General features: G+C 42.3%; 2 protein-coding genes across 9 annotated transcripts; one reads left to right on the top strand and one right to left on the bottom strand.

The window, feature by feature from the left end:
• Positions 1-23,303: 23,303 nt before the first annotated feature.
• TRMT44 (tRNA methyltransferase 44 homolog) lies at positions 23,304-56,643 on the bottom strand. 4 transcript variants are annotated; one of them, XR_007356503.2, is made up of 12 exons: positions 56,372-56,642; positions 51,237-51,354; positions 49,157-49,376; positions 46,050-46,118; positions 40,593-40,700; positions 38,801-38,872; positions 35,217-35,323; positions 34,381-34,564; positions 33,468-33,873; positions 32,322-32,438; positions 27,021-27,405; positions 24,856-25,506 (listed from the first exon to the last, which is right to left on the bottom strand). XR_007356503.2 is itself a non-coding variant. In XM_048848985.2 (11 exons), the coding sequence occupies exons 1-11, from the start codon at positions 56,571-56,573 to the stop codon at positions 23,356-23,358; spliced, it is 1,836 nt and encodes a 611-aa protein (XP_048704942.2). In that variant the 5' UTR covers positions 56,574-56,642; the 3' UTR covers positions 23,304-23,355. The 4 variants fall into 4 exon arrangements, 3 of the variants coding, with proteins under 3 accessions (XP_048704942.2, XP_048704944.2, XP_048704943.2); XM_048848985.2 differs by lacking the exons at positions 24,856-25,506; positions 27,021-27,405 and adding an exon at positions 23,304-23,588; XM_048848987.2 differs by lacking the exons at positions 24,856-25,506; positions 27,021-27,405 and adding an exon at positions 23,304-23,588 and having other exon boundaries at positions 49,157-49,347; positions 56,372-56,512.
• Positions 56,644-56,784: 141 nt separating this feature from the next.
• ACOX3 (acyl-CoA oxidase 3, pristanoyl) lies at positions 56,785-115,474 on the top strand. 5 transcript variants are annotated; one of them, XM_048848981.2, is made up of 18 exons: positions 56,785-57,117; positions 64,188-64,372; positions 69,299-69,532; positions 70,747-70,821; positions 73,385-73,474; positions 75,720-75,863; positions 78,038-78,126; positions 91,537-91,633; positions 91,922-92,104; positions 94,344-94,466; positions 95,627-95,747; positions 97,645-97,767; positions 98,611-98,724; positions 104,460-104,575; positions 107,726-107,900; positions 108,697-108,764; positions 109,534-109,620; positions 114,759-115,474. In XM_048848981.2, exons 2-18 carry the CDS (start codon positions 64,205-64,207, stop codon positions 114,876-114,878), a joined length of 2,127 nt encoding a protein of 708 aa, XP_048704938.2. In that variant the 5' UTR covers positions 56,785-57,117; positions 64,188-64,204; the 3' UTR covers positions 114,879-115,474. The 5 variants fall into 5 exon arrangements, 4 of the variants coding, with proteins under 4 accessions (XP_048704938.2, XP_048704940.2, XP_074984156.1 ...); XM_048848983.2 differs by lacking the exon at positions 94,344-94,466; XM_075128055.1 differs by lacking the exon at positions 56,785-57,117 and having other exon boundaries at positions 64,169-64,372; positions 114,759-115,473.
• Positions 115,475-144,179: the final 28,705 nt, after the last annotated feature.

The raw sequence follows: 144,179 nt of genomic DNA, 5'->3' as shown, positions 1-144,179 counted from the left end.
CTTAATGCCCCATACTAGCTTAGTAAACTCTTCCTTCCATGTCTCCTTCTCTGTCAAGTCATCTATTGGAGTTGCAGTTACAAGTTCCAATCCCATAAGCGCCTAGGTCTGGATTCACATAGGGACTTAGGTATTGAGATACTGAGTGTCACAACACACAACTTTTAGGCACCTAGAATATCACAATCCACAAGGCCTGAGTTAGGTGCCTAGGCTCAGGGCTGGCCTTACCATGAGGTGAACTGAGGCAGCCGCCTCAGGTGCCAGACTGTGGGGGGTGGGGGTGGGGGCGCCACTAGGACCCAGAGTGTAAAAAATTGTGTCTGCTGCTGGTGCATATGTATTCTCTCTGCTCTAGATGCACAGAGATGGTGGAGTGCTGTGCTGGAGGAAGGAGGGCAGAAGAGACATAACAGGCAGGCAGGAGAAAAGGTGAGAGGGAATAACAGAAAGCAGCAGGAGCTGCAGAGAGAAGAAGAGGAGGAGCCTCTTATGTACCTCTTTAGCACCCCCAGGAGCCTGGACTGATTAACACCAGCTTCCCAGGGAGCTTCCTGTTTCCTGCTGCTTCCCTGAACCCACTTGAGGAGAACAGGCAGTCAACTGAAGTGGTAGGAGCCAGTTAGGCCCTTAAGACACTGATATCTTCCCTCACTCAGGCCCTGCTACCACCCTGCTTATTTGTCCCCTTCAATTAAGTGTTGAGAGCCAGTATGGCTGGCACAGAACAGCAGTCTTTAGTGAAAGAAGAAAACATCCCCCGGGGGAAGCATTCAGAAGCAAGCAAGCAAGCAAGCAAGCAAGAAAGAAAGAAAGAAAGAAAGAAAAGGAAGCTTTTCTATCTAAGCAGGAATACGCTCTCCTAAGATACATAGACACAAATGTTCATGGTGAGCCTTCCAGGGCCCCAGTGAGGATGTGAGTGGTGAGGAGATGCCTGGTCTTCCAGTTAGTCAGAGTGCAGGTGACCTGGCAGCTACTGCAGAATCCATATCTCCATCTCAAATGGATGTAACCATGCACATTCTAGAAGAAAAGTGTAGATCAGAGAAGAGTGTGGTGGAGGTGCAAGAGACAGCTGCTGCTGAGTTTAGTTCCTTAAGTCTAGATGATCCAGGACTGTGGACCCACTTGAGCAGTAGCCTGAGGGACTTCCTTGTACTGCGTGATGGGCCACAGCAAGTGAAAAACTTCATGTTCCCCAAAGACAATGAAAATAGAAGTTTCCATCCAACACATTATTGGCGTGAAATCCCCAATGGTGACAAAGTGGAGAGGCCATGGCTTATGTACTCAAAAACCCAGAATGCTGCATACTGTTTTTGTTGCAAACTCTTCCAGGCTAAAGTTCCAGCCACATTGGGTTCTACAGGAACAAAGGACTGGAAAAATCTGGCTAGAAATCTGGCATGCCATGGGAAGGCAGCAAATCACCAGAGACCATTCCTTAGGTGGAAAGAGCTTGAGATGAGACTAAGGTGAAAGGCCACCATAGATGATCAGCATCAAGAGAAGATTGCATCAGAGTCTCTTTACTGGCAAAATGTTCTGAAAAGGCTCATTGCCATTGTGAGAATGCTTGCTACCCAAAATCTAGCACTGCATGGCACTTCAGATCAGCTGTATGTGCCAAACAATGGAAACTTCCTTAAAATTGTGGAGATGGTGGCTGAGTTTGATGCTGTACTCCAGGAGCATCTAAGAAGAGTCGCCACCCAAGAAATGTATACCACTACCTTAGAAAAACAATTCAAAATGAGATCATACAGTTACTGGCAACAAAAGTCAAACAGAAGATTATGGCAGATCTGAAGTCAGCAAGACATTACTCTGTAATTCTGGACTGTACACCTGGCATCAGCCATACGGAACAAATTACTTTAATGGTGCATTTTGTAACAACAGAACCTAGTGAAAATGTCCCTGCAATGGTGACTGTCAGAGAGCATTTTCTAGAATTTATTGACATTGATGGTACTACAGGAGCTGGTATGACAAATGTGCTTCTTAAAAAGCTGGAAGATACGGGAATTGCTGACATGAGAGGTCAGGGCTACTATAATGGTGTCAACATGAGAGGAAAGAACAGAGGAATGCAGACACAGATCCAAGAGTTAAACCCTCGAGCTTTTTTTGTCCCATGCAGTTCTCATTCATTGAACTTGGTGATCAGTGACGCAGCATCAGCTTAGTGAGGCTGCTGAATTTTTTAATGTAATTCAAAGCATCTATGTATTTTTCTCTGCATCAACTTGTTGCCGGCACCCAGTGCCGAGAGGCTGAACAACAGCTTGAGTTGGTTCGTTACCCGGTGTGCTACACCCAATAATCACAACGGGGTGGAGAAGCAGAAAAGTTTATTTGCAGCTGCAAAAAGGTACAGGGAGAATAAAATCTCAAATCCTGCACACAGAGCAGGAAGTTACACAGACTTTTATACATCCTTTTTCCCAGCATACTTATCCAATAGCAAGCTGCCCCAAGTATCCATATAGCCAGCCAATCCAGTTCCCAGCTAGTTCCCTGATTCTCTGTATCATTTGTTAAACTATACATAAAGCTGCTTTATTCAGCATTGTTCTTCCATATCTCCCCTGTTTGGCCTTGTTTAGTTTCAGGCAGTCTGACTCTGCAACATACTGTTGCAGATTCTCAACATAACTGCTGTGTGTGCCTCCAGGCGGGGGGGCCAAGGACACTTGGGCCTAGTATGCAGAGCTGCTGCGAGTGCCTCCAGGCAGGAGGGGGGGCCAAGGACACCTGGGCCTAGTGCGAGGGGGCTTTATCGACACTCGTGGTCTTCCATCCCCTCGAGTTACCTAGTGGCCATGCCCCAGTGTCCCCAACAAACTCATCAATGGCAAATTTTGAAGCAACGTCTGGGAACATCCTCTCTGACACTGAAACCACTGAGTGCCACACAATGGGAAAGTCAAGTGGAGGCGATAAAGCCTATCAAACACGAAATTGGGAAGACAGACAATGCCATAGTTGCCGTTATGGAGGATAATGCTATGATAGGAACTGTTCAGGGGGGAACAGTGGCAGAGGGAAATGGAATTACCAGAAACATATATAACTTCAAATTTTTACTGATACAGACTAACATGGCTACCACTCTGAAACCTGTTCAAATTTCTGTGTGGCTTAGTATTGTGGCATGACATATTGTTTGAAATAAATGTTGTAAGCAAGAGACTCCAAGGTGTTGACCTTGATATATCTGGAGCAATGGAACAACTGGACAAAGCAAAGTCAGATGAGGAATTTCAAAACGTTCTAAAGAGTGCACAGAAGTTGGCAGAGGAACTTCACACTGAAGCTATTTTCCCACCCATTCAAGAATACAAGAGTCACCAAAGAAGAAGACATTTTGATTATGAGGCATGGGATAATCCCATAAGAGACCCCAAACAACAATTCAAAGTTGAATTCTTTAACCACGTGCTAGATTGTGCAATACAGTCAGTTGAAGAACGTTTCATCCAGCTCAAGGAACATAGCAGTATATTTGGGGTGTTGTATGATATTCCAAAACTCCGCACTATACCTGAAGAAGACCTACACCAGCAATGTGGGGCACTAGAGACAGTGTTGACACATGATGACATGCGCGATATTGATGCAAATGATTTAGGTGAAGAACGGAAAGCCCTTTCAAGATACATTTCAGCAGGATCAACTCCAAAGGCTGTTCTGGAATATATGTGCACAAATAAGATGACCACCCTCTTTCCAAATGCTTTTGTTGTTCTGCGCATACTTCTAACACTTCCTGTAACAGTTGCCAGTGGAGAACGCAGCGTCTCCAAGCTGAAGTTAATAAAAACACATCTACGCTCCACAATGACACAGGAGAGACTGATGGCCTTGCAACCATGTCAATAGATCATGAGCTGGCCCAGACTGTGGACCTTCAGCAGGAAGCAGTTCAAATCTTTGCAACCAAGAAGGCATGGAAAGCAGCACTTTGATTATTCAAACAGATAAAAATGCCAGTGTTTACTATGCAGACAAGAAAAGTTACATTTGCTGTTCAGGCGTTTGAAAGTTAAGTGTTACTTCACATTTTTGAACAAGGCATTTTAAGTTGTTAGTTCTCCTTTATTGGGGTAGGTAGCAGAGCAGTACCATGAGAGGAGTAGAACAGGGAGAAGGCAGAATTGAGACCTTTCAAAGTTTTGGCCTAAGCAAGGGGGTGTGGGGGAGTCATTTGAGCTCCGCACCTCAGGTGCCAAAATGTTGTGGGCCGGCCCTGCCTAGGCTCACATTACAATGAATGGTGAGAGGCAGGCACCTCAGAATACCATTCACATAGCCAGCATGGTAGGCAGGCTAGCCAATGGGAGATGCTGAAAAGAGGGAGGTATGTTAACCCTCACCCCTTTGTTGGAGATAGGTGCCTCCCTGCAGTCTGGACTTAGGTGTCTATCTCTGCTAACAATTTATGAACCAGGGGACAAGAGGCACTCTTCTGTGTAACTTACATGTGGGGCCTGATCCAATGCTCAGAGGTAACCTAATTCCTTGCTGCTACGCTGACCTTGATAACCTTTAGCCCAGTGACTAGGGTACCCACTGAAGATGTGGAAGAGCCCCAGTTCAAGTCCCATCCCTGCTCGATTAAGAAGAGAGTTGAACTGGGATGTGCCACCTCTAAGCAGAGTGCCCTAACCACTGGGCTGTAGAGTCATTCTCACTGTTTCTGGCCCAATTATTATTTCAATTGCAGAGACTGAGGAAACTCCCTCCCCCAATCAGACTATCCCCTACCTGCTCAGCAGTTAATGCAGTCTCCCAATCCCTGTTTAAAGTCTCTCTTCTCATGAGGTGGAAGGAGGACTTGAACCAAGGGTCTCCCACATCCCAGCTGAGAGTCTTTAGCCCAGTGCAGTGCCAGAGCTAGCCCATTGGGGGCCCTAAACAAGAATATTTTGCCCCACCCCCATACACACACTCTAATAATTAATAGGGGCTCCCTTGAGCTGCTTGAGGCCCTAAGCAATTGTTTTGTCTGCTTATGCCTAGTGCCAGCTCTGGCCCAGTGGTTAGGGTAGTCGGGGAACCCTTCTTCCGCCTGGATCAGGCCCCACACACAAAAGTTAGGTAAAAAAACCACCTGTGTTCACCTGGCTTGTGAATTGCTCTGGTGCTTAGGCAGGATATAGGCATCTGGGTACCTAGAGCGGGGCAGCAGCGCGCATGCTCAGAGGCAGAAACACAGGCACCTAGGGAACTTTTACTGCAAAACTTAGGTGCCAAGAGAATTGTAGGCATTGGCAGGATTAGGTGGCAGCCCCTTAGGGGTTTTGCGAATCACAGCAGTGCCTAAAAATATGAGATTTAGGCACCTGCCCCCTAGGCTTAGATGCCTATGTCTATTTGTGATGCTAGCCGCTAGCCCTTTGGACTGATTCTCAGTAAAGGGATTTTATGCTGTTTTATTTGGAGTTTTTACTAGTGATTTTGGTAGTGCATATTTTATTACTTGATTTAGTGTTTATTATTGGGATTATGTATTCATGGTCTCTGGAGTGATCCAAGCCCCTCATCCATATTTGTGCACAAAACCTGGTGACATTTGTGTCTCAGGAACTTGAGAACAAACTGGTTCTCCTGGTTCTGGCTTTGATGGACAACAGCATGAACAGAATAAAAATTCTGTAGGAGGTGAGCTAGAGGCACTGTGTGTTCTGGATGCCAGGAAGAGATCCTGGATCGGTGACGCACCATCACTTAATTATAATGAAAAGGAGTGGAACCAGTGTGATGGCCTTATGCTAGTTTAGGACCCTCCTGAGGAATTCCACATAGAAGCATGCCTAATAAAGCCAGCGTTACTGATCACAACTGAAAATAAATAATCAAAACCAAAGCCCTTTCCCTCTGAGTACATGGGGAATGATGTTTTGTTTCCTGAAGGTGTTATCATGGTCTAGAAAAAGATTATTCACATATGGGGGAACCAGGCTCATCAGGAAATGCCAATGAGATGAAGCTGAAGCAGCAGATGAGTAGGAAGCTTTTAACAGAACTGAGTGTAAGATGATGCAGCATCTTCTCATCTGTGAAGTTCCCATCTGGGCAGAATTTTTATCCCGTCAATTTGCTTTTCTTTAAGCAACGAAAGATACAGAAATCCAGAGTCAAAAGGCAAACATGCATGAATTGGCCACTTTGCGCTGCTCAGATAGTACATATGGAGGGGCTATTGTCCCTAACTACCCTTCTGGGGATACTACCTGGGTAGAGGATGCCCCACCAGGAACAGAACCAGTGGAGCTTCTGGGATAGGGAGGGACCTGTTGGGCACAGGGAATCATAGAAACATAGGGCAGGAAGGTACTTGGAGAGTTCAAGTCCGGGCCCCTACCCTGAGGCAGGACCAACAAAACCTAGAAGGCAAGGCAAGGCACTGGGTGGGGCTGGTCCACTCTGGCAATCCCCAGCTAGTAAATGGTCTCCAGAGAAAGGGAAGGAGGGGGAAAAAAGCAGTGTGTAGACTAGCCTCTCCTTTTTGGAGGACTTCCATGTAAATAGCTCTGAAGTAGAGCAAATCAGTGTTAGGGCACGTTGAAAAGAACAGGAGAAGTTGCCTTTCATTGTTAGTTGCTCATCATCCCCTCTTATGCCTGAAGAATTAACAGCCATCTGATTTCCTCCATTATTGTGGCCCCTAACCTTCTGGCAGGGGAAGGGTTTCATCCTTCATGGCTGCTTTGTAATTTACCAGAAGGGTTAGCGTAGGGTGATGCAATGTGCTGCCTTCTCAGGACTTACCACCCTGGGTGAAATCATGGCTGCATTGCCGTCAAGGGCACAACTCTGCTACTCAACTCGAGTCCCAAGTGTGGCAATGGTGAGCACTATTACTAATAGTCCCTAGAGAGACATGAATAGGGCAACGCGCTCCCTCAATACTATAACATCAGCGGGAGCTGCTGGGTGCTCAGCGCCTTTGAAAAAAAATCAGGTAATTTCCTGAGGTGCCTAACTACTGATTTAAGAGCCTGAGTTTAGGCACCTTTATTTGGGAATCTTGGCCATATAGTTCATCTCTCCTGACTAGCCCCCTCAGCATTGTTACTTTTCTTGGATTACAGTAAAGTTATCTACCTTTCTGTGATATTAAGGCACCAAGAAATGATTGCAGCATCCTTGCCATAATGAAAGGAATATCTCCATGATCTGTGTCTTAATGGCCTGTATAATCAGCCCCAAACCGTACGTTAGCCTTTATGCTGCCTTACTGCCCTGCACATAGAGTCCAATCCTGCAACCCTCATTCACATAAGTGATTCTTGCGCCTGAGAATCAACCCATTGAAGAGACTTGAAGGGTTAAAGAATAGGGATCATAATTTGCTATCTACTCTTTCCTAGAAGAGAAGGATGGTTTTATGGTTAAAGCCCTAGACTAAGATGCAGACAATCTGGGTTCTTTTCCTGGCTCTTCCCTCCAGTGTCTTTATATCCTTGTTCCTGTGCTGAGGAGAACCTTCAGCACCTGGCAGGAATGCGCCAAATTGTAAGATGCCACATCCCTCAGGAATGCTCAGGCGGTTAAGACCAGCAAATTACTCCTCTTGAGAATGCTCAGCTCTTTGCAAGATTAAAGATTTAAAAAAAAAAAAAGAAGTGCCTCAGTTTTCCCCCGTCTGTAAAATGGGTATTATAATGCCATTATCCTGCTTTTGCAGCATGTGTTACAAGGATAAATTCACTAACGCCTCTGAGGTGCACATATACTAATGCAAAAGGCACTGTAGAAAAGTCTAGGAATAAAATAACTAAATCTTGTTTTGCACTATTCCTTAAGTTTCTCCCTTCCACTGAATTATCTATACTTTGGATTATTTACATTTCCACAACTGTATCTATTGTCCACATCAAATCTTCTCTTATTTTCTGTACATATTTTGAACCTCTCTAGGTTGCTATTGAATTATTTCTCTCTTATGTTATGTTCTCCTTACTTGCTTCCCTAATACTATGTTTTTTGTATTTGTTACAAATATATGCAGGGAGCATCTTTCATTTCAAAGTGTATAGAATATATTTGCAGTGAATGTCAGATTACTTTTTTAGAGTATTGTATAGAAAAACTAAGTGCACATAAGTTGTAGACATGAACAGAAGAGCAATACAATGACAGAGCTTGTATAGGCCACAGTCTTCCCTGGTAAAATTCCACGAAAGCCAAAATGACACCAAGGATCCGTTTAGCCTAGTACAGCAAAGCTTTGGTTGACACTCTGAGGTTTTGGGGTCATATTAACCATCTGTTCAAATTATTTCACAAAATAAGGATATTCAAAGCGTTTAAACAGCAGCATATTAATTTATCAGCACATATGTTGAAAGAGTTTGGGGCCAACATTTTGTAATTATTGAAAGCATATTTACTTAGTGGATCCAGTCTCATTTCTTGCAGTTATGTTCTCTTTCAAAGTTTATAATTTTCCACACACCAACATATGCTGCAAAGGTCACATTTGTTTTGAGACATGCTTTAGAAGCCTTTTGGTTTGCATTGCATAACCTGAAACTGAGAACAAAACACAACCATTGCCTTTAGGAAACCTAAAACAGCTGAGACCAAATTAGTAGATGCATTTTAGTTTGCTGATTATCAGACTTTGCTGTTCTTTGAGCTTGTCCTCACCTAAAATGCAACAGCTGCAGAACTGTAGCATTTCAGTGTAAACACTACCTACACCAACAGGAGGAGTTCTCCCATCAGCATAGGTAATCCACCTCTGAAAGGTGGTAGCTAGGTCAACAGAAGACTTCTTCCATCAGCCTAGTGCTGTCTACATCAGCAGTTCGGTCAGCTTAACTATAGTGCTCATAGGTATGGATTTTTCCCACCCCTGAGCAGTGTAGCTGGCTCAACCTAACTGTTTGGTGTAGACCAGGCCTCATCTATTCTGCTTCACAGTTTGGTTTAATGAGTGCAGCCTGAAGAGACAGGAAGTGGGAGGGGAAAAAAAGAAAAGAAAAGAAAAAGAAAAACCTCATTTCTCACAGCCATTCAGAGACGGTTTATTATACTTCACTCTCAACAGAATGTAACTGAGGACTATTCCTCAGTTATGGTGTTTCCACGCAGTCAGTCCAGTGACTGGGAATGCATAATGCAATTTAAATTGAATTCTTGTAAGAGTTAGGATCAAACCACTCATTATAGTAGAACTTGTGCACATGAATACCATGATAATGGGATATCTGGGAAGTTCTCTGGTATGAAATGGATAGGACTAGATTAGGATATAGTATTTATTAGAAGATACCCATCTTCTCCCAGACTTTGTTGCCCCTCCCCTTTCCTGGATGGCTTTGCCGGTTGAGGGGTACATGATCTGAAGCTGAGAGAGATCAGCAATTTCATTTAAAGTTACTTTTACAGTTGTTCCTATTACAGGCTACCAAATGGGACTGAACTCAGTTTCATTGAACGGATGGCTTAAATTCATAAATATCCCTGGAAGTATTTAGCCGTGATTTGCTGTACCGCTTGCAAATGAAGGGCTAACTTGCACCCATTGGCATAGCCCTGAGCACATAAGCTACACCAGTAGCCTTGGGAGGCACTGAGCTTCGTAGATACCATCTGTGGCACAATGCCCTTGCCGCTTCTCCCAGCTCCCAGGGAAGAGTAGTCTTGTGCTAGCTCAAAACAGAAGTAAATTAAGGTACCCCACACAACCGCTCAGCTTTGCTGGCCAGTGAATTGCTCCCTCCCTAGATGCTCTGATTACATACACTCAGCAGTGGGTTATTACAAGTCCCTCTCTGTGCCTGATCTGCAGAGGATGCAAGTCTGCTTATGCTTTTTACCTACGGAGATCCCTGATTCAACCTCTGTGTCAGCTGGAGAAGGGTCATAGTTTAATTGTCACTTTTCTCTCTACCTGTGATAAATATAGAGCAAGATAAATTAATGCAACACCACAAGAGACACTCTTTCTTGGGAAGAAGAACTCATAAGTTTCCTGATGTTGTCCTAGCAACTCAGTAGAGTTGCTAGAGATGCCTTACTTTGAAGGAGTTTGTACGTATCAGTGCTGAAACAGGGGGGCTGTATGCCGTCAGGTTATGTAGAGTAATGAATAGGATAAAATACTGTTTGTGTAGCGTGAGGGGAGCTCAGGCCCACCCACTAAACCACATTTCAGTCCAGGAACCCTCAAACCAACAGTTCAAGTTCCTCCCTTTCAGACTTTACCACACCTTCCCTTTCCTGTATCTTATACTCCCTCTTGTATCAAGGACTGTAGGCTTCCTCACCACAGCACCCTTCAGCCTCAACTCCTAGGCTTTACAGAAACCTTGCCTCTTCCTGCCCCAGCTGGACTTCATTAGAAATTAGGCCTTAGCAGGCTCTGGTTTTCCTCCAGGTGCAGCCTATATGTTACCTAATATATGGCCTAATTTACCCCTTCAGGCCTCATGTGGGGTGGACACCCAATCACACTGACCTCTAACCCACTAACAACCCCCTACAGCTGCTCTCCCATCGTTTTAATACCTCCTGCCTTCATAAGAGGTGGTAGATATGGAGGTGGGAGAAGCTCTCTGCGCCGACATAGTCCTGCCCACCCAGGCATTTAGTTCAGTATAAGGGCTTGTCTACACTACCCACCAGATTGGCGGGTAGCAATCGATCCAGTGGGGGTCGATTTATTGCATCTAGTATAGACACGATAAATCAACCACTGAGTGCTCTCCCATCGACTCCAGTACTCCGCCAGAATGAGAAGCACAAGCGGAGTCAACGGGAGAGCATCAGCTGTCAACTTATCGCAGTGAAGACACCGCGGTAAGTAGATCTAAGTACGTCGACTTCAGCTACGCTATTCACGTAGCTGAAGTTGCATATCTTAGATCGACACTCTGCGCAATAGAGTAGACAAGCCCTAACTTATGTCACTCAGGGATATGGATTATTTGCACCCATGAGTGATGTAAATTATACCAAATTTGTAGTATAGACATAACCAAAATGTCCCAGACCTGAAGAGCTCTGTGTAACCTTGACAGCTTCTCTCTCTCACCAATGGAAGTTGGTCCTATAAAAAATATTATCACCCACCTTGTCTCTAATGTCCTAGGATCAACATGGCTACAACAATAGTGCATAGAGGAATAATAACCAGTTCAGTGCCTACTTGTATGTAAACATGGATTTGTGTGTGAAATGGGAAAGCCTGTATTGCAACACTATTTATTTATTTAAATAAAATAACCTCAGCTTTATATCTCCAGTCAATATTTGCTTCATGTATTTCAATGAATAGAAAGGAATTGTCCAAGACAGATGCTGACCTTATGCTCAAAAAAAAATCTTGCAAAGAAGCACGCAAGCACACATGGCATTCATGTGTGCCAGCACACCTTACCTCTGTCACCGAAAAAATGGAGCTGTAGTTGATATATTCAGTAATGAAGAGTACAGCATTTCATTTTTCTATGTTCTGCCTGCAATCAGGATTATTCCTATGGATACACTGTACTACCTAATTTGCACAATTACTGGTGAATGGTTCTAAAAATGCAACTTTTAACCTTCATTACAGATATTAACAACAGTTAGCATTTTATAGGTCAGGACCATTTTTGAAAATGGGAGGTTATGACTCATAAAACTAAATTTATACCCTTAGGAAAAAATCAAAATCAAAATCAATCGTAATTTTCCCTTCTTTTCTGTATATTTTTCCCCAAGGACAGTTTAAAGGAACATTATTCTATTTTTCACCTCACTGCTAGACTTTAGTAGGGAAAGATTTCCATCTTGCCAGCTGCAGGAAGTAACTCCCCTAAGCCGAGGTGTAAAACCCTTTGCAAGTGGGTGTAGGTACAGTAATCCCACACTGTAGATGTCTGTGCTGTCCATAAACACAAAGAAGTCTGCAATCACTCCAGGTTTTTATCTATACAAACTTTTATTTGCACAAAGATGTTTTTTAGCATGACAGACTTTCAACTTCATTGTCTTTATGAAGTGCTGAGTTTTAGGCAGAATTTTCAATGGAGGAGAAAAAGTGGGTTTTCTAACCATCCCTAGCCAGAGCAAAAGCTGGATTAGGATTGTTAGTGCTACTTTTTTGGGGGGAGGGGCCTCCAGTAATTTTCTTCCAATAAGACCCAGGCAGTGTTAATGGATAACCACTTCCCTTATCCCTAAAAGCTCTCATTACAGCTCTCTGACTCAGATCCTTCTGATCTCCCTTCCTCTTCAACATCTACATGAGATCATTTGGAGAGGTAGTGACATCCCATAGACTCTGTTGTCAACAATATGCCAATGTCTCCTGACTAGATATCTCATTCTCCACAGATGCAACCATTGCCATCACAAACATGTCACAACATCTATAAGAAATCAGCTCCTGGATGAAGAGTGGCTAGGTAAGACCTCAGTCGTGCTGGTCAACAGGGGAAAGTGCTTCAAAGAACTAGTTGTGACACAGTATTCCCCTTCCATAAAAGGCATCCATCCCCCCTTCATACAAATGGTGTATAGTCTCAAGTCCAATTGAACTTATTAAATGTAGACAATCAGTATTAGTGTGGTGGGGATGGGACACTGGCAAACCAGGTGCCAGGTCGTGCCAAGGCTTTAGGCCTCAGCTGAGCACTGACAAATTCATTACTGGAAACCAGTCTGTTTTCCCTGTGTGTTAGTATAGTTAAGGTTGGTATTGGAGGTATAACAATGTCTTTAGACTGTATGCAATACTTATAAATTGCTGCATACATTAATCTCACTTATAACATCTTTATCCCTTGCCGTAAGGTAATAGTTAAGTTTTGCTTTGTAATTGTAAAAAAAAAAGTTTGCTCTGAAACTGTGAGGTGAGAGGGATCATCTCCTGCCCATCAAGAAGGTCTATCAAAACTAAATGGGCCACTGTGGGGCATCACTTTGGTATTGCCTCCATGAGGAGGCTACGTGCAAAATGGCACTGTGACACTACAACCCATATTCATCCTAGTAATGTTATCATGATATGATTATGGCATAATTGTGATGCTTTTTGTACAAGATGGGTCATGTGAGGTGTCAGTGGAAAAGTTATGATTTGCTGATATCATTATCCTATTTGTATACATGTATCATTTTTGTATCTAAGTTATGAATATTGACTATGTATCTGTGTTTCAAATGTGGTTATACCTGGGTGACACCCAGTCGGCAAAATGCTTCCAGCCTAGACAGCTGGTTGTGAAGGGTCTATTCAGGGTAACTGGCCATTAGGAAAACAACAGGCCTTAGGAGAAGCTTATCCCCCACCTGGTGAGCCTTCCTGAGAATGCTCCAGACAGCCTATAAGGACATGTGACCAGACCACATGACTCTGGATTCCATTTTGGGTACCTGTATTTTTCCACAAACTGGGCTGGGAACTGTTTTTGGAACAAAGGGTTCCTGCCATATGCTAAAGCTATATAACGTGGGGAGTGACATCATCTGTTGTTCTTCACTCCCCCAGAACTCAACACCTGAGAAAAGCTCCGAAAGAAAAGGAAAAGGAACGGGGGTGGAGATCCCAAGCTGCAAAGCAAGTGCAGCTTTTGCCTTGACAATCTACAAACCTGCTTGTATCATCAGTCAGGGTGAGAAATTGCTAATTCACATCCAATTTTTCTAGTATTTTAGTCTTAGTTTGTGATTTTGTTTATTTACTAGATAATCTGCTTTGATCTGTTTACTATCACTTAAAATTTATCTTTTTGTAGTTAAGAAACTTGTTTTATGTTTTAATCTAAAGCAGTGTCCCTTTGACTGAAGTGTCTGGGGAAAATAGCTTGGTTTAACACAAGCATATTGTAAATATTCCTTGAGAATTACTACCTTGTTAGCCTCTCTGACTGTAGCCAGTTTGAAGTCCACCTTTTTCATTTCCATAGCCAGTTTTCTCTCTCTCTCTCTCTCTTAGCATAACGATGATTTCCAATTTATCATCTTTGATAGGGCAATGTAACATAGATCAGCCTACACTCATCAATCTTTAGATCCAGAAACAGAGTAAGCATTTTTAATATAAATCCAAAGAATAAATATTTACTGTAAAAAAGCTGCAGTGTTTAAACAGAGCAAGATGTTTCAACGACTGAGTCACCATGCAAAACAGCTTTGCAAGTGGTATCAGTGCAGAACACTGTTAAATATCCTTTGGGAAAGTGCAAGAAAGATGACAAACTCTCCTATCCCTTATGTTTAGAAATTGGTAATTTCATGACTGGGTCACACCTAATCAGGGTGACCGTGGTTGCACAGTAGCCAAACATCTGTGTCCCATCCTTAATGAAATTTGCAGGTCCACTGTCCCTTTTGGTGTTTTTACTGAAAGAGAAGAAGCTGAACATGGGACTGACCAGTGCCATGCTCCTGCGCCATACTTGCTCTCAAATATTCTAGATGAAACTGCAGTCTTATCCAGTTCTCTTCTTCTGGCTGTCTTCAGTGTGGGGGAAAGACAGGGGTGGGGCCCATTCCAACTCCCACCTCAATCAGTGGAAAGATTCCCATTGACTCAGACTCTAGAGTGCCTTAGAATGGCCTTGGTCAATTTTTCTTCTCCACTGACAGAAGGCAAAAGAGGAAAGACTAGAGTGTGAAATGATGAGAGTAGAAAGAAAACAAAGGAGAAGACATGGGGAGAGATGTACAGAGGAAGAAGAAGAAGGTGGGAAGAGAGAGTTGGAGATAGAAAGGAGAACAGTTCCTTTCTATAGAAATATAAAAATTTAACTTGTTTTCATCATCGAATAGTATGCTGTTCAAATGAAGTTAGTCACTGGAATATTTTGTTTTCCACCAGCAGCATCCCTTTAGTTTGTTTTGCAGTTATTGTCTAGTTACCCCTGAGGCCTTGGAGGTTCTCAGCCCTGTAAGTGGTCCCTCCAGGTCAGCAGGGCAGGGCAGCATAGGGAAGCTACCCAAACTATTCCTGTTCAGTGGTAAATAAAGGATTTCAGGTGCCAGGGCTTTCAGTTCATCACTGTCCAAGAACGCTAAAATCATACAAAAAATTAAAAAGAAAAACAATTGTCAAAAATCGCCATTAAAGTTTTGCTGTGGTTTAAGTTGGGTTTTACTTTATCTGAACCAGTCTTCCTCAATCCCACCCAAATGACCATTTTACCCTCGGATGTTGCATAGGAGGAAGAAGAGATGGAGTAGTAAGGAGTAGGTGAGGAAGCTTCTATTATTCCACTAAGCAGTGGCAGATTATCCAATGGCCCCATGGAGCCTGTGCCCAGGGCCCCCCAGAAAAATGGGTCCCGCAGCAGACATCCACTGCAGGGCGGCAGAAGCCCGGAGACCTGATCCGAGTCCCCGACAGAAGTGCGGGGCTGGCGTCATGGGCGAAGCCCCAAAGCCCTGGTCCCCCGCAGAAGCGCTGGGAGGGCACGGGAAGCCCCAGCACCTGGACTCCGGCTGTGGCCCCAGAACTGGAGGAGCTCTCACTCCCCGCTGTGGTCCAGGGATGTGGTCCATGACGGCGGGGGGATAAGAGCTTCTCCGGTCTCGGGGCTGCCATAAGGAGCAAATGGGGTCGAAGTCAGAGTGTGTGTGTGCAGAATGGGGTGGGACCATGGGAGGAACAGGGGCAGGACTGTGGGGGAAGGGGCAGAACTGGGTGGGCCTATAGGCAGGGCTGCAGGCAGAAGGGACAGGGCCACCGTTCCAGCACTCCTCCCCAAGACTTGCTCAGGCCCCAGGAGACCTTAATCCACCTCTGCCACTGAGACATGCTCTCCATTTCACATAAAGACACTAGACTCATAGGAGACACTAATCTAAGTCAATGTGATGTTCACCGTGGGCTGTATTGGCCCTTGGAGTGTGTCCCATTATGAGTCTGCAGAACATTTCAGAGAAAAAAGTGACATCTTGGGGGAAATGGTTTGTGTATCATTCTTTCAGATGTCAAGCTCTACGCTGCCAGTTTACATTTCCCCCAGATCTGATCACCAGTGCACAGAAAACACTGAAAGCAGCTAATTATACCAGTTACCAGAAATTCTACTTAGCAGCAACACCTTGAAGATTTTTTTTAAAAAGGGGGTGGTTTAGGTAGGGAGGGGTGTGAGTAAGAAAACAAAAAGTGCTATAGCAGATTTTCTAGGTACCTTTGATGCTACAAAAAGAATGAAGAGAGACCACATTGCCTAAAAATGCCACAAACTGTAACATAACCAGAACTATCGTATCTGTTCCTGCCTCCCCAAAAGTCCCTGCAACTGCCTGCTCCCTCCCCCGCTCAAATGATATCCACCTACAGCCCAGCTAATGAGGGAGGGGAAGCCCATTACAGCATCATCTTAGCTTGCACCACCTGCTGGTCATACTGGAGCACAGCACAGCATCAACGTGAAAATACCTCTTTGGAGAAAGGGATGTTTCTTCTCTCACACCACTGTAATTTTATTGATTTTAGTGGAATTACTCCAGCTTTACACCAGGGTGAATAAGATCAGGATCGGTCCCAAAAGATCTAGACAAAAGGCTGTTGAGAGCAAGGTTGCACATATTTGATGCATAAAGTATTTCAGAAATAGAAAAGCAATCTTGCTGAAAATAATCTGTTACTTTTTAAAATGTGAATACAACATGTGGGAATTTTGGGATGGAGAGTGGGAAACTGTCTAATAAAATTATGCTAAAAATTGTATGTTCATTTTAACATTTAGGATGTTCAAAACAAGGTATTTATTTAACCATCTGAGGTCCTGGCAAGAGCCAAAATGCTAAATTATACTTAAAAATTAAAGCTCAGGACCAAAATGTTCATGCCCAGGGTATTCCATAAGCATTTCAATCACAGTGTTAGAAATAAGGTGATTTTTCAGACTGCTGTTGTTGGTGTCAGTCTGTCTCTCCTGGTTTTAGTGAGGAAAAACACACTGTGATAGGAAGGGTCACAAATTCAAATGAATAGACAACTTTAAAACCTTGTGAATTGTTGATGTTTGGCCCCTGGAAAAAGAGCAAGCAAATGTCACCCAGATCCGTGTTTGCTCATTGAATAACAAAATTTTGACACGTACAGTGTGGGTGCAGTCAGGCTGTCACCTCACAGCGGTTCTTGGGGTTAGAGTGGTGTCTTTCTGCACATGCTTCAGGAGTTACAAGTTCACAATTAGAAAGATTTCCCATTTAAACAGAAACGCACCCCTCAGAGACCTCAAAATTCTGGTTATCTGCCTTTTGTTTGTTCAATAGCAAGTATCTAGCTAGTTGTTAGGCAGCGATATTCAACAGGAGCTGGATGAGGGTTTGCTTAAAAAGGGTGCCAGGCTGCGGCCAGATACAGCAGACCACAACTCAGCCCTACAGCACACATTGAGATGACTGGTGCTTGGAGCCATTATGCTGTTCTGTCCCAATCCATAGTATGAAACATTAAGTAACGACATTGTAGCTAACCTGGATCCATTAATTCCAGAACAATTGGCACCATGCATCATGTCCATCCATTCAAGAAATTTTTAGAATATTGCTACACACCTTAAAGAACCCTGAAACTGGGCCTCATCTATTTAAAGTTGTTGAAACCAGTTACAATAAAGCTCAGGGGATTGGGGGAGTGGATCTAGGCTGCCGTTATCTACCATGTTTCATCCTGAAGCGTATTTATACAAGTCAGTTAGACATTACTCAAAGTGATATAGTGATGGGAAGATGGTAACTGAACGCTATAGCCATGGTATATTTTGCTCTTAATACAATAAGCATAATATAAAGCAACCACACACGCATAACACTGTTCACTAAAATTGTTCACAGTATACAAGGTCTAGTTACATATGCGCACACTGCTGCTCTGGCTGGTTTCTAAAACAGACGACAGTGAGCACCACTAGAGGGTTAACAAATTATTTAAAGAGCACTACCCAGTTTTTGTACACTAGAATAGCATATGTAGATGACCATGAAATGTGCCACTTTTAATGACCTGACAGAATTGCTTTTGAGGCATTCACAAACAACTGCAATTTTTGTACGAAAGTACCTCTTAAATCACGCGTACAGTAAATTACTAACAACCACCTATCAGGAACCATTGCCTGCTACAGGAGGCAGACATCCAACTTTAGATAGACCAGGATCATATGTGCTGATAACATTTTACTTAGCTGTAGGGGTGGGACACAAATACCTGATACATATACACCGCTTTGACATTGATTTCTTCTTATCCTGAATTTCTGTTGATTGTGAAACACTTCCTTTTATAATGTCCTTGCTGAAATTGTTAATCATCCACCATGTAGCATTTTAATGATATTCAGCCCACAAAATCATGGTTCAAAGTTCATTAATGATCAGACTTAAACCGAGTTACGGTTTTTGGCTGGGGGAGAAAGGCGGTGAGATTTGATGCAAAACACAGTCTGATATCACAGTGGCATTTTTTCATTATTCAACCTACCTTGAAGCCAGTCTAGCTGCCAAATTGGCTGTAATCATTCCTGGAAGCACAGACTCTAAATCTGGTGTACCTAATAATGTGTCACATCATTCAGTAGACGATTGGCTGATAGTGATACCATAAACATAGGTCTTCAAAATGACACAGCTTTCATTGATTTGGAACATGTTTCATTAAGTAGGCTACTCACAGGATACCTATAAACAGCCATTTATTGCTCTCGTCTGGTTTATGGGCCTGATCCAAAGCTGGGATCAACCCCAGTGAAGTCAGGATTGAGTCCTAAAATAGAGAAATCACTGGCACCCATTTTAACACACTATTTGTACCTAGAATACCAACTTTACATGCATATTTGTAAAACTGGTCAAAATGGAAACTATTTAGCAGGCAACTTCAACCCAGAGCATGCCTGGGAATAGGAGCAATCACCTAGCACTTTTCTGTCAAAACATCCATCATCATGCGCTGTCCGGGAGAGGGGTGTGTGCAACTCTATTTTTAAATGTTCTTTCATCCTAATGATAAAAGTCAAATAAGGTCATGTTATCAAAGCAAGTGGTGATGCTCAAAAACCAGGAAGTACAATGGAAAAAATACCCCATCAGTTTACGGGGCTCTGTATCGCTTCATTTTTTTCAGTTGCCTTTAATTTTTAGAAGTGGGATTACTTTTTCCTGAGCACCCTCTGCACTTGTTAAAGTTGTGTTGTATAAATGCTATTCTGAGGTAGTAGACCATAGACAAAGTGACAGGGTAGATACAGTAAACCCTCCTCCACATCTAACCCTGCATCTACATCTAGAAATTATTTATGAGGCTAACATTTTGATGAAAGAGCATGAAAAGGGAGGATATTTCTTCCAATCTTTTAAAGTCAACAGGGAAGTTTCTTTAATTGGATGCGAGTTGTTGACCGGTTTGTTGCCCGCAGTGATGGCAGGTGGGAAGGAGGGAAAGCAATCATGCATTCTTGATGACAGGTTGCTGGAATGGTATGTGGGGGAATGCAGAAAATAGAGTTATATAGAGGAAGTCATTCTGTGTGGCACACCAATTATAAGAAAACTCCACAATAGATGGAGAAAAGGCTATGTGTAAAAATAGCTGAGACTGGTCGAGGATATAAATATATACATGACTAGACCAGCCGATGGGGCCTCAGCATGCCCTATCTATTTTGCTAGAGAGGAAATAAAAGAGTGGAAAATTGGCATTCTAACCCTCCCCTCTGACCCTACACAAGCCCCTTATGCATGAATACCACATTTTGGGGCTCTGTGCATAGGGGCTTAAGCACATGCTTCAAGTTAAGCACAAAATTAATTCCTTTCCTGAAGTGGTGCCTTTGAGGGGCATGGTTGAGTGGCTTTGCCCCACCATATCCATGCAAACCCCTGTGGATTTTCTTGCAATGAAAGCATTATTTTAGAGCAGTGGTTGAAGACAGAGAGGGAAGAGCCAAGCTGCCACAGGCGTGCCGCCAAAGAATCAAAAGGTGCAGGAGCGACCCTCCTGCCACTCTGGTGGCACTCCTCCTGCTGCGCACCTCCAGGGATGGTCTTGCGCACCCCACTTTGGAGACCACTGTTTTAGAGGATTCCCCTCTCCATCAAACCCTACCCCCATGGTGTGGCAGAAGTGCAGGTTGGGGAGCCCAAGCACAGGACTTTATATTTCCTTTTTGCTCTGCACGTATGTAGCCAAGGCTAAACCTGGTTATAAAAAGGCCAAGGTGCACACTCTAGCCTGTGTGTCAGAGGGGGATGGCCAGTGATACAGAAGTTAGCAAGGGAAAAGTGACTTGAGGCCAGCTTGTCTCTGCCATGGAGGCGGAGGAATCAATCCTTGCTGCCTTGCTTCTTTTTTCTGTCTACAATGGACCGTGACTATTAAAGCAAAGCTGGGAGTGGTTTCAGAGCAGTTTTGCAAAAAATTGTCACCACTTACATTCCTCCTCCATTCTCTCTTCCATCTTCACCATGCTTCATTCCTTCTCAAACTCTCACTTCCTTTGCACTGCTGCCAGCATTCAGTTTTGCTGTACCTTCCACTCCCCTTTCTACCAGCCACACTTGCCCACTCTCACTCCTGGATCCTGCCTCCATTCCTGCAACCAAGCTTTACCTCATTGCTTTCACCACCTGCTTAGCTCACCTGGCCACACATTTCTTCTCTTCATTCTCCAGCCTTGCTTCATGCTGCTGCTCCAAATAGCAGTGGAGTTACATACAAAATCCTGTCTCAGTGAGTTTCCTCCCACATGGTTTCACAATGTAAGGGAATGTGCCTCAACACATCCTGGATGGAACAATGCTGTCAGGCCAGGACTGAAATGACTCGTTGTACTGGAGACTGGATAGTGAACCTTCAACTCTAAGATCACTTAACTGAAGATTACACCAATTATTACAGAGACTTCTGCCCTTTAAAGAAAATGACATGTTCCAGCAGGGAGGAGCTTAACCAACTGGAGGATGCAAGACATGCCATTGTTGTATGACGACTGTAAGTCTTGTCAATCTAAGAAAGGTTATCATTAAACACAGTTTGTGCTGACTCGATCAATTTTAATGAACCTTTAAGGAAGGTGATCAGGAACAGCCAGCATGGATTCACCAAGGGAAGGTCATGCCTGACTAATCTAATCGCCTTTTATGATGAGATTACTGGTTCTGTGGATGAAGGGAAAGCAGTGGATGTATTGTTTCTTGACTTTAGCAAAGCTTTTGACACGGTCTCCCACAGTATTCTTGTCAGCAAGTTAAGGAAGTATGGGCTGGATGAATGCACTATAAGGTGGGTAGAAAGCTGGCTAGATTGTCGGGCTCAACGGGTAGTGATCAATGGCTCCATGTCTAGTTGGCAGCCGGTATCAAGTGGAGTGCCCCAAGGGTCGGTCCTGGGGCCGGTTTTGTTCAATATCTTCATAAATGATCTGGAGGATGGTGTGGATTGCACTCTCAGCAAATTTGCGGATGATACTAAACTGGGAGGAGTGGTAGATACGCTGGAGGGGAGGGATAGGATACAGAAGGACCTAGACAAATTGGAGGATTGGGCCAAAAGAAATCTGATGAGGTTCAATAAGGATAAGTGCAGGGTCCTGCACTTAGGACGGAAGAACCCAATGCACAGCTACAGACTAGGGACCGAATGGCTAGGCAGCAGTTCTGCAGAAAAGGACTTAGGGGTGACAGTGGACGAGAAGCTGGATATGAGTCAGCAGTGTGCCCTTGTTGCCAAGAAGGCCAATGGCATTTTGGGATGTATAAGTAGGGGCATAGCGAGCAGATCGAGGGACGTGATCGTTCCCTTCTATTCGACATTGGTGAGGCCTCATCTGGAGTACTGTGTCCAGTTTTGGGCCCCACACTACAAGAAGGATGTGGATAAATTGGAGAGAGTCCAGCGAAGGGCAACAAAAATGATTAGGGGTCTAGAACACATGACTTATGAGGAGAGGCTGAGGGAGCTGGGATTGTTTATCCTGCAGAAGAGAAGAATGAGGGGGGATTTGATAGCTGCTTTCAACTACCTGAAAGGGGGTTCCAAAGAGGATGGCTCTAGACTGTTCTCAATGGTAGCAGATGACAGAACGAGGAGTAATGGTCTCAAGTTGCAGTGGGGGAGGTTTAGATTGGATATTAGGAAAAACTTTTTCACTAAGAGGGTGGTGAAACACTGGAATGCGTTACCTAGGGAGGTGGTAGAATCTCCTTCCTTAGAGGTTTTTAAGGTCAGGCTTGACAAAGCCCTGGCTGGGATGATTTAACTGGGAATTGGTCCTGCTTCGAGCAGGGGGTTGGACTAGATGACCTTCAGGGGTCCCTTCCAACCCTGATATTCTATGATTCTATGATTCTAAGAGTGAAGGCCGGTCATGACTTAGAAGGTCCCAGAACAAATGCTTTGGAGTCTTCCATATTGGTTCCCCCACAGGGCCCAAGGAGCTCTCCTTTTCCTCACTCCCCGATACCCCTTAGAATAACAGAATATTATGGTTGGAAGAGACCTCAGGAGGTCATCTAGTCCAATCCCCTGCGCAAAGCAGGACTAACACCAACTAAATTATCCCAGCCAAGGCTTTGTCAAGCCGGGCCTTAAAAACCTCTAAGGCTGGAGATTCCACTACCTCCCCAGGTAACCCATTCCAGTGCTTCACCACCCTCCTAGTGAAATACTGTTTCCTAATATCCAACCTACACCTCCCCCTCTGCAACTTGAGACCATTGCTTCTTGTTCTGTCATCTGCCACCACTGAGAACAGTCTAGATCCATCCTCTTTGGAACCCCCTTTCAGGTAGTTGAAAGCAGCTATCAAATCCCCCCATTCTTCTCTTCCGCAGACTAAACAATCCCAGTTCCCTCAGCCTCTCCTCATAAGTCATGTGTTCCAGTCCCCTAATCATTTTTGCTGCCCTCTGCGGGACGTTTTCCAATTTTTTCACATCCTTCTTGTAGTGTGGGGCCCAAAACTGGACACAGTACTCCAGATGAGGCCTCACCAATCAGCCAAAGAGCTTGAAGACTGTGCTGAGATTTTAAAAGCTGGTTTTACTTTTCTGTTTGAACAAAACATAATAAAAAACAGTGAGCAGCCAGACCACAACTGTTTTCAAAATGTAAAACCCTATACTTTAAGGATGTTACCAAAAATAAAATAAAAAAATAAATCATGGACATTTTCATCTGGATTTCAACATTTTCATGTCCATAAAAATCCCTAAAAAAGAAAAAAAATCAGTTAAAATTAGAAAAGGACTTATAAGAAACTGGATAAATACAATGAACACATAAATAAAGAGAGAGACTTAATCTTATACATTCTTCATGCATTCAGAAGTCCATTCAATTAATCAGAAATCCATTTATTTGTGCTGTTAAGAGTAACCAACAGTACTTCATTACTGTGGGTGCTTTTTCTTTTTCATAATCTGAGACTGCCTCAGCTCTTCAGTCCCATGAGCATATGGACAAGATTCAGAAGTCAGAGAACAGCCATCAGGATGGTGGATGAAAAACCAACAGAGACGTGTTTTAAAAGCTTCAGCAGAAAATCTTCGTTTTACTTCTGACTTGGTTCGCTTTGAGGGTTTCTCTTCTCTCCAGTCACGAATATGAACTCTTCCATTTAGAACTGAGGGTTTAAAAAAAAAAAAGCAAGCACACAAACCATTACTAGAGGTCAGTGGGAATTACACTGATCATCTGCGCATACATATATGGACTATAAATGGGCTATTCATGCCCGGGAAGCAAGCACAGATTGGTGGGACCGCATAATGTTGCAGGTCTGGGATGATACCCAGTGACTGCAAAACTTTTGCATGCATAAGGGCACTTTCATGGAACTTTGTGACTTGCTTTCCCCTGCCCTGAAGCACATGAATACCAAGATGAGAGCAGCCCTCACAGTTGAGAAGCGAGTGGCGATAGCCCTGTGGAAGCTTGCAACGCCAGACAGCTACCGGTCAGTCGGGAATCAATTTGGAGTGGGCAAACCTACTGTGGGGGCTGCTGTGATGCAAGTAGCCAACACAATCAAAGATCTGCTGATATTAAGGGTAGTGACCCTGTGAAATGTGCAGGTCAGAGTGGATGGCTTTGCTGCAATGGGATTCCCTAACTGTGGCTGGGCCATAGACGGAACCCATATCCCTATCTTGGCACCGGAGCACCAAGCCGGCGAGTACATAAACCGCAAGGGGTACTTTTCAATAGTGCTGCAAGCTCTGGTGGATCACAAGGGACGTTTCACCAACATCAACGTGGGATGGCCGGGAAAGGTACATGACGTTCGCATCTTAAGGAACTCTGGTCTGTTTCAAAAGCTGCAGGAAGGGACTTTATTCCCAGACCAGAAAATAACCGTTGGGGATGTTGAAATGCTTATAGTTATTTTTGGGGACCCAGCCTACCCCTTAATGCCATGGCTCCTGAAGCCATACACAGGCAGCCTGGACAGTAGTCAGGAGCTGTTCAACTACAGGCTGAGCAAGTGCAGAATGGTGGTAGAATGTGCATTTGGACGTTTAAAGGCGCACTGGCGCAGTTTACTGACTCGCTTAGACCTCAGCGAAACCAATATTCCCACTGTTATTACTGCTTGCTGTGTGCTCCACAATATCTGTGAGAGTAAGGGGGTGGGGTGGGAGGTTGAGGCAAATCACTTGGCCGCTGGTTACACATAGCAGACACCAGGGCGGTTAGAAGAGCACAGGAGGGCATGGTACGCATCAGAGAAGCTTTGAAAACCAGTTTCATGACTGGCCGGGCTACAGTGTGAAAGTTCTCTTTGTTTCTCCTTGATGAAATCCCCTGCCCCTTGGTTCACTCTACTTCCCTGTAAGCTAACCACCCTCCCCTCCTCCCTTTGATCACCGCTTGCAGAGGCAATAAAGTCATTGTTGCTTCACATTCATGCGTTCTTTATTAATTCATCACACAAATGGGGGATAACAGCCAAGGTAGCCCCGGTGGGGTGGTGGAGGAGAGAAGCACCGGGAGGGGTGGTGGAGGAGGGAAGGACAAGGCCACACAGCACTTTAAAAGTTTAAAACTTATTGAATGCCAGCCTTCTGTTGCTTGGGCAATCCTCTGGGGTGGAGTGGCTGGGTGGCCGGAGGCCCCCCCACTGCGTTCTTGGGTGTCTGGGTGAGGAGGCTATGGAACTTGGGGAGGAGGGCGGTTGGTTACCATAGGGGCTGTAGCGGCGGTCTGTGCTCCAGCTGCCTTTCCTGCAGCTCAACCATATGCTGGAGCATATTAGTTTGATCCTCCAGCAGCCTCAGCACTGAATTCTGCCTCCTCTCATCACGCTGCCGCCACCTTTCAGCTTCAGCCCTCTCTTCAGCCCGCCACCTCTCCTCCCGGTCATTTTGTGCTTTCCTGCACTCTGACATTGTCTGCCTCCATGCATTCGTCTGTGCTCTGTCAGTGTGGGAGGACAGCATGAGCTCAGAGAACATTTCATCACGAGTGCGGTTTTTTTCGCCTTCTAATCTTCACTAGCCTCTGGGAAGGAGAAGATCCTGTGATCCTTGAAACACATGCAGCTGGTGGAGGAAAAAAAAAGAGATCGTGGTATTCAAAAAAAACCACATTTTATAGAACAATGTGTACACTCTTTCACGGTAAATCTTGCCGTTAACATTACATACATAGCACATGTGCTTTCGTTACAACGCCACATTTTCCCTCCCCCCACCGTGTGGCTAGCCCCTCACCCCTTCCCCCTCCCCGTGGCTAACAGCGGGGAACATTTCTGTTCAGCCACAGGCAAACAGCCCAGCAGGAATGGGCACCTTTGAATGTCCCCTTAAGAAAAGCACCCTATTTCAACCAGGTGACCATGAATGATATCACTCTCCTGAGGATAACACAGAGAGATAAAGAATGGATGTTGTTTGAATGCCAGCAAACATACACTGCAATGCTTTGTTCTACAATGATTCCTGAGTACGTGCTACTGGCCTGGAGTGGTAAAGTGTCCTACCATGGTGGACGGAATAAGGCTGCCCTCCCCAGAAACCTTTTGCAAAGGCTTTGGGAGTACATCCAGGAGAGCAGCGAATGGCAGGGTAAATTAATCATTAAATTAATGATTTAATTAATCAGCAAGTTTGCAGATAACACTAAACTGGGAGGAGTGGTAGAAACGCTGGAGGGTAGGGATAGGATACAGTGGGACCTAGACAAATTGGAGGATTGGGCCAAAAGAAATCTGATGAGGTTCAACAAGGACAAGTGCAGAGTCCTGCACTTAGGACAGAAGAATCCAATGCACCGCTACAGACTAGGGACCGAATGGCTAGGCAGCAGTTCTGCAGAGAAGGACCTAGGGGTGACAGTGGATGAGAAGCTGGATATGAGTCAACAGTGTGCCCTTGTTGCCAAGAAGGCCAATGGCATTTTGGGGTATATAAGTAGGGGCATTGCCAGCAGATCGAGGGACGTGATCGTTCCCCTCTATTCGACATTGGTGAGGACTCATCTGGAGTACTGTGTCCAGTTTTGGATCCCACACTACAAGAAGGATGTGGAAAAATTGGAGAGAGTCCAGCAAAGAGCAACAAAAATGATTAGGGGACTGAACACATGACTTATGAGGAGAGGCTGAGGGAACTGGGATTGCTTAGTCTACGGAAGAGAAGAAGAGAAGAATGAGGGGGGATTTGATAGCTGCTTTTAACTACCTGAAAGGTGGATCCAAAGAGGATGGATCTACACTATTCTCAGTGATAGCAGATGACAGGACAAGGAGTAATGGTCTCAAGTTGCAGTGGGGGAGGTTTAGGTTGGATATTAGGAAAAACTTTTTCACTAGGAGGGTGGTGAAACACTGGAATGTGTTACCTAGGGAGGTGGTGGAATCCCCTTCCTTAGAAGTTTTTAAGGTCAGGCTTGACAAAGCCCTGGCTGGGATGATTTAGTTGGGATTGGTCCTGCTCTGGACAGGGGATTGGACTAGATGGCCTCCAGAGGTCCCTTCCAACTCTGTTATTCTATGATTTTATGATAAACATGCTTGCTTTTAAGCCATGTATAGTATTTTAAAAGGTACACTCACCAGTGGTTCCTTCTCCGCCTGGCGGGTCCGGGAGGCAGCCTTGGGTGGGTTCGGGGGGTACTGTCTCCAGGTCCAAGGTGAGCAACAGTTCCTGGCTGTCGGAAAAACTGGTTTCTCCGCTTGCTTGCTGTGAACTATCTTTCTCGTCCCCAAAACCTGCTTCTGTGTTGCCTCCATCTCCACTGAAGGAGTCAAACAACACGGCTGGGGTAGTGGTGGCTGAACACCCTAAAATGGCATGCAGCTCGTCATAGAAGCGGCATGTTTGGGGCTCTGACCTGGAGCGGCTGTTTGCCTCTCTGGTTTTCTGGTAGGCTTGCATCAGCTCCTTAAATTTCATGCGGCACTGCTTCGGGTCCCTGTTATGGCCTCTGTCCTTCATGCCCTGGGAGATTTTGACAAATGTTTTGGCATTTCAAAAACTGGAACTGAGTTCTGATAGCACAGATTCCTCTCCCCATACAGCGATCAGATCCCGTACCTCCTGTTCAGTCCATGCTGGTCACCTCTGCTGATGAGCTCTGCACTCACTTGCAGCTTGCCACGCTGGCCAAACAGGAAATTGAAATTCAAAAGTTCGCGGGCCTTTTCCTGTCTACCTGGCCACTGCATCTGAGTTGAGAGTGCTGTCCAGAGCGGTCACAATGGAGCACTCTGTGATAGCTCCCGAAGGCCAATACCGTCTAATTGCGTCCACAGTACCCCAAACTCGATCCGGCAAGGCCGATTTCAGCGCTAATCCCCTTGTCGGGGGTGGAGTAAGGAAATCGATTTTAAGAGCCCTTTAAGTTGAAAAAAAGGCTTCGTCGTGTAGACGGGTGCAGGGTTAAATCAATTTAACGCTGCTAAATTCGACCTTAACTCCTAGTGTAGACCAGGACTTATAGGGGATGTCATTGTTATATTGGACAGTTTTAGGGCACCTTATGTAGTCTGTGCTGAGCTGACTCATTTGTAGATAGCGGTCAGGATTAGGATCTAAACTATCCTACAGGGGATAGCAAATAAATAACTATATAATAAATAAAACCCTGTGTGTAGAAATAGAGGTACCCCTCGAAGAGATGCAGATACTGGAAAGCAACATCCCTCTCTTTAAATGGCATAAATAATACATAAATTTTGGGAAAGCCCAACCCAAACAAGAGGTGGAGTTAGCCCTGGAATGAAAACTCTTGGCTTCAAACACTGGGCACCTATTTATAAAAGGAAAACAACTTTGTTTATTTGTAGGGAAAGGGAAATTTTCAAACAAATAAATTAACCTTTTGGAGCCTGATTCAAAGTCCACTATCATCAGAGGAAAGACTCCAATTGACTTACCTGGGTTTTGGATCAGGGCCGCTATAGAGAAGGAAGTGTCCATCAAATAAAGGAGAAAACTAGAAATGAGGAGTTAATTCTTCCACCGCGTTCCCTTAATACCATGTGATTTCAGGGAAGTCATTTAACATCTTTTTAAAATTAATTTTGATTTTTTTGTAAATAAATCATATAAAAGCAAATGGAGGAGTGCGTGTGCGCGTGTACACACACGGAGTGAGACATTTAAATAAATACAATACTATCAACATCAGAATAAAGGAATGCAAATATACAGAGCCCTGCACAGATACAAAATTTGTATCTGCATCTGATCCGCGATCCACAAACATTGTCTGCAGATATCTGCGGATATCTGCAGATTTGCAGGGCTCTACAAATATACTAATTTATTCTTTTATGGGCAAAGCATCATTTAAATTTCTGTGCCCCAGTTCAACCATCTACCTGCAAAGTATATGTCACGTATCCCCCTCACTCGGGTATCACAAGGTCTAATTAAGGGTTTGTACAGTGTTTTGAGATCCCCAAGTAACAAGGTGCGATAGTACATATAATGAGTATTAGTAATATAGAGAAACCTGGTATTTGCAAGTAATCCTCTTTACTAATGCTTTACCCTAAACATTTTTCTGCAGGTTAAACCTTCTTTTTGCTAGGAGCTAAACACTATATATTGTAATCCTGCACATGTTCTCTCTTTCTTTTGATATTGCATTACTCCACATTTTAAAAATTAATTGGCAATAAAAAGCAGGGTGTTCTTTCTGAGATCTGTAAATGAGAATCTTCAGCAATGAGAATGGTGCACCAAGGTATGCCACAGAGAAGAGATTTAGAGCCTCCAATTGGATCATGTGAATGTATCTTTGTGCCTGCATGGAGCGCCACTGAAATTAAAGGAGTTTTGCATCAGGCACAAAAGGCCTTAGCCATATTCACTAGCACAGGGGTTCTCAAACTTCATTGCATCGCGACCCCCTTCTGACAACAAAAATTGGGGGGGGGGACCAAAGCCTGAGCCCCACTGCCCTTGGGAGGGAAGGGAGGGCAAAGCCAAAGCCCAGGGCTTCAGCCCAAGGCAGGGGGCCTGTAACCTGAGCCCCGACACCCACAGCTGAAGCCCTTGGGCATCAGCTTTGGCCCCGGGTGGTGGGACTCGGGCTTCAGCTTCACGACCCACAGTTTGAGAACTGCTGCACTAGCAGGATCAGGGCCAGAAACTGTACATACACATCTGTGACTGTATACTGAATTTTATATGTATAAGAATAAAGAAACCATATAGAAAGCAAGTTAATACACAAGAGAGGAAGAAGAAAAGAGGATGGAAGGAAGGGGAGATAAACAATTACTGGCAAGTTTCCGGGAGCTACTGTCTTTATGCCATTTAGCCCATGTAATTATGGACTGCTCCTGTATCTTTAAAAATTTATCCACATTATTCTGTATTCTGAAAATCACTTTTAAAACCTATGGAGTGCAATATAATCTTAATACCACTGATTTTTCAGCTCACTTGCAATTTAAAAAAAAAAAAATTCATTTTCGGTTTACCCAGAACCAGAATTTTTGGTGAAAAAAGTTGAAAAAAAAATTGTTTTGGACTAAACAAACTAAACCGCTTTGTTTGATCCAAAATGAAACAATTTCATTTTGACTGAGCTTTTCTTTCCTTTTTTCAATTTAAAAAAAATATTAAAAGGTAATTTTAAAATGAAAAGTCACTTCAAATAGAAAACTCAAAATGTTTAGAAAATGTGAAAATTAAATGTTTCAGCTTTTCTGGAATTTTTTTAAAAGCTGTTCCCTGCCCCTTCCCTCCCCCCAATCAAAACAATTTGTCACAAATTCACAACATGCTTTGGTTAACCCAAATCTGCATTTTTTGCCCATCTCTGTATCATTCCTTTAGGCCCGAGAGAAAGTGCTCCTACCAATGATAGAGGATTATTTTGCCTTGTGATAGGCTAATATATATAAATGCATTTTATCCCAGTTCTTAAAAGCGAAATCAGTTTAGTGTTACCATCTCTCTCAAAACTCAAAGAGAATCGAACAGAGGGATGTTAGCATGTAAGATCAGGTTCAATCATTCCAGGATATTAGTCCCAAACTGGACCAAATATGTGACTATAAAATGCCAGCACAGATTTGTAATTTTAAGCTCCTGGCTAATTATTCTTTTTGCACCCCCGCCTTTTTGGATCTTCTTTGTCAGAAAAAGAAATCGAGCCACCAGATGTCCCAAACTATCACTCAGTCTCGCGTCACAAACTCTGTGAATGCTGTTTCAAGCAATGTTGCTAATGGCCTTGATTGTGCACTGGTGTTGGGAGTGGCTTGAAGGACACTTCATTCCAGAACACGCTGGTATAAAAGGAGAGAGCACCCACATCCCCTTCCCACAGAAAGGTGCAGCATGCTCCCAGTTCTGCTTGCATGGAGAAGGCAGAGGAGCTATGACCCCATTTTCTCTTTGCCCTCTTTGGCGTGGCCAGTTTTAAGCTTGCTCCAAGGGTGGCTGGTGGTAAGAATCCCCTCTCCCCCTAGCCCTGTCACAATAGCAGAGTGACGTCTCTACTGAAGCCTCACAGGTGGAGTAACTTCAGTGCCACTTATTCAATTAGCCCCATATCCAAATCTCCTCTGCTCAGGTAGCATGCAGACAGCCCCCAAGGAGCTTGGCATAAGGAAAACAGGAGAACTCGCCTTCTGCTGGGGGTCCCAAATCCTGCCCCGCCTTGCTTTGTAGTGGAACTTCACTAGTTCCACCACAAGATGATCATCCATGGAAGGGGCAGCATGAACCCGAAGAACAAGTGTGAACTGACTCTTCTCAGTGGGTGTTAACTCTGACCCATATCCGACCGTGTCAAAACCAGCACTTTTCCTAATGATGGTCACACAGTTCCATGGTTGGTAGCAACAGAGGGCACACATGTTTATAACCTCCGTGGCATCTAACACTTCCCAGGGCTAGGACTAATAACATAGAAAGTCCTCGTGTAGATGTAACATTGTCTGGGCTTTTATATTATTCCTCAGGACTACTACAGTCTGGAACTACCACGAAGCTTCTACCTACTTCCTCTCAATAAAACAAGAAGAATATACGTTTTCTGGTAACCTACCAGTTCATCCACTGGTACCTGGTGACACTCTGGACAATTGTCATGGGTCAGTTGCCTCCCATATTTCTGCGAACATGGGACCATTGGATCCAAGAACTGAAAACTCTTTATAAAACACACTCACATTATACAAACCTATGCACCAACGTTTGAAAGTGCTGGTTTTGAGATTATTCAGCAGCTAGGCATCAATGCCACAAAAATCCTACAATGACAGCAGCAAAAAGAAAACCCGAAGAAAATCAACAGAACATTAAAAAAAAAAATTATTTTGTTGTTAGCTTCCTATTCTGCCAGGCTACTGCAGCCTGTATAAATCTGTCAAGCCTCGCATAATTAGAGGCTCCACTCTAGACCAGTTGTCTTTTGTGTGAGCATTTTTCTCTGGAGTGCTTGTTAAGTCCAGACTAAGTCTTAATGAGAGGCTCCAGAAGACTTTCTTAATCTGCACTTGACTTCCTTCAACACTGTCATCACTGTAGGAGGGGGGAAAGTTTTCTCCAATCTAGTCCAAGTGTAGCATCCTGCTGAGAATTCCTGCTACAGTAACAGGTAAATAAGGGGGAAATGGTTTGTATAGGGAAGCATGCCAGATTCACAGCTCATCCCTACCAGCTGACTAATTAGCAAGGCATCAATCTCATTCTGCCCTACCCTTCAAAGGAAAGATCTACAAATGACATTTTAGGAAATACAATAGGAGTAAATATAAGGAAAATTCTGCTCATCAAGAAAGTGTACTCAGTATTTTGAAGATCTAATCCAGTGATCTTTCAATTATATATAAATCAACTCAGAAAAATATAAATGAGAGATTATCAATGAAAATCTCTCTATTCTTTACCTTCAAACACTTGATGATTGTTCCTGAGCAATGTCTGCAGGCCTCCATATTCATTCTTTAATCTCTTTAAAGTCTCTTTGTCTAAATGTTCTGCTACTTCCCTCAAGGAAAGACTTTCTGCAGCAAACAATAAAATAGCCATTAAAAAAGGAATGTCAGTTCACCAGACCAGCATAATTACAAGCAAAATCTATACACTGGAGCATGGTATCCCAGCATTGCAGTTACAGGAAGCTACAGGATATTTTTGGAGTTATTTTGTATGGTTTCTCTCCAGAGTGGCAGAAATATTTTGCTGGTTGATCCATTATAACCACCAGGGCCTGTTCAGCAGTATATCACCTAGCTAGCCAGTTAGTCCCCATTTTGTAATTGTGCGTTTGATTTTTCCTTCTTAAGGGTAGTACTGTATTAAATTGCATCTTGTTGATTTCAGACCAATTCTCCAATGTGTCAAGGTGGTTTTGAATTCTAATCCTGTCATCCCAAGTGCTAACCCCTTCCACCTTGGTTTCATCCACAAATTTTATAAGCATACTCTCCACTCCACTATCCAAGTCCCCCAGTTTGACAGTGAACCATTGATAATTACTCTTTGAGTAGAGTCTTTCAACCAGTTTTGCACCCACTGTATAGTAATTTATTCTCAGCCACATTTCCCCAGTTTGTGTATGAGAATGTCATGCAGGACTGTGTCAAAAAAAACTTACTAAATTAAGAAATAGATATAAGCATTTGCAGACAGGCTTTCAAAAAGTAGCCTTAAAATTGTCAACAATGAAATGTAAATTGAGTTAATTTTTTAAAAGTAAAAATACAGACTATCACCCAGTATTTAAATGTGAAAAAAAGAATCTAACAAATGATAAAAAGAGTGTGAATAGATGATATAAAAATCTAAATGGTATGGCATCTAAGGAGGTTAGCAGAGAAATTTTCACAAATGACTTTGCAACTAATTAACATTAGTGTACCAATTACAGGGATGATAGCAGTAAAGAGACTCCTAAGAATATTCTGTATATTTGCCATAGGAAATAGCATTACAGTACTTTTCATGGTATGTACTGACAGCAGGAAAACTGTAAGTTTTAATAGCAAGCACTGTTGTATGCAATGTACATTGCATGTAAAGAACAATCTTACCTCCTTTATTCCAGGTGTTCAAACGTACGTCAAGTGTATGACCCCATGGTTTCTCTTGGGTTGCATTTAACAGTAAGCTTGCCACGGTCAAAACCACAACATCTACAAAATCCCGAGGGAGAGCAGCACAGTTCCTGACTTGTTCTACTTTTTCTCTGGGTTGAAATCCAGATAACCAGACCCTGCCACCATCTGTCTTTGTCTCATTTGCAGCACGCTCCAACACTGCTGCTTGGTCAATGACACAGTTTACAACATGGTGGTTGTCACACTGATTAGATCTAACTGTTTTGTCTGATGTGACCTCAGTGCAGGACTGACGGTTGTTAATATACTGTGTTCTCTGTTTATTGATTCGATCCTCTTGCATAGGTGGATATGTTCTGGACTTCCCAATGAGGCATACCTATATTAGCAAAAATAAATAAAATTACTATTTATATTGCACCAAAGGTGTTCATGATGCTTTACAGCATCTTTACAATCCCTACCCAAAAGGCAGGATCAGGACCAAAAATGGGTCCCTACTTTAAGGATCTTACAGTGTGAATTTTATGAGATACAGCAAGGGACAAACAACCTAAATGCTATGGGACAAACAAAGGCAGTAGGAGACTATATGGGAAAAGCAGATATACCATAAGATTTTCATTCCACTAACATGCATGTGATTATGTAGCACTATAAAATGATAGAGCCCCTTTTGCTTCCTTTAGACCCCTTTTCGAGACACTAAGTGGGCAGTGACAGACTATGCAGGAGACAGATGAATGGTTTTAGCCTTTGTATGGAAAATATTGTCTGCAATTATGTACTAATCTGTTGTGGCCTGCTTCTCCAATACAGGCATAATGAACAAACATATATGTGTTATAAAGAGCTAGCAGCATTTTAAAATGTCATCAGAAATTACCCTTTTTGTTGAGGGAATTCTAAGGCAATCTTCTTCCACAGTGAAGCCACATTCCAATCCGACTTGTGTAACAAAATCAAGATATTCTCTGTACTGTGTCTTCTGGCTTTGCCTTCGGTTATATTTTCCATGGAAATCAAAGAAGCAACAAGGCAGTACAAAGAAGCAACAAGAATAGGAAGACCTGCAAGAAGGATTATTGGCTACTGAATAATAGTTATAGAAGGCTAATTTTATTAAGTGGCTCTATGAAACAGTCAATACCACTTCAGATACAAGCAATAAACAATCATTTTAATGGCGCGACAGAGCTTCTAGGTCAAGCAATATAAATATGTTCCTCCTTTCGTGCTCCTCTGAGTGAAATAGCCACTGGTTGTTTTGAGGGTTTGCTCTAGAGATTTATCATCCCAGTTTAATTTAATACCAAAGGACCAAGTCCTGCTAACTCTTGCTGCTGGATGTAGTGAGTGGGACAGTCTAAGGCAGTAAGCACTAGACCGGATAGTAAGTGCTTGCAGGATTAGGACTTAAATCTAAGAATAAAATCTAGTTCGATTTCTTGTGCCAAAAAAACTGGAGAGCTGCTATGCTACTGCAGCTTTCTGTGATGGAGAAATGCCTCTACACAGGAACCCTATTCTCGTGCTTCCTAATGGGATACCTACAGAGATAAATGTTTTGTGAGTAGCCATCGCTCTGCTAAACACCAACCCCACCAAGTCCTGCAATGAGATCACAGACTACCACATTGTTTCATGAACACTGGAGGCAAAAGTATACAGTTATCCCAGGGCATGCATATAATAGAGCTTAGCAAAAACTTTTTTCCATACCTAGCTGCAATTACAGGTATCCATGGTGTTAGCTCATCTGAATGGTTTCCTATTAGCCAGTCAACATTTGAAAAGAGATAACTGTCGTCTGGTCTGATTGCACATTCCTTAAAAAATAAAATACATTTCATTCCCACATTTTTTAGAATTATTGCATTTGACACAGTGAGCGCAGCAGTATAAACCCTAAAATAGATTTGAGGGGAACAGCAACAGCGAATGTGAACTACCAATATTTTTCTGATCTGAACCAAAAGCAAATCCTTTTGCCATGCAACAATGTCTTATTGGTGCAAAGCGTAAATAAGATAATAGAAACACATAAAACAAGTCAGATGTAAAGCTAGACAGAGAGACTATAACAACAACAAAAACATGAATATAAAATTATATACATTTGATTGTATCCCTCCCCCACTACTCTTCTTGTGCCACTTGTCCTCTTAGACCACAATCTTGCAATCTGTATCTGCCTGGGCAGACTCCTGTGTCCCCAGAGAGCCCCAGTGACTTCAATTTGCAGGATCCGGGTCTTAGATCATAAAACCCTTTGGGACAGGGACTGTGTCTCCATATGTTTGCACAGCATCTATTGCAGGTGATTCATCAGAATTCAGCTTCTCTGGTCTGCTTCCCATCCCCTGGTCCACCTCAGATTAAATCCCATTTTTTCCCCTCTCCACTCCTTCTGCTCCTCTCTTCCCCCACGGCCACTCACCCTGATGTCATGTGTACACCCTCTCACACCTCGACACAGCCACCATTCTTTGCCCCTTCAACTTATCACGGAGCTGCCGCCTGACACACACCAAGTCAGGGAGTTGCTAGGATGGGCGTGGGAACTGGGGAAAAGGATTTTGATGGGGGGGGGGCTTTAATTAGAGAGGGTTGGGCTGTGTGGGCACTCAGCATGTCTGCACTGAGGCATTAGCACCTGACACCTTCCCTCCACGCTACTGCCATTGAGACTGTGCAATAACTACGGTTGGGGACATTCCATAAGCTATCCTGAACAGCAGGAACTGTTATTGGTTTAATTTAAAAATTCAAGAGTGGCCAATGCCCAAGATGCTATCAGCACATGTGAGAGAGAGAAAATTGGAGTTTGTGGCTATTTTGCGAGAGGAACCCAAAGAACAGTGAGGAAGAGCGCTAAATTTTAAAAAGAAGGCATTTTAAAATGTTTCCTCATAAAAGTTAGTATATTTTTTCTCAGAATTTCCATGGAAAAATTAACAGTCCCCTGAAGTTACTGGGCCAGAGATGGAAACTGAACACAGAAAGATTTTAATCCTTCTTTAAATGAAAATCGCTATACAGCCTTAACTCTGGAGTCACTATCAATGCCTTCATTTTATATACAGTGTGCATGCATGTACGTACACACACAACATAGACACACACATGCTGCATACGCACACACACGTTCCTCAAAATGCTCCATGTAAGTTCATCCAAATATACTAAACCAAAATGTTTGGTAAATGCCTTTATGTTCTGATAAACAAATTACCACCGACACTATATTTTAATTTTGATTGTTCATTTTTGAAACCGTGTGGATTAGCAATGCCGTATTCTGCATTTAAATAATCATCCATAAGCAGATTTGTATTCATCACGTCTGACAGCAGACTGGCGCTGCAATACTCCACATTTAATGAATAATTTTAGTATTGGCACTGCATGCCACAGATTGCAATACTCATACTACAAGTTGTGCTTTAAAAAAAAAATCAAGCTAAAAAACCTCTCAGGGTAACACAAAGATGCTATGAACAGGTGGTTTCTTCTTTTACAAACCCTGTAATTTAAAATTCCCTTAGCCACAAAGGCATGTGATGAAATAAGGTTTCGAAATCTGCTCCTCCACCAAACAGCTTTTATAAGGCATTTATTTCAAACGTTTATGTATAATTCCCATAGCTTATGTTCATATTTGTAACCGTTCTACGTTCATTTAACCACGACTGTAACCTAATTACTTGCACTTGCAAATTTTAAAAAAAACACACAAGACTAATAAAAATTAAAGGGCAAAAGGAAGATACTTTTCCTTCTTGTCACCTTGTTATACAATTAAGGGTCCAATGGTGCAAAGCACTGTGTTGAGTGCTCTCAGCTCCTAAAAAAGTTCATGAGAGTTGAGGGTGCTCAGCACCTCACCAGATGGTGCATTATGGCCTGATCCTGAGCCCAAAAAAGTGAATGGGAAAAACGTCCAATGACTTTCATGGAGCAGGGCCTAAATGAATTAATATATAACAGGAGAGAATAGAACATGACTGATTAGTTCAGAAGTGACTAGATATATATAGCATATGGGAGTTGAAGTAGTACATTGTCTTGCCACTCTAGACTTTTACTTCCCAAACCCTTGGCTTAAATTCTGGCTCTGGACTGCGTGGGAAAACAACTGTGATAGTCACATTCAGTCTCTATTTGTCCACACTTGAGAGCCACTAAACAGTTTGATGCAATTGGCGGTCTCTGTACTTGAGGATGGGGACTGGAAAAGCAGGGATGATGCATGCCAGCACTGAAGTGAATTAGTTGCAGAGTTGCATGTAATAAATTAGTACCTTAAACTTCAATGACTTGTACAAACTCTGCTGGCCTGACTGAAGCTAATATCAACCCTTCAACTCTATGACTTTGAAATTCCTGTTTTTTTAAGCAGTGTGGGGAAAAGTCATACTGAACTCTGATATGTTAATCAACAGCCTCAACTAGAACACAACTATATAGGGAATTTGGTTTTTTTTAAGCAGCTGAATCTGGGGAAACCTTAGAGTACTTTTAAGAGAGTGGAAATAGGAAAAGTCAATTTCAGGAGTTTAGTGAAAAAAAAACGAGGAAACTAAGGAACAAGACAACTATCAATCAACATGAGGATTTGATACACAGAAGACTATGCACAGCTGGATTGAAAGTGAATGTTCCTGTGTTCTAGTTGTTTCTGTTCTCATAAAAATGCTAATGTGGAATTTGAAAGATAATCCCTCTTTCAGACCCATTTTCCTGTCCAGTTTGCTGCAGGCTATTATTGTGATGGCTTATTACAAAATAAGCATAGCAGGTGATTGTTCCTTTTAGGACCGAACAATAATGCTGCTCCAAAATGGCATACAGCACTGTAGGAGGATTGTGGCTGGAATCATTTCCAGAGTGATTCTATTATGAACTTCTCAAGAATAAGCCAAACGCTTTTGAACTTCTATTTTCTTAAGGATAGCACTATGTGGTGTTGCTGCACCACCACTATATAAGCTCTGATCTTTCAAGATCAAAGATTGTATTTATTTTGTGTGCGTGGCGGGGAAGGGTGATGGCGGGGAGGTTACCCATGCTGGTTCTTGTAACTGAGAACTGGGGGGAAATTGAGCATATGCATGCATACAATAAGAAACAGACATCCTAACCCCAACCTTCCTTGCCAACAACCTACAAACATGACTATGCTGAACCATCACCCTGCAGCTGACAGAACAGTACTCATATATTCAAGTTAAATTAAATAATTTGAAGCAGTGACTGATGAATAAATAAAAATAAAGATACTGTAGGTCTGTTTTTTACAATACCTCTAAATGTGTTTGTGGTCCATACATGTCCCATATTTTTCTTCTTCTGACATCAATTCCCCTTCCTGGGTACTGAAATATTTGGATTAATAATTGATTAAAAAATAAAACATATCTTATATTTATAAGCACGTATTTCATCCAAAAACTTCATACACACTTGCCAAATCAAGACACAAACCAAATACAGGGATAACTTGATCCACACTGACATGCAGCCACCTCTGTGAAACACAGCAGCACTGCGCGACAGGTGGAGTTAGATCCGGAATATCATGTCAAATGGAAAGAGCAGGGGAAATGTAGGTAGTCAGAATATAATTACCCAGTTTGGACCTGGACCTGGACATGATGATTTAATGATTTAATTGGGGATTGGTCCTGCTTTGAGCAGGGGGTTGGGCTAGATGACCTCTTGAGGTCCCTTCCAACCCTGATATTCTATGATTCTATGATGGTTGATGCCTGTTTGGGAAATGCCCTGGTTCTCTGTCTGAGCATAAACAAGTCAGAATCTTGGTTAGCTATCTCATCTCTCACTCATCCACTGAATCATTCCCAAACACCACTACCTACAGCACAAATCTGTTCCTTTGCCATCCAAGTACTGACTCTGCCCAAGCTTGTTTATCATGTATCTGACAGGATCTCACCATAAGGTGCTATGCCTGCACACTAAGCTAAGAAAAAAGGAATAAATTACCAACTTGACTTTCAGATTGAGTCTGTTACACTGGATGGATGAAATAAACATTTCCATGAAATTTAAAAACGTTTTTCATTAAATGCCTAAAGTTCTATAAAATTTTTTTATAACTATTAAGTTCCTTTTCAAAAAGTTCTTAAAAACGATGAAGAAAATGTTCTGAGATGAAACAGACAGACTCTGAAAGTCATGGGATTTTGTTGTATCACATAGAACTCTTCTTTAACATTTTCGTTTCCATCAAACATTTCTGATAAAAATCAGACTCGAGGACCTACATTTTGTTATGCTCCATGCACACAAGCACCACGTACTGGTAGTCTTTTTCACAATTACATGACCATTTGTCATGGTAAGGAAAAATATCTTGTAGCTTTAATGTCAGTAAATGTCAGCTGTTATGCTACTTCCTGCTGGGTTAAATGGCAGGGTAACAAGGCCAGCTGCCAAGGAAATCAGCTTAATCACTACTGTTAAGGGATAAATCCTGCAGTGAACTAGAGCTAGTTAGTTTTCTTTCCAAGGATCAAGTTGGTGTGGAGTGCTGTCAGTCCAGAAGTGTTCCCCCGGAATCCAAAAAGGCAGTACAGGCAACAACTAAACCCATAGGCTGTGCCATAAAGTACAGTCTACGATACATTTAGTACACATTATATTACCTAGTTACCTTTTTTGATGCAGTCAAACAAACTCCATTTTAAAGCCCTGGCCCACTGTGTCTTTGATGATTAGCAGATAACAGATTACAAAAAAGATTTCATTTCAGGACCCTGAAGATTTTGTTGATTTTAAGTTATTTCCCATCTTTCTATACCCATAGCATGATTAGGCTGCATAATTACATTTTGTTTCTTTTCCTCTACATTAGCCTTGAGCAGGAAACAAGTTCATTTCACAGAGAACCACTTATACTAACAAAAAGCTTGTAATCAGTTTTTTTTTTTCCTGATAATTGCAGAGATTCAAACCCTTGCTTTAATGATATTAATGAAGCACATTCCAGCTATCAAACATGCCAGATAAAGGAAAGGAGAACCAGAATACTGAACACCTCCACTTTTGTTAAAAAAAAAAAATTGTTTTTACCCCTTCATTGCTCAGAATATGAACCAGCAGACCATTTCCGCATCCTAGGTCTACAAAAGACTGTTTCTTAGACAACCCTTTTTCTGCTCTCTCTTCTTCCCAAAGGATCTAAGTAAAGACAAAAATTAAAACAAGTTTTAATCTCTCAGAGCATTTTCTCAATGACTAAAATATTTGTGGCCCATTCCTGCAACTCTTATTCATATGAGTAGAGATATGGACTTCAGTGGATCTTCTCCTGTGAGTAAAGACTACTCAACATGAATAAGGGTTTGCAAGTGGAAGCACATACTACATTTTCAAGCAAAAAGTTTAAATGAGAGGTTGCATAAGCTAACAATAAAAGTTCATGCCCAAGTGCACTGATGGAGAGGAAGAATAGTTTTAAGTGATTAAGCTGCTAGCCTGGGACTCAGGAGATCTAGGTTTAATAGAATCATAGAATCACAGAATCATAGAATATCAGGGTTGGAAGGGACCTCAGGAGGTCATCTAGTCCAACCCACTGCTCAAAAGCAGGACCCATCCCCAATTAAATCATCCCAGCCAGGGCTTTGTCAAGCCTGACCTTAAAAACTTCTAAGGAAGGAGATTTCACCACCTCCCTAGGCAATGCATTCCAGTGTTTCACCACCCTCCTAGTGAAAAAGTTTTTCCTAATATCCAATCTAAACCTCCCCCACTGCAACTTGAGACCATTACTCCTTGTCCTGTCCTCTTCCACCACTGAGAATAGCCTAGAACCATCCTCTCTGGAACTACCTCTCAGGTAGTTGAAAGCAGCTATCAAATCCCCCCTCATTCTTCTCTTCTGCAGTCTAAACAATCCCAATTCCCTCAGCCTCTCCTCATAACTCATGTGTTCCAGACCCCTAATCATTTTTGTTGCCCTTCGCTGGACTCTCTCCAATTTATCCACATCCTTCTTGTAGTGTGGGGCCCAAAACTGGACACAGTACTCCAGATGAGGCCTCACCAATGTCGAATAGAGAGGAATGATCACGTCCCTCGATCTGCTCGCTATGCCCCTACTTATACATCCCAAAATGCCATTGGCCTTCTTGGCAACAAGGGCACACAGCTGGCTCATATCCAGCTTCTCGTCCACTGTCACCCCTAGGTCCTTTTCCGCAGAACTGCTGCCTAGCCATTCGGCCCCTAGTCTGTAGCGGTGCATTGGGTTCTTCCGTCCTAAGTGCAGGACCCTGCACTTATCCTTATTGAACCTCATCAGATTTCTTTTGGCCCAATCCTCCAATTTGTCTAGGTCCCTCTGTATCCTATCCCTGCCCTCCAGCGTATCTACCACTCCTCCCAGTTTAGTATCATCCGCAAATTTGCTGAGAATGCAATCCACACCATCCTCCAGATCATTTATGAAGATATTGAACAAAACCGGCCCCAGGACCGACCCCTGGGGCACTCCACTTGACACCGGCTGCCAACTAGACATGGAGCCATTGATCACTACCCGTTGAGCCCGACAATCTAGCCAACTTGCTACCCACCTTATAGTGCATTCATCCAGCCCATACTTCCTTAACTTGCTGACAAGAATACTGTGGGAGACCATGTCAAAAGCTTTGCTAAAGTCAAGATACTATACATCCACTGCTTTCCCTTCATCCACAGAACCAGTAATCTCATCATAGAAGGCGATTAGATTAGTCAGGCATGACCTTCCCTTGGTGAATCCATGCTGACTGTTCCTGATCACTTTCCTCTCATGTAAGTGCTTCAGGATTGATTCTTTGAGGACCTGCTCCATGATTTTTCCGGGGACTGAAGTGAGGCTGACTGGCCTGTAGTTCCCAGGATCCTCCTTCTTCCCTTTTTTAAAGATTGGCACTACATTAGCCTTTTTCCAGTCATCCGGGACTTCCCCCGTTCGCCACGAGTTTTCAAAGATAATGGCCAATGGCTCTGCAATCACAGCCGCCAGTTCCTTTAGCACTCTCGGATGCAACTCATCCGGCCCCATGGACTTGTGCACGTCCAGTTTTTCTAAATAGTGCCCAGCTCTTCCACTGACTTCCTGTGTACCACTGGACAAGTCACTTAGTGCCTCAGTTTCCCATCTCTAAAATGCGGATCACAGCACTTGCCTACCTCACAGGGCTGTTGCAAGCATAAATACATTAAAGAGCGTGAGGGGCTGAGATACTATGGCAAGGGGGCCCATGTAAATACGTTAGACAGAAATAACACAATTGTGGGATCACACGACAGGTGATCAAAAATCTTGGTTTGTGCCACATAAATCAACAAAAATGGCCGTCTTCCAACCCCTCAGCTAGTGCATATACCATTTTGCCTCCCTTTTCCACAGGGGTATTTTGTTTGTGTCTTTCCTGATGCCCTTTAAGGCACACAATGGGAAGTAGTGAAAGTAGATCATTTGTGATTCAGAAGCAATCTGCCCTACTGATCCATTTTCCCCATAAGTGGTGGGCAGAAAAGTCTGAATGATAGTATTACTACTTAGACCTTAATTTATTGCTTTTACCCATAGATTTCTAAGATGCTACCTTTCATGAGTGTGGAGACTGGGGTACAATCAGGCAAAATAACCAGGTCACAGTCACATATCAGTCCAGTGGCAGTGCTGGGGGTAGAATCCAGTGATACCCAAATGGTGCCTAATCCACTGCTGCCTTCAATGGAGCACTGTCTTGACAGGTTTCAGAGTAACAGCCGTGTTAGTCAATATTCGCAAAAAGAAAAGGAGTACTTGTGGCACCTTAGAGACTAACCAATTTATTTGAGCATAGGCTTTCGTGAGCTACAGCTAGAATTCTGTGCATCTTGGAAGTTGTGTAGTTGAGGAGAGTGGCTACCATGAGGCACTCACAAGCCCTACGCAAATGGAGTAAAACTCCCGCACAACTTAGGAGAGAGAATGGGAAACCTCTACCTACTTCCCTTAACACAAACCACACTTTGACTTCTTCTGTCCCTCATGCAACCGCACACCTCTGCCAACCATGCACTCTGCTGGGCAGCTCCTAAGCCTCATAGAAGTGGAATCCTTCTGCCACAATGCAAATAAATCATATGCACTGCTTGTATATTATTTTCATACAGTGGGGGCATTGCTAGCATTATTTAATAATACTAAATGAAAGATGTCGAACAATTCCTAGTCTCCTAGCGTTGCTGCAGGATGCTGAGTTTGCTGCAGCACAGTGCAGCTCAGCCGCGTATGTCAGAGCTGGCCTTGTCACATAACATAGGTCTTTATTCGCCATATTGCACACGGGACCTTACTTAGAAAGCACTTTTCATTGGATGATCTCAGAGCAATTAATTTATAAACATAAATTACTTATTATTTGCCTAATGCCATAAGGATAAATGTTTCTTTCTGGGCCAATGTAGTAGGGACACGTCCTGCCCCGATCAGCTTAACTACCTAAATGAGATATAACAGGACTAGGGATAATAAAAGTGGCTCAAGGAGGACAAGGGTTACAAGATTGACAGATCAGGAGAGTGAAGCAAGTGCTGAAGGAGGAGAGCAAGGTTAGGGAGGCCCTTCCAGTCACGGGGGTGTCATAAATATAAAGGGAAGGGTAATCACCTTTAAAATCCCTCCTGGCCAGAGGAAAAATCCCTTCACCTGTAAAGGGTTAAGAAGCTAAAGGTAACCTCGCTGGCACCTGACCAAAATGGCCAATGAGGAGACAAGATACTTTCAAAAGCTGGGAGGAGGGAGAAAAACAAAGGGTCTGTGTCTGTCTGTGTGATGCTTTTGCCGGGGACAGAACAGGAATGGAGTCTTAGAATTTAGTAAGTAATCTAGCTAGATATGCGTTAGATTATGATTTATTTAAATGGCTGAGAAAATAGCTGTGCTGAATAGAATGAATATTCCTGTCTGTGTGTCTTTTTTATAACTTAAGGTTTTGCCTAGAGGGATTCTCTATGTTTTGAATCTAATTACCCTGTAAGGTATTTACCATTCTGATTTTACAGAGGTGATTCTCTTTTACTTCTATTAAAAGTCTTCTTGTAAGAAAACTGAATGCTTTTTCATTGTTCTCAGATCCAAGGGTTTGGGTCTGTGGTCACCTATGCAAATTTGTGAGGATTTTTACCAAACCTTCCCCAGGAAGTGGGGTGCAAGGGTTGGGAGGATTTTGGGGGGGAAAGACATTTCCGAACAACGTTTTCTCAGGAACCCAGATAAAGTTTGGTGGTGGCAGTGGAAGTCCAAGGGCAAAGGGTAAAATAGTTTGTACCTTGGGGAAGTTTTAACCTAAGCTGGTAAAAGTAAGCTTAGGAGGTTTTCATGCAGGTCCCCACATCTGTACCCTAGAGTTCAGAGTGGGGAAGGAACCTTGACATGAAAACCTCCTAAGCTTACTTTCTATGAGACTATGGACTTTCTATGAGCTTATATTGTCCAGAAGGAAAGAGCAGTCTGGGCAGTATAACATTCACATTTCTGGGGACAAGTTTGGGACGAGGAATTTTCTAGTGTTACGCTGCAGTATAATTCAGGAGTGGCTGGCTATGGCCACTATAGAGCTGGGAATAATTTACATGCTGGAAGCTGTCTGTGAGCAAACCAGGAGTGGTGGCTCTCACAGCAAATCAGTGTAAAAGGCACCCCAGGCTGGAGAATTGAGAGGACACAGCTGTTCGACAGTCCAGATTGTACCCTGGGTAATGTCAGAGTAGCTTTTGTAACCAATAACAATCATTTTAACAACTGTTACTAAAAGAATTACTGTCACTTCATAGGACATACATTATCTCAAGGAACACAACAGGTTAAACTTACAGCCATTGTCACAAAGTACATTTAAAAACAAAAACAAAAAACTGTTAAGAATATTCCACAAGATGTGATCATCTTACCCCTAAAGAATGTGACTGTATTATCCTAATATTGGTATCCATCTACAAATGTTACCTTTGAAAATAAAATTGTAAGCAATCATATTGCATTATAAAGCACGGTCCATGCGGGAGTATCTTCACTAATATTTTATTTTACAGATGAAGAAGCTGAATCACAGAGGTTATGACTGAAATTTTCAGAGCAATCTAAGGCATTTAGACTTCCTCTGAAAACGTAAATGCCTCAGTGACTAAGGAGCCTAAAAGGCCAGATTTTCAAAGGTATGTAAGATCCAGATAAATCCAAGTAGACACCAATTTGCATTTTTAGATGCCTAAATACTTTTGAAAATCTGGCCCTGAGTTTCTTTTGAAAATGGGACTTAAGAGTGAATTTTTCAAAAGCACCTACATCTTCTCCTAGACTGCTTTGAAAATCTCATCTGAAGTAATTCATATCAGATTAGATAGGAAGTCAGTGTTAGAACCAGAAATACAATACAGATTTCTACTCTCAAGTCTATTGCTCTAACCACTATTCCATTTTTGCTACCCCAGATATCGTAATCTAGTCTTTTTTAAAATTCTGCTAGTCTATTACCAGACACTTACCAGCAGATAAGTAGCAATGGCAACATCTTCATATACAAATTTTTCGGGATCTGTTACTTCAGGCCACACCTTCAGATAAACAGAGGTAAAATTACCAATTGCGTTATCATTTTAACCACACCTCTTTAAAGAGCATGCTCAACTAGACTGGCCTTGGGGAGAGATAGCTCAGTGGTTTGAGCATTGCCCTTCTAAACGCAGGGTTGTGAGTTCAATCCTTGAGGGGGCCATTTAGGGATCTGGGGCAAAAAAAAATTGGGGATTGTGCCTACTTTGAGCAGGGGGTTGGACTAGATGATCTTCTGAGGTCCCTTCCAACTCTGATAGTCTATGATAGTCACCCCATCTTTAACCTATCACTGAACATTATGGAATTCTAACCTTCCAATTAATTAAAAAAAAATCTTGCCCCATGATAAGGAATATGAAAGACTGCGTAAATTTTTGTGAGTCACACAATAAACTAACTTGTGTACACACACTAGGATAGAGAACATCTGCAGTCATTCAGTCAAGCTAAGTTTCAGGACCAGTTATGGTTCCAGATGTGCAAATCACATGGAACAAAGCCCACCACATGTTCTCTAGTACATTGCAGGTGCTTATTATGTGACTCAGGAAAATTCACCTCCATTGGTATGGTTACGTCTGCCACAGGAAAGATTATTATTTGTATTACAGCAGTGCCTATCAATGTTCCCTCTAATTTTTTACATCCATGTGCGGAATTAATGTTGTTACGTGCACCAATATGGAAGTGATGTGTGGCGGGGGTGGGGCCGAGGGGTTCGGAATGTGGGAGGGAGCTCAGGGCTAGGGTAGAGGGTTGGGGTGCGGGGGAATGTGGGCTCTGGCAGTGGGGCTGGAGATGAAGGGTCTGGGGTGCAGGAGGGGGGCTCAGGGCTAGGGAAGAGGGTTGGGGTGTGGTGGGATGAGAGTTCTGGCTGGGGGCACAGGCTCTGGGGTGGGGCTGGGGATGAGGGGTTCAGGATGCAGGAGGGGGCTTAGGGCTGGGCCACAGCATTGGGGTACGGGAGTGTGAGAGCTCTGGCTGGAGGTGTGGGCTCTGGGGTGGGGCCAGAATGAGGGGTTTGGGTGCAGGCTGCCGGCGCTGTGGTGGGGAGAGAAAGGACTCCCCCAGCCCTGTCTCACCACAGCAGCCAGGGGAGAGGTGCCTCTCCCTACCTGCATGGCCCTTGATAGCCTGCTGCACGGCCACGCACCTTAGAGGGAACTTAGGTGCCTATAGGTCACAGCAGGAAATGAACTTAGTATAATGGAATCTTGAGCTTACAATCTAAATAAAAAAGACAGACAAAGGGGAGGAGAAAATAAGCATTATACCCTCTTTACTGATGGGGAACTGAGGCACAGAAAGACTAAGTGATTTGCTTATTGCAAAGCCGTGAACTAAAGCCAGATCTCATGAGTCAGAGGTCTTGGCCACAAGACCAGCCCCCTCTTATTTATACTGATATTTCTCCCATGGGGAAGATAATATCCCTGTAACATTTTTACACCACTTGTTCATAAAAGGATTTGTTGAATCTTTGGCAGCGTAGTGACCAATCCTGGCCACAGTTCATGGAGCTGACACAGCCCAGAAGACCGCATCCACTGGTTGTGTACTGGGCTGACTGATCCTTGGGATGACTGACTCATAGCTTAATCTTTCAAAGTTCTGGGTGAAGTCATTTAACTTCAGTGGGAATAGAGGGCACTCTGCACCTCACAGAATCAGACTCCGGTGCCTAAAGCCTGATTAAAAGTCTACTGAAGTCAATGGAAAGACTCCCATTGACTTCAATGGGCTTTGGATCAGGCCCTAAGTGAGTGAGAAGAGGGAACTAGGTCTGCCCTGTCACTCACCAAAGGAGAGCTACTTGGGGAGCCAGGAAGTAAGGTGAATCACAGCCCTACTGTACCTGTATCCTGTTTTCTAGAGCTGGACTAACACCTGTGCAGAACCAGGGAAGGAAGAGAAAAGCACTGGAAGCAAAGGATTTGGGATAGAACAAAACATATCATTCGAGGGAACTGGATGGGAAATGGGGTGCTAAAGCTCTCCTCTCGTACACAAATGCCATAGGAGAATCTCTCTGACCCAACTGGTCCCAATCAGAGGTCCATTTCAGAGCTGTCAGCCAGGGACAGTGTGTTTCAAGCCCCTGTTAATTCTCACCACACTGACTTCAAGGGAACCAGCGAGGAACCGGTGGTCTAGGATATTGAGATGGCAGTACACAATGCCAAGCCTACCTAGCATTGTTGGGCCGGCTGAAGGCAGTGACTCCCTTGAAAGGAGCATGAAGTGGGCAGCTACATATATACTATGCACCAACCACAGCAATAGGCTGACACAGAAAGGAAAGTCTTGTTAAAATGCCACCCCCAGATTGAAGGGACAGTTGAGATGGTTTCCCTGGCTTGGGGGGAATTCACCCTCAATAGAGATGAAGGATCCCTGGAGCTCAAAAAATAATTCTTGAAGAGCAAATGCTTGGCAAGCAAACATTCCCACACATGTGAATGCACACAGGATTTATCAAAGCCTAGGGTGGAAATTTTTAGGAAACCTGATGGTAAAATATCGGCAGCAGAGGCCTAAAGCAAGCCACTGAGGGTAAAATTTTTAAAAGTGCCAAAGTCACTTAAGATCTTAAGTCCCATTTTCCCAAGTCACTTAGAGCCAGGCTGTTAGAGGTATTTAAACACCTAAAGCAACAATGGCTTTCAGTGAGATTTAGGCTCCTAAGTGCATAAGTCACTTTTGAAAAATGGGACGTAGGCTCCTAAGTCACTCAGATGCTTTTGAAAATATTATCGGCAGCACACCAAGGCTCTGCACCTCAGATGCGATCTTGCTCTTCATTTTCTCCCAGTTACGAATTAATAATGCAGATTTCAATTTGACTCATAACTACCACCAACACTATGTAATAACACTGAACTCTCTTCACATACACAGGGAACTTTAAAATCAAGAACAAATTTTAATTTAATGATTTTCAAATAGATTTCTTCTTTTTTAACTAAGACCCCAGTCTCACTAGGAAGCAGAAAACACTATGAGAGAATGGGACTCTAGATTTTATTGCCACACTTACCTTTACCATTTCTTTGTATTTTTCTTTTAGCTCTTGATAAACCCTGCTGTATTTAGCCACAGAAATGAGCGAGAGTGTACTTTTAAACTCACTCTGCTTTTTCTCTGTGGACCATTTGGCCAGTTTGGACAATAGTTCACTTCCAAGCCACGTTGTTTTGGGGTATACAATTCCATCTGCGACCCAGTTTTCTGGAGATGAAGTTAAAACAGATACAGACCTTTAAAAATATAAGAAATCTGAATAAATACAGTGTATGTCAATGATTGAACGAAAGGCTCGGTCAAGAGAAAAAAACAGCAGAAGCCACTAAACACAAGCTTTATTACTTTTATCTTTTGCATACATCATAAGGCCGGATTTTCAAAAGCACTCAGCATTGGCCTAACTGCTCCCATTGTAGTTAATGGCTCCCAATGATGAGTGCTTTTGAAAATCCCACTCTGTGCATTGAAGAAAGGAACTGACATACCAGGAAAGATCAGAAGAATTGATATTTATAGCTTGGCTATCTGGAGACTAGGACGCCAATCCTGCAAACACTTAAGTACACACATAACTTTGCTCCCTTCAGTTGCCCCATTGTCTTCAACAGGAGTATTCATGTGCATCATGTTAATCATATAACTGTTAACCGGGTTGGGGCCTATGCAGGAGATTTGATAACATTACACAACTATGTGAAGGGTATAAAGATCCAAGAGGAAAATGAGATATTCAGGGAGGTGCAAGGGACAGAATAAGAAACAACTAGGTAATACATGAAAATAACAGAAAACAGAGTGAGTAAAAGAAAAAACATCTCAGCAATGAATTCTGTCAGGCAGTAGAAGAGTCTCCCAGAATATGTGGTAGAATTCCCATTGTTTAAGGCATTTAAAGCTAAACCAGACATTACACATGGGTATACACTGCAGCACTGGCCGAGGTGTAGACTAGGAACTTGACACTGCACAATGGCTCAGCTCTCTGGCCCTGATCCAGCAAAGCACTTAAACATGTGAGTAGTCAACGGGACTACTCACACACTTAAATGCTAAGTGTGTGTTTAAGTGCTTTGTGGGATCAGAACTAGAGTGCTCAGTACCTTGCAGGACTGTGCTTTGGGTGATCAGTCAGGCATTCCCCAAGTCTAATTTTCATGATTTTAAAGTAGCATGTCCCAACTTGGAGAAATCTCCAACTTTGACCCTGATACTGCAAACACACAAGTGCTTAACTTTACTCTGAGTAGGCTTCAGAAGTGACTGTGACCAAATTATAAACATTTTTAAGGAAGTCAGATGGCACAATTCATAATCCTATCCATGCAAAACTGGAACAGGCTTAGTGTTTTGGCCTGAAAATTTGGGATTTTTCAATTAACCAAGAAACATTTAATATCTAGCTAATTCCACTTCAGTACTGTCATCTAGCAATTATAAAAAGAAAGCAGAATTGATTAAATGAAAAGGTTACTTTTCTATTACGGCAAGATGAGACTGTGATCCACAGAATGATTCATTCAATAAGGATCTGAGGGGTCGATCTTTCCCCCATTAAAGTCAGTGTGAAATTCCCATTGCCTTCAAAGGAGCAGGATCAAGCCCTAACTAAGGCCTGGTCTAAACTGGGGGTGGGTGGAAATCGATCTAAGTTACCTAACTTCAGCTACGTGAATAACGTAGCTGAAGTCGACGTACTTAGATCTACTCACTGCGTCGACTCCACCTGCGCCTCTCGCTCCGGTGGAGTACAGGAGTCGACCGGTGAGCGCTCGGGGGTCGATTTATCGCACCTAGACTAGATGCGATAAATCGACCCCCGCTGGATCGATCGCTGCCTGCCGATCCAGCGGGTAGTATAGGCATACCCTAAGATGATGCACTCAGTTCGGGTCTCTGAGAACAGTGAGCTAACAATTTTAGATCAAGTGAATGGATGCAGATGTGCACATACTGCCATAGGACGATCATAGCTTAAATAAGGAGCAGGGGACTCTATCACACAAATCAAGCCATCCAGACACATTATAGAAGAGGAGGGTGTCATCTTACGCCAATGCAGAGGTTTGCTTACCCTTTCTCTCCCCAGCACTCACCATTCATCATCTTTAGCGTGTGTAAGTCGAATTTGATAAATGTTGCACTTCTTAACCTGATATTTTCCTTCATCATTTTCCTCCAATGGTAGAAAGGTCACAGTCCCATTAAAGGTATCTGAAAAGTTTTGTAAACTGTGGAATATTACTGGCTCAAAATATTATGTTGTGTAGAAACGTGGGTAATTCTAAGCCACGCAAAATAAGAAGCTAATATTTTGCTGCTTATACCAGAGCACAACTTAGTGAAGCAAGCTGTATTTAGATGCAGAGAAAGGAACCTAATGCTCAGGAGAGGTGTAGTATAAGAAACAGCTCTGCCATCTAAAACTGTTGATTCTTTATACAGTTTGCAGTTTTGCAGCATTTCTAAGGCCCTGACCCTGCAGAGACTTGCATGTGTGCTTAACTCGAAAACATGTTAGTTGACTTCTAAGGGACCATGTGGTATAATCAATATGTGGCCAGATATCTATTACTGAAAGTCATTTACCACCATAACATTGCAATTCACTGTCTCTTTAAAATTGGAAGCCTGGAAAGTAAATTCCAAATTAAGGGAGATACAACTACCAAGGGTGGTACATAGCTGTTGTAATGCAAAAGAGCAGGAAGATACCTATCAACCATTTTGTGAACTAACCTGTTCAAAACTGGAAAAAATACTACTATTATATTTCAACTGTAGTAATATCCAGATCCCCCACATAAAGACAAGGCCCTGCCCCAAAGGGAACCCGTTGGAGCTCCGAGCTGGCCTAGTGCACGGTTTCAGCTGAAGTTGTGTTTTCAGGACTGTGGAGCAAGGCAAGGGTTAAAGTAAGAGCGAGGGACCAAAAATCAGAGAAGAGCACTCTCTCTTCTCCACAACTTCAGCGAGCAATGCTCCCCTACACGACCACTCCCTCTCGGCTAGTGGAGTGAGAGCTCTCTCCTCTCATTTCCATCTACTTTTTAGCCTCTGACCTAATGCCCTGATCTTACAAATACTGACACATCTGACCAGTCCTATTAGCTCCAATACTCTTACTGAGAACATGAGCAAACTTATGCATGTGCCAAGTGTCTGAAGGATATGGGTCTAAGAAGACAAGTGGCATATAAATGGAGGGGGAAGGATAGATATCACATACAATTTTATATATAACTGGTTTGTTGTTTGTGATGATAAAACATTAATGTAAAAGCCAGATATTCCCATCTGCCCCTCAAATACCAACCCCAACAGCATCTGTCATACATTTCAGGTACAGGAGCCTTGTTTGGTTTTTGGTAAGTTAGCATTTCTTCTTTCTCTCAGAAGATAACTTCCTTCTGACGAAGGAAGTGGGCTGCTGTATTCTGCATCTGTAGCAATCACAACTGCCTTCTTGTGTTGAATTGCAAACAACGATCTTTGAGATTCTTTGCAAGGTAGGCAGTCAAAAACCTCACCAGTAAAATGAATCATCAGCAGCAGATGTACTTAGGATAGATAAATACTCAGCTCAGTGTCCAAAAAAAAAAAAAAAAAAGGTTTGAAAGGCACAATGCAGCACTTGGGCACTTAATTACACACATAGCACTGAGGAAGCATAACCACACAGCTCCCAAACTGTACTTTTTGTGGGCAAGGGTGGACAAAACTTTCACACACCATTTTTCCTTGTTAATGCAAGGATGGGAGATGTCAAATAATCTGGCTGTTGATTGAAATCTTGTTAACATATACTGTATAAGGCTGGCTTTAATTAACTTCCCTTTTTTGTCATCAAATGGTATGTCCTAGTGTTCTTAAACCTCACTCCTTGCTCTTAACACAACCTTCTAGGTACAAGCAGACAGCACACAAATAGCCAGATGATACTTCTGGATGACTTCGCATAGCAGAAAGCAAGTTCCTTAGTGTTATTTTCTAAAACAAAAGGAAACTGAGTAAAACCCAACCACCATCTTACTGGTCCAATGACATTTATAATCTTCAAATGATGTCAGGTAGAACACGGTCCCAAAACAGAGTCAATGGAGCTATGTTAGAATCATAGAATATCAGGGTTGGAAGGGACCTCAGGAGGTCATCTAGTCCAACCCCCTGCTCCAAGCAGGACCAATCCCCAATTTCTGCCCCAGATCCGTAAATGGCCCCCTCAAGGATTGAACTCACAACCCTGGGTTTAGCAGGCCAATGCTCAAACCACTGAGCCTTGCCTCCCCCGCAGCCAATGCTCAAACCACTGAGCTGTCCCTCCTCCCTATGTTGACTTACACCAGCTAAGGATCAGGCCCTGAAATGCCTGCACCATCTAGCTATCAAGTCTCATTTTCTAACATGAATTGTGTGCATACCAAGGTTAACTCCTACATAACTTTAAACAGTATTTCATTTAAACTTCCTATCAAGGAAAAACAAAGAGGAGGGCCACAAACCATAAATAGCATGACATAAACTAGTCCTCACATGCTATTGATTTTACCTCCCACATCTTCAATATATCCATATAGCCTCCTATAAAATAACCCTAAATTGCTTAATATGTTCCATATGGCATTGCTATAAAAGAATTATCACTGCTGTTATTGGTCTACATTGGCATTATTAATTTATAAAGGTAACCACAAAAGTATCCTCTAGCAAATATTTTGCTGTTGAATTTCTCCAACACCCTTCAGTTGGCAGCAATACAAAATAAGTCAGTATTTGTTTGTCCTTTTCTATTTATTTTCATCAAAACATACATTCCAACACAACAACATAGTCACAGGGCACCAAATAGGAAGTCAGGGCCTACGCTTACATTCCTTAGACCATCAAAATTCCTACTGATCTCAACAGCAGTTCTGTGTGAGCAAGGAATGGAGGATCAGGAAAAGGATATGACTAGTATGGACACATTTAGATAGCACTGCACTTTTGTACAGCACTGGATTTGGTAAGCATGACCTTAATAAACAAAATCCATCTTTACCCAGTCCCCTATCTGATGTGAGACTATATAAACCCATTCTAAACTGAATGTTCCGAAATCATTTTCTTTTCTTTTTTTGTAACATGTCTACCAAGCTATTCCGTATGGATGGAATCCCCTGGGAAAGTTTTAAAACAACCAGACACAGGGCTGTTGACTAATAAAAACATGAGATAAGTGATTTTTCTTTCCATCCTCAAAAAATTATTCAGAAGTACAATACACACGGTAAATGGTTTCAGAAAAGGTACTGAGTAAGAATTCCAAGACATTTGAGTATTTCAAGGCAGCTATCAGTGTTGGTGTCTTAGATCAGTTACTTTACTCGCTTTTGGATTTAGGTTCCTTTCCAAGGACCAGTATCAGAATTCAATCCACACCCTGCGTATTTCTTCAATGGGATTACACACAGGTGTAAAGATCCACTCTGAATGGATACACTGCAGGATCAGGGTCATAAAAAGTAAGATGGTCTGTACATAGAACACATTACTATATGTGTCTGTTCAGGAAAGCTTAAAATTCCATGCCAGGCAGGATTGCCAATTTTGGTTGGACGTATTTCTGGAGATTTCATCATATGACATCCTTTAAAGATTCATCTTTAATTCCTGGAGACTCCTGGCCAATCCTGGTGGATTGGCAACCCTAAATACCAGGATTATTAAGCAAAAGATAGTTTGAAAGAGACAGAGAGACCCCAGTTGCTTTGAAAAATCTTACAAGCCACGTCAGGTTCTACAGCTGCAGATGTCCTTTTTTAGTTCTATACTTTCAAAGGCTATTGTCAAGCTTTGTAAATCTACCATTACACCTACACTGCCAGCTGTGTTTTTGTTTGGCCTGTTTCTGTAGGAGCTCCAACCAGTCCCCCCACCATACTTCTACTTTCTTCTTAAAATAGACAAGCATTCTTTCAATATCCTCCTTGTTCACAAGAATGGAACAGACAGGCTAAATTTAGCAATAGTATAAAGCATGAGGCTGTGAAGAAATCTAGTAGAAGCTGGAATTTTCTCAGTGCTTCATTTTGGGTGGTAATAGGTTTTTCAAGATTAGAAGAGGAGCTGAAAAAATATGGTATTTTAAAGGCTGGATTCTAGTTTGAGGCTGTCAGTGTCCTTTAAAAGTGCACTTGGATCCAATATCAGGGTAACAGACATACCAAATTCAATAATAAATATTTAGGGTGGAATTTTCAAAATCTCCTGTTGACTTTCCATGTGAATTGGGTGCCTGCCTCTGTTAAGTGTTTTTGAAAATCCCATCTTTAGCATTTACATAGTGCTTTACTATACTTCTGTAGGTTGAAGGATGTGTTCGTTTGATTCACAGAGGCCTATTGATGGTCAGTATTTTGAAAATAGTATTTCAATGGAAGATATCGGAGGTATTCTTATTGTAGGTACTACTTTATCCACTCCCATAAGAAATGTGAGATTATGAAGAAAGATAATTAAGATTGGGAAGGTGCATTGGAGAGGAAAAACAGTGTCATTGCAATGAAACTAGACCACCCCTCAGCCCATTTATCTAAAAGGTTGATGTTCACATTTCAAAGTCAAATTCTCCTACTGCCCTCCCCGCAAAAAGGTAGTGTCTGAAGTATTTTACTAATATGTGTAAAGACAAAACAGTCAGACACACTCTGCTAGCACCTGTGGGAAATACCTTTCACTACCTTTCACCTGACACTGTTGACCTTGATACCATCACAGGAATTTCCAGGGTGACTTAATTCCATTGCTATCATCCTTTGCTTTGGGGTTCCAAAGAGGATGGAGCTAGGCTGTTCTCAGTGGTGGCAGATGACAGCACAAGAAGCAATGGTCTCAAGTTGCAGTGGGGGAGGTCTAGGTTGGATAGTATTGTTGGATAGTTGGATATTTCACTAGGAGGGTGGTGAAGCACTAGAATGGGTTACCTAGGGAGGTGGTGGAATCTCCTTCCTTAGAGGTTTTTGAGGCCCAGCTTCAAAGCCCTGGCTGGGATGATTTAGTTGGTGTTGGTCCTGGTTTGAGCAAGGGACTGGATGACCTCCTGAGGTCTCTTCCAACCCAGTCTTCTATGATTCTATGATCCCCTCTTGCTATGGGTCCAGGAGGCAGCTGAAATTTGCACATATGAAAGCCCCAGCTAGTTTCCACAACTCTGGCTCTGTGTTGTCATTCATCCCCTTTGTTAAATTACCTTTTATGACCATTTCTTTTCTTGGTGCAGTGGAACAATGGTGAAGGTGACTTTTAGGGAACAGAGTTCTGAGGACCACATCGAGGCCGAGAGCATCTGTCTCAGGCTGATTCTCTTTCCCAAGTTCTTTAATGAAGGCTGGCATTTCCCAATCCTCCTGAGCAATCATGCTAGAGAAATCACTCCAGAGAGCTTCCAGCATTGTGTGAGGAGGGACAGCCCCATCCCCAGCAGTCACTTGCCTCTCCTCTTCCCTCCCTTGCCCCCAGTCCCCAGTTATTCCCCTCCCATCCTCTGCCTTTGTCCCCTTCCCCCCATCCCCAGTCACCCCCCTCCCCCCACTCCCATCCCCTGTCCCCTTCCCCCCATCCCCAGTCACCCCCCTCCTCTCCGCTGCCCCCGTCCCCCCGCCCGGCCCGGCCCTGCGCCCAGCCACCGCCGGGGCGGGGACTCTCCTCTCCGCCTCGATGCGGGAGCCGCTCAGTCTCTTGTTCACCACCTGGGGTTTCTCCAGCCAGACGCTGACGGCGGCCCAGAAGCCCCGGGGCAGCAGCGCGGCGCTGTCCCGCAGCGCGATCGCCCCGGCCAGCAGCCCCATGTGCCCCGCCGCCAGCCCCGGCCCCGGCCCCAGCCCGGCCGGCGTCGCGGAGCGAGCGTGTCACCGGCGGCGGGGCGGAGGCGGGCGAGGCGCAGGCTTGTTCCGTCAGTTCCTGCGGCGAGGCAGGCTGGGGCGGCGGCCGCGGCAGGTAAGTGAGTGAGTGACGGACTCTCCGCCCCGGTGGCGGTCCCGTTGGCTGCCCCCTTCCCGGTGGCGGCGTCCTGGGGGGGTTCACCCCAGAGCCAGCCTGGCAGCGAAGGGGAGAAGCCAAAGGCAACAGCAGAAGTAGCTGATCCGCGCATAGGGCCATGGCGAGCTCTCCTCTGTGCCAGCCCTCCGGTGCCAGTGTCTGATTCCCTCGCTTCCCAGGGTCCCATTCACGGGACCCTTCTCCTCACCCACAGCCGGGGAGGGAGATAGGCCAGGTGGTGGCCGTGGGGCGGTGAAGTGTGATAGTCATTCCCCGCTGAAAGGGTCCCTCGTGGGTTGTAATCCATATATATAAAGGGTTCTCTAATAAAACCTTGACAGGTTGTTCAGTGTGTAGTTTACTCTTCCCTCTTTGTTGTTGCGTTTCTGGCTGGCTGGACAGCAGAGGGTCATTTCTGTACCGCGTTTTTAATTATTTCACGCTGATGGTTGTGCATTATACTGCAGGGGCCTTTCCCAAGGAGCATGTCGGGCTGCTGTGGTGGTATTGATAAGTGACAGTTCTTTCACTTTATGCCATTCCCTGAACGCCGATCGCTCACGAGTGTCTGGGCTGCATTATTTGTGCCTTGTTATTTCTCAGCAGTATATTGCAAATGGTTCTGTACTGATTTATCGGCAGCTATTATTATACAATTATGAATTTTCACTACTAAAAAGAGTTCCCCTGTGTGCCCCATTTTTAACTTGGCAGCTTTCCGTGAAACAGGTCCAGTTGTTTACAGTCACATCCACACACAAATCCCAAGATGTAAAGAAAGTCATGGAATTTTTAAAAAACACAAAAGGCCCGAGTTCTCCAAATGCTTACATATGAGCATTAATTTACTCAAATGCATCATCTCATTGAGCTACATGGAGCTACCATGTCAAGAAGTTACACACTTGCATCATTCATTGCAGGATTCTGATCTTGTTTTCCTCCTTGCTTCAGATCAGTCTAACCTGTATCCTTTGGTTTGAGGCTCTGACTTTCTGCCCAGTTCACCACCCCATGGACTTGCCCTTTTTTTTATTGCCTGAGTGTCAGAAAAATAGTTTGTTTATTTTTCTGCTTCAGCTCAAGTTCTTTTCCATTGCCTGTTACTTTCTGTTTCTCTTCTAAAGCCAGCTCCTCAGCATCTTCACTGCACCAGTGCCAGGCTGCTAACTCTCCTGTGTGTCTGAAGGATGGCACCCAGAAATTCTACCGCCCACTCCTCTTCCAAAACATTATCACCCACAACTGTGAAGCTGTGCTGTGGCATCATTCTAAGAGGATCAGGTTGTGGGGAAAGAGATGCTAAGGGGTTAAAAATAGAGAAGAGAGAGAAGTGGGAAAGGAGAAGAGTGAAACCATTATTGGTAAACTAAAGGGTCACTTGCTCCTTCGTCGTTTACGTAGGCCAGGGTATACACTCAGCCAGCCCCCTTGCCTCCTTCCCTCCCAGCTGGGTCCCACGCTCCACTCCAACCAGTCCCCCACCTCCAGCCGCATGATAACACAGGATGTCAGCCCACATGAACAAGTATGCAACCTTCTGGTAAGCTGTGAGTAGGTTGCAGTAGGAGGTAGCAGAGAACTTCCTCTGTCTACACCACCAAGTGGGCACTCCATGGGCCTGATTTTAGTGGAACTCAGGCTTTTCAGATTTTCACCCAGTAGGTTCTGCCCATTTTTGCATGCAGATTAATTTCTGGCATTTTTATGGCTCACTGCAAGCTGATTTTTATGCCTTTCCCATCTATCTCTTCCCCTCAATCAGCATGGCTTGAATTCCCCCCTCCTTCTACTCATATCTGGGATTACATTGGGAGGGTCCTCCCTCACTGTTCAGGTTTGAAACACAATATAAAAGAGCTGATTGCAAGAACAAGATCCTCAGCAGCCTGTAGGCTGGTGGATGAGGAGAGAAGGTGAGATCATAAGATGGGGAACAAAGACCAAAATTGATGTGTGTTTGAGGGGGGTGGGCCCCGGTGGTAACTTTTGTTTTTAAACAGTTTACCTAACAGCAGTTTGATTAACTCAAACTTTCATTGTAACAGGTTTCAGAGTAGTAGCCATGTTAGTCTGTATCTGCAAAAAGAAAAGGAGGACTTGTGGCACCTTAGAGACTAACAAATTTATTTGACCATAAGCTTTCGTGAGCTACAGGAATGCATCCGATGAGGTGAGCTGTAGCTCACGAAAGCTTATGCTCAAATAAATTTGTTAGTCTCTAAGGTGCCACAAGTCCTCCTTTTCTTTACATTGTAACAGTAATTCAAGATTGCTTTATGTTAACTCAAAAGGAGTTAATCCAAGATCAAGTTAATAAACGAGTTGGCCATGGGTCTCTGAGTAGAGATCAGGGTAGCGTTATCTCACAAACCAAAAGGATTCAAATTCATATAAATCTGATTATGTCGAGTCCCTGAAGCAGATCCTCAGCTGGTAATTATTAGCTCTGTTCCCTTCAATGGAGCTATGATAGTCTACACCAGCTGAGGATCTGCCCCCTCTCTGTGTGGGTGTACAATGGGATGAAAGAGCACTTGGGCCTAAATCAGCAGAGACATAGGTATTGCATCACCAAGCAATGGATCAGACCCTGCAGGGGCTCTTATCTGAGAGCAGGGGAACCCCGTTCAAATCCCTTCTCATTAGGGAGAGGAGGAACTGAACTGGGATCTCCCGCATCCTAGGGGACTACCCGAATAACTGGACTAAAGTTAGTAAGGAAGGTGGCCTCCTTCCCTCCCCCCAACCATTGTGTGTGCAGTTAGGCATGCTCAAAGGATGCCTATTGGATAAGGCCCCGCAGGCAAGGTAGGCCAGGCAACACCTATTTTCACTTGGTTTGAGAATCATGCTGGGGCTTAGGCATGAGAGACGTCCAGCTGCCTCTCTGGGGCAGAAACTTAGGGCCTCCATTTTTGCTGTATAAGGCTTTGTCTACACTATAGGTCCCTTAGGCACTTGTTTAGGCACTTACAGTTTAGGTGGAAGATAAGCAGGATTAATTTTGTGGATCGCAGTGGTACCTAAATATTTGAGTGAATCTGGACCATGACACTTCCTTCCTTTGCTCCCATGTTCCCCCTACTGGGTACAATTGCAGCAGCAGGACTGTGTAGGTCTAGAGGCACAAGCTATTTCAAAAGGGGTGGAGAATAAGATGCAGCTGGCAGGTTGCAGGGAGAGTGTGTCCTGCACCCTGTGGAAAGGTGTAACAGCGGAGGCACTCTGTGCATGCTTCCAGAGATTCTCCAGTGCACCCCATGGTATCTCTGTAGGGCATAATTGAGCTATATGGCCCTGATCCTGCAACTAAATCTTCACACCCCCATGGAGTCCTGTTAAATTCAGTGGTACTCCGCACAGGCACAGATTTCTGCCTGTACAGATCCAGCTGCAGGATGGAGACCTCTATCAGCAGGATTCTGCAATATTTGGGAGGGGTTCCAAATGCCGCAGTATAAATGTTATTCCTTTTAAAACAAACTCTCATTGACTAGACAGTGCACTTTTAAACAAAAGCTGAGTTTGAATTCTAGACCCTGTATTTTGTCATTAAGTGTCTCCGATGAGTAATTTATATGTGGACTATGAGCATAGCGTAAGGTCAGAGGGAGGGTGAATTCCATGTTTGCTTACAAAATGATAATAATATGAACACCTTTGGAGCGATTTATTTGTGAAATTCCTCGCTGGGGAGCAGAAGTCAGTAAAGACCTGAAAACCATGGAGAGAGCTATTTGTTTATTTAAGGATTTACAACGCCACCTGTTGCCTCCACATCTAGGTGCATCAATTAAAGTAACATGAATACATATATTAGTCTGTCAAATGAAAGACATGGTAACAAAACCTCTGTGCTCAGCCAAAGGTTACACTGCCAGTCTGAACACATTAGTACATTGTAATCTACCTAGAAAATGGTAATATAAACAACAACAACAAAAGAAGCGTGCAGGGGAAGAGGTACATTCTTTGTCTAGGAAGTTTTTCAGTGTGTAACAAGAACCAGGAACTAGATAATTTAGAGAGGAGAATAGGGGAGCTTTCCTGGCTTCCCCCCTTCCAAGTCACTTGTTTAATGCATGTGATGTCGGGAGGAAGGGATAGCTCAGTGGTTTGAGCATTGGCCTGCTAAATCCAGGGTTCTGAGTTCAATCCCTGAGGGGGCCATTTAGGGATCTGGGGCAAAAATTGGTCCTGCTTTGAGCAGGGGGTTGGACTAGATGAACCTCCTAAGGTCCCTCCCAACCCTAATAATCTATGATTCTGTATTTCAGCCTAAAGGAAAATATTTGAGAAAAGTTACAAGCAGGTAGAAAAGAAGTGTTTTTCATGGAAATAGTGAAAGCAATGATTTAGATGAGAAGGTAACATTTTAACATAGCTGTCTGGATCCTGTGAGATGAACAATTTGTATTTGTAGGTATTTATTGAGACTTCTACCCACAGTTTGCTGGATCCAGGGCAATGTTAGAACACATCAATTTTAGTCCTTGGGTGGGGAGAGGTCTTCAGAAATTACAAAAAGGAGTTAGGCTTCTAAGTCATTGCAGCCTAAAAAGTCAGTATTTTGGGGAAAGTTTTAAGTGGCTGAAAATACAAGTTTAGAATGCAGTGGCTGTCCCTGCTGTCACGAGGGTATCCCTTTCACGGGGGGCTTAATCTAGTCTATTCTCAATGCAACTGTGTCTTGATACAATGGTTGCAGATGTTTTTTTGTTGTTGTTGTTGTTTTGTTTTTTGGTTTTTTACTGAAGATATGTCTTCACTGCAGAGTTAGCTTGGGTGATCAGCACCCAGGTTAGCCTGCCTTCAATGTGAACATCCACACTGCAAAGCCCTATCCAAGTTACTGTGTCCTCACTGGTACTGTGCCCCCCCCCCCCCCCCCCCAGCATGTGTTGGTAGGATATCTAGGGGCATCTCCCATGGTTCTTTGTGATGCAGTAAGAGGAGACGCTCTATGACTTTCACATTGCATTGTGGGGGGAAGGCATTGGAGGACTATCAGCACTCAAGTGGTTTAGCTTGAGGTCTCACTGCAAAGTGGGTGGGTTACTACCCGGAGTGAAAGTTTTACTCAGCTAGTCTGGATTGCATGAGGGCTTATGTGTGTGGATGGGAAGGGCCATAGAAGCAACACCCAAGTAAGAGCATGAGTTAACTCTGCAGTGAAGACATACCCTAAATAGCCTGTGGATGCAAAGGGCCGGGTAGTGATTCTGCCCTTCTCATTTATACCTGTGTACTGCAGAGTGATACCATGCTGATTTGGTAGTATTTTACAGTCATTTTTACATGCATTTTACATAGGTGTACGGGATAACACAAGGGCAGATGACCTCAATGGAAGGGGAGGTCAGAGCTCCTGCCAGTTCCCCAAAGTTCTGTCTCCCTGCCAACATCACTTCTGTCTAGTTTGGCTTCAGTGTGATCCTTGGCTTCCTGGCACTCATTGGTCACTTTGGTGATACGGCGAGAATAAAATGTTTGGTTATAAAGTGCTGACTGACAAATGCCCTTTGGAATAGTTCGTTTGAACATTAACTGGCAAGTCAGGGAAGAAAAGAAATGCTTTCATCTCCTGCATTTTACGCTTTGTTTTTTTTTGCATGTGTGGAGATGCTTTGATATTTTATTACAGTGTTTCATTTGGGAGCGAGCTAATCTTTTTACTGATGTTTAAATCACAGCACTTTCTTCTGCTGCTCCTTTTATCTAAATCTTCCTTTTATCTAGTTTTATTAATATGCATAAATTATATTTTTTTCACATTGCTCAGTTCACATTTTAATAAGAGTGTATAAGCCATTTGTATCTGATCAAAAACAGTTATTTAACTTGTACTAAATCAGTTAAGTTAGAAAAAGAGAAGGCCAGTCTTAACAGTTGAGTCTGTAGTCCCTGTCCCTTCTGAATGATTATGTATGGATTTAATGAAGAATTTTGTGATGGGATGCACTCACCTCTCAGAAGTTACTTCTGTGAGCTGGGTGTGGGGCCGCCATCTTCTTTTTCTCCAGGCACCCCTGTGGGCAGCCAACCTCACTAGGTAGATCTTCAGTGGCTCAGCCCTCCAGTCAAGTCAAACACAGTCAGTAGGCATGAATGAACCCCTTCCGGGGTAACAAAGACCCAACAAGAACTATTGCTGCACCCTTGTTGTGTCTTCAGCTCCCTTTCTGGGCTCCGTTCTCAGACCCTTCTGGGCTAACTGTAAGTCCTTCCCTGCCCTGTTAGAGAGCACCGCCCCCAGGGTTGTCTCCCTGGAGCCTCTTTGTCTTCACCAGTTATCTCTGCATCAACTCTCCAGACAGGTCATCTCAAGGTTTGGGGTTTCTGTTTTTGGGGGATTTTGAGGGGGGGAAGAGGGGTGCAGTAACCAAGAGTCCACCAAACAGAGTCTTTCAGCCCTAGCCCTGTCCCTGAGCCCTTAACTTCCAGCCCTTTGTTTGGCCTTCTAAATAAGCCTTATCCCCTTCTCAGGGCTTGGGCCATTTCCCCTTTAGCTGATGGGGGTACTTGGGCCCACCCACTATGCCAGGCCCCAACCCAGAGACCCTATAAATAGGAGCAATGTGCTGCTTCGTTTACTTGGTTGCTCCTGAACCAAGCCTTTTTACCTCTGCCTATTACTTTAGGACTACAGCTCTCAGCTCCTCTTGCTCACAGATTTAGCTAATGCAGCCTGTCCAGCTCCCTTTGGCTAGGGCAGAGTACCCTTCCATGTCCCTCTGGCCCTAGCCAGGAATTGAGCTGCTAAGCCCCTGCAGCTCCTTTTAACAGAGCCTACTGGGGTCTGATTGGCTGCTTCGAATGAGGCCTCTCTAAGAAGACCTGAGACCCACCTTTGCTGCTCTTCTTTTGTGGCAGGGTGTAGTAGGGCCCTGGGGCCTCAAAGGATGAGGTACATACTGACACACTCTTTAATTCCCTTTTTTATCCACTGATAAAAGTACTTGTGGGGAAAAAATAGACATTTTCAGTGTTTTAGTTCATTGGAGATATGTTCTTGTTGGATGCAGAAGTGTTTAAATTCAAGATGGCATCGACTAGTGATCTGAAAGAAGCCACTTGCCACCAAAGTTCTTGGGACATGTTGCTACCAGATTTCCCTGAGGGGCCACTTTGTGAGTACCGTAAGAGGGCTTCCTTCAGCTGGAAGGAGATGGCAGTGTATATAGATGAAGAAGATCTCATCCAATTCAAGGTAAGTTTTGTTCTTGTTTTTTTCCAAGGATTGCTATGTTGTCTGGGGAAAGTGAGGGTATTTTTGAAGGGGAGGGCATAAGTTGAAGTAATAAGTGAGGGGTCAGTGTTGAGGAGAGAGGCATTGGAGGACTATCAGCACTCAAGTGGTTTACCATTTTTATGTAGTCACTTTTTAGAGTAGAACTGACTTCTAAATAATACTTCTTTCAATGCACTGATCAAATATCATTTTTTTTTATTTAACTACTAATGATGAATATAGGGAAGCAATACTAAATTACAGCAGACACCAAATTAAAGTCTCCATTTCCAATTAACAAAGCAGTGGCCTACTATATTTGCGTAAGACCCTATCCAGATGGAATCTGTAGTTCTGCCTGCGCTGACTCAAGAGCAGGAGTACCAGCCGCAGGGCAGGCTGTTAGGAGACCGGGCACAAATCCCAAATGGTGAGTTCTATGCTTTGGCCAGGTCTACCCTGTATACACCCCTGACTGACATAGTTATACTGACCTTACCTGCCGTGTAGACAGCACTACATCGACGGAAGAGCTTCTTCTGTCCACATGGCTACCACGTCTCGGGGAGGTGGATTAACTGCGCCAACAGGAGAAGTTTTCCCGTCGGCATAGGAGCATCTTTACTTTAGCATGACAGCAGCACAGGTGCAGCTGTCCTGATGCAGCATTTTAAATGTAGACCTGCCCTTAGATTGCACCACCTGTTATCATGTGGACACTCTTCAGGCACTATAAAAAGCATTAACATAGAGTCAGTCCCTTTGGGTACTCTGATCGATCGCAGCCCCCAGGTGATCATATTTTTGAGATAGATTATCCCTTCACCAAGAATCACAGCAATATTAAGGTTACCCCCATGTCACTTACCCCAAGTCAGTTGCGCTTTAGATCTCACACCAAAGACCACGCTTGTAGCCAATCCTCGCTGGTAAATGCTAATAAATATTTATTAAATAGGAAAAGGAAACAAGAGAGTTATTTATAAGGTTAAAACAGGTAAACATATATACACAAATGAGTTACAATTTTAAGTTTCAAAAGATAATAGAAGCTGCTATAATAAAAAAGTTGTATATGTCCTTTAGGGCTAACCCAGACTAAACATCTGGGGGTTTCTTGCTTATGTTAGAAAACCCTTTCCTCCTCCCAACCCCCAGAATCCAAGCAGGGATAGTTAGGAGTTTTTATCCCCTCTTGCTGTATGCCCTGAGCTGCAAGCTGCCCTGATGGGAGGAATCCACTTGCATGACTCATCTTCACATGGAGGAGGGCAGAACAAACGTCTTTTGTCCTCTTTAATGTCCCACAATAGTGCGTCTGGTGCTGATAGACCTTTCCTGTTGGACAGGACTTAACGTCTTCTATTGAAGATCAGCACTTCACCCTAGTTAATGTCTCTCTCCTGTTTGGTGAGTCAGAGAGGCTCACAATACAACCACTCAAATATTACCATACAATATGGGAACAGATGTTATAAGTGAGATTAATACATGCAACAAATCAAGTCACAAGCATTCAATGAAGTCTAAACACTTTCTTAGAACCAATTTTAACAATACTTACAAACAGGCAAGCCAGACTGATACCAGCTATATATTTGCCAGTATTCACTTGAGATGTGGGGACTTTGGCTTGAGCTGGCACCTGGTCTGCTAGCATCACAAAAATATCTCTGGGCTTTAGATACACAAACCTTAAAAGATCAGAGGGATCGTAAATACCTTGCTCTGCGTCTGGCTGACCTACTAAAAAGCTAAAGGACAAAAATACTCTTTTGTACCAGGGAGTTGCAGAGCTGCACAGGCAGATAACACTGTTGTAATAACTGGGACTACAAATTGACCCTAATTGTAAGCTCAACTAATAAAAACTAATTAAAAGTTTATCAAATGTTCCAATAAATGAGAGAAACTGCAAAGTGGAAACAAAAACAAAACAAAATTAGTCTAAACAAAAAGCCTATTACCATAATTAAAGAACTGTATTAAGATCATGCCTGGTAAACCAAAAAATGAAACAAGAAATCGATGGACCAAAATCAGGGTGGACTGATTTTAAATCAGTGACTTAAATGACTGCTTTTAATAATGATTTTAAATCAGCATGCAGAAAATCTTGATTTAAATCATCGATTTTAGTCATGTTTTGCATTTGTACTTTAGTTATTTTCCTAAAGAGAGGTTTATTCTCATTGGCTGGTAACCATTAAAACATGCTGATTTGCAACTAAATATAGTCTTTACACTAAATTTGGTGCTTCTTTTCATTAATCAGGAGGATACACAATATCTATGTACATTTAAGCAATTATGAAGCTTAAGTTAACCTTTATTCAGATTGTTAGTGTTTACGTATTTTATTAGAAAAAGGTGAATGATGCATTTCTTATTTACTAGAAGATTTTTTTTTTAACCTGTGATTTGAGAAACTATTTGGATGGAATATTTAATTAAAAATGCACAACAGTACTTTAACTTTTTTTATGTATTCAGCATATTAAAACTAATTTTATTTAATAAAAAAATAATCAAAACATGGTTTGTATTTAAAACTAGCTGATTTATGAAACAGAGGAAGCATTATCTGTAGTTAGTAAATTGAACTGATTGTTTCCGGTCACCATGTCTTTCGATATTTTAGAACTAGTAGATTTCATCCTCTCACACCTAGTTTTTATTCATAGATTGGAAGAGGAAAACAAGTGTTTTCTGCTTTTTCAACTTCCATTTGGTTTCTTAATTTGAATGATCTAGTAATTGAACTGAACACGTTGAATAAACTGTAATGAAGAAAATATTCTCTCTGCACCGGCAGAAAAGACTACTGTTGTCAAAAGCTGGTTTAGCACTTCAACAAAATCTAGTTCCAGGTGCTTAGTAAGTCACTTCTACCAGTTCAGTGGTTTGACCTTCATTAAAACTAGGCAAAAATATGTAGTAATTTATATATTTTTTGTATTTAATTTAAATTATTTTAATAGATATTAAGTTTAGGCCTTAACATAGATTGTCAGTTTCAAATCTAATTTTAACTAGGTTTACTTTTTTTAAAATAACCTGTATTTAATTTAAATGAAAAAAATTGAGGTTTTTTTATTTTATTTTAAAGTATTGATTTTTATCTACCTTGACCAAAACTGGGGTGTCAAAAATTTGGCCTAATTAGTAAACAAAATATTGAGGGGATGGGCTATTCCGCCCATCACTCCCTTTTGGGGTCTTAAAAGAAAAAAAAACCACTAGGGGTGGGAAAATTAAGGAGAAGAAGCAGCTGTCTGCCAGCAGCTGCTGCAACAAGCTTTACCATCATGGCTGCCACCCCCACCATCTCCTTGGATGTCCCGTAATACCATTGGGTCTTTGTCATTTACTGAGAGAAGTCCTGACCAGGCCAAGAAAGGGACTGGCATGACATCATCACCTCCACTAGCTCTGGCTGAATTCCAAACACCCATTTGGGATGTGACACTTTGACAGACAGACTCACCCACTGTCTCTGTCTCTTGCTCAGTCCTTTTCCTTCCCTACTTCATTTCTTCTCTTTCCTATTCCTCTCCTTTCTCCTTCTGTCTAATAAGAGTCTGACTTAGCCAGCCAAGACCGCATATTGTTATGAGCTGGGTTATGATAAAAGGCGACAAACACGGTGTGTTTGTCATGGGACTAAGCAGGTTGAGATCTCTGTATCATCATCATCATCATCACTCCCATAAGTGCATTGGTCACTGGGGCACCATCATTGATGAGCAATCAACCAATTGTCTCCTGACGATTGTGTCAGTGTTTGAGTCTCCACGAAGTCCATTCCAGTCCACTCTTTTATGTTGTTTAAACAAGGTTCGGGGTGTGGTATACAGAGATCTTTGACAACATAAAAGATCTCTGTATACCGAACCCCAAACCTTGTTTAAACAGTTCAATGTTCGACAGTTTCAGGGTCATGTTAACACCTTTCACTCTTTGGGCCCATTTATTTCATCAAAATTAATACAATAGTCTTCATGGGGGGAGAGAGAGTTCCCTCTTTTTCCTCCCAGTCACCTTCTCTCTGAAGAGCAGGGAAAGGCACATCTTCTGCCAAAAGCACTGTGTGTTTCTCCTTAGATTATATGAATGAAGCTGTTTGCCTAAGAAGACACAGACATCTTCACAGATACAAGCTCCCTTTAAAAATTGTCCTGGGCAGATTATCAGTCAGTCAGTCAGCCAGGGAAGGAACTGCTCCAAGTTAGCCCATTAGAAGGTGCGCAGACTCTTCCTAGAACTCAGCCCTGGTGGCAATAGTTGGCAGTTGGACTAGATGGACTGTGCAACTGCTCCCTTCTGGGAAGAGAGCAGTCGTAGGTGGCCACATAATGGCTGAAATGGCATTACACAGCTACTGCTAGTTGGCGAAGAGCCTGAATATGACCCTCAGTGCTCTACACTGATGCTCAAAGGAGGACTAGCACTAAAACAATATTAGACTCCTGCCAATAATCGAATAATAATGCAGCTAAAATGCAACCATGTGAGGCAACTATGGCCTAACACTGTTCCTGGGATATGTTGACTCATCCAGTACTGTGGAGATTTAATTTTAATAAATGGCAATTTACAGGAATTTCTGACTCATGCAGTGCTAAGTGTGTGGCTGCCTCACTTTGAAAGATGCACCTGGCACTCACGTTATCTGTAAAACCACATTTTAATATATTTTTCTCTTGCATATATCAGTTGTTTTAATTCAGCCTTTTGTGTTTTTAAATTTTATTTAGATATTTATTTCTTTATTTTGGCTGAACAAACAGCTGCTGTGCTAGAAAGCCTAATTCAGCCAGGGAGGAAAATTAACTTGATTCTTTAATACTGAACTTTGTCCAACTTTCTGGTATTAAATATCTATTGCCAACTTCTCCCCTCAAGAATAGAATCTTCTCTGCTTTTGAAAATGATCCTGTCTTTGCTCGCTACCCTGGAGAAGATGTGACCCTTGAGAAGTATCGTGAGCTGACATTCCTACGCTGTAAAAGGCTCTTTGAATATGAGTTTCTTAAACTGGAAGATATCATGGAGAAGCCATTGAAAATTATGGTTCTTATAAACTGCCTAGGGATGTATGATTGGTCTCTAGGTACCAAATATTTGTTAAATGCTCAGGTAAGTTCAGTTCAGAGAAAAGTCTTGTTACTGTGTCGCACTGCATTTTCATAGATTTTTTTCCCCCCTCTTTGAGGAACATTTTCTAAAAACAATATCTCGATACAACTATTTATCTCTTTTTAAATAAGAAAAGTGAGTTAAACTGTTTAAAAGTGAGGAATTGGACAGGCTTGGTGCAAAATTCTGATTCCACTGAAATCAATGGGACACACCTTTGCCATTGACTTTAGTAATGCCAGGACTTCACTCTTGGATAATAGAACAGGTGCATCAGAGGTGTTGATACTGAAAACTTCCCCACATGAGCCTCACCTCCATCTTGGAGGGGCCAGCCCTTTTTTGTGTCAGAGGGGAAATTGGCCTTGTTCATTCAGGGCATGCTCCCAAAATCACTGCAGCTAGTGGAAAGATTCCCATTGATTTCAATGGGCCTTGGATCTGTCCCTCAATCCTTTGTCCTTCAGTTGAATCTTCCAGTAAGGATAGTCAATAGAGATGTTTGAATCACATTGGCTGAATGTATTATTTAGTGACAATTTCTATGTCCATTAAATGATCTATTTGACTGATGATTTCTTCTGCTATATGGCCAGCTCTGCTACTTAGTACCAGCTGTGGTTGTGATTTTGTGACGTAGATAGCTGTCCAGCAGGAACTGAATTACGACCACCAACTGTTTTGTAATTAGAACAGCATGAGATTGTAAAAGCTTTCAATTACTGCTGATCTGGGATAGATTTGCTGGCCAACTTCAGAGTCAGACCCCAAGTCATTTAAAACCAAACTATGTGCAGTGAGCTAGTATGTTTTCAAAGGTTTTGCATCCCTAAACTGGGCTTTTGCACCTGTAACTACAGACGCCAGTGGAAAGTGAACCCACTGAGTGTTCCGTTACAGCTGCCTAAAGCTGGGCTTGTCATGAGGAGCAACGTCTCCATGACCCATTCCATCCTTGGCCTCTCTTCTGTATAATGCAAAGTGTGTTCTGACTTTGTATGACATTCAGTCCAGTGCAGAGGAGCTAGCACAAAGCCAGATCACCACTTTAAGCCCTGAAAATAGCGTTTAAGTGAGACCTAAGTGTTGGATGCTTCTGTTGGCCCCCTACTAAGGGTGAATGTCATGCTTAGTGATTGTTGTGTTTATTCAAGCACTCTTTCCAGCATTTTGACAGAGATTTCACAGTCATCTCTCTCATTTTGTGTTTTCAGGTGTTCGGTGGTGCAATTGCGAATACTGGCTCTGAAAGGCATCAGGAATTCATGAAACAAACCAGTAACATGGAGGTAATTTTGGGGTAACTCTTCAGGGTTGGGTATTGTCATGGTTAAGGGGCTAGCAGCACCTCTTGGCCCTTTTTGATCTCTGAATGCAGGTGTTCAGCCCTTCACCATTGTCTTAAGGGGGGAGGGATAGCTCAGTGGTTTGAGCATTGGCCTGCTAAACCCAGGGTTGTGAGTTCAATCCTTGAGGGGGCCATTTAGGGATCTGGGGCAAAAATTGAGGATTGGTCCTGCTTTGAGCAGGGGGTTGGACAAGATGATCTCCTGAGGTCCCTTCCAACTCTGATATTCTATGATTCTATAATTACCTGACTCGGGGTGGAATTTTGCTGTTCTTCCACTCTTAGGGTCTGTCCAGTCTGCAATAACAGGGTGTGATTGCAGCTCGAGTAGATGCCTAGCTTGAGTGCCAGAGCAGTGAAACCATGGTAGTGTGACACAAGCCTGCCCAGAATTCTAGGTAATTTACTCATGGTGCTAGCCTTGAGCTAGTGATGTTAAAAGTAGGTCAGAAATATTTGCTTGAGCTGCAGTCATACCCTGTGATTGGAGTCTAGACATATCATTAAACTGGGGCCCAGATACAAACCACTTATTACCCTGCAGGTCTGGCTGGATCTCAGGCACCTGCATTTCCACCCTGCCAGAACCTGTGACTCGTGATATTGACCAACAGACTTCTTAAAGCAAAGTATTTTTATTTAGCCATTAGAACAAAGCATTAGAGAAAAAGGTTATTTTAAGACAGCCAACATGTATATTTACTCTCCTCTATTCTTCACTTCACTACAAGTTAAGCTTTCTCTTAAGTTTCAGGAACAGAAGTGAACCAACTCACATTCTGAGTCCTAGCCAGCCCAGATCCACCTTAGTGTCTGGCTCTGTTAATCTGCCTGACCCATTCTGTTTATGCTGTGTCGTACTGGCTTGAGTGCTCCTCAAGGAAGGGCTGGAGCCATTAACACTACTTGCTCTGGCATTGTCCTTAATGAGATTTAAGATTACACTGTTAGAGAGAGGAGGCCTTCTCTAATATTCACCTTTCTCTACATTGGCAGGCTCTGCCACCCAGTCAGAGCCCTAGGGTGAATTATCCATTCCATTCCATAGTCCAGAAACATCACACTAGTGACAGATCTAGATACAGTATTAATTATTGTGAAAGAGCACTCCCTGTTTATCAGAGGTATTTTATTTTATTTCATTTTTTTCCCTTAGGATGACTAGCATAATGAAATCGATACTGGCAAAATTTTACTGCCACTAACTTGAAATACTGTGTGATCTTTTTCTTTCATTCCTTTTTTTTAAAAAAAATGCTTATTTATTGATCAGCTCATGTTATGTAGCAAGTAGTTGATTATGTAGATGGGCTCACTGTTAAACCAATATGAATCCAATTAGTGACACAATTAAAGACCCTTAGCATCAAATAGAGCTTAGCGCTTTGTATCTGTTGCAGTAGTTTTGCCTTAAGTTTCAATTTAATCTTTCCACCTTTTCGAAAGGGCTCCCAAACTGAGTGGTGTTGTGACCTGGCACACAGGGTTGCAGTGCCACTCACTGAAATTTGGCCCAGGGACCCCTCCATCATGCTAGAGGGGCAGCTGGGTCAAACCTGAGTGGTTCTTTGACTCCACACACCAGGTCCCAATGCTTGGAGCGGGAAGCTGGGCCCAGCTTCATGGGACAGTAGCCAAGCCGCTGCTGTGGACTGAGTGCGGTGCGGGCTTGCTTTCCAATCACACCCCAATCCAATTGTACTACCCTGCCTTTTTAGGATGCGCAAGAATAAAGATAACAGGCCAAATATAGCCCTAGTGTAAGGGAATGCAATTCATTGAATGCAGTAGAATTGCGAGCCGGTGGACTTCGCACCTTGCTAAGAAAAGAATTTACCCACTCTGGATTTAGTCTGAGTTTACCCCTTCCAAGTGTTTGCATTATTGACAATTTTTCAATAAAACATAGACAGCCTAATCTTTTTCCAAACTAGCTGTCCCCAGTGCTTAATTTGTAATGAAAGAGATACCAGGGCTCAATCAATAAGGTGCTGAGGGTCAAGCAATTTTTCATATTCATAACTGACGCAGGAAGCTCAGAAGTGCCAGGGCTATGAACTGCCAAGCCTAAAGGTGCCGACGCTCAGCCCTGGCATAAATTAAGCACTGGCTGTTCCTATGACTTCCCTACAGAGAGACTGACCCACCATTCCTGTCTTGTAGGCAACAGTTCCTTCTACTCAAAGAGCCAGTCCCACTTTTATTATATGATGGGTGTAATTAATAATCTACACCTGCCAGTATGAGTCAGCAGCTCCCTGCAGGATTACAACACCTGCCAGAAAGATGGCTCAGTGGAAAAGCACTGCCACCCTATTGCAGGAATTGTGCTGGCTTACAAAAGGGATGAATTTGGCCCAATGCAACCTCCTACTAAGCAGCTGGATTTTTATTAACTCTCATTTTTACAGCAATACCATATTGAGTAACACTCTTGACTTTTAAAATGTTTGAGTTACCGTGTTAACATTGAGTTGATTTGCACCTCCTGATTCACGGTTTAGATTTTTGGATGTTTTGCTCTGACTGAAGTCAGCCATGGCAGCAATACCAAGGGCATACGGACAACTGCCAGATACGACCCCAGCACACAGGTCAGTCTGTAACCTACAGAAGTGACATTTGGTACTTTATTGTTTACATTCTGTTGTGACGTTCCTCTGGCATTATCTGAACCAGTGATCTGCGAGGTCACTCCAATCCTCGACTCTGGGAGCCAGCCTTATCCTGCTCCACTGTGAGAACCCCCACTCCTGGGCTGTTCACGCACAGCCTCCAACATGTAAGCTGCTCCCAGCATATGAGTGAGCACTTTTGACCAGCCACTGCTTGGATTGTGCAACCGAATGGCAATATCTGCAGTCCCAGACACAACACTAGGAACCTCTGTCTTGCAATGTCCAGTTATGCCCACTGGACGCTGCAAGCTTGTATGAAAAGAAATTGATATGTACCAGGCTTGTTATCCCAAGGGGAGTCTCTGACACATTTCAAACCAAATGCACTGCTTCAGGTAGAATAAACAAATTTATTAACTGCAAAAGGTAGATTTTAAGTGATTATAAGTCAAAGCACAACAAGTCTGATTTGGTCAAATGAAATAAAAGCAAAACGCATTCTAAGCTGGTCTTAACACTTTCAGTGCCCTTACAAACTTAGATGCTTCTCACCACAGGCTGGCTGGTTGCCCTTCAGCCAGGCTCTCCCCTTTGATCAGCACTTCAGTCACTTGGTGGTGGTGTCTGTAGATGTAGGTGGCAAACGTCTCTTCCTTTTATCATGTTCTTTCTTTCCTCTTGACTTTGCCCCCCCACCCACTTCAGGGTCAGGTGAGCATTACCTCATCGTAGTCCCAAACTTACCAAGGGAAGAGGGGTGACTCAGTCAAGAGCCCAACCAATCCTTTGTTGCTGCATGGGCCAGTGTCCTTTGTTCCTGTGAGGCTGGGCTGAGTTTGTCCCATACGTGCCCTGATGAGGTGTGAACTGCCCCTCTGTTCCTGGAGAGTTTTGCCTGGGCTTATTTTAAGCCATGAGGACACATTTTCAGCCTCATAACTATATACATGAAATTATAACCTAGAACATTACTATAATAACAATGTTATTGTCAGTGCATCATGAGCCTTCCGAAAAGACCTGACATGACAAACTTTGCATTGGTTACCACACAATCATGTTATAAGGATGAACATGGGGGTCCGGGAGTTCCCCCAAGATACAGAGTATCACATCTGTTATAAAGATATCAGGCCAAAATGATTCTATGATTAACAATAATTAATACTTTGCTCATATCTAGCACTTTTTAGTAGTAATAAAGATGCGTGGAAACTGGAATTTCCATCCCACAAAAAAATTTTGCTTTTAAAAAAGATTAATTCTGAATTGGAACAAAATGTCAGATACGTGAAATTTTCCCTGAGAGGGACATTTTCAGAAAAATTCTGTGTTGGAAGAACCAAAACCTTTTTTTTTTTTTTTTTTTAATTTCTGCTTCCAGCTCCCGAAGCAGCTGGCTCCGTGGCAGCCCTCCAGGGAGGCTGCTCAGAAGCTGTCCAGCAAGTTGTACAGTCTCAGATAAAATCCATCTTATTTCTGTGCATATGTCTATACAAGCTGCAATCACACTCAGTGATTTCAGTGTAGACATATCTTGTATGTCATAAAGTGGCTCTAAAATATTAAGCAATGGGAATTAGGGATTGAAAACATAAGCACAGTATATGCCATTAACTAGGCAAAAATTCCAGCTTGCCCTTCACTGGGCCTCCATATTGGTGAAAGCAAATGATTGCAGATATATTTTTCTCTGTTTAAGTCAGTTAGGCAATATAACACCTCATGTCCCTCTCCTGCAATCAGCTCAGTGACTGAAGACTTGTCCTCACATATAAAGTCCCATTGAAGTAAATGAGGTCTATGGGGTGAGGAGCACATTGCAGAATAGGGCCTGATATCAAGATGCCTGATTATGCCCAAATGTCAGGAGCGTTTTGCATTCACAAAAAAAAACAAACCCAGAGACCATTGTGTGTCTCCGTGGCACTCCCTCCCCTCCTCATGTTATAAGAAAGTTGAGAGGCTGAATTTTAGGCCTCAGGTTGACAGTCGCGCTCTTGTTCTGCCCTGACTTTTTCCTAGACACATGTTCTAGAATAAAGCTCAGCCCGATAGATTCCTGTCAAATTCACTTTCATTGTTGTGAGCATGTTGGATCGAAGTACAGTATGAAATGCTGGCAATTTTCAAAATGTTACAGTGGCAGCAAACAAAAAGAAGTGATGGATGTACATTGATTTGTATGATTTAAGACTTCCCCCTTTTTGACTGTTTGTAGAAATTTATCATCAACACTCCTGATTTTGAAGCTGCCAAGTTTTGGGTTGGCAACATGGGGAAAAATGCCACTCATGCTGTCGTCTACGCCCAGCTGTACACTCCTGATGGGCAGTGCCACGGATTACATTCCTTTGTTGTGCAGGTGAGAAAAGAGTACTACTTTATGTTTTTTTCATGTCACTGTATTATGTCCATTAAGCAATTTCTGTAAAAATGTCTTTAACATTTTCTACCAAACTTCAGTATTTATTTGATCACTGTGCTTTTGAGGCAAGAATACAGTCGAATTAATAGTAGCAAATTGCTATAACTAGAAAGTAGAAATGAATCTCCATATTATTGCATCACACGTGCAGTTTGAAAGAGCCTACAAAGTGTGAAATACTTTAGATCAGGAGCTCTTCAGAGCAAAAAATGTCCCTAAGTGTTTGGAAAGTGCCTAACACAAACTGGACAGATATATAATAATAAATACAATGAGAATAAGTGAGGGCATATGTTGGATGTCATGCATGTCCAAAGCCAAACAGTAGAAACACTTCCATTGTTTTCAGTGACCATTAGATCAGGTCCTGTTTTCTAATAAGGATCCTCATCACTTGCACACTGCACCTGCATTGACTTCTGTGGATCTCCCAAAGGGGCCAAAAACATGGTAATTAATTCTAGCATCATTTTTTGAAATATCAGATTTCTGGGATGAATGAAGTGGGGATAGATTTTTTTCAATTGTTTTTTGAACATTACATGTATGAAGCAAAAAATGGAATTTATGGAGTGAGTTGTGACGTTTCAAGTGGCAGCATGTATTGCAAGTGAAATGAAAGACAAACACTGGCTTTCCAACTGTGACATACTACTAGACTGTGCCAGGCCACTGCTAGTTTATGGCAAGGTAGAACCTGAGCATATAATGTCAACTGAAATGTGTATGCAGGATGCTACAAACTGCTGAAATTCAAGCTGCTTATGTCATCTTGGACGACAGTGGGATTGAACCAGGGACCTAAAAGCTCAGAGAGCGAGTTTTCTATAACTCGCGCTAAAGAATCAGGGGCTGTAACAGACTCACGTTGTCTGTGATTTGGGCACAGAAAGGGTTGCCTAGCACACACTGACCAGTGGGTTACCCTTGCATTTGGAATGTAAGCACTGATCGAAAACAGTTCTTTGACATATTTGTGAAACATGATATTTTTAGAAAACATTGTCTTGCAACATCCACTGTGGGATGACCTTCCCTACTGGCTGGTCATGGATGTCATCTTGTAGCGCAAGCCTGCTGTAGTTAGTAGTGCCCTTTGATCCTTGTGTGACCACAACAGAGGGAAGAGAGAAGGGCAAGCCTAAACCAGGAAGAGATGATACTTGTAGCAGGGAGAGGGAGACCTCCTGGGGCTTAGTCATAGAAAAGTCAATGTAAAGGAACTTCTGGGCATTAAACATGAAGAATTTTTTTTTAAAAATCAGTAAACATAAAAACCCTAATGTGTAAAGAAGGTTGTTTGCAAAAACAAAATAAATACAAATGAATGGTCTAATCCTATGGGCTCTGCATTAGTTCACATGCTGGGCACATTTGGAGAGTTATCTATGTAATCTTAAGGGCTACCAAATTTTATTTTTAAATGAAAGCATGGACTTTGCAGAAATTGATCACGTTCTCATGGGAAAGTTTTCTCCTTGAAATGGGTGAGCCAATTTTTCAAGCCCTCTCTTTCGGGTATCAGTATTTGTTCTGATCCTACAAGCCAATCTGCATGGAAGCAGGGTTCCAGCCCCAGAGATCAGCTTGCAGGATTGGAGCCATTTTCAGTAGAAAACTTGCAGAAGCAGTGGCAAAGCTACACGTATTTAAACGAACTGGGTTGCTGACCAGATGAAACACGTCATATATCTCTGGGAAAGGCAGGACACAATTAGTACATAAAGTTAGTCAGTTTTGTTGATTCCTGTTCCTGTCCACATAGACCAAAAGAAGGTTTTCATGCTAATTGTGATTAGAAGATTCTTCTATATAGATGCACATTTGGAGCATGATAGTGTAATTAGTGGCATGTTATCAAAGAAAGTGAAAGATTTCCAAGTCACTTTCATTATTGAATTTATAGTATCCTGGACAAAAGAGTGTGTTAAGCAGAAACTATATCCAAGACTGGATTCTATTTATCTGTATTTGGAAAAATAGTGAGGGTTTTTTTTTTAAAATGCTAATAACAAAATAGATTGGGAGTACTTTTCACTGTTTGAAAGGATTCCATCAAGAGCTTTAGTTTTCTCAGGACTAAAATAATGTTTCATTTAATTTGCACACAGATTCGAGATACAAAAACGCTGCTTCCTATGCCAGGGGTGATGGTGGGTGACATAGGAAAGAAACTTGGGCAGAATGGTTTGGATAATGGGTAAGTCAATAACATTTGAATGAAGAAAATCAGTATACTTATATTGCTACTTATAAATAAATGGTGCAAAAGTGCTAAATCTGTTCCATGTTTCTGTTGAGGCACGTACTTACTGTAAAGATATTTTGTTATTTACAAAATATAAACTGAAGATCCTTCAGTATTAGTATTCTCTATTTTAATACCCACCATTGCTTTTCCATTCTCTAGCTTCTACAGAAGTAGATTTGTTTTGTACATAGCACCATTCATACTCTGTGAACATCCAAGTGTTCTAATAATAATATTAATATACACTGTACTTACCCAGCAACAATTACAATGAACGAAACAAATAGTCACATGTAATCGCAAATTATCTTCCCCAGCTCTCTGGGCAAGAATCCTTACTTAACTGTCTTTCTGGTTTCTGAGCCCCCAGGGCACACCTAAGGAAGGTGAGCAAGTCTATAGTTAGCCAATATATAGGGTTAACCAAGCCTCCCAGTCAAATTCACCATCTTGTTTAGCCTCTCTGATTCCTAGATAAACTCCCCTATATTAGAGGGTAAGGTGGTAAAATTTTCTTCCAAACATCAGCTTGATGCAGGGGACTGTTGGCCAAATAGATTTCTTTCCATATAGTCCAAAGAGTCAATACACCCTATCACACAACATCACACAAAAAGAACATATTGTAGAAACTGAGCCAAGGCTGATGTAATCCGAGTTAAGTGCGGATGATAACCAGAAAAATTGTGGGCTCCTTGTATTTCCTTACAATTTTAATCATTATTTACAACAGCTAGAAAGAGACTTGCAGTAATGAAAGACCATCTTGGCCCATATATCAAAAAACTTATTCTTAGGGATGGCAAATCTAAAGGGATGAACATTTCTGGATCGTTAGGGACAGAAGATGAGAAAAATCAGATCTACATGCTGAAGCTTCCATTGAGCAGATGGATGGATGCCAGATTCACCAGGCTACAGCAAAACACCATTCACATTGTTTTCATGCTTTTCCTTCCCTTAGTGGCCTAGTGATTAAAGAAAACAGTTGGCCCATTATGGCAATCTGCTTTGTCACTTTACACAGGTATTGAATTAATAGGGAAAGGCGTGATTAACCCCTAAAGTTACAATTAAATACCAAAAAATCCACAACTAGTGTTGCACGTACAATTTAACACAGCCTTTAGCCACCAGCTCACCTACTTTTTTGGATACCTTCCTTTGCTCTTCTGATATTTTTCTCATTATCCGCTTGCTCTACAGAAGTAGAATGTGGGTTTTCCACAGCAAACTTAATCAAAACAAGCCCAAGCATGTATATTCAGCAAAGCACACTCCTGGGCTTGAAGTAGATATGAGTTAATGGCTCAGCGGTAGACACTGTTGAGGGGGGAGAACTAGGAACACACACATTGGTGGACACAGTCACACTGAGCACTCAGAAGCAACAGCAGGCACCTTTGGTGGAGGAGGACTAGAGTAATGCTGAAATGTAGGTTTCAGACCGTAGAGAGACTATCCATAATAACATTTAGATATGAAAATGTTTATTTCAGTGTGAAATAAGTGACTACGTAGTCTCAGACCACTAGTGGCAGTGGCATTTTAACTCCGACCAAAGCAAGGCAGAGCAGGATTAATGCAGGGACTTTAGGGGCTGCAGTCCAGGGCCTCGGGCTAAGGGGGCCACGCAAAAATAAATTCATAATTATATACAATTCAGTGGTCTCCAACCCACCAATTGCAATTCACTGGTCAATCCTGGAGCCTTTGCCAGTCGATCGTGCTCTCCGGGCTGCTAAAAGTCCAGCGGAACAGCAGGGCTCAGGCAGGCTGCCTGCATGCCATGGCCACACGCAGCTCCTGAAAGCAGCCGGCTGCTGGCACATCTCTGCAGCCCTAAGGGGAGGGGGAGTTCCATGCGCTGCCCCCGCCCCCAGCACCATCCCTGCAGCTCCCATTGGCCAGGAACCGGCCAATGGAAGCTGTGGAGACAGTGCTTGCAGGCGTGGGCAGCTCACAGAAACACCCTGTCCCCCTACCCCCAGGGGCACACAGAGACATACCAGCAGCCAGCTGCTTCCCGGGGCAGTGTGGGGCTATGGCAGGCAGGCAGCCTGCCTGAGTCCTGCTGCACTGCCAGCCTGGAGCCACCTGTGGTAAGTGCCTCCCAGCCAGAGCCTACACCTCAGAATCTCCTCCTGCACCCAAACTCCCGCACCCCTCACCTTCTCCTGCACCCCAATACTGTGCCCCAGCCTGGAGCCCACTCCTGCACGCAAACTCCCTCCCAGAAAGAAACGAATATAACAACTCTTCTAAGGTAAGAAGTAGGCTATTTTGAATTCTCCATGTTTTAAGACGCAAATGTAACCACAGAATGGGTTTATGTTAATTAAAAGGCAAGCTTAGTATAGCGTTAATAGCCTCGATGCCATAATTGTGATCATCTTGTTTTAAATTAGGAAAAAGACTTGTATACAGGGGCCTCACAAAATCTAATAGCCCTGGGTCTATAGGAGAGTTAATCTGGTCCTGAAGCAAGGACAAAACTAACCATATAAAATGAAGTGAGAGTCAGATGCATTAAAAACAAGAGAATAAAGATGAGAAACATCAGCACATCAGTCCAAAACAAAGCAGGCAAATATCCCACCACCAATAATATTTCATTTTAAGTTACTTGAGAGAATGAGGCCACAGCCCCAAAATTGGGACAACCAAGCTAACTTTTCAGAGAAAAAAATCTGAAATTTTAAGCAGCTATGGATGAATGATTCCATTTTCTCCGAGCCTGTTTTCCAGTACTCACAGCTTCATTAATAGACTCTCTCCAGGCATCATTGCCCTCCAGGAAAGTCCCATAAGGCAGACCATTTGAAGAAATACAGGGTGCAGGGAGAAGAAATACAATAGGAAATTCAGGTAGATTTCCCTCTAATAACAACACCAGCGTAAAGTCAGTTATTTTGAGCTCTTTCTTGTTTTCCTTCTTTCTTTCCACAATACTTTTTTCTAATGATTCCACTTGTTTTTTGAAATGTAATGCATAGTTGCGTATGTACCACAAGCTGCCGTCCAGCAGGTGGCATTGTTGTATGTGTCTAAATAAACTGAATGGAGTAATTCAGCTTCGCATTTATGCAATGACACTGAAATTTATATTTGAACTGCAGAATAGTTTTTAAGTACAGATCCACAAACACAGAAAGCATTTAATCTGGCGTGTGTGTGTCCATAATGTGTGTGCATCACTGCTGAAACAGTAGATTATTTTATAGATATTTGTATTCTAAAATCCTGTGCCCCTGTAGACATTTTTTCATTACACAGTTTATTTTCAAGTGTATGGGTAGTAATCAGTACTTTGAGATAAAATGCATACAGTACATTTAGATTGGAAGCCCATGCAGTACATTAGAAGAAAGAAATAGCACACACCATGCTTTGTAAATGTCATGAGACAGTCCCCTACCTTGGTTAGGACATCTGCTAATTTAAAATAATTGTGGATATTCTCACCACTCTTTCAATTTGCTTTCCCTAACCCCCCTCTCTCAGGCTAATGGGTATAAGTTATTTTTTATTAGTTATTTATATTATGGCAGTTTCTAGGAGCCAGACTGATGGACTAGGACTCCATTGTGCTAGGTGCTGTACAAACACAGAACAAAGAGACAGTCCCTGCCCCGAAAAGCTTAAATATAAAACGAGACAACAGGTGGATATAGACAGACAAATGGGAGAGTGTAATGGGGTTGGCTGCCTCCCGAGTGTCTCCTTGGGGCTCTGAGGCACCCTGCCTCGATTTCTCCTTCTTTCAGGGCTCCTCCAAAAAAAACCCACAGTCCAGAGGTATAAAATACAATTCCCCTCCCGGAGCGTCTGATTTATGAAGTTTTTATACCATTTCTGTTGGCCCTTCAGGCCCAAACCCTTTCCCCTGGTGAGGTGATCCCACAGCCCTCTCCCCAGGGGCTCTGATTAGATTCAGGCTGGCTTCTTCCAGCTGGTTGCTTTATATTCCCCTAATTCAGTTCGTCCTGGATAGGCAGCAACATCCTTCAAACACAAAATAACTGAAAATTTATTTCATTTCATTCATTTTCTGACAGCATAACCCACAGTGGCAGAAAAGCTGCTGGGATGGAGGTCATAGTAGAGTAAGGCACCAGCACATCAAAGTCTGCTAGAGTCCTGGAAGCCGCTGGTTCTACACAGAATCCAGCTGAGGGAATAGGTATGGCCAGGGTAGCAGATTCACTACATCTGCTGAGCAGCCTCTGGAATATGGGTTTCTTTGGCGCTTCAACCAAAAATTAAAATTGCTTTCCAGTTGTGGAAACCACAAAGGAAGGCGAATGCTGACCGTCCCTAGGAGATTAAGCTGCCCCTCTGCTGCCGGAGGTTGTAGTGTGCATCCCAGGTAGCAACAAGGGTAAATTTATTCCTAACCCTCCCAAATGTTGTAAATTGAATAAATCATGTCACATCAGTAATGGCTGTCTTTATTTGGATGTGTGGAGATCGGAGATGAGGGTTCACAAGAACCGATCCTTCCCACTGCCCGCCCACACACATCTTGCAGAGCTAGCACAAAGGTCTGTTACAAATGCAGCCCGGGTAGTCAGGGGACTGGATGAACTGCTTCCCAGAAGCACATGAAGCCCCAAAGGGAGTGAGGAGGATGTGACCTGGCCTTCCTATACCAGCTTGCAGAGCAGGCAGGCTGTAGTATTCTCAGTGATGCGGGTACATATGGTGCAGTCCCCGCATACCAGGCTTCATAAGGAGAGAGTCCTCCCTGAGGCATACACCCTCCCCGACTCCCCTTAGGGTGGTACATCACCTCCTACTCAGGACAATAGTTATATTCCACAATATGCTCCTTAGAAGGCAAAAGACTACTTAAGGGAAGTTCTTGTATGCTGTAGTTTCCATTGTGTGTGGAGATGAGAATGGGGCAAGTTTCACCCCTAATATGCAGTTACTTAAAACTTTACTATGTTTAATAGATATTGCCAGCTATAAGAATGCACACACAAGGCCTGATTCTGATCCCATTTCTGTAAATCCTCCATGGAATTCAGTGGAGTTACACTGATGTAAGACTGTCGGAAGCAAGACCAGAAGCAGGCCCATAAGGAAAGTGATGAAGCAATTTTACATTCTGTTCTTGAGTTTTGCTACTGGAATAGAAGGGGCTAATGCCAAGATTTTTAAAAACAAGTGCCTAAATTTAGGCTCCTAAATACTCATTCATATTTAGTTACCTATTAAGGACTGGTGCGCGGGGAGAAATTGCAGAAATTACAGGGTGAAATTTTATGGCCTGTGTTAAGGAGGTCAGACTAGGTACATAATGGTCCCTTCTGGTTTTGAAAACTATGAATCGATTGGGTTGCTTGGCCGAGGTTTGGTTTCCTGGTAATGTAGACCTTGATGTTTTTATCAGGGGTTGGGTTTTCAAAAACACCCAAGGGCTTTTGGAGCAGAAGTCCCATTGAAAGTCATTGAATGGACTACTCTGTCTGTCTGTCTAACAAACTCTTATAGACACCCCCCCATCCCTGTAGTACATGAACACCTCACGATCTAAGGGCACATGGTTTTTGAAAACCTCTCCCTAGGAGCCTAACTTTAGGCACCCATTTAAAAAAAAAAATAAAAATCAGGACCTATTTTTTTAATCTCTTTTCTTGTCTACCATTTACACAACATTTAGTGCATACAAATTACTGTGCAGTATTTAAAAAAACCACATTCTGCACATTGCAGGCTTTACATTCTTTCCTCCCAAGTTATTCATCTTTCTCATTCAGTAACATAATGTAGCCACCAGAGGGTGTAATTGCTTCAGAGCCTCAGTCATGCCTTAATGTTTGGAGTAGCATAAAAGTATCCGCCTGTTACTAGCTCTGAGTGTGTGTTGCTTTGCTGCATTCTGTAAATGGAGATCGTTCAAAAAATAATAACTGGGCTTGTGATATAGATCTAGTCAGGTGCCTCCTTTCTGGTCACCCACCAGACTGCTATGGGGAGAATCCAAACTTCTGGGTCCCTGAATGCTTTAAGCTGCCAGGGTCTGAACAGAGTTCAGAAACTGCCACCATCCTGGGGGCCCTAGGTACACTGTCGGGCTGCAGACTTTCTGTCTGGCATTCCCTTCTGAGAACTGCTCCAGCGGCCTAACCTGTGGGCACAATGGTGGCCCTTCATACTCTCCCATACTTGCACACACCTCTCTCAGAACTCCACCCCAAAGGTGTTCAGCTCCTGGGTTACAGTTTAACTCTGTGTTGATTGTGAAGCATTTAACACAGAGACACGTTTCACAAGTGTGACACATTATTTCTTGTTTACTTACTGTATAAATCACAGGAGAGCTCAGAGCATATAGAATGTAACATCCTAAACCCCTCGCTAACTCACCCTGTGCTTGGGGGTCTCTTGCCTCATGCAACCCCTACATGCTGGGTTGTTTCTCTCTCCTCCACAACCAGAGACAAAATGGCCAAACACCTCAGATAGGTCAACTCCTGTCTATAATTCTTAACCCTCTTTGTCAGGAGATGTTCTTGCCAACTTTCCCATCTGAGCAAAAACCTCTGCCAAGTGACTTTGTGGCCAAGGCAACCTCTGCCCTGCTAGACTAATTCTGCAGTTGGGAGCCAGTCTGTTGTCTGTTCTGCAGTTGGGAGCCTGTCAGAGCTATTACATTTCAGTGGGCAAACATTTTAAGTCCGTTACCTTTTGTTGTTCTTTTGTCACCAGCCTTTAGAATTTCAACCCAACAGGGAGGCTAACAGACCATAGAGAAGGCAAAAGGCTGCAGCTTCAAAATGGAGTTTGCAGCTAGGTCAAGATAAACAGAATTCATAAATTGTACAGACAGATTCCCCAATTGTCATAGCTTGTGACCTTTTTTTGCTTCTCTGTAATATATAAGAAAGGTGTAAAAGGAGGAGTTTGGGAGGAGAGAATTTGGGGGTGGGGGTAGTAGGACAGCATGTATTTCTTTTTTTTTTCTGCTGGTTTTTCACCTTAGAAATTGAGATTTTGTCTGCCTGGAAGGCTCTATGGCTTTTTCTACAGTAGCAAAATTGCTGATTCCTGAAAATGTATGTCAGCAAATGATTGTGACTGAACCCAGTGCAGGTTCAGCTATAACCAAGGGCAAACTATGTTTAGTACCCTTTCCGAAACATATGGGTTTGGTTGGGTTTTTTTGGGAGGAGGGGTTTATTAACACCTATTTCATTTCAATGACAGACTAAAACTTTGGAAAAATACAGTGTGTTAATGAGTCAACATCCACTTCACTGAGGTGTGAGCTCTCACCATATACGACATGCTCTGAGATATTCTGGAGGTTCTCTAGAAAAATTGTGGCAGGGCAGACACAATGTTCCTGATACTCCCCAATATAAAAAAAAAAAAAAAAAAACTATCAAAGGAGGTTTCAGAGGAGCAGCCGTGTTAGTCTGTATTCGCAAAAAGAACAGGAGGACTTGTGGCACCTTAGAGACTGACACATTTATTTGAGCATCAGCTTTCGTGAGCTACAGCTCACTTGACAGCATCCGATGAGGTGAGCTGTAGCCCACGAAAGCTGAGGCTCAAATAAATGTGTCAGTCTCTAAGGTGCCACAAGTCCTCCTGTTCTTTTATCAAAGGAGGGTAGGTCACCATTTCTTGCTTTTTGCCCGTTCTGTATATATTACAGCTCCCCTCTGTGAATCTGTTACACCCCCAGCTCGGAAGACTTTGCTCTTCCATTTAAGTTGTAGTAGCTCATGCTTTTAGTTTTGGAAGTCGCCCATTCAACCCCCAGTGTGTCGGCCAAGATGGCAGCTGTCACGCAAGCTCACATCCTTCGTAGGCCCCTTTTAAATCCACTATTATTTATTTATTAGTTGTATTGCAGTAGCACCTGGGAGCCCCAGTCACGAACTGAGACCCTACTGTGCGAGGCACTGCACAAACACAGACCAAAAAGCTCAAAATCTAAATCTCTGATGTCTTGTGAAACAACGTGAGTTTGCACTGACTCTGACTGGCTGCTCACAGTAATCACAGTAGTAAAGCAAACAGATTGAAATATCTTAACGTGTTAAACAACTTAAAAACAGTCTACGTGAAGTTTTACAAATTTGAACACACCCAAGTCGGGCAGTGCCAAAGCTGCCGTTCTCCTAATAACCCTGAATCACGCACTTCGTGTGCCCTGTATATTTTAAAGTCTCCATTTAAGTCGAACTAGTTGCTGTGCAATGTGAATTATTAATGTTCTCCATCTTCTCTCTCAATTCTTATTTTATACTTAAAAAATAACAAAAATCTTAAACAGAACCTTCCTGGAGTGCACAGCCTAAGCTGTGATCGTAGCCCTTGTCCAGATTGTCTCTGCAATTTGTCGCTCCCGCTCATTTTGGAACATCTAAAATTAAGCCCCCTGCCCTGCAGTAAGCTTCCCACAGCCTCTTTCCGCACAGAGTCTCACCAGAACCAGTGTGGCTCTCTGCAGACGCAAGGGTCCACCCACACAGAGCTCATTGCAGGATTGGGCCTTAATGTAAGCACAGTGAGGTGGGGGTCTGTGTCTTTCTGTCTCTTCCATGAAATGCCTGGCACAGTTATAGCTACTATAAAATGAGGTGGGTGTATTAACATAGCTACTGTGTGTTACTGTTAGAGATGCAAGCTTCTACTTTTGACTGTGGCAATATGGCCTAAAATGCTTCTTTAAAAACTTTTCCCCAGCTTCCCGGCACCCTTCCCGGCACCCTCTTCAACCTCATCCCTTTGTGAGCTTCCAGATTCCAAAAATGTGTGACTGGTCTTTCTGTCTTCTGCAGGCTTTCATCATCCCTCTATGCCCCCTGTTCTGCCCTTGGTCTACTCTGCCTCTAACGTTACTTGATCATTGTGCCCTGTAACCATCACTGATCCCCAATCTTCCAATCCCATCCCCATGCCGGCTACATCTGGCTAGGAGGATTAAAGGAATTGCCACTTCAACATTTTCAAGATAGTCAAAAACAGAAGTTGGCCATCAAAAGAGATCTGAGTGGGTTTGAAATTCCCTAAAAGCACAGTCTTGCCATCTGCACTGCAGGTAACAGTTTATTACTTTAGTACTGGCAAAGGGAGCGTGCTGCTTTTCCAGCTGCTCACTTTTATCCATGTTACTGAGCTCCAGATTAATGATTGTAGCATGATTTAAGGGAAGAGAGATTAATTTTGCTTGAAATATTCTCCGCACCACTGGCCACAGACCTGACAGAGAGGCTGCTGTGGGATTGTGACTTCACCCTGCCTAACTGATCCAGGCAGGAATACGTGTAGCCCAGTTATGCATCAGTGATGAATGCAGGTGAATGGTGGAAAACCTCAGAGTACTAGATTTATAACATTTCCTGTGTATATTATTTGTAAAATATTGTATGTGGGACACTGATTAGCAATGCAGCAGCGCTGGGACACTGTCAACCCTAGATCCCTGACATAGAGGCTATTGTGGGAATGAGACTGCCCTTCTCAAGTGGGATTGTGCATGCAAGAATGCAATGATAATGGCTGCTGAATGGTGATGGGTGAAATAAGTTTGGAGAGCAGTATATTCATTATTTTGTTGGGATGCAGTCCAATGTTTAACACAAGAAGTAAGGCACAATTTTTTAATAGTGCGGGTGGAAGTCTAAATCAAGATGGGATGCCTTTATGGAAGATTTGCATTAGCCAAACACAAGTTGGGCTCACTACGGCAGTTAATGGGGTAAAATTTGATGGCCTGTTGTGTTATACAGGAAGTCAGACTCGATCTAGTGGTCCCTTCTGGTCTTAAAATCTGTGAACTTGTCAACTTATCCATGACGAAGAACACATAACCAGAGGCAGACCCCGATGGAATTATCCCAATAATGTATATTTACAGATAAGAGCCATCTGTCAGAACACAAAATGAGTCGAGCCCTGATCACACTAACTGCTCTGGAGGCCACAGGAAAGGTGGATTCCAATGTCACCACTACATGTACCTTGCCCATTGCATAGGTTCTTGTGTGCTCTTCCATTCATTTAAATGGATTTTCCCCTAAACTTGTTGACAGATATGATCTGTGTCTGTTTATTATGTTTTCTGAGAGAATAGCCATTCAAAATGTGATCTATAACTTTATGAAATCTTATTTATTTTTAGTATGTTCCAACATCACCTTCCAATTGGTTTGTATGGTTAACTATAAAAAAAATAAGATTTTAAAAGCATAACAGTTCTTGGAGAACTGTCTGTAGTTTCATAAGCCCATCCAAATCCAGAGTCCTAGATGCGTCTGCTTTTATTTTCATCATTAGTCTTCATAAACAATAAATCTCACTTCTTCAGTCACGGTAGTTGTCAGTGGATTTGTAAATTATCTTTCTGCTCACTTATTCAAGCTTTTTAACGGTTTTACCATTTGCTATATGTATTTATTTAGATATTAGCTGAGGCAAAAGCAGTAAATATGTAACCCATAAAGTATAATACCGAGAAGATCAGTTACTGTTAAGCGAATGTAATTTAATTTTCTGGTTCACTAGTTATAAGAAATGTGATAGTATGGATTTTTTTTCCATCAAGGTCATTCTGGATAATCTTTTATGCAGTATAGAAATAATCAAACAATACTCTGTATGCCTGGCATTTTGTTTTTATAGCTGGTCCGTTAAGAACACTCACTACAACAACACGCAACTTATTTTGTTATTTCTTTTTTTGCTTCCTAGAATTAGTAGGTGAGACTATTTGGGTAATTTATATTCTCATATAAATAGCTATACATCTTCAGTATGGTGTTATAAAAGAGACTCGCTGGACTTGAAATTGAGTATTAAAGGCTCAGAATATTTAAATGAGTAGCTGTACACAAGTGTATAGTCGTACTGAAATAAACAGAGCTACTCACATAAGTAAAGTTATTAGCATGCATAGGTATTTGCAGAATTGTACCCATATGCTAATTTTACACAAATCAGATTGGTTCTGTTTACTAAACTTTTAATATTGAGGCTGGATTTTAAAAGGGTCATGTGACTGAATGCATATCAGGCTTCCAATTAAGATTGAACTAATAGAAAGTTCCCTAGTAGTGAAATTTAGCAGAGTATATCAGATTTATGAATGGAGAAGTGATGCAAGCAATGGAATTGTCCTTGGCTTCAAAGCATGGTTTGAGATACTAGTTTATTGACCATCACTTTTTAAATCACTTGCTGCCTGAGGCATCTTTCTCCAGGTAGCAACTGCTGCCTCTAGGCCTGCTCCTACCTCTCCACAGGTAATGATGTCAGAAGCAACTCTTAAGCAGGGGTGGAGCTTCCTTCTAGAATCAACAGCCATGACTGTGATAGGTCTTTTGCTCACCCTGTCCCCCATTTTTTTTTTTAGAGAGAAAGAAGCTGGACTGGATGAGTCCATCCCTGAGATTGGCTCAGCTATCTCAGATGGTTTCACTTATGTTTTGCCAAGTCCCTGCTCACCTCTGTGGGTGGAAACTAGCTGTTAGCCTCTAGGACTTGCCCTCCTTCTTGTGCTCGCACAAGGAATGCAGGTAGCTCATATAGGGACGTAAGGGGTATTAAGAACCTGTGTGGGTCCATGAGGTAGGTTACAGTCTTCTCCACCGAAATTACTACTGGGGGTATTGTCATTCACTTCAGTAGGACAGCTCGCAGTAGTAATAAGCATTACATCCCCCTAGTAAGTGTTTACAAGAGGAGACCCTAGTATCACAGGCATGCTGTGGTTGTACCTAGCCTGTACATTTTGTCACTATCAAATATTAGGCGGGGACAGGCTGTTGGGGATTTATTTTAGCTTTGATGGGTTTATTTCAGGGGTGGGGAAAGCAGAAGGTTGCATATAAACCAAAAGATCTTTTATCTTTAAAAAAACCCACATTTTTTGTAGAGGATCCAAAACCATTGTCCGAGATGGATTTCTGTAAATATTGTACTTGACTCCACCACCCTCACTCTCACCGTGTAGTACCTTACTCTGTAAGTAGTCCCACCAAAATCAGTGAGTCTATATGCAGAGTAAGGATTCAAGAATCTGATGCTCAGTTAGTCTGCACATTTCAACCATTTGTATGAGTATATATTGCTCAGTCAAAAAATGCCCTGTATCTCTGAGGCAGAATAAATACAATATGCAGATATGTTTCCTTGGAAATTACTCATACTTTTAAAGTACATGTAGCATTGTAAAGCTTATATAATTTATTGATGTAAAAGACCTGGCTCTCTCGCGTGCTATTAAATATATTTGCCTGTATTGGCAAGTATGAGGAATTTGCTTTGATTATTAATACAGATTTTCAAGCAATATTAGATGCTGAGATATTCAGAAATGGAGCTGCTGTTATGATACTATGCCAGCCCTTATTGTCTAATTGACTGAAAATGACTAGTACATGATTTTCTGAAAAAGATGTGTCCTGTTTATGCAGCTTCTATCAATATTAATTTCTTTTTAAGATGCTACATCGTATCAGCGAGCAAAAATCATAGCTGGAGCTCCTGTACAATAATGCCTTTTTCCAGTTCCCTTTCACTGTGTTGATTCTATATTGTTCTTGTTGATGTTGGATATTTGATCAAATTCAGGGCCCTGTTGTGCTAGGGATTGTACAAACACATAGTAATAGACAGTCCCTGCCCCAAAGAATTTACAAACTCAGAACCAGATTCTGATTTCCTTATTTATATTAAGCAGTATTTTACATCACGAATGAGGCATTCAGTTCAATGGTATTATTTGTGGAGTAACACATGATTTGACCTGAATATGAGTGTAAGAATCTGACTCAAAATAGACAAGATAGACAAAGGTTTCATTGTCCCCATTTGTATATAGAGACACAGCGTGAAATAGCTTGCATAAGTCCATGTCTAGTGTCTTAACCAGAAGACAGTCCTTCCTCTCATTGCTCTTCTTTCTGCAAAATCTCTTTCTTTTAAAGATAATCACAGGACATGATATTTTAAATGTTGGCTGGTCAAATAACTCAGCAGAAAGAAAATACAGGTGCAGTCAGCGAGGGTCTTTCCTGGAGGCGTCATACTTATTTCGAAAAACCAAAACAAATTTAACATAAGAAATAAAAAGAGTAACAGAAAACGTACCCAGCTTGCGTTTCATAGAACTTTTTCATGTGGAGACCTGTATTCTCGCAGGCATCCTCCTCTCTGTGGCTGAATCTGACTCTAAAGACACCGGTGGTGTGATATTGTTTTCAGTTCACTGTTGTGCATGAAATCTTCATGCAGCCAGCCGTTAATGCATCATGGCCATCTGTTGGGGCATATACCCAAGCTATGTCATGAAGCATCTTCCTATTTTATTATTAATATAGTTATTTACTTGAACAGGTTTGCTATGTTTCACAATGTCAAGATACCTAAAGAAAACGTTTTGAACAGGACTGGAGATGTCACAGCTGAGGGGGTATACGTCAGCTCATTTAAGGTATGCAATGAACTGTACGTGCAATGAATCCAGTCTATCAAATATGCTATGAAGGAATTGTTTGTATTTTTTTTTCAAACCTATTAACTGCTCCCTTCTATTTTCAGATCTGAATGGGGTTTTAGTAATGCATTGGCCATTAAAGTCAATGGGTGCTAACTCCTTGAGTGAGCCTTTGAAAGTATAGCATTTGGCATAACTACCACGATTCTGATGTTGCAGGCAGTGCAATTATGAAGCTATGGAATGGCTGAACCTGCCCATTTAGTGTGTCTTTTATTCCCTCAGGATCTCAAGCAGCGTTTTGGCGCATCTCTTGGGGCTTTGTCCAGTGGTAGAGTTATGATCATAGGCATGTCTGTGGTTAATTTAAAGCTTGCCTTATCAATAGCCATTCGCTTCTCAGCCACACGCCGTCAGTTTGGACCAACAGATGAAGAAGAAATACCAGTCCTGGAATACCAAATGCAGGTACTAACTAATCTACAATACGGCATTTCATTCAAATCTAGGGAATGTATTCAAATATAAAGCCAGATCCTCAGCTTATGTAAATCAGCATAGCTGCATTGAAAGCAATGAAGTTACACTAGTTTACACTAGCTGAATGTCTGGCCCTATAGAGTTCTGAAGGCTTGATTCTCAGTAAGACTTGGTTTATACTACCAACTTCTCTAGCCACACCCCTGACCACATAGTTATACTGACGTAACCCCCACTGTAGACAGCACTATGTCATTGGGAGGGCTTCTCCCACAAAGATAGCTACTGCCGCTCGGGGAGATGGAGTACCTAGGCCAACTGGAGAATCTCTCCCGTCAGCACAGGTTGAATCTTCACTAAGCACTAGCTGTTGCAGCACTGTAAGTGTAGACAAGCCCTTAGGCCCCTTTACATCAATCTGGCAATGTAAAGAGGCCTTAAAGCACCCACCTCTCACTGCCAGAGAGGTGTAAATCGGCTTTGTGTAAATAAGAATCAGACCCTGGAATACTGAAACCCAAATATATTATTGAGCTCTTAGAAGCACTTTTCTGACATTGGTGGGAGGGAACTTGTTACTTTTCAGAAACTCTGGTTTCATATCAACTTTCATCATGCTTTCTTTTGGGTTGGTCTGCCCTACATCGACATCATCTTCCAGTCTCTTCCAAATGTAGCTGCTAAGATCATCTTCCTCATCTATTGTTCTGAACATGTAACCCCATCTGCTGAATCCTTCTCCTGACTTCTACTTCTCCACTGCATCAAATTCAAGATTTCTTATCCTGACCTTCAAGGTCCTCACAGCTCTGCCCCTCTCTGTTTATTTGCTTTTGTCTCACATTTTGTTTCTTCCATAGTCCCTTGGTGATGTTCTCCCTGACTACCCTCTTTTCCACATCTCCCACAACCCGTGTTGCACCTACTTCCATGCTGTTCCCTATCCATGGAGCACCTTCCTTCAACTGACCCATAAGGGCTGTACTCTATATTATCCTCACGACCCACTTCTTCCTTGCGGCCGTTAAGAAACAGGCAAACTAATCATAGATAAATTAGGGGCAGTCAGATACCATTGAAGTGTAAATTATTTAACAAACCAAGAAGTGCATAACTTATATAACAACTGTACCTCTTTTGATTATATTTCTCTTTCTCACCTTTTGATTTGGCTTGTCATCATCAATTGAAAGCTCTTAGGGGTAGGGTGTTTGTGTGTAAACATTGCCTACAACATTGTGGGTATTAAAGAAAACAATAAGAAGAATACCCTCCACCTTACCATTGGTTTTGTCAATGCACAGTTCGTTATCATGTTTGTGTTAATTACTTTAGCCTTTTCTCTTTATTAACCTTTGAAAATATAGAAATAATTATTTGTATTGCTGTAGCCCAAGTCAGAAACTGTACAAACACAGGATAAAAAGATGATCTCTGCCCCCAAAGAATTTCATTGAACCAGTGTGCTGGTTTAATCTAATGTTTATCAAAAATTAATAGGAACCACGAACTTGGATGGTTTCACCATGAGCATTCCTGTGAAGAAGGTTTATTTACTTTACTGATTTAAAGGGCCATTACAAAAATAGCTGGTTGGGAATTTTTCAATGAAACATTTTTCATTGAAAAATGCCAATTTGTCAAAACCATAACTGTTCACTGGAGAGGGTTGATTTCAACAAATTTCTCAATCCAAAGAAGTTTTTAAATTGTCAGAATTATTTTTGAAATGAAAAACTCCACCTTCTGGTACAAAATGACTTTTCATTTTGAAATTTAAACTACTTGTGGTAGGAAAAAAACAAAAACAGAATCAAAACATTTCAAAATTATTGAAATGTTTCAGTTGACCCAAATTCTTCTTTTTGGAGGGTGGGGATTTTTGGTTTATGAAAAGTTGATTTGTCCTCACTTGGGATGGGAATTTTTTTTTGAAGACTCAGATTTTTGTGGGACCGGAAAATTGTTTCCCATCCACCTCTAATTACTAATTGAACATAAACGCAAACAATATAGTCTATATTTGGATAATATAGAATTATATTAATATTAATATTAATTTATTATAACTATATTAATTCTTAATAATTAGAAGATTGAAGTTGAAATATGGTAGTTTTCTAGAAACTGAAAAAATATACCACAGGGGTTCTGAGTATCCTTGGAAAAGCCCCTAATAATATGTATATATCAACCTTCCCTCACACAGATTTAATTTTAATTCCAGCAATGGCGCCTGCTTCCCTATCTGGCAGCTACATATGCCTTAGACCATTTCTCCAAGTCTTTGTTCATGAACTTCATAGAATTTCACATAGGTCTTCTGATGAAGGATAAGAGTCCAAGACAGGTGAAATGTTTATACATATCCTTTTAATTGCAACTCGGGTTTTCAATGCAGTAAACTTCCAATTGTTAAACCAAGGACCTGTATACACAAGTGGCTCAGAAATGAGGGGACGAGTGGTGAGAAACATTAGTGTTAAAGGCCAGGAAAGCAGGTAACTTTGATCATGGGTTTATGTTCTGATGACTTCAATGGGATTTAAGCATACGTTCGAGTTTTTTCCTAAACAGAGATGTTTCTTCTTGAATAGAGGCCTAAGTAATTACTGGTCACTGCACCTTCAATGGGCTCTTGCAATATGCACTACTTATACTAAATAATCTATTCCACCTTGTATTTAGTTGTGATACATAGAATACCTTCCCCAGACCTGAAGAAGAGCTCTGTGTAAGATTAAAAGCTTGTCTCTTTCACCAACAGAAGTTGGTCCAATAAAAGATATTACCTCATCCCCCTTGCCTCTCTGCATTGCCTTAATGAAGATTCAGTTTTGGTCAACTGAAGTTGACACTGCATGAGATACATGTCAGAGAGTTTCTGTAATAAGCCAGAACAATATATTTTTAGAGTCAGGCTCAAGTTTGCAGTTCAAGTTAATACATTTGAAAATAACGTAAAATATTAACATTTATGAAATGTGGGTTAAATGAGCAGTACAATGAATTTCTTGGCAATCTCTGTCAAGGAAATATTTTGATCTCTCTGCACTTTACAGAGCCTGACTCTGACCAGCATAAGTGCACTATATAGTTTTTTATAGTCTTTTTGTAAGTAGAATTATTTTTGTAATAACTTAAGGTGGAATTCACCCCTGTGTCAAGGTCTGCACAGTGACTGTTTATCACTTCATTCTCACTTAAACCCTCAGGCTTTGTGCAAGCCAAGTTAAATGGTGTAGGCCTTGCACCCCGGTTAGTGTGTCTCCTTTTGTGACCAGTCCATAGAGGATGTGGGTCTGTATACAGCTCACAGCTAGAGAGCCTGGCTCTTTTTTGTTCAAGAGGTATTTATGTTTTTAGTATTTGGTTCAATCCCTGGTCTTGGTCAAGACTTTGGCAGTCGCATGGATGAATTTCACCCTTAGCTTTTTGTGTGTATTCTTGCACTTGTTTTGTTTAAAAAACATTATTTACCATGAGCTTATTTTTTTTTTTTTTACAAAGGCTGAAATTGGACGTGAGATTCATGCCTTGTCTACTGGTGGTAAACCACTGGCCTCCTGGACTGCCCAGCAAGCGGCACAGGAATGTCGAGAAGCTTGTGGAGGACATGGTTACCTGGCCAGTAAGTTACAAATTCCTGAATAGATAAAGTCAAAAATTGTTTGCACACATTTCTGTCACAGTTTTTGTTGGGTACAGGTGTATGTATCAGTGGCAGTAAGTTTTCAAAAGAGCTTTGGCCCCATCTTCCTTTTTACATATTGTGATGGTGTCCCCAGGGTACAACCTGGAGCGGTTGGACCGCTATGCCCCCTTAACCCTCCAGCCTGGGCGGTCTCTCACAATGCTATGCCAGTGACAAACCGCCAACCCCTCCAGGTGCTATTATCACTCAGCCATCAGCGTGTGGAGACTCACACCCAGCAATCACCCCAGCCTTGCACCCCAGAAATATACCATCTTTCACTGCTCAAGACTCCATTGGATAGTGCAAGCTCATTAATTAGTTTGTCAGCCCAACAAAGGGACGTGCAACAGTCCTTTCAAACCGTTGCTGAGATTTCCCAGGCACTTTAATCAAAACCACACAGTTTTAAATAAAATAGTTTTATTAACTACAGAATGATAAATATTAAACGATTATAAGTAGCAGACAGAGATCAAAGTTGATTACATAGGAAATAAAAATAGAAACGAAGTCTAAATTCTAACTTTAACAGACTATGGCCATGTCTACGCTAGCACTTATGTTGGCAAAACTTTTGTCGCTCAGAGGTGTGAAAAAAATATCCCCTTGAGCGACATATGTGTTGCTGGCATAAGTGCTCATGCGCACAGCACTGTGTCAGCGGGAGACCCTCTCCTGCCAACGTAGCTGCCGCCGCTCATTGAGCTGGTTTTATTATGTCGATGGGAGAGCTCTCTCCTGTCAGCATAACGCAGCTACACAAGTGCTCTTTCAGCCACACAGCTATACCAGTACCGCTGTGCCACTGTAAGTTTGTAAGTGTAGACATGGCCAAAGCAAGATCTGAATCAAATAGCTCTTCTCATCCTAATAGGTGTTACAGGCAGCTCACAGTCCTTAATACACAGGCTAGATTCCCTTCCCAGCCTGGGACCAATCTCCCTGGTTCAAACTCTTTGTCTTCCAGATGCTCTCCCAGGTGTTGAGATGGGGGAGGAGAGAGGCCAAGTGATGATGTCACTGTTCCTCTTTTATACTTTCTTCCAGCTGCTAGAAAGATACTTGCTGTGAGGTGGGGGTTAGGTAGCCCTCATTGCATACGTGCCCTCTCCGAGAAGCCTCTGGAAGAGTGGATTCTTCTTGATGGGCCATCAACGCCTATCTGGCCAGTGATAGTTGCTCCTTTGTTGCTACTGAAAGGCTAGCTGTGCAATCCACTTCACAACATATTTCAGTAACACATACAGAGCAGTACTTCGTAACGTCACATATAATGATAGCACATACAATTCAACAGGATATTAATGTTCAACAGATCAAAACTTTTTAAATGATAGCTCACAAGGCATTCTTTGTACAAAACATATCATAATCATATCACAGTGGTGAAGATGGGGGTTCCAGGGTGCTACTTTGAGGTACAGTGTCACACAGATCCAATTTGCAGATGCAAAATCTGCACCCACAAAATGAATTTCAGGTGCGAAGTGGAATATTTGCACTAGCCATCAGGCAGTTACAACTATCCAGACTGCCCTTGCAATTCCTATGAAGGAGGAGAAATACAGATACAGATTTTGCACATGCAGATTGCCCTCATAAAATGGATGTCATGCTTCTGAAAATTTGCTCCCATGTATTTAGTTTTGTAAACAAAGGGTAACTTTTCAGCGTCACCTGTTGATAAGAATAATTATATTGTATTGGAAACTGATTCCAATTTCTTATTTTTTTTAATCACAGAATAATTGTTTCCAAGTTCTTTTGACCCATGTTTCTATAATGATTGAGTTACATTATGAATTAAAATTTGTGACTTTTCTTTTAAAAGTGAATCGTCTAGGTGATATTCGAAATGACAATGACCCAAACTGCACATATGAAGGAGACAATAACGTTCTGCTTCAGCAAACCAGCAACTACTTACTGAGCTGGGTGAATGCTAAACACCAAGGTTAGCATGTCATACTATATCTTGTTTTAGATTTAGTGGTGATTTGGTAACAAGATTAGGAGATCATTTCATACTGACAGAATTTATTTAATCATTATTTGTAGATCATAAATAACATGCTAGGTACCTTCATAAACAAGTGTCTTGATCTCTCGCTCTATATTTCTATTGCATCAATCTCCACAGTATCTGGACCTCGTTGTAACTAGTTGTATTCCATGTTGTAAGTAGGTTTTGAAAAATTAACATGATAAAAAGTAATGTGCTTGGTGCTGTATCTGCTAGGGATTCAAACTCCCAAGTCCACTGGAAGTCATTGGAAGCTTTCTGCACAGAGAGGGGGGGCTCTGTGGTCCTTGAAAAATAATATAAAGGCTATCTATCTCCGACCGCCTTTATACGCATTAAATAGCATCTGAATCCGTGTCATTCATTCCAAATGAACTCTGGTGCTAGGCACTGAGAGTACAAGTTGCAGAATGTTTAGCCGAACTGAATAATTATTATTATAGCCTTTTGTTGTTTTCTGGATAAAAGATCACGGGACAAATTGCTGGCAAAGATTCTGGCCAAGATCTTCCAGGTGTGGAAAACCCATTCATGGGTATTGAATCTACAATCTCCACTCCACTGGGAGCTTGCAACCAGCCAGGTCAGCTCCTCAGCACTTATTCACCTCTCCTTATTCGGCTGAATCCCCACTAGGCAGTAATAAGCTAAATATTTTGGCATTTCTGCACCTGGCCTATCAAGAAAGAGTAAACCTAACCCTAGGATAGTGTTTTACCTCAAAATAGTCTGACACCGACTTTGTAACTAAACAATTCATCATTGGTATTCCAGATAAAGCTCCTATTGCATCCCCTCTTGGAACAGTAAATTTTTTGGAAGACTACAGTCTTATTCTTGGCCAGAAATTCACAGCCTCTAGTGTTGAAGACTGCATGGACTCCTCAGGTAGCCATTTTCTATTTTCTCGATACAAATAGTTATTTTCACTCTGTCCCTTCCACCCAGCCAGCTGATTTTTCTTCTCTCTCTTTGTCCGCTCTGTATTTTTCCACCATCTTTTGTAAGCAGACAGCTTACCTATAAGCATTAGAGACTGAGTGATGCTTCCAAACTCACAGTATTCAAGGGAGCTCAAATTACAGCACATCCTTTTAGACACAACATCCTGCATCGTGGTAGGGGGTTAGACTAGATGGCCCTTGTGGTCCCTTCTAACCCTATGATTCTATGATCCCTAATAAGCAATGTTTTTCCTCTGGTATTTATTATGATACGTGTAGAGCCTTGACTGCAAGAGAACTAGAATGGGTAAACTAATTCAGATTAAAATGTGAATTAACTTGATCTGTTGGGTGTTTTTATTCCTACTTTTGCACAGCTCTTCACCTTTTGGTTTCATTCCAAAGCAGACACACTAAAAACAGGTGCTATTCTTGAGCTACTTGTAACCTGGGTCGCCGTGAGAAGTGCTATGTCGTTTCAGCCTGCTTTCTAGACAGCAAAAGGAATCAGACAGAGCTGGTTTAAAATTTTCAAATTTTTGATGATTTTTTTTGGCAAAAATATTTGCTGTTTTTCAGCCAACTTATAGAGTTGGTATTTTTCAAAAATGTAAAGATCCTATAAAAAATGTACAAAGTTTTCTGTATTATTCGTCCAACTCTAGATCTGAAAAGCTGACAGCTGAACATTTGAATTCTCACCTGATCCAGTGCTTTTTTCAGGTCAACCATCACTTCTTATAATATATTCTCCATCAAATTGCATTTTACTATTTATTTATGTTGTGTGATGCACACTGCAATTTATTAGGGACCAAATTTTCATTTCTTAATATGTCTCATTGGCACAAAATGTGCAAATTGAATTCTAGCATGAAATTGCTAGACAGAATGGTTTCATGCAATATTGGCTTGCATGTATTCTTCAAGTAAAATGTTATTCTTGTTCCTCTAAAGTTGTATTTGTTGGTAGTTGTCCTCCACTATTGTATTGTTTTTAGGAGAGGCCATGTCTACACCACAGAGTTAAGTCGACTTAAGTTACATCGATTATCATAAACTGTTATAATTACATCGCCTGTGCATGTTCATACAATGCTCCTTGTGTCAGCAGAGTGCGTCCACAGTTGGTGTTCTAGCACTGACAGAGAGAGCAGTGCACTGTGGGTAGCTATCCCACTATGCAAATCATCACCTTCTCCTGCTAAGAGTTCTGGGAGTTTTCTCCATCCCAAAATTCCAAGGTCTTCCAGCTGCATTTCAGGACATTTTTCAACTGCCCCTGTAAACTTTGCACCTGCCATCTCTGCCTGAAAGCATGGATCCTGCACTGCTCACCAGTCTAGTGATAAGTGTTATGAACTGCTGATCCTGCAGTATTTCATGAGCTGTTGTGTGCCATGGAAAGAAACAATTCAAGATTGATGTTGGTATTCACGGAACAGCTGCACACGGTGGACTGTTGCTACGGGAAACAAGCACTGAGTGGTAGGATCAGATTGTGATGCAGATATGGGATGAGGAGCAGTGGCTGCAGAACTTTCATGTGCATAAAGCCACCTTCCTTCAACTCTGTGCAGAGCTCATACCCGCCCTACAGCACAAGGACTACAAAATGAGAGCTGCCCTTACTTTTCCTCATTCACCTCCTTATCTGACAGTGTGTAGGAGCTGGCCCTCAAGAGCACATCTGCAGAAACAAAAGAAACAGTACACAGAGTCAGTATTGTGATTTCACTCATAGTCTTGAATCATAAACGCATAAAAGTTACATACCTCTTTCTCACTTTTCCTTGGCAAGCATGGCCAGAGCGCTAATCATGGTGAGCTTGACCCGAGGGTTTGACCCAAGGGATCACTGCAAGCACCTAGTAACAGTATTCTGAAAAAAAGAGAACTAGATAACTAAGCTAAGGGAGTACTTGCAAGGCAAGTGAGACAGTTCCAACGGCCGCCACATATGGTAAGAAAGAACTGAAGGAGGGATTGGGTCGGCAGGGTCATATATTGAGCACCATGAAGGCGCCACCCCAGGGGGCTCCCCAGCCAACCTGATGGGAGCTGCTAAGGGAAAAAGTTTCCAACGACTGTGCACACGGCACGCGCACACACCTGATTGGAATGGATGTGAACAACACATCTTGAAGAACGACAGTTACAAGAAGGTGGGTAACCGTTTTATCTCTATGGAGGATTCCCAGGAGATCCCCGTGTGCATTAACAAACTGTTTTGCAAGACCTCCACTGCGTGGCTGCACAGGAAAATGTGAAGCAGACGCAAACAGTACCTAGTGTTGTTAATTTCAATCCCTTCTCCCACATGCACCATGTAGCAAATTAAAAGACACCTCTACCTTATGCAACCATGCACTATCAAAGTAAAATGAGTACTCACCAGAGCTCCCATCTCCTGCTTCAGGCATACCAGAGCCAGACTGCTGGAACAGGCTAGACCACTCCGGAGTCAGAGGTCCTGGCTCGCCATGCCACCAGACGAGCCTGTCGCCTGCCCCACATTCTCCTTCAACTCAACCTCCTCAGGGCTGACCCACTGGCTGCTGCCTCCAGTCCCCCCGAAGTATCCATGGGGCTCTTGGCGGGGAAGGTGGGGTCACTGCTGAGGATGGTGTGCAGCTCCTTGTAGAAGCAGCGTGTTTTTGGTGCCACGCCAGAGCAACGGTTGGCCTCCTGTGCCTTCTGGTACGCCTGCCTTATCTCCGCACGGCACTACTACATGTCCCTTTTTTGCCCCTTTTCATCAATGCCACAAGCAGTCTGCTCATAGGTGTCAACATTCCTATGGCTGGATTGGCGCTACAACTGAGCATCCTCCTCTCCCCACAGACCCAACAGATCCAGCAACTTCCATTGTACTCCACACGGGAGCCTGTTTGCTGTGGAAAGCCGGCATGGGAAGATGCGATGTGGGCTGTCCACTCCGAGCAAACAAGAAGTGGAATTTCAAACATACTCAGGGCTTTAAAGTGGGAGGAGTGCATGCCTGAGTACCTTTGCAGAGTAGAAACTGCTCACCAGAGTGGTCATGATGGGCATTGTGGGACACCTCCCAGAGCCCACTGAGGGTAACATAAACAAGTGCAGTGTCTACACTGACACCGTGTCACTATAACTTTGTCGCAAAAAGCTCTGTCTCTCGTGGAGGTGGTTTTATTCTGTTGGCGTAGCAGGAGAGTTAAATCGGTGGGAGGAACATTGTTGCGTGTACACCTCCGCTGTTTTGTCTATGAAACCTGACTTTTGTTGACAAAACTGTGTAGCGTAGACATGGCCAGAGACTCTTATGTGGGCCAGATCTCCATTTGATGTAATTAGGTTGGGGCCTTGAAATAGCTTTATAAGGAAAATGCGTGTGAGTTAGAACAGTGTAGAGCAGGGCAACATTTTGAATAGTACAATAGGCTCAGACAAAGTATGTCACGATGTAGTAATCGTCTTTAGTTTGGTTGGAAAAAATGGAGAAACAGTGAGAAAAAAACTTCAGCAGTTGTCTTAGTTTTCTCTGCTATAATCAAATTAAGACAGACAGTACATGCCATTCCCACGATTTTATTGCTGCTATTTACCCAGACTGGCTCCTAGGGGGAAATTAGAGGGAATTAGATCTATATGAGGATTTAAGACAAAAGTCAGTCTATGAAACTCAGAACTTATTGTGGGTAGAAATTTAACCTTAATTTATAGATGTCATTAACAGGCAATCTGGTTATTTCCTGGAATCCAAATAACTGCTTCAGGGCTCAGCTAATTGAATGAAGAAATCCTGGGATTACTGAAGTCTCGGTAATGATGCAGAGCTCCAAGTGAGATAATGCCTCAATAGTTATGACAAAAACTTAACATCTGATTAGCTTCAAAATGCAAAGGCTTAGAAGAAAGACTTGCTGAAATAAATGTTTGCTTTGTCTTTGTGGTAAATCTCAAGCTTGTGACATGCTGGACAGCACAAACTAATAACTAAGCACATTTTTGTCTCCTCAGTTAATACCTACTGAAGCAGCGAAATCACAGTTGAAAAAAAACCCACTAAATCTGTTCATCTGTATTAATTTTATATTAGAAGTAATTTAATAGCACTGGACTAAGTCTCTGACTAGGATTTAGGCCACCAGGATTTAGCCAAGAATCATAGAGATGTGAAGCTGGAAGGGACCTTGAGAGGTTATCTAGTCAGCCCCCCACCATACTGAGGTAGGACCAAGTGTACCTACACCATTCCTAACAGGTGTATTTCTAACCTGTTCTTAAAAGCCTCCAATGACAGGGATTCCACTATGTCCCTTGGTAACTTATTCCAGTACTTAACTATCCTTATAGTTAGAAAGTGTTTCCTGATATCTAACCTAAATCTCCCTTGCTACAGATTAAGCCAATTACTACTTGTCCTACCTTCCTTCACTGGACATGGAGAACAATTGATCACCATCCTCTTAATAATGGTCCTTAATATATTTGAAGACGGTTATAAAGTGCCCCCTCGGCCTTCTTTTTCTCAACACTAAACATGCCCATATGTACTCTGTAATACCTGCTTCCCTAATAATCCCAGAGTGCTTAAAAAATTTAACAATCTGATATGCAGTGGTTACTTCACTTGTCACTTAAATGCAGCCAGACCTGGGTGGAACCTGGCAACAGTTTAATGGCATGTACCATCACTCCACAACGTTTGAGGGCTCAACCCACAAGTTGTTGGCTATCCTCAATGCAAGGAGATACACAGTACCTTTCAGGATTGATCTTTAGAAGAGGAAGAGAAAATACCTTACGTGATTGAACCTGTAGGGAGGCAGAATATAAATAATAAACTGAGAATTTGACTCTGTTACAGGAAACAACCCATTCTTGTGAAAAGTGTCATGGGACATTTAATGAATGCATGTAGCCAAGACCTTGTTTATTCTTATTTCAAAGACTATGGTCAGGATTCTTTTTGCCCCAGTCAGGCACTTCAGAGTTGCAGTTTTGTGGCAGTGGGTTGCCAGCAGAGCATTCCCCTAGCAAAGGGAAACTCTCCAGTGGTCACAAGCTGGTGGAGGTGGCATAGCTCCTCCTGTGAAAGCTGCCCACACCTATCTCCAGGATGCTGGAGGAAAAGGCTGAAAGCAGGGAAGGGTCATGGCAGAGTGGAGCTTTGCTATGCCTGCCCTCCACTCTCATAAGTCATTCAGGGACCTTACCTCAGAGGGATAAGTTAGAGCAGCTCCTTATGCTAGGGTCAGGTTGCAGAGGAATGGGGGTCACAGCTGACTCCCTGAAACCTTCCCTGTGCTCTGCAATTAGCAGAACTTGTCCACAAGGGAGAATCTACCCCAGCATCTCCAGCAACACACTGTCCCCTAAGACCATGCTGGTGCCTTGGTTAAGTGTCAGCTCGGAGAAAGGAGAATCATTTGCTGCAGTGCTTAGGTGGCCCTCAGAGGTTCTTGTCCAGGGAATAACACTGCCCAACACTGTTTGGTTGAATATTTGTGATGTGATGGCTGCAGGAGATTTTTATTGATTTATGTAAGCCTCCTATAGGAATCCAGTGTCCATCCCACATAACATGAGTTTAGAATAAAGTTGATTCTGTTTGTGATTACTAGCAATGGGAGCATCAACATGCAATATTTCAGTTTTCCTCTCTTTCCCACATGGAAAATTTCTTCTGTCTTGCAGTTCCGTTAGCTGCATATAAATGGCTGGTTTGTTACTTGCTCCGAGAAAGTGTCCTTAAATTGAGCCACGAGAAACGGTCTGGGAGTAGTGATTTTGAAGCAAGAAACAACAGCCAGGTAACACTTTATTCAGAGTCCTACTTTATTTACTGTCTATTTTCCTCCAAGTTTGCCAGATCTTGTTTGCTGTATCCTTCTGTCATTTATAAAGCAGCAAATCATAGTAACTAATAAAAATGCATTCCCATTCATGTGCGTTGTATTAAACAGTATTAAAGGAGGACAATTATGATCAGTAAAATATTTCAGAAAATAGTTTCCTTCAGAACCGTGCAGACATAGTTGTGTAATAAATTCAAATTAATCTTAATTTTAAACTCCTGTTTTGAACATTATATCTACTACTGTTAAATCCACTACCATTCCTAATTAGTACATCTACATCTGCTTATCATGCTGCGCTTATGGCCAAATACATACTATAGGAAAGAATCCTGCTCTGGCAGGTAGATGGACTAAATGACCTAATAGGTCTTTTCCGTCTCTAATGTCTATAATTCAAATGCAGGACCCTCATGAAAGATACCAGACTGACAGTACTGGAAACTGAAAAGGAAACATTGACAGTCATACTACGAGTGGATCCACTGTCCCCTAACAAGATTTTAACAGCCAAGGAGGGCATGGCTCCAAATCACAGCTTGCAGCACTTCCCCATCCATCTCTATCCTCAGTGAGCAAAACTGGCTGGAACCCAAAGCACAGAATTCTTGGCATTTGTCACTCCTGAGGGGGATCTGCTGCTCTGAAGGTGGCCAATCTTACCAACCTTACCTGCAAAGTACATTGAAAACTTGCAACAAGAAACACTCAACTCTGTATCCAAGTAGAGAAGACCTGGCTTCACCCAGGCATCCACCACCCAGGATAGCTCTGCTGGTTTGGACTTTGCAAAAGCTATGGTAGAAGTAACCACCATCAGAGCCTTCATCAGAGCAATAGCTTAGAATAAGAGAGAAATGTCTACTTTGCTGGGTCAGTATCAGAGCAACAACATGTCCCCTGGCTGGCACTTACTACTGACAGCAGCATAAATACAACTACAATTGCATCTGGTACGGCCCATTACCCAATGACTACACCCCTTTGGGAATGTCGTGCATAGCCAAGTGTGTTAAGAAGCTGAGCAATATAAAGTTGCCCTGCCCTACTTCTTCCTTATATTCATTAGGCCCTCTTCCCTTCCTACAATGCTTGTGCAGCACAGGGGAGGATTTTTCTCATAAATAATGACAGGTTTCAGAGTAACAGCCGTGTTAGTCTGTATTTGCAAAAAGAAAAGGAGTACTTGTGGCATCTTAGAGACTAACCAATTTATTTGAGTATATTTATTTCGTGAGCTACAGTATGCATCCGATGAAGTGAGCTGTAGCTCACGAAAGCTTATGCTCAAATAAATTGGTTAGTCTCTAAGGTGCCACAAGTACTCCTTTTCTTCTTGTAAATAATGTGCATTAAATACATCTGAAAATTATTAGCATGCTGGAGCTTTGGTGACCTTTGCAGAATTGATTTTAAAACATCAGGCATGAAGAAGCACTTTCTGTCAACCCCTTGGCAGAGAAATGATGTAGTGTTCAGTCATGCTGCAGGAGATCTGGGACAGATTCCTGGCCTATACCTGGGCTGTTATGAGTTGAGAGTTCACTGAAGACATCCCAGGGTAGCAGGGGAGGGAATGCTTTGTATCACTCATCTGTGATGTCTCATTCTGGTTGAACAGGATTAACAGGCTCAGAAGGGAGTCCTGTCCATTTGTTCTCAGCCACAAGGTTAATGGGGAAAATGCAGGACTACAAGACTGGGTTTATAAAATAGGAAGAAGTGGGGGGAGGAGGGAACTCATTCTCGGGGCTCCAACAGGGATACTGTGAGAGACATTTGATTGCGACTAGAGAATTGGTCTAATCATGAAATTCTGATCTAAATTCAGGTCCAGCCATTGAGGGTGAAAAAAATCTCTCTGCCCTCCCAAAGTTTATGGGTGTTCAGATGTGGTTTTTGTGGTTCAAGCTTATCTCTGGTTGTGACACTGATCAAGGGTGCCATCAAAGAACTATACGAAGAAAGTGGAATTATTTGGAAGAGGTCTTTGGTTTATTAAATATCCTGTCTTTTGCAGTGATTTAAAAGAAACCCAACCAACTGTGATTTACTGAACATAGAACAAACCCAACAAGTTGATTAATACAAAATTAATGCCTGTATGAAACAATTGAGAGCAGTGTAACAAACTGTTATAACACAAACAGCTTCCTATTCAGCTCTGGATTCACTCTCATATACATATTCATTCATATAACATCCTCTTTCAAATTTAAATGGTATTCCAGTTCAAGTGGATATGTAAAGACTACCAAATCTTCCTATGCAAATACTCAGACCCTATATTTTTATCCTGTGTATTAAAAATATTGTAAGAGGTAGTGATTTTTTTTTTTACCTTGCTAATAAGGTAAGAGCAAAGGGTTAGTTGTGTCATTCTTTCAAACAACATTAGAGTCAATGGGGTCTAGTAAGCACTATGTCCAATAGTGTTTATAGGATCAGACCCTTCCTTTTCCTCTAATTTAGTAGAAAATTCTATCCCTGCTACAGAATTCCATAAGATTGTTTAAAAACATTTATTGAAAGGAGAGCAGTCTCTATTCAGTACTATAGATTTTATAATAATTTCCATAGAACCCTACTGGTATCATTCATATTAATTTCTATAGCATTTTCTGTTCGGGCTCAATGGGCATTAACAAGATCTTGGACCTGATTCTCAACTGTGTTCCACCTTAGTCATTTACACCTGTACAAAGTGGGTATGAAATGCTTCCAGATCAGAACGGTAGCATATTATACATCAGTTTTGTCCTGCCATTTGACAGGGGTACAAGTGACTGTACGAGTTGGGAGGTGGTGGAGAATTAGGAACCTTATTTCCAGTTGCAGTAGATATGTCCACTGCGTTTCTGAAAAACCTAATTGTCCCTAGCCAAACAGACATTTGAAATGCACACTTTGAAAGCACTTCCTTAGGCACACACTTCCCAGAGAGTCTTGTTTATTTGTTAAAACTTGAGCTGGATTGTCAACTGGTGTAAATCGGCATAACTCCATTAACTTCAATGTTGCTATGCCATTTTATAGCAGCTGAGGATCTGGCCCTTGTGTGTTTTGTTTGTCAACATGTTATTTAATCCTTTTCTATTTCTTAAGGTATACTACTGTCGTTCATTAGCCATCGCTTTTATCGAGCAAACAGTCTTACAAAGGTATCACGAATACACTCATGATCCCAACACACCATCTACACTCCAGCCTGTCCTAAAGCGTCTTAGTGCTCTGTATGGACTGTGGTCTTTAAGTAAACACATGGCCGTGCTGTACCAAGGTGAGATCAAATCTATCTTCAGTGTGGATCACTTTTTAAACAGCCCTAATTGTAACCTTCATTTTTTCTATATAGTGCATGCACTTTGGCAGGGAGAAAGTGAATCTTGACTGGAGTATATGATAGAACATTTAGTTATTGCCTGTGTAATGCAGCATTACTGGGTAGGCTGTCAGAAGCAGGGATTCAGCTCTGGATCTAAGAGAGTCAGACTCTATTAGCTAAGCTAAAAGCCTCAGCTCTGTTAGCACAAGGGCTGTAGTGAACTTATACACCTCTGTGAGATCCAGCCCCGGGGGTAGGGATGATATATAGCCATACTTTGTCTACCCGGCCCTGCAGTTCAGACTCTGGGGGAGTGAACTGTAGTGCACACTAGCATGCTGTGCTGTAACTGTCCCATGTGGACATTTGCTGGTGCAAACTAAAAGGAACTTAGTTCGCATTAACATAGTTCTCTTTCAAACAGGACTATGTTACTGTGAACTAGGTACCTTTTAGTTCATGCCCACAGCATCCACATGGGGCAGTTACAGTGCAGCACCCTAGTGCATGCTCTAATTCACACACCCTGGGACCGTAGAAAAGCCTTGTGATTTACACATGTAAAAGGCTCCAGGTGCCTGAGGAAGCGAATTTTTAAAGTCTACCTCTTGAGTGAGAGAGTCATCACAACTCTCACAAGTTTCATCTTCATAAATACCAAACAGATTTATAAAACCATGCCATTGGTAAAAGGAATATAGCAACATAATCTTAGCTTGACCATTTAATTTCATTGTAAATATATTTGCAGGTGGATATGCTTCAGGTGAACAGCCTGGTCGATTCATACAGCATGCTATTCTGGAGCTTTGTTCCAAGGTAAGTCTCTAATATCATTTTGGTGTGGATGGACAGCAACACAACATGCTAGTAACAGAAGAAAGACATACCACTTACTCTGCACTTCAAGAGATTACCAGGATGCTATCCTATTTGCAGTTGAATAGCCTGTTTAAAAAGGGGAAGGTTAGTAGCATTGGGTCAAAGCCTGAGTATTCTACAAGGGCTCAGAGAAAGTAATATTTCATATTTTGAGGGGAAATTTTTGGAAGATGATGCTCTGGATTTCATTTGTCATTTGAAGTACTGTGTTTATTGGATGAAATGGGAGGCCAGTAAAACACTTGAGAGCAGCAGTGCCGTTCTATTTATTTCATTATCATCTCAGCTCATAAATATTGTCTGTGTTATTTTTTTCTCAACACATAGCTTTTCAAGCTAGCACACATTTTGACCAGGCAAGATATGAATTGTAAAGAAGAAGAATCTGGAAATTGTATGTTAATGAATGAGTTGTGTGTTGATCAGTTTGTATGAACATACACAGTACTGCCTAGGTGAAAATAAAACTTAATGCTTTTAAGGAAAGCATAGAAAACTTCTCAAATAGAGTTGGGTCTTTTTTTTCTTATTGCTCTGGAAGAAAGACAAAAATAGTGTGAATAGACAGTGTGTTGATAGTGGATCTTTAAAAGTGTAACAACTTAAGTTACCATTGGCTGGTTTCTTGAAGCACTGCTTTGTTGTCCATAGGTAACCATAGAAATCTAGAAGAGCTGCCAAATTTATGCTCTTTGTTTTTAAACAGTTGAAAGATGATGCAGTTGCCTTGGTGGATGTCATTGCACCTCCTGACTTCATTCTGAACTCACCTATTGGCAGAGCTGATGGAGAGGTAAAGAGAAACCTTCCTGTGTTTGTAAAGCTAATAATTAAAAAGGCATTTATGTAACCGGACTAATATTTTAAATTAAGAAGCTTTACAGCTAGAAGAAAAGGGCAAACCCTCAGCTGGTGCATTGACTTCAATGGAGCTATGACAATTTGCACTAGCTGAGGATATGCTCCAGTATATGGGGAAGTCACATGCTACTGTTCAGAATGTATTGCTTTGGTAGAAATCTGTACATACCCTGGATTGAAGAAGCTACTGTACATCCCATAATTCCACAGTGAAAGATCTCTTTTCTAGATATTTAAATATTTGGAGGGCCTCCAACATCCTTCTAACTTTGCCAGCCCTTCTGATTCCCAAACTCATTGAGTGGGTTCTCTGTTACTATCTTCTTGTTCCGTGATGCTCTGCCTATGCACATAGACCCCAAAGGTGGTCTGGTCTTTTTTACTTCTCTATCACTTTGCCCAGCATAGTCTAATTTGCCATCCAGTATCACCCTAAAGGTGAAATTCTGGCCCCTTTGAAGTCAATAGCAAAACTCCCATTGATTGTAATTGGGCTAGGTTTTCATCCTAGGTCGTTGTTTTTGTTTAGTTCTGTTGCTGTTTCAAATTATTGTCTCATCAGATGTAATGGCTTTCATTTTACCAGTTGGAATCTTGTGTTTTTATTCCTTGCCTATATTTCTAACTTTTCTAGGAATGATTCCTCTGATCTTATTGGTGCTCACAACACCCTCATTTTAGTGTCATCTGTTAATGTAATTTACCCTCTTTTCCTGATTTTTAATGAAAATGTCTAATATGAGAGCAAAGTGGAATTAAAACTTGTTCCAATTAAGAAGTGTTATGGTCATGGCCTACAAACAGAGAAATTACATTGCAACCTTCCAAAAAGATTTACCACTACTTTATTTCTTAAAATCCAGAACCTTAACACACAAGAATCAAAAAACAGAGACACAATGCAGGCTGCTCCCTAAGGGTGTGTCTACACTGCAGGATTCTTTCAGCAGTGTGTAGTGTATGTACATGCAGAGCCCTCCTAGCACAGACATTAATAGTAGTGTAGACCGTGAGACATGGAGTAAGCAAGTAAAAGTATGCCGGAAGGGTGTAGGAATGTACCCGGAGTACATAGACTACATGCTGTCTGCTCACTCATGCCATGACTCTCAGTGTGGAGTCTTGCTGCATCCCAGTGCCAGAGCCTTTTCCCTCTGCAGGAAAAGGCCCCAGCAACTCCCTGACACTGGAGCCCTTCCCTGCCAGAGGGAAAGACTCCAGCAGGGAAAGTCTCTGGCAGCAGGGGAGGCAGCAAAGAAAACGCTGATCCTTTCCCTGCCGCCTCCTCCCTGCCAGAGCCTTTCACTGACACATGTAGCTACCCACCGCAGTGTGGCTGCAGCCGTTTAAACTGCAGCGTGTAGCTACACATACACGACATGCTGCCGAAATTGGTGTGTTGTATAAATGGCAGAGATGCACAACTCACCCCACCTTTCTCTAGGCTGGATTGAGACAGCCCTTAGCTTGAAAAGTAACAGGTACACTTATAGACCAGAAATAATAACACCACCACCACTGTGCTTTACACCATTAATGGGAGGATCTCAAAGTATTTTACAAACATTAACTAACGGAGCTTCAAACCAATTTGGTTTAAAAAAATAGGTCAAGATTTTCAAAAGTGACTGGGGGGTTTGGGTACCCAACTTGGGGCACCTTTCAGAGGCCCTGATTTTGAAGGGGATAGATTCTCATCGCTTTCTGAAAATCAGGCCTCTTCAACGTGTCTCAGGCTGGGCACCCAAAATCACATTTGAAAATCTTGGCCAGAGCATTTCAGTGTCTGCCTTCATCGTAGTGCCATTCAGTCAGTTCTAGCACCACCTAAGCAATATCATTGTGCCGTGGGTTCTGGAAGTGCTGCTCATTTGCAGATATCCCCAGAGGCAGTCTGTTCTTCTCTTTATGCGTGTCAGTTTCTTCCTCAGTCCAGTTAAGAGCGAAGGGCTTTGGAAAGTGTCTTTCTGCACAGCTGGATGAGTCTTGTAAGATTTCTGTTCTAAAAATTCCTCTTAGTGGATCTTACTAGCCTCTTACATCTGAGGCTGAACAAAACAATATGTACTGTTTTCAGAGAGCTACAGTGAATACACTTGATAGGCACAGCTCACAGAACAGGGTCGTGCAGAGCTGCACTTTCCCTGAAGGAACAGTGAAAAGTATTCAGAATGCCCCCCTTAGTTCTCTAGTGTGCAGCAGAGAGCACCTACTACAAAACCCACTCCTTCATGAGGTGCTGCTTGCCCCAGTGTTCCCCTTCCTGGGAGCACGAATGGAACAATCTCTGCGCTCATAAGCAGACACATGGCAATTCTGCCTGGCCTGTATGCAGGCCATGCTAGGGTATAAGAATGTTCTTTGAATATTGGGTCTGATCCATGCTGTACTATATTGACATCGTTCCCTTTATCACCCATATTGTGTACTTGGGTAAGGGCCGGGCAAAATCCGGCCCTGTATCATGTGGTAGCAAAGCTCCTTTAAAAAGTATTTCATTCCTTCTACAAAAGAGACTAAAGATCACTCATCTGCCCTGTTATTCCAATAGATGTCTCCATTCCAGGAACCCTAAGTTGCATTTTCAGCTTTATCTTGTGCAGACGCCAATTAAAATGTGATTTTAGACACATCATCAAAATGCTGAACACAGTTTTTGTTCCACTTCCTTGTTTACTGCTTGAACTATCAAGAACATAAAAATTAATTATCTAAATGAAAGAGCCACCTTCTTCCTAATCAAGCTGTTGCAGCTACCCAAAATGAAAGCAGCAGCTTCTAATTCACTTATTCAATTGCAGGGGAGTCATTACCAAAGAGGGTCAGACACATGAGAATTAGGAGGGAGGAGGAGGAGGTGGTCATTTTCATGGCACTGAACACAGTCTACCTGTGACTTTGTTAGACTCTTCTAGATGTGGTGGTTTTGGGGTGTGGCCTCCGAAGAATGGGACTCCCCATCAATGGGAGGGTTATTCATGGGGGGAAAGGGCTAAACTCACCCTGTGGCTAAGTGTCAGCAATTGCATGGTCAGAATTTCACACTTGCATGTCTGCTTTTAGGTACTTAAATTCCTATTTGGGCATATAAATCAGTGGTCTCATTTTCATACAGGTCCTTAAAGTAAAGCCACCTGTCTGGGTGGCTCATAAGTTTAGGGTACTTGGTGGAGATTCTTGCCTTTATTAAAGTTTAGGGGTAAAATTTTCAAAAGTGTCTCTGTGACTTAGGAGCCTAAGTCCCACATTCAAAATGGAATTTTCAAATGAAAATTCAGTGCCTAACTCCTATAGGAGTGAAATCCCTTTGTGAAAATCCCACTAAGTGCCTACCTGCATCTCTAGGCACCTAAATACCTTTAAAAATCTGGCCCTTATGCAGTTAGAAGCCTAAATCCCATGGACAGTCACAGTCCTAGGCTCCCAATTGCCTGCTAAGTTTCCTACAGAATCTGAACATCCAATTAATGTTTCTGAGGAAGTGGTTTAGAGGGAATAATTTTAAAAAATGACTAAAACATGAACCACCTACAGAGCGGGAAAGGGAAATTATGGTTCTTAAAATAAGATTAGGGCCACAGCTATGAGTCAGAGAATCCAAAGACAAAATAACTGAAAGCAGAAAATTAGAAAGAAAGGTATCCAAATGACTGTAAATGTGAATGTTAAAATATCCAATAAGAAGCAGAAGAAATTGATGACAGTAAGAATGTGTATTCTGAACAGAGAGTGGATTTAACTGGTTAATAAATTACAGACAGCTTGTATTTCAAAGGTAAAAATAAAGAGAATGAAGAGTAGAAAGGCAATGGAAAAAATACAGTACAAATTGCAGGACTGTACAGGCCAGATCATCTGAGTGTAACAGGGAAATGAATTTCATTTGGATAATCAAGGTTCTGTTAAGGTAGGGTTGGTGGGGTCAGGAATCTGCAGTTCTTAAACTATGTAGGAAAGAGGCTTTAGACCTTACTGTGCAGCTTTAGGACTGAATGATTCAAGAGTAAAGTTGGAAGACTTGGATGCCCAGTTCCCATCCAAGGCAGTTTTGAAAATCTCAGCCTAAGTGTATAAAGTTTTTGTTAGCTTTTCAGTACTAAATCGAACATTTTGTAGGCTGGAGGTCAAACCAACTTTTTTATGGACCCAAGTGTCTCAGCTAACCATAGTCCAGAAAAATCAAAGTTCAAATGTATTAATTATTTTGGAGATTCTTTGAAATTTTTATTTAAAACATGTAGGGCCAAAGCCTCAGCTGGTGTAAATCGGTGTCGCACCATGGAAGTCATTGCAGCTATGGTGATTGACACCAGGTGAGGATCTGGTCTCCCTCACCTCCTCCCATTTTTTTAGGATGGTATTAAAAAGTTTAAATTAATTGTGAAACTGTCAAATATTTCCAAATAGCCAAAAATATAACCTGACCAGCGTTCAACAGATCTACACTATTAAAGTGGCCTTTTGCAGAATTTACTTCCCATTTAATGCTTTTAACTGGGCTGTATAAAATAACAAGTTGGGAAAGACTGATGAATTAACAATGTGCTGATGGGAGAGGAATTTCTGATGCTCAAACAGAAGTGTTCACATCTGGGAGAAAAATTCTGTAACTTGCCAAAAACATATAGAAAGAAGGGTAAAAACAGAGTATTTTCAGCTATAACTTTCAGAGGCATGAACAGAATGAAACGGCTTCATTTAATCTTTCCTCTATGAACTGTGTTTTCACTGTTTTTCTTTTGCTTTGTGATTGTTTCATAGCAGTTAGAATGTTAAAAGGCCAGATCCTTAGGTGGCACAAATCAGCCTCACTCAGCTAAGTCAAACTGTTAGTCCAGTTTACCCCAGCTGAAGATCTGATCTCAAATTTGTTTTGTTCTTGCTTTCACATAATTTTGTGCTTTATTTTTCAAATTATTTTGTGCTTATTCCTTGTGCTTATTCTGTATTCCTAGAAATACAGTTGCAATTGCAATTCCATTTCAGTTGGTTTTATTTAAATTGTTTAAACTTTTGTGAAATTTAAATGATTTTCTGCTTATGTTAATCTACATTCTTCTTCTTTTGCAGCTATATAAAAATCTGTGGACAATAGTCCTTCAAGGCAGCAAGGTGCTGGAGAGACCATCATGGTGGGCAGAATTTTGTGTTAATAAGCCCGTTGTCGGCAAGCTGAGGTCGAGGATGTAAATCAAACATTAAGAGTGGCCCAGATAGAGCAACGATTGAGAACATATTTCAGACACTGAGCGGGAAGGAGCACATATTTCAAATGTTGCAAATGAAGGAGATTTCATACAGAATATGCCAAGAGATAGAATGAGTTTGAAATCCGATATGACCAATCTTAAGGACTGTTGACATAATGGCAAGAACAGTGCAACACATCTGCATGCAGTTCATAGTAATCATGCTAATGTTAATCAGTCTCAGATTAAAAGAAAAAGAAGTCTCATTAAAGTTAATTGCTTCTCACAGCTTCAGTACATATAAAACTAAATATTACTTTCATCAGTGTCCTGAGAGCAAATAGGGTCTAAAAGTCTTGTAATTGCTGGCATGCTACAAAAGTTAAACATGCAAAAAAGTCTACCTTGAACTATGAACAGACAAGCCAGTTTACTTTTTCAAGTTTCTGGAGGAGTATTAGCAAAGCAAAGGGGTATTTAGAACCTGGCAGGATTTTCAGTGGAGATAAACTAGGATAGCATCACTGGAATTGAGTAAAAAGAAAAGGAGTACTAGTGGCACCTTAGAGACTAACCAGTTTATTTGAGCATAAGATGTAGTGAGCTGTAGCAGCTCACTTCATCTTATGCTCAAATAAATTGGTTAGTCTTTAAGGTGCCACAAGTACTCCTTTTCTTTTTGCGAATACAGACTAACACGGCTGCTACTCTGAAACCTGGAATTGAGTAAGAGAGTCTCTTTGAAGTCCATGAAGCTACTCTACTTTACACTATCTGTTCCACAACGTTTAAAATAGTTGATTGTTCTCTCAATGCAAGAGATGTGATAAATTGACTTCCAGTTTGAGGTTTTGATTAATCCCCTCAAGTTTTGTATCACTGTAGATATCACTAATTCAAAGTTTCTCATTCACTTGTCATTGTTATATTAAATTTATGGTAATGCAAATGTAAAATGATTGTATAACCTCACCAGCAGTTAGTGTTTTATTGTTTTCCCTTCTATACAGTGTTAGCTTTTAAGCTCAACAGATCAAGCGGTGCAAGTTAACACATGTTGTAGCTGCCCCTGCTTCCTTCAGGTCCAAATTTAGTCCAATAATCTGGAAGTGGGTTGTTAAAAATAAACAAAATGATGTCTGTTGCCAGATGCTGTAGACATTTAGTCAGGGACAAGAAAGTAGAATGATAATTACTGCAGCTGAGGGAGAACCATTGTTTGTATATGTTTAGTAAATATTCCCCAAGTAATGAGTAGTTTCCTTTGCAAATGAAGAGGCACTAGTAAGTTTTTGAAGTGCTGAATCTTTTATATTTTTAAAATAAAATCTGGAAAGATCCTGCCTGCTTTTCTATACTGTATGATTTCCCTGTTACTCTGAACTGATCAAGGACCAAATCCTGCTCACTGTACTCACATGAGCTGTCCTGTTCAGGCCAGGGGGACTATTTGTTAGGAAGGTGTCTAGGATTCAGGGCTTGATCCTGTGCCATTAAAGTCAATGGGAGTTTTGCTATTGACTCTCAATGGGAGCAGGATCAAACCCCTGGCCCTTAGTGGATTTTTTTTTTTAATTGTCACCATTCTGTTCCAGCTCTACACTTATGATTCTGATGAAGTGTTTCTATGCCAGAATTCCAAAGTTTGTAAGTCTTCAAAGTGTTATGACACAAATATTACATAACTGTTATTGTGCTGGTTTTTTGTGTGTAAATATTACTAGAATACATTTAATCAAAGTAAAAAATAAAGTGGTATTTTCAGTTTTTGCCATATGATCAAGTAGTTATATTGCTCCTTCTAAAGTTTCACCAAAATCAAATCGAACATAGAAGGTGTTTCACTGCTGGAAAAGCCATTGAAAGGGCATTTCATTTTTAACAGTGTGCTCTTGGAGAATCTCAAGGTACATTTTCCAAAGCAGAAACCTTTTAACATTTCAGTTTAGGTTGCTAAGGGCAATTCAAGAGATTAGTTTAAAGTGCCTCGAAGTCAAAACTTCTTATTTTAAGCCCTGCCTGTAGTTCTCATTTTCTTTTTTTCTGTTCTTCATTTTCTCTTTCCAGTTGTATGGCAAAGGATCCAAAGGATCTCTTTTCCCAACTGCTTTTTCTAGCAATATCCTTTCATTTTGGTAGCAGTACACCGAAATTCAGAGTGTCCCAACAGACACTTTCTTCTAGCAACTGGTTTATATAAAATAGAGGTAAACATGGCCAGATTTATTAGAACTCCTCATGCATATCAGATTTATTTTTCTTTGAATTGCTTCAGCTTATTAATTCTAAGAATATCCAATAGGTGGCATCATCCCATAGACAAAATTTTAACACAGTTCCACTGAAGCAGACGCAGCACTACTATGCTTATATCCATACACGTGGAAGGCAGGGACTCTTGCAACTGGACTATTTTTGTTTGTATAAATGTTACATTAACTTTAAATATACAGCAGAGGCCCAGTCATGATTAGAATCAAAAGCCTACATTAATGCTGTGTGTTCCTGCTACATTGATGATCAAATATTTGAGTGACCACCAAGGGAATTGTGCATCCCAGTTCTCCCCATTATTGTGACCTGTGTGATTGGTCTCCACAAGAGAAGAAAGGGAGATAATGGGCATGTCAAAGGTATGGCCAGTTAGCACACAGCACAAATACCCCAACACATGGTCCTATTAATATATTTATTATTAGTATTGTGGTAGCACCCCAATCAGAACTGAGACCCTATCATGCTAAGTTCTGGACAAAGTCACAGGAAGACATAGTCCTTGCTCTGAAGATTTTTTAATTAAATGAAACCACAACTAACAGGAGGGAAGAAGTGGGGAAAAATACGGTAACTCGTGTAACCACAGAACTTAACTACAGTATATGCATAACTTGATAACTGTGGGTCATTTGAGAGATCTGATTTTTCTTTTAAATATCAGCTCTCCCCAAATGAAATATACTGAAATTCAGACTTCTTAACATGAAATACTTTTTTAAAAAACACTAAAGATGGGCACCACTGAAGTACACCCTGTAAACACTTATACATGGAACTTGATATTTGCTATATCACATCAGTGCACATATGACTTAGGGGAAATTTTCCATTAGCCATATTACAGTTAGTCTTTTAAAATTCACCACTCTGGCCAAAAAAATTAAAAAAGACGAACTAAATAATAGTTCTGTCTTTGTAAGAGACAGACAGTAATTTTGGCCACCACCACCTGGCTCTGCTGCAACAGTCAACTAGCAAACCCTCTTCGCAAAACCATGTTGGTAAGACCAAAATAATAATAAATTTCAAACATGGGTGGAAGGATTATGTGCAAACTGAAAGAATAATGTGCATGGGAAGAAAAAGGTATAGCATACAAAGAGCCTGAGAAATGAATCTCATTTGGAGATTTCATGAAAAGGGGATAAGGATGGGTAAAAAGCTTTAAAAACCCACCTAATCACTGTTCGGAGTATATACAGCATGTACTGGAACCTTGGTTTGTTCAAATATTCATGCAGAGCAGGTTTAGACGACCGGTGCTTGGGGATAGGTGATCAGAGAGGTACACATGCATAGGCTGTGGGAATAATCAACACCTTCATAAGGGCATGTGACCTATGAAGTTTGGAATCTACCTATTTGAGTGATCACCTTCCCGCCCCCATGATATACTGCCACAGCAGGGGTAATTAGAGCATTTGAGCTGAAACCTCCTTAAGAGGAGGCTCTCTGTAAGGGCCCTGGGATTATGGAACATGCACTGAAATAGCCCAGATTTGATGACTTTCAGCATGTTGCAAAAGCCATTAATTTGATAGGGATTTTTGGAGATCGTTGAAGGTAGTAAGTTCCTGGATACAGTAAGGGATGGAAAGGATCTGCTTTCTCGCTGTGGTTTGCTGAGTTTGGTATACAAGATTTTGTTAAAAAGGCTGGTGGGTACTTGTAAGACTAAGACCCAGATCCTCAATGGTATTTAGGAACCTAACTCCCATTAATTTCAGTGCAAATTAGGTGCTTAAATACCATTAAGGGCGTGTCCTCACTACTAGGGTAAGTCGACCTAAGTTACACTACTCCAGCTATGTGAATAACGTAGCTGGAGTCAACATAGCTTAGGTCTACTTACCCCGGTGTCTTCACTGCGCTGCGTCAAGAGGAGATGCTCTCCGGTCGACTTCCCTTACTCTTCTCGGAGAGGTGGACTACTCGGGTCGACTGGAGAGCGCTCTGCCATCAATTTAGCAAGTTTTCACTAGACCTGCTAAATCGACACCCACTGCATGACAAGAGATACTAAGGTGCCTAAACCCTATATTTAGGTGCTACTGCAATCCACAAACCCCCACTCAGCTGCTGCCTAACCCTGTACGCAGGGGCAATGGAAGGACTCCAAAAGGGAGGGAGCCCAAGCACCAGGTTGCAACACCACTCACTCAAATTTGGCCCCACCAACCCTCCATCATGCCAGCAGGGAAGGTTAAAGATTCCAGTGATTGTCAAGGTGGCTAAGTACCTTTGTGGATCTGGGTCCTAGTGTTTCTGTGTAGGTGTTTTAATAACTATTAACTTAGGAGTACGTGGAGCAGTGACTGATATCTCTTTAGATTTAATGTTGCTGTATGTTCATATTAATGGAATGTCCTTTTCTTATAGATTCAATGGTTCTGGAGATCTTTTGGAGGGAACATTTGGGAGTAGCTGGAATTAACTGTCAAGTGAGAGATTAATTTACAGAGTTTAATGGCAGCAAGGAGAGATGTAATGAAATTTGGCATCCTGTACTAAATCACATGGCAGAGACTCAATTACTACTGCAGCATTTAATGTTGCTCAAAGCATTCTGCTTCTTTTACAAGGCATTAAATAATACATGTTTGCCTTGGTTTGGTACCTGTGGATAAGTCTGCAAAAATCTATTGTGTCTGTTATGTTCTCAGGCTACATGTCTCATTGTAAGACCGTCTTTGTCTGCATGTTTTATTTTATGAAAAGAAAGTCCACCCCCAAGTCTCAGTAGAAATGGAGTCTATCTGTCCACTTTCACTCTGAACACATCTAACAAAGCAATTTTAAGTGGAGAACAAGAAAAATATCTGTAGTACTTTTTATAGATATCAGCCAAGTTAACTGAGGGCTAGTCTACACGGGCAACGTGGCTTGGGTAGTCATGGCAGAGCGCTGGGGGAGAACTCTCCCAGTGCTCTAAAAAAAAAAAAAAATCCCACCTCCACGAGGGGCGCAGCTCCCAGCGCTGGTGCACTGTCTACACTGACACTTTACGGCGCTGAAACTTCCTGCACTCAGGGGGATGTTTTTTCACACCCCTGAGCAGTTGCAGCGCTGTAAAGTGTCAGTGTAGACAAGCCCTGAGGCACTCATGATATTATTCTGCCTGACTGCATAGAGTTAACTCAAAGGAGGCTGTTGGCAGAGGGAAGCCAAAAGCAAATGGAACAATGGCAAAGATAAGAATATCACAGAGAATACTAAGCAGGAATGGCAGAAACTCCCTAAAAGTGGGGGGGCCACCAGCGCCCCCTGTGGCTCCGCCCCCCATGCCACCCCCTCATGCTGCCACTCCCCCCACCCATGCACCACCTCTTCCCCTCCACTTGCTCCTCTCTGCCCTCTCCCCCCACATCATTTTCCTTTATGGCCAGTAAAAAGCAAAGGGGCCATGGCCCTCTGATACTCCCTATTCCGGTACCCCTGATACTAATAGTCTTTGAGGAAACAGTTGGGAAGCTATTAACTGAGGGACTATGCACCCGTCTGACTATGCAGCTAAGCTAGCAAGGTTTATCCTTCCCAGGCTTGAACTTAGGATCAAAGGTGATATTAAAACCTTAAAGATCCCTGCCTAGGGGGAAGGGTGCAAAGTGGGCAGCAGCAGCTGGAGAGGAGCCTGGCATAGAGGATGCTGTAGAGCAGTGGCTTTCAACCTTTCCACACTACTGTACCCCTTTCAGGAGTCTGATTTGTTTTACGTATCCCAAGTTTCACCTCACTTAAAAACTACTTGCTTACAAAATCAGACATAAAAATACAGAAGTGTCACAGCACACTATAACTGAAACATTGCTTCCTTTCTCATTTTACCATATAATTATAAAATAAATCAATTGGAATATAAATATTGTACTTAAATTTCAGTGTACAGTTTATAAAGCAATATAAACAAGTCACTGTCTATGAAATTTTAGTTTGTACTGACTTCGCTAGTGCTTTTTAATGTAGCCTGTTGTAAAACTAGGCAAATATCGAGATGAGTTGAGGTATCCCCTGCAAGACCTCTGTGTACCCCCAGGAGTATGCATACCGCTGGCTGAGAACCAGCAGCATGGCGGGGCTGGAGGGAAGCCCTGGCTTAGTGGAACTTATCCAACGCTAACAAGGCAAGAATAAAGTGTCAGTAAGGCTATGTCTACACTACACAGCTTTTACCGGCACGGCTGAAGCAACACAGCCATGTTGCTAAAAGTCACACCATGTAGCCGCTGTTTGTTGGCTCTCCTGCAGACAAAAAACTTCCACCACCACCCCCCATGATCAGCGCTCTCCTGCCGACAACATGCTGTTCACACTGGTGCTTGTCATGGCAAAACTTTTGTCTTTTGGTTGGGGGGAAGGGCAGGTTAAACACCTCTGAAAGACAAAAGTTTTGTTGTTCAATTGCCAGTGTAGACATAGCCTAAGAGTGGGTAAGAACCAGGCCTTTTCTCATCGTCTCCTTTCTTAGTGTTTGCTGTGTACCTTTGATGAATAAAGCATGCTTTGTTTTGGAGAAGCTGCTTGAGTCACTTAATTAGCAGCTGTCACAAGCCTATAGGGAAAGAGGGTTTACAGGTACTAAATGGGCCAGTTATGTTACAACGATAGAGAAATATTTGGGCTAGGTTCACTCAAGAGGGAATAAAGGGGTCTAAAGCACAACCTACCCCATAACCATGACATCTCCAAGCTATTCCTATTTTCCTGGTTTGTGTTTGTCTGTAAAACTACCTAATAATAATTAATACCAAATGCACTTTAAAACTATTCCCTTTGTGACAAGCTTTTTCTGCAGGTCTGACTGCACAATCCATTAAAGCATTGAAGCCCTTTTATATCCCTTTCCCAGCACTGAAAAATTCCACTTGCCCAAGGAGAGGGTGCATCTCCTTCACTAGTTTGCCTACTATGCACACAATACCTTTGCCCAAGTGGAGGGGTGAGACACTATTGCGTAGAACACAAATATACCTGTCCCTACCCCACCTTTGCTCCATGCAGAAGCTTCTCTGGTGATGCCCTCTCACAGAAGGAAGCATGTTTGAGAATATGGGAACTTCTGGGGTCTAAGACACTAGTGTCCATTCAACACTTGGTTCTCCTAGCAGGAGTTAGTGCTGTTTGAAGCAGGTTAATAGCCTTGCTGCAAGAGAGTGGAAACTTGGCAACAACAGCTGTACTGCCATTTGCCAGGGGAAAGGATGAGCGAGCCAATGGAAATTCAACCATCCCTACAGAATGGGCTACAATCTCTGTGGATTCTGGGTGGGTTCCATCCCCAAGGATAAATGGAATGATTCGCCTGATGTCACCTCTGCTCCTCCCTCTTGAGGTATGCTCATAATAAATTCTGCCAAGTGACACTCGCAAAGTTTGCTGTTCTTTTGCCCCATCCATGGGGTTTTCTGCAGGAGGATGCAGTCTGGGTCAGGGTGCTTTCAGGCCTTGGGGGCGATTTAATATTTAAATTTAAAACACTTATTGTACATTTATCAAGATGAGCATCCTTTTTGATACAACAAAATATAAACCCAGCAGCCTGTCATGGACTCCACTGAAATTTCAGTTGTCCTTATTCTCATTAGTAGGAGATCAGAGTGAGGCCCCAAATCTGTTTGGTTTGGTTCACTAGCTAAAGGAGCCTATTTAGCTCGAGAGGGAGGTCAGCATCAGAGCATGAGATGTGTGTGTGACTGAGCATAATCTGAGATAGAGTGAGTGAGGTCAGCTGTGATCACAGCAGGCTGCTTAGAACTAGTTCAGTGTGAAAAGAAGCAGACAGAGTCTCTTTTCCTCAAGCTATACAGACACAGATTTGTAATATGCAATAGGAGTTTTCCTTTCATAGTACGAAGAGGGGGTGAAATTTTCTCTGTGAACAAGATTTCTGTTGGCTATTGTGACTTTTTCCTGTTAGATTTGCAGCCTGGTTGTGTTTTTTCAGCCTTCACACAGCATGAGTCTGTCTACTGAAGTATGGCACAAGCAAACTGTGCTTCCATTTGGATTTTATTTGCTGCATTTGTCAGTGTCTGGCTAGACCAGCTTCCAGTGAAGGTGCACATTGTTACATTCCTTCAAAAATTATGGCCATAAAAATTCTCATAGTACTAAGGATATGTCTGTCCCCAAAGTATCTGAATCTTTGCTATTTCCTGTATCTTCACATTTGTTAAATAATCACAGTGCTTACTGGCAATAGAGGATCATCTCCTTCACCCACTCATCTTCATGCATTGCTCCTTGCTCCCCCTATGCACCGAAAGTCCTCATCCTGCTTCACCAACCTCTCCTCCACATCTCTTGTAAAGACTCGCTTTTGCTGCATTACTGCCAAGTCAACGGTTAACAATCAAATCCTCCAAGTTACTCCTTTCTTTTCTCTGTGTAGATCTTTTAGATAAGTGCCTTAGTACAGGGAATGGCTTATTTTAGGTCTTGTACAGCACTGAATATGCTGGTGGTATTTAAAAATGTCTTTTTGCTTCGAGAAGACGCTGACTCTTAATCTCAGTGTGCTCCCTGACTTAATAGTATCAATTTGTATTAATAAAGCACTACTTAACAAATCCATCAACACAAAATTCAGGATTAAGGTTCTCTCTGTATCCATAATTCTAATCCTATTCCAGCCAAAAGACTGTAGCTTTCTTACATTTAATATTGGGTTTGGGACACATGGAAACTATCAGGAGTTATGGCCCAAAACAAGCAAGAGACCAACTGTCCTGCCGGATAGATCCCTTAACACACATACTTCTGGTAAAATAATTTATGCAGAGATACAAATCATGACCAACATCTCGCATATTTCAAGAAATCTGCAATGGCATCAAGAATTACCTCTCCCAGGAAAACACTATACACAAGCAAAGGCAGTTTTCTTAGTAACTATTATGAAGCTATAAACCAGTGTTACACAACCTATGTCACATTCAGCTTTTTAGGTGCCCTGCATATAACTTCCATGGAGTTTTCTTGTTTGATCAGCCCTTGTTCCCTGCCAGGTCTCAGGTACAACAAAAATGAGTGGAGAACCCATGAGAAGACCATTCCCCATGCTGCCTGCTGCTAATGATGAAGAAATGGACAAAAGCCTCCAGAATATTTCCCCTTCTTTCTAAGGGGGCAGGAAGTAAAGAAAAGAAAAACCTGCTCCTACCCACACTCCCCGCTCAACAGCAGGGAGAAAAAAAATGCATAAAATTGAAGGTACACAATAATTGGGATGTGATTCCCTAACATTTTGTTCCATGGTGCGTTAGATCATGTCAATTACAACTGAGTCATGACAACCATAGCACCAGAATGCAAACCATTAAATTGCAATGTCAGACTGTCACTGCACAAATATTTTGCGACTCTCTACTTTACTCTTTTGAGGAATTGGTTGTCCAGCCATTCCTGGATTAGTCCCACATAAAAGCTCTTCTTTAATCTGTTGCTCCAAAAATGGAAAATTGTCTGTCAAAACAAAACCATTCTGTTGTCAATCATTTAGGAGTAATTTAAGCAAAGGACTTGCTTTGAGAAGATGGGTGTGCAATGCCTGTGTGATTCCGACTCCTCCAAAGGAAAGACTAAAAACAACCTATGGTTTTGTTCAATCCTGGTTCAAGATTTCTGAAGTCTCCTTTTCAGAACAGCTGGTGCCATTTAAAATTGTTCTCCCTGAAATATACTTCACTGAGTATTTTTAATCAGATGAAGTTTTAAAAAAAAAATCCCACACAAACACTTGGCTTTTTCATTGTCTTATCAACTGTAAATGTTCAAACATTTAGAAGTTAAGAACAGAGCATTGGCTGGATTTCATTAGTGTGACTCCAAGGCAGCAGCCAGGAAAAACATATCAGTGTGCTGGAGAATATTCCCACTTGCAAACTTCTTTTTGACCCACAAAGGGGGAGAACTCAAAATTTGTTTGTTTTGACCTTTCAAAAACCCTCAGAAAGAGAACATCCTCCAGGTTACACAGAAGTTGCTCTGTTCCAACACAGAGTTACTCCATGAATACTCAGGAGTTTTTGCATGCACAAATTCTAGTCAACTTAGATATCCACAGAAAGGATAGGACAATAGGGCCATGCTGGTGCCTCTTTGAGGCCCTCTCCATGTTCCACTTATAAGACTCATAACATAATTGATGGCTAACATTCTTGCCGAGTCATCTGGTGTCCCATGGTGGTGACTCACCACTTTTGGAAATGCCTTCTTCATTTGTAATCTTTAATAGTATTAGTGAGGGAGAGAACAAAGGTGATCAAATTCTGGCACTCTTCACCTTTGACTCCTAAACTGATACACATTAATTTCTGAGTATCAACTTAATGGATTTTGGAAAAGTCAGAATTGGGGCACAGAAGTTATACTCTATGATTTCCCTTTGAGCTATGGCTTTTTAAGCCAGAATTTGGCAATGTGGTTTGATTGCACCTGTTCATTCCCAGTGGCCCAGCAAATAGTAGCACTTGCAGGAGACTTTGTTTGAAACATCTGTACGTCACTTTATCAAAAGCTTACTAAAACACCCCCTAAGTACTGTATCAGCTTGTCTTTCAAGACAAGACGACCGCTGAAGAAGGCAGACAGAGCATATGTACAACAATTTGCATGATTTAGATTTGTGCTAGTCTGAGCATAATGAAAACTATTATGAAATTACATCAGATTGCTAACACAGCAGGGTTTCTCAGCAATTTAGCTGACATAGATGTTTTTCCTTCCCACATTGTGCAAAAGCATTTGGCAATTTATGTATTTTCATAATTTGGACCCAATATATTATTCCATTGCAGATATATTCCCCTCACCTCCCCATTTGTTCCATACTTTCTAAGAGACAAGATTACTGTCTCAAAAGTTGGATAAAGGAGTAGCCACCCCATTGTTAAAGCATCCTGTTCAGTTATAGCACAAACAGGGGAATGATGGAAAATTTTCTTTCCTGTGTCTGAGATCTGCTTATTACAAGACAAAGGCTACCTGACTCAGAGGCTGGCCCGATCCAATTTAGAGTTTCCTGACAGCAGCTCTTAATTGCACCACTGACATAGGGGCCTTGAATGGACCCTACACAGTAAATGATTGGTATGGTGGAGCAGAGCTCTGTCACACCCCCTCTCTGCCCCTAACATGTCCCCTGCTCCAGGAGTTTAAGGGGATGGCCTTGTGAAGTTGACCGATAGTTGACAACAAGTGCGCTAATCTCAGCAGAGAGGTCAAGGATTGACTGGATGGCAACTGAACTACCCTCTTACTCAGAGGGGTTGTTCTCTTGAATCAGCACTGAGGCATAGTGATGTAGCAATACAAGAAGCCCAGCATTATTGGTGCCGTTGGCTAAATGGAGGAATTCAGTCTACTGCGTTATCTAACCATTACCATCACATGCCAAAACTCACTACTTTTTTTTTTTTAAATAAATACAAACCAAAAATTTTTCCCTCAAGGAAACAAAATTATCATTTAAAGTAAAGGTAGACGGGGAAAGGTACATTTTGAATTTCATATAGGATCCATCTGGTGTTTCTGTTGACATCTCAACAAATTAGAAACCATATCATCACTACTTAGAATTAATTGATTGGATGAGTTAACTCCAAAATGTTTCAAGCCTTTTTTTTTTTTTAAATCCATAAGGGGAACTGTAATCTTAAGCAGAACAGGGTGTCTTTCAATTTTCTTCAGTTGAATTGTTCTTTAACTTGATACTGTCAATCAAGACATGTCTGTGAATACAACAGTTACTTAGAAGTAAGTGACAGGTTTCAGAGTAACAGCCGTGTTAGTCTGTATTCACAAAAAGAAAAGGAGTACTTGTGGTTAGTCTCTAAGGTGCCACAAGTACTCCTTTTCTTTTTAGAAGTAAGTGAAAATATTCAGGGGCTTGCAAAGCTTTGCTTAATAGTTAAAGTTTTTGATTTCTGGATTTAGACATGGATTTTTGGATTAAAAAAACTTACAAATTTATTCCACGTGTGAATAAAGTCTTCCATCTTTAACTGCAAAACTTTATGTGCAAAGATGAGAATTATATTTGGAATAGGGAGTAATTGTGACAGGGAGGGGGTCTATTTAAAGTCCATTTGCAAGTACTGAGCAAAATCTTTTAAGTCTCCCTTCTTCTTCGGAACTATCCAGGCACATCAACCTGAACTATAGCCTGATAATTGAAATCTAAGCCTCTGAGTGAAGTTTCCATACTGAACTACAATACAAACAATCATTAGGAGAAACTTGATTTTTTAAAATAGGTTTTAAAGTAGCTAATAACTTGTGCTAAGAGTATATAAACTGACAGTCTCTATGGCAATATGTTTTGTATTCAAGGTCAAACACATCTGGAATACAGAATAGCTGTGTCCTACAGAGACTGCATCAACTAGCTTGCTGCCAAAATCTACTATAAACAGACACAAAAGGCCAATCTACTGATTTTCCCAGCTGTCACTGGTTTATTTAAGATGCTGTGTAAGTTTTCAATTATCATTCTGTGAAGAAGAAAAAAGAAATCTATTGTGTAAGATCTGTGACAAATTAGCATTAATTCATGCTATATTTTCTTGAGTTTTGCAAAGCTCATTCTCTGGTGTCCTATACTTTTCCATAGACCATATGACATTATTTATTAAGCAGTACCTACATTCTGTCAGGCTCTTTACACAGAATATATAATGGTCATTTGAAGTGATCATAGCAGGGATTCATGGCACTCCCTAACAGTACCTGGCCCAAGATGGGGAAGCTAATGACCCAACCAGTGGACCAAATTAGTGATTAATCCTGGTCATGTGCCACCTGAGGCATGTTGTGCATATGCTAAGAAGACGACGAAGAAGAAGATTCATGGTTCAAACAGGATAGCTGATATATTTTTCAAGTATTTGTGACAAGATCATTCCTGACCTCACAGCCAACCACTACTGGGTCCCACAATCCATTGTCCAAGGCAAAATGTCTTTTATTGGGCTGTCACCCCCTTCAGGCAGGCTACTGCTAGCAGCAGTGTTTCCTAGCAACTACCACAAGCAAGGTACTGGCAGCAAATTGAAACAACAGTCCTGCATCAAGACTACCTTCTCTCAGCTCTGGCCAGCAGCAGTCTCTGAAGCAAGTCCTTTCCACAGCCAGGTTTCTCTCACAAGGTACATCAACATTTCAGCTCGAAGGTAGACATATCTGTGGTAACTGTGCTTGAGCTAGTGCCTAAAAATATCAATGTGTCACAGCAGTATGGGTGGCAGCTTGGGCTACCCACCTGAGTAAGTACCCAATGGGTCAGGTGGGATTGTACTCGGAGCAGCTAGCCTGAGCGGTCACCTGTGTCACCCCAGACACATGGCTATTTTTAGGTGCTGGCTCAAGCCCAGATAGAACAGGTATGTCTACATGAGCTAGAAATCACACACCCTAGCCCAAATGTACACATACCTTCAGATCTAAGTCTGTGGGTCTGTTTTCCATGCACACCCAGCTCCCAAATGAGCTGGGCTCTCCCCTTTTAACCTTTCCCTCCAAACCTGACACCTATTGCAAGTGGATTGGGCCGTGGCACTGGAACATTTTTAGGCACAGGGGTGCTGAAAGCCAGCCCCCTTACCCTTGTCCGTGCCCCGCCCGTCCCCACCCCCAGCTGAGGCTGGGAGCAGGGCTGTGTCTCCCGGAGGGGGTGACCTGGACAGCGGTAAGGGGGCCGAGGCTGTGGCCACAGCTGGGGGTGGGGCTAGAAGCAGAGCCCCAGGCACAGGGCCAGTGGCCAGGACCCGAGCCCCAGGTGCAGGATTGGGGAGCGAGGTATGGGTCACAGGGAGCAGAGTCCTGGGCGGAGGGCCAGGCCCCAGACGTGGAGCCAGCCCTGGGGAGCAGGAAGCGGGGCAGCCCCCAGGACCCGAGTTGGGGAGTGAAGCCCCGGGTGCAGGTCCAGTGGCCCCCCATAAAACTGGGGGTGCTGCAGCACACCCCCACATACTACTTCCCATGCTTATGGGATTGGACATGAGGCAGAAGAAGCCCACTGCAGCTCATTAAACCTTTCTCGACCAGGGTGGGGTTTACATACCCCGTCACAGTACACTTTTAAAATTTTAAAATTCAATACACTTAAAATTTTAATACTGGTTTTGGTGGGTTTTTTTGGAGTGTTAACCTAATACAGTGTAATCCATGTACTCTTAGCATTGCAAATATAGGAGAATAAAGGCATTCAGATGCTATATCATGGATGTAAGCTGTATGTGTTTATTAAAAACAGGAAGAAGAATAAAAGATGGAATGTTGTTTTGGAGGAACAAAAACCATATTTCAAAGCAAAATTCTATGCCCTAGAAAAGAGGATGAATGAGGGCCTTGCTCCTGAAGGACTGTCTTTCTCACTGGTTTCAGAGTGGTAGCTGTGTTAGTCTGTATCAGCAAAAACGAGGAGTCCTTGTGGCACTTTAGAGACTAACAAATTTATTTGGGCATAAGCTTTTGTAGGCTAAAACCCACTTTATCTGATGAAGTGATTTTTCGCCCACGAAAGTCTCTAAGGTGCCACAAGGGCCTCCTCCTTGTTTTTCAAAAAGAAAAGGAGGACTTGTGGCACCTTAGAGATTAACCAATTTATTTGAGCATAAGCTTTCGTGAGCTACAGCTCACTTCATCGGATGCATACTGTGGAAAGTGTAGAAGATCTTTTATACACACAAAGCATGAAAAAATACCTCCCCTCACCCCACTCTCCTGCTGGCAATAGCTTATCTAAAGTGATCACTCTCCTTACAATGTGTATGATAATCAAGCTGGGCCATTTCCAGCACAAATCCAGGTTTTGTCACCCCCTGCCTCACACACACACACAAACCCACTCTCCTGCTGGGTTGAGAGGGGGGGGGGGGGGGTGAGAAAACCTGGATTTTTGCTGGAAATGGCCCAACTTGATTATCATACACATTGTAAGGAGAGTGATCACTTTAGATAAGCTATTGCCAGCAGGAGAGTGGGGTGGGGGAAGGTATTTTTTCATGCTTTGTGTGTATAAAAGATCTTCTACACTTTCCATAGTATGCATCCGATGAAGTGAGCTGTAGCTCACGAAAGCTTATGCTCAAATAAATTGGTTAGTCTCTAAGGTGCCACAAGTACTCCTTTTCTTTTTGCGAATACAGACTAACACGGCTGTTACTCTGAAACCTCTCCTTGTTTTTGTCTCTCTCGCTGACTTGCAGAACGGTGCTGATAAACTCCAGAAAAGGGATCAGATTACCCTCTTCTCTCTGAGGGGAAGTCACAGTGATTTATGCCCAATGATTATCCTGAGAAGAATAAATAGGTAAAAGAATCAAAGACCTTGAACCCTGTACCCACCACACAAGGAAAAATTTAAATCATTGACTTCAGAGAGAGGCTATTAAAACCTAAAGAACATATGACATCATAGAAGACCAGCTTCCATTACTGTTACTTTGTCTTCCCCTTCCGTTGTAGAATGTAAGCTCTCTGGGGTCCTGATTCAGCTGTTCCATCTGTACTCAGCAAAGCACTTTAAATACATGTTTAATTTTAATCATGTGCTTAAACACTTTGCTGAACTGGGGCCTGTGATGGGGGCTGTCGTACTGTCTATTTGTACCTTGCCCAGCACAGTGAGGCCTGGTGAGCATCTAGGAGCTACGACCCATCACTCTCACAGATCGTGGGAGACAGGCCAGTCCTTGCTTACAGACAGCCCCCCAACCTGAAGCGAATACTCAGCAGCAACCACACACCACACAACAAAAACACTAACCCAGGGATGTATCCTTGCAACAAAGCCCGTTGCCAACTCTGTCCACATATATATTCAGGGGACACCATCATAGGGCCTAATCACATCAGCCACACTATCAGAGGCTCGTTCACCTGCACATCTACCAATGTGATATATGCCATCATGTGCCAGCAATGCCCCTTTGCCATGTACATTGGAAAAACTGGACAGTCTCTACATAAAAGAATAAATGGACACAAATAGATGTCAAGAATTATAACATTCAAAAACCAGTTGGAGAACACTTCAGTCTCTTTGGTCACTCAATTACAGACCTAAAAGTGGCAATTCTTCAACCAAAAAACTTCAAAAACAGACTCCAGCGAAAGACTGCTGAATTGGAATTAATTTGCAAACTGGATACAATTAACTTAGGCTTGAATAAAGACTGGCAGTGGAGGTGTCATTACACAAAGTAAAACTATTTCCCCATGTTTATTCCCCCCCCCCTTCCTCACACGTGCTTGTCAACTGCTGAAAATGGCCCACCTTTATTATCACAACAAAGGTTCTCCCCACCCCGGTCCCCTGCTGATCACTCTTGTTACAGTCTGTATGGTAACACACATTGTTTCATGTTCTCTGTGTATATAAAATCTTCCCACTGTATTTTCCACTACATGCATCCGATGAAGTGAGCTGTAGCTAATGAAAGCTTATGCTCAAATAAATTTGTTAGTCTCTAAGGTGCCACAAGTACTCCTTTTCTTTTTGCGGATACAGGCTAACAAGGCTGCTACTCTGAAACAAATTAGAATACATTTATAGTCATTAGAATGGGCCTTCACCACATTTAGAAGAAAATAGGACAGGTTTCAGTTTGATGTTTTGTGGCATTTCAAATTAATATATTACTAGGGGTCTTGAACAGCAAAGTAGCATGAACATAGGTAAAATAAAATGATTATTATAATGGCTGGATTTGCAGCAGTGGTTTTCAGTTGGAATGGTTAGGCAAAAAAAGAGGGAGAAGCCCTCAGAAGTTGGCCTGGTTTTTACTACTGGAATTAGACCAAGGCATTGCTATTACAATCTCCACTGTTTATTCCCCCCTTAACCTTTTTGTAGGGATCAAAGATGATAAGCACTAATAAAGAGAGAAGGGATATCAGAAAGAGAGAATCAAGTGAATATTGGATACTGGGACTCTGTAGACTGAATTTTAACCTTTATGTGTAGATACTAGTAGCAGGTTTCAGAGGAACAGCCGTGTTAGTCTGTATTCGCAAAAAGAAAAGGAGTACTTGTGGCACCTTAGAGACTAACCAATTTATTTGAGCATGAGCTTTCGTGAGCCACAGCTGATGAAGTGAGCTGTGGCTCACGAAAGCTCATGCTCAAATAAATTGGTTAGTCTCTAAGGTGCCACAAGTACTCCTTTTCTTTATACTAGTAGCAGGCAATCCCCTTGTTTCCTGGACTCCAGATAACTACTTCAGCTCTCAATTAATTGAATGAAGAGATACGGTGGCTGGTAAGGGTCCAGTAATGAAGTAAAGCAAAGTAAAGCAAGTAAGCATGATGATGCCAAGTTAATCACAGAAAATACTTTTTAAAAAAAAAGAAAAGGAGTACTTGTGGCACCCTAGCGACTAACAAATTTATCTGAGCTTTTGTGAGCTACAGCTCCCTTCATCGGACGCATGCAGACTAACATGGCTGCTACTCTGAAACCTCTCATTATGCAAGAAAATACTTAATAGCTCATTAGTTTCAAATGGAGACAACTTGATTTGACAGAAACCATTGTCCATTGTGGTAAATCTCTGGTATAGCACAGAGTATATATAACTAAACATATTTATATCATTAATTTACTCCTGTCCAAACATCTAGGCCACAATTCTGGAAGAAAAATCTAAGGCTCTATTTGTTTTCCAGTCTACATTCTCATTTGAAAAATCTACTGACTATCTTCCCTATATGGACCCTTCATAGTCTGAGTTGATGACTTTTCCTTAACCCCAGCTTTTATTGAAAAACCACTGTAACAAAGCAATCACAAACAAATATGATTCCAGCAAAACTTCTACTCTTCAGTTTATGGAAAAGCATCTCTAATCTTTGGGCACGCTCGGCCAAGGTGAGATTAAATCTTTATATACTGTATAGTTACTTAAACACTTAATTGCAACCTTAATCTTTCTATAGACAACGGAGGGTTAAGTGGAGAGACTCTCTCATTTGTGAGTGTGATTAAGCAACTCTTTGTTTATGCAGATGCTCTGTAACACAACAGAGGTGAAGAATTATTAAATGTCTGCTTCATGAGGTGGAAGACAGTTATTGTGACTCACGAAGAGTAATTTCTTTCTTGGGAATACATTGTTATTAGAAGTGATAAGGTCTGAAATAAATCAATTATGGGAGAATGCCAACAAAAAAAAATTCTGGACCTCAGAACATAGGGGTGAGGCTGTGATGAATGTGCATGTCTGAGTCAAAAGAGCAAACTGAGACCACATCCCGTAAATGACTTTGTTCTATGTGCATTAGAACAAAGGTGTGCATTCATCAGCATCAGTTAGGATTCGTCGCAAACGTTAGACGGGAAGCTTGAGTTCATAGTGTAACATTCACTCATGGACAGGACAGGGTTAAGAGACTGTACTAGGCCACCCACACCACAGCATCCTAAATTGCCAGTCCTGGAGGATTGTCATAAGATACAGGGAGAAAAAAAAAAAACAAAAACTTAAGCCAGGTCTCTAAGCCACAGTGAGATAACCTCTTCCTACTCAGGACTGAAAAGAACTATGTGCAGGTAGACCTAGAAATCTACAGGAGCCAAGGAAGACATTGGGCCCAAAGAAATTACTGTGGGGGTACGTAGGGAAAAAACAAACCAACACAAAACCCAGAAGTTGTCTGATTAACTCCAGATTTTTACTCCAAGCATATTTCTGATGAACAGTTGCACCAATTCAGATATTTCTTTTGGGGAGGGAGGAAAAAGTTTTCAGATCAGAATTTAATTGTACAAAAACTGCTTAGCCTAGCTCTACCCTCCCCTCCCCATCCTCTTCCTCCCCCAGCACATGCCCACCATTCCCAGCCTGTAGGCATGGAGACCCCCATAGACCCCACCATCACAACAGGGAGGCAGTGACTGACTCATGCACCACCTGCTCGGAGCATATGGGGGGCAGGAGTAAACCTTGGAGGGCGGGGGGTGATGCTTCATGCTGGATGGGGGCCAGGGTATTTTGAAGTCCCTGCCCCCTCCAATGTCACTCCCCAGGCTTGTTGGCACAAATCCCCCTGCACATGGAGAGGGCTCCCTGCGCTATTACTTGCCTGGGAGGCACCACTGATGTTCGAGGCAGGACTGCACAGCTCCATCTTCTACTGCTGCTGCCTTGGGGGCGGGGAGGGGGAACAAAATGGCGGCAGGGGCAAAATCATCTGGTCATGTGACCCAGGCCATTCAAGAGCTCCCATTCAAGAGCATTAACACAGGCTCCGATTTGTGTGGGCCATAGTTCTAATTGGGTGGGCTGTCGCCTACCAGGCCCACATTGACTATGCCCCAGATTTGAGCAAATGCAAAACATTGAGGGGAAGCATTCACCCCGGCCCCCCCCCCCACACACACACAGGCACCCCTTGCTATTGAATAGTTAAATTCCACTCTTCTCTCTGAAGCTAGGGACAGCTCAGCTCAGGGTGTGGCAAGAGAGAATGTTCCTGGTTCTCTCTAGTGCCACAAGTCTTCATCTGGTGTTGTCTACCACTGGTGGGGACTGGGCATGGGTCTGAGCAAAAACAGCAGCCTCATTTGCACAATTTTGGACACCTGAGTGAGGAAATGCTGAGTTTAAAAGATCAAAGTCCTCTGTGACACTTCATCTGTCATTTAATCCAGCTATTGGTTGAACAATTAATCACCATCTCCTTTAGGACTATTAAATTAGTACTTACTGCACTAGTGTCCAGAAGTTCTAATCAGGACCTGGCCTCATTGTGTACAAAACACATATGAAGACCCAGTTTCTACCCTCAGGAACTAATAGGCAAGGTATCCCAACTGAATGATACAGCTAACTGTCAGATAACAGTCTTTATAAATAAATTCAGTGACTTCTCATTTAAGGGAATCACTAGTTTAAACATTGCTTCGAATTAGAGCCATTGGATAGAAAAGTCTGCATATAAATTTTCATAAAAGTGACCAGTAAATACTTCAGCTCCTATTAACTTGAAGTGGTCTGAGCTAAAGCACATGTGAAATGACTATTTCTAATGCCCAATGCTCTTGATGTTGACCCATCTCTAACGGTAGCATAGCATATTTCGTAATAACAAATGAGGATGTCAGTTATCACGTTTATTTTCACTTTTTCTACTAAAAGGTCACCCTAAATTGTCTGAGCTTCAGCCACAGCTTTGATGTCACCAGAATGGACTTGCAGATGGGTAGATAAATGGATTTGCTTCAGGTGAGAGGGGCAGTAGAATCATAAAGAATGCCTGTATAAAGGCAAGGCTCAAGCGCTTATGGTTTGATATTAATGTAAATACACTGCCAGATATGGGAATGATATACCCTCCCCTACCTTTGAGCTACAAGAAGTGGAAACTTGGACAGATGACTAGGGAGGAGTATAAAAATATTGCTCGAGCAAGCAGGGGTGTAATCAGGAAGACCAACGCACAACTGGAGTTGCAGCTAGCAAGGGATGTGAAGGGTAATAAGAAGGGTTTCTACAAGTATGTTAGTAACAAGGAGGTGGTCAGGGAAAGTGAGAGACCCTTACTGAACGGAGGAGGCAACCTAGTGACAGATGATGTGGAAAAAGCTGAAGTACTCTATGCTTTTTTTGCCTCGGCCTTCAGACAAGGTCAGCTCCCAGACTGCTGCACTGGGCAGCACAATATGGGGAGTAGGTGAGCAGCCCTCAGTGGTTAAGGACAGGTTAAGCACTATTTAGAAAAGCTGGACATGCACAAGTCCATGGGGTCAAATGCAATGCATCCGAGGGTACTGAGGAAGTTGGCTGATGTGATTGCAGAGCCATTATCCATTATCTTTGAAAACTTGTGGCGATCGGAGGAGGTCCCGGATGATTGGAAAAAGGTAAATATAGTGCCCATCTTTTAAAAAGGGAAGAAGGAGAATCTGGGAAGCCACAGACTGGTCAACCTCACCTCAGTCCCTGGAAAAATCATGGAGCAGGTCCTCAAGGAATTCATTTTGAAGCACTTGGAGGAGAGGAAGGTGATCAGGAACAGTCAACATGGATTCACCAAGGGCAAGTCATGCCTGACCAATCTGATTGCCTTCTATGGTGAGATAACTGGCTCTGTGGATATGGGGAAAGCGGTGGACGTGATATACCTTGACTTTAGCAAAGCTTTTGATACAGTGTCCCACAGTATTCTTGCCAGCAAGTTGAAGTAGTATGGATTGGATGAATGGACTATAAGGTGGATAGAAAGCTGGCTAGATCATTGGGCTCAATGGGTAATGATCAACGGCTCGATGTCTAGTTGTCAGCCGGTATCAGTCGGAGTGCCCCAGGGATCGGTCCTGGGGCCAGTTTTGTGCAAACACCTTCATTAATGATCTGGATGAGGGGATGGATTGCACCCTCAGCAAGTTTGTGGGTGACACTAAGCTGGGGGTAGAGATAGATACACTGGAAGGTAGGGATAGGGTTCAGAGTGACCTAGACAAATTGGAAGATTGGGCCAAAAGAAATCTGATGAGGTTCAACAAGGACAAGTGCAGAGTCCTGCACTTAGGGCGAAAGAATCCCATGCACTGCTACAGGTTGGGAACCGACTGACTAAGCAGCAGTTCTGCAAAAAAGAACCTGGGGATTAGAGTGGACAAGAAACTGGATATGAGCCAACAGCGTGCCCAGGTTGCCAAGAAGGCTAGCGGCATATTGGGCTGCATTAGTAGGAGCATTGCCAGCAGACTGAGAGAAGTGATTATTCCCCTCTACTCAGCACTGGTGAGGACACATCTGGAGTATTGTGTCCAGTTTTGGGACCCCCACTACAGAAAGGATGTGGATAGATTGGAGAGAGTCCACTGGATGGCAACGAAAATGATTAGGGGGCTGGGGCACATAACTTATGAGGAGAGGCTGAGAGAACTGGGGTTATTTAGTCTGCAGAAGAGAAAAGATTGAGGGGGGCATTTGATAACAGCCTTCAACTCCCTAAAGGGGGGTCCAAAGAGGATGGAACTAGGCTGTTCTCAGTGGTATCTGATGACAGAACAAGGAGCAATGGTCTCAAGTTGTAGTGGGGGAGGTCTAGGTTGGATATTAGGAAACACTATTTCACTAAAAGGGTGGTGAAGCACTGAAATGGGTTACCTAGAGAGGTGGTGGAATCTCCATCCTTAGAGGTTTTAAAGGCCTGGCTTGAAAAAGCCCTGGCTGGGATGATTTAGTTGGGGTTGGTCCTGCTTTGAGTAGGGGGTTGGACAAGATGACCTCCAGAGGTCTCTTCCAACCTTAATCTTCTATGATTCTATGATAGAATGCACTTTTCTCCCCCCATTGTATTAATAGTGCTTTCTGTATGAGAATCTCAGAGCACATTACAAATATTAATGAAGCTTTGGAGCAGCTGAAATAAAATGGCCCTGTCCCCATTTTGCAGGTGAATACAGCAGAAGGACAGAGAGGAAAGCCACTTACTCAAGAACTCTGTAGTGGAACCAGGGTTAGAACCAAGGTCTTCCATTCCCAAAGCCTCAACCACAAGTCCATGCTTCCTTCTCTTTGGGACTCTATATTTCTTAAAGGGACATTGTCCTATTGAGTAGGTCCAAAATTTGGCCTTCATTAAAAATTATAATAATCTGATGGTGCTTGATTTTGGGCTTATTATCTATTTAGAAATTCAATCTTGCACTGCCAGAGAAATGAAAAATAAATACCTCAGTGTGAATCCTGCTCCTGCTGACATCAATGGCAAAATTCCCAATGACTTCAACAGAGCCAGGATATCGCTCCTGCTATTTTTTGCATGACCATGCAATGTTTTGCTCTATTTTGCAGTGGGAGTACAAGTTAGCTGACAAATTCACCTGATTTCTCTGGATTCAGAACCCCTTCTGTAAAATGGCCTGTGTGCATGTAGACTGTAATTTCTGTGGGGCAGAAACTGCCTCTTACTCTGTTTGTACAGTCCCTAGCATGACGGGAATCCAATCTCATCCAGCGACTCATAGCACTACTGTAATGCAAAAAATAAATTCTATTCCTCTTTAGCAACAGTGTTGGTATCTCTAATGTTAACGATATTAGAGGCAAAAGAGGTAAACACAAGGATTCCAATTTGTATTTGCCAATCCAATTAAAGGCACAAATACAGAATGTGTGCACACACGAGCATTTAGGAATGTAAAACAGTTAATAATAATAGCTAACTCTTACATAGTGCTTTTCATCCATAGATCTCAAAGAGCTTTGCAAAGGAGGTCAGTATTAGCCCCATTTTACAGATTGGTGCCTCACTTTCCCTGTCTGCCCATTTGCTTGAAAAAAGTGGGATTTAAGCACAACATTTAGGTTATTTTCAAAAATGAAGTTAGCAAAGGCATACTGGCATATGCTTTGAAAGTAGCAGCAGGGAATAAAAGTCAGCATTCAGTCAATGGAAAAGAATAAAATACTGTTTTCATATTCATTACAGATGCCAGAAAGCAAAAGGTGATAAATAACAGCTATCTTTAATGGTGCTGAACAGAAGCGCTTTAAAAACCAGGATGGCTTAACTTTGGATAATTTTCCAACTCTATTCCAGATGTATTGCAAACTGAAAATATATCCACAGTTTTTATACACTTATTCATTTTGGTGATGTCCTTGGTTGCCCAAATGAGTTACCCAGAGAGATTTATGCCGAGTTGGTGGTTAGGGCTTATGTCACACACATTTTTAGAAATTCTGCAGTCTGCCACCAAGTAGTTGCCCAGTCTAGCTTTAGCATGATGATGTAATTAACAAAAATGGGATAAATTCACCCTGGGTGTAATTCCACTGATGTCAATGGGCTTACACTGGAAGATGTACATGTTCCCATGAGTGTGGTTAATACTTAGACAGAAAACTCTTGTAAGGGACTCATGTATTTAATCTGTCCTTTCTAGTAAGAAAAAAAAAGAATTTATTAATGAAATGTTAGAAATGTTAGAAAAATCAAACCATTTTCACTGACAGCAATAATTCATTTCTATGCATCTCCTCACACTTTCAGTTCATGCATTGTTATTCTGGTCTTTTAAAACTTTACCCATACATCGTGCAAAATAGTTCTGGTTGTTCCTTTATCTGTCAGATACTGTCCTTATGAAGCTTCAAAAGAGGAAAACCCCTGAAGTCACATTTATATTACGAAATGCCTATCAGCCCAAACCAAGCTTAGGAAATCATTGTGCTCGGCACTGTACAAAACAGCAAGAGACAGTCCCTGCCTTAAAGAATGTTCAGCCAATCACACAAAGACGTGCTTACGTCTATGCCTTTTGCATAGTCACATTAAAGTCACAAGCATTGTTCCATGTGTAAGGTTAAGCAGATGTGTACGGGTGTTTCTACACTTTGAGTGTACATGATTACACATGCATTGTTGTGTCATAGCCCCCGTACTGTACACAGCTAAAGCAGGTTTCTGAAGGACAATGTAGTGCAGGAAAGCTAACCTGCATGAGGCATGTGGGTAGGTATATACCCTGTCCTGTGGCACGGCCCCATACCCATTCTACTGTGCAGTACGGAGAGGGACACAGAACGTGTACCAGGGCTTGGGTATTGAAAGTCCTCCAGGGCCATTTCCACAATGCATTTATTGCTTTGCTGCCTGACAATTATGCAAAGGTGTAAAGGTCTGTGACCCCACATTGCCAGTGGTAACAGCAACCTGTGCTGAGTGCTTTTAGTTCTCCCATGAAGTGTATTGATCAGCACCGGCAATCATGGATTATGTTCCAAGAGCTGCTGCCCCATATCTGGAGCCCACTTGGGTGCTAAACAATGTATGGGCAGAATACATGGTCCTCCACAACTTCACCCGGGTCAGCAGGAACATTCACTTGTACTGGAAGATTTCATGGAGGCTGGAGGAGGTGAGCATTCACCAGACTCCACCCCAGTGCCAGCAGCGCATGAAGCACCTCAGGCTCCCGTACCAACGGATGAAGGACTCAAACAGTTGTTCTGGGAGGGAAACTAGCAAATGCCCATGTTACAATGAGCTGGACTGGATACACTCCAGGATTGCACATACGGAGCCTGAATTCATCCACGACCCCCTCCTCGACGACAATCAGCCTCATCATGAATTTGCATAACATGCCACAATAATCCAAACCACACTGGCCCCACTGGCATCCAGATAGGTCCAGAGGCATCACCAATGGGCTTTCAAATGCCAAAAGGCATACTTCTCCCCCACCATTCTACAGTTACTCAGTCTATAGTTGAATTCTCTTTTTCTTTGGTCAGTAATGTCAGGGTTCATGAGCCACATTAGGAGAGGATATGCAGGACTCCCCCAAAATAAATGTCAGCACAGAAACACTGTACATAGTCACATTGTGTCGGGGGGAATAAAGTCCCTTCTTCTCCACTGGATGGTAGAACCTCCTTATTATCTATTTAGAAATTCAATCTTGCGCTGCCAGAGAAATGAAAAATAAATACCTGGTAAATCTCCTGAGACCCTGGCATCATGGACCTTTCCAGTGTGCTCAATATTTGTGGTCATGACCTGATCTGTGTGGTTCACGAAGTCTTGAAGAACCACTGAATAGTAACCTTTGTGGTTCATGTACTCACTGGCTCCTTTTGGTGGGCAAAGTACAAGGATGTATGTTCCATTGATGGCCCTCAGAATTCAGAAAACCATCCTCTGAAATCCTGGTATAATTTCAGGGATTTGGATTATGACAGCCATCTGTTGGTAAATCACAGTACTAATAGCCTGGCAAACCTGTACAACCGAATTCCCCAAGCCAAGCTGGTTGGCAACTGACCATTAATTATCAAGTGTTGTCAGAGACAAGTCCAAAGGGCAATAGCACAGAACCAGGTGCCTGGTATGGTTTTCCAGAATCAAGTGTGGGGTTGGTGCAAGCTGCTTGCACACATTTATGAAAGTTTTCTTCCTCATTATGAAATTCTACAGCCACTGGTCATCACCCCAGGTTTCCAAGATGAAACCACACTGTACTGGTTCTCCAGGACCAGAAGCACCAGTCCACCCAGGGGCATACCATTGCTATTCCGGCATTCAACACCTCTGTTCCATGAGACCCAAGTGCATTTTTATTCCCCCTCCGGGTCAGCAGTCTTTGTCATCTGAAATCTCTTTGGACCAATGTTGCCCATTATTCAGTGCAGCATCCATGAATATTTGTCCAGTGAGCAGGAGCTAAATCACATCTTCATGGACTTGCTCCATGTCTCCAGTGCAGTTAGACAGAAGGGAGAGATGACAGGGAGATGTTGTCATCAAATGCGTGAAGGCAGCACATAATTCCAGCAACACATAGCAAAGCGGTTCCTAGAGTGTCCCCTGTGACATACGACTCTGAGATACCATCCTTACAATGTTAGAGCTAATATCACGTACCACAAAGAGAAGGTGTGGACATGGGTTTACACCTGTGCACAGTATATATCCATGCCCCGCAGAGCGTATGTGGATACTTGGTACAGGTATGGGGTACATGCTCTAGCACAGTGGCTCTCAACCTTTCCAGACTACTGTACCCCTTTCTGGAGTCCGATTTGTCTTGCATACCCCAAGTTTTACCTCACTTAAAATCTGCTTGCTTACGAAATCAGACATAAAAATACAAGTGTCACAGCAGACTATTACTATTACTTTCTAATTTTTACCATATAACTATAAAATAAATCAACTGGAATATAAATAATGTACTTACATTTCAGTGTATAGTATACAGAGCAGTATAAACAAGTCATTGTCTAATGAAATTTCAATTTGTAGTGACTTTGCTAGTGCTTTTTAAGTAGCTTGTTGTAAAACTAGGCAAATATCTAGATGAGTTGATGTACCCCCTGGAAGACCTCTGTGTAACCCCCAGGGTACGTTCACCCCTACTCTATCAGTACATGGACATGTGATGGTGTCCACTCACATGTGTAGATGTACCTATGTACCTATGTCTTTACAGGCTTCAGGCCTTAATAGACAGGAGGGAAAAAATGGGGAGGAAGTATATTACAATCTTTTTACAGATGGGCACAGAGAGGTTAAGAGACTCGTCCAAGATCATGCAGGAAGTCTCTGGCACATCTGGGAACAGAGATCAGACTTCCCGAGTCCTATCTAGTGCCTTAACCTCAAGACCACCCTTCCCTTTCTTATTGTTATGCATGAGTGTAACAAAAAATAATTTTATGGCTATATGCATACTTGAAACTAAATTTAAAAAAAAAGTCTAAAATACAACATACAATCCTTCTGAAATACAGTCCTAGGTTTTAGTGTCCTGGGAAAATATTAGCATTTTGATAATGGAGCTAAGTGCGACTCTTAAATTATCTTTTGCTAGCAGTCTGTAGCAACAGTTCTGCTGCAGTTCTGTTGTTCATTGGTAACCATAGAAATTTAAGAGCTGCCAAGTATATACTCTTTGTTTTCAAACAGCTGAAAGATGATGCAGTGGATGTGAATGTGCCTCCTGACTTCATTCTGAAATCACCCATTGGCAGAGTTGATGGAGAGAGAAAGAAAAACCTTTCCGTGGTTGTAAAGCTAAGTCATTGAAAAGTAACTTCTGTTATTGGGCTACCAGTGTATTTTCAAGAAGCTTCACAGCTAGAAGTAATATATGGTGAAAAGTGACACACTGTTATTCAGTAATCATAGAAAATTGGTTTTCAGATTGAACTGAAGCAGCTATGGTGTTTATTTAAATGATTCCTTTTAGAAAAAACTCAGTAGCTTAAAATAGCTCTTAAAAGATACACTCTTAGGTCAATTATTGATCCAAATCTACGTTTGGCATCATATTCTGCTGCCTACGCTCATTGTCCCATCTACTGATATATTGGAATATATGGGTGTTCATCTCACCGTGCAAGAGTGCTTTGGGGAAAGCCCTGCAAAGGCACCCAGTGTGCTAGGGAACCACTACAGTGCATGTAGAGTGCTACAGAAGACCAGCCTTCCCTGCAGTTGGGCTGCTGCACCAAGCAGTATAGACTAGTGGCTGGGTACTACCCCTGGTATTGCTCACAGAGATGTGGGAAGAATGTAAGAGAGAGAAAGCAGCGAGCCCTTGCAAGAACTTCCAGCCGTTCTGCACTCTCATGAGGGCTGCTCAGTGAGGCTTGGTGGGCATCTAGTTACCTAGCTTCTCTCTGAGAGGCTGAGCTGAGTGAGCCTAGCACAGTGCCAGGTTTCTTTGGATTGTTGTCAGCCTGATAAATTCATACTATCCACATTGATGTGCATTTAAAAGAGGGAATTACTCAAGCACTTGGCCTTTGGCTATAAATGGATCATTGGTGATCAAATAAAGAAATTGACAAATCTAGGACATGGACAGACACAAAACTCTCAAGTCCAAATTAATAATCATGCTTTCATTTAAAACTCCTATTTTTTGGGGGGTTTGCACAAAACTTATTAAATGGACACCAGCAGCTCAAATGCACTATCCCAAGAGCCCCTGTCCCATGACTGAGGTGTATTTTTAATTTTACTGACAAATAGGGGGTTGAGGAAAGGCAGCTGGTAAATGACTGAAACTGGTGTTTCGCAGAACCTTATACACTTTCACCCTGGGAACTGCTTATGGTGCATGCTCAGCAGGAATACTCCTATGGAAATAGTCCAGATTTGGATGGGCTTCTCCAGGAGGCCAGGGGGAGCTCTTCCTAAGGAAGGCATGTGGGATAAGGAGACCCTCAGACCTGAAGTAACCTCTGTCCCCACTGTTGAAGAGACGACAGGCCTGGAACTCCCCCCTCCTTCATCAAACGCTGCTGTGTGCTGGCGGTGAGGGGTAGAATCAGTAGATTTTAAGTCTTGGAATGGAGAGATATAATATAAACACCAGGCCCCTGTGTGTTATAAAGGGTATTAGTCTGCTGGATTTTTTACCAAACCATCTTGTATTTGTTCAAGTTTGCATGAAAGATTTGCTATTCCCTAATTACACATCAGAAAAATATGTTTCCATTTTATAATAAGCTGTAAGCTTCTTTCCAGAATCTTTTAAAAGTGTTCTCTATTTGCTGC

This window comes from Caretta caretta, chromosome 4, assembly GCF_965140235.1.
Source record: "Caretta caretta isolate rCarCar2 chromosome 4, rCarCar1.hap1, whole genome shotgun sequence".
NCBI classification, from domain to species: Eukaryota; Metazoa; Chordata; order Testudines; family Cheloniidae; genus Caretta; species Caretta caretta.
The sequence above is the reverse complement of the archived record's forward strand: the minus strand, read 5'-3'. Positions and strand labels throughout refer to the sequence as shown.

Coding starts and splice junctions, on each gene's coding strand:
- TRMT44 (XM_048848985.2), bottom strand. CDS start 56,573: ATGCTGGAAGCTCTCTGGAGTGATTTCTCTAGCATGATTGCTCAGGAG. Junction 34,565..35,216: donor ATACCTGTAATTGCAGCTAG/GTATGGAAAAAA, acceptor TCCTTCTTGCAG/GTCTTCCTATTCTTGTTGCT. Junction 23,589..32,321: donor CAATCATCAAGTGTTTGAAG/GTAAAGAATAGA, acceptor TTAAACCCTCAG/TTCTAAATGGAAGAGTTCAT.
- ACOX3 (XM_075128055.1), top strand. CDS start 64,169: ATGTTCTTGTTGGATGCAGAAGTGTTTAAATTCAAGATGGCATCGACT. Junction 91,634..91,921: donor TATACGTCAGCTCATTTAAG/GTATGCAATGAA, acceptor TTATTCCCTCAG/GATCTCAAGCAGCGTTTTGG. Junction 95,748..97,644: donor AGGACATGGTTACCTGGCCA/GTAAGTTACAAA, acceptor TTCTTTTAAAAG/TGAATCGTCTAGGTGATATT.